General features: G+C 43.2%; 3 protein-coding genes across 3 annotated transcripts; 1 reads left to right on the forward strand and 2 right to left on the reverse strand.

Moving 5' to 3' along the window:
- Positions 1 to 35720: 35720 nt before the first annotated feature.
- On the reverse strand, positions 35721 to 39749 carry zic2a (zic family member 2 (odd-paired homolog, Drosophila), a). Its single transcript, XM_010734012.3, has 3 exons — positions 38137 to 39749; positions 36802 to 36965; positions 35721 to 36623 (listed from the first exon to the last, which is right to left on the reverse strand). Exons 1-3 carry the CDS (start codon positions 39107 to 39109, stop codon positions 36429 to 36431), a joined length of 1332 nt encoding a protein of 443 aa, XP_010732314.1. The 5' UTR covers positions 39110 to 39749; the 3' UTR covers positions 35721 to 36428.
- A 4089-nt stretch (positions 39750 to 43838) lies between these two features.
- Positions 43839 to 47618, forward strand: zic5 (zic family member 5 (odd-paired homolog, Drosophila)). The gene is made up of 2 exons (XM_010734011.3): positions 43839 to 45076; positions 46172 to 47618. The coding sequence occupies exons 1-2, from the start codon at positions 44035 to 44037 to the stop codon at positions 46624 to 46626; spliced, it is 1497 nt and encodes a 498-aa protein (XP_010732313.3). The 5' UTR covers positions 43839 to 44034; the 3' UTR covers positions 46627 to 47618.
- Positions 47619 to 60964: 13346 nt separating this feature from the next.
- clybl (citrate lyase beta like) lies at positions 60965 to 117474 on the reverse strand. Its single transcript, XM_010734022.3, has 8 exons — positions 117408 to 117474; positions 84166 to 84379; positions 72425 to 72613; positions 67814 to 67915; positions 66542 to 66635; positions 65643 to 65810; positions 62407 to 62531; positions 60965 to 61384 (listed from the first exon to the last, which is right to left on the reverse strand). Exons 1-8 carry the CDS (start codon positions 117449 to 117451, stop codon positions 61289 to 61291), a joined length of 1032 nt encoding a protein of 343 aa, XP_010732324.2. The 5' UTR covers positions 117452 to 117474; the 3' UTR covers positions 60965 to 61288.
- Between the last annotated feature and the right edge of the window lie 13687 nt (positions 117475 to 131161).

Genomic DNA, 131161 nt, shown 5'->3' on the forward strand with positions numbered 1-131161 from the left:
GGGGAGAGATTGTGTAATAGATGGAAAATTAACAACCAGCATTTGTGGAGCAGTCATTTTAGCGTCCGTATTCCACCGTTGTTGATCTTTTCTCACAGAAAGACAGATGAATTTCTGAGCATGATGTCAAGGTGTTGCTCCCCTTTATGCATGTCACCTACCAGAGAAGCAACAGGGTCCCCAATCAGAGCTCAGAACAGACGCTGGGGCCCACCGAGGTCTGTCAAAGTGTGCAGGCTGTTTTAATCCACTCTGCTGGAAGTCTCCTCTGTAGGCGTGTGTATGTGTGTGCATGTGTGAATGTCTGGAACAGTGGGCACGATAAGCCGCAACAAGATAAAAGCCAGCTTGAACAATGATGTCATAGATTTCCACAGATTTTCTGGGAGGTCGGTGAAGTCAGACCTGAATGAAGCTGAGGGCCCCCGTTATGCTTTGGCCGGCCGCCTCTCCTCCGTTGTAATAACATGACTGCGATAGCTGGAGGATTAGCCAGCGCAATGGGTCTGAAGCTTTCACTTATCCATCAATATCATACTTAGAGCCGCTCTCCCTCCCTCAGCATATCTTTTTGATCCTTACCTCTCTATATCAGTAAACACTTGTTCTCCCCTTCCATCAAGGAGAAAAGAGGAGGGTGACTAGAGGACTCCAAATAATGCAATTAAACACTGACCGCAGGGTTCAGTGCTGCTTATCAATACACCCAGCAGGGGAGCAAAGACCAGCTCAAACCAGGGCTTCAGCTGTCTACTCTATGAAGACACATTTTATTAGACCCGCTACTATATCGTCCATCTCTAAAAAATCTGCATCTCCTCTGCCCACTGGAAACGAGACTACATATATAAAAGTGCTACTAAAAGAGCGGTCCTAAAACAAGCAAAAGAAAGAAAGAAAGAAAGAAAGAAAGAAAGAAAGAAAGAAAGAAAGAAAGAAAGAAAGAAAGAAAGAAAGAGCAACAGTTCAGCCAATCGTCAAACGCTGGTTAGCACATTATGTAGTGGAGTGCTGCAGGCTGTAGGGGATGTACTCCCTGCTCAGCGGTGAGGACAGGTGTGCTGTTCAACACGTTTCTTCCCTCTCTGCTCTGTTTTGCTGTCTGCACAGCTGACCTCCACGGGAGGCTTGTCTGAAGCAGAGCCAGGTTGAGAGCTAGCATACCAGCCTGGGAGCCCACAGAGCACATGAACCAGGCCTGAACCAGGCCTCTGCCGCTCAGCGGAGCTCCCGGCCCCCGCCTACCCCTGCCACCCCCTCGGTCAGCCGCTGACAAATGCTGGGACTCTCCCTGGTTCTTTGGTTTCCCCCAACCTGGACACCAGGCACCTAGAGGATAAACCCACTCATACATAATAAACAGCAGCCCCAGGGCCTGGTGTGTGATCTCATCATGCATGTGCCCTCTGTAGAAAGAAATGTGACAGACTGCAGCGAGGAAGTGTGTGTCGGAGAGAGTGGCGTGTGTGGAGAGCTGCAAGGGTGCCAAACAGAGTGGTACACAACAGCAGCATGCATCCTCTCATGCCCAGTGTGCGATGCTCTACTGGCCTACCCTCATCTGCATAATGAAAATATGCACCGATAAGGATGGTTAAACTGACACAAGGCCTAATCAGGAAAAATGTCTTTGGACCACAGGGATCCTCTGGCTGAAGAAGCTGTGGGAAGATGGAGACAGAGGAGTCGCAGAGCCAAAAGGGCAGGACAAACATTGGCAGGAATCCGGACTTTGACATACACGCCCAAATATGCAAAAATAAAAAGGGAAGATTGAGCAATTTTTAAAAGGGGAACATTCTTCTCTGCAAAGCCCCTGACTGGATTGATGAGTGATTCTAAACAAACAGCGCTGGAGAGTTTAGTGAACAGAGCCAAGCGCTTAGGGAACATGAAAAGCAGCAAAGCCCTGGCGAGGTGGTCCGGCTGTTTCATCACTCTGCAGGCTGAGGAATCAATGGGAGCAGGAAAAGAGGGCATTCTTGGACCACTGACTAACTAACAGAGAGAGAGAGAGAGAGAGAGGGAAGAGGCATGCTAAATAGAAATAGAGGTAAAGAAGAATCATTGAATAGGAAGGGCTTGAAATTATATTTTCATGCACATCATTACTTGGATTACCGTGATCTCCTTCTCGGCTCTTCAAATCATCATCACCACCAGGCTCTGTGATGCAAAGTCTGTTTTCCTGTAGGAGGATGGTTCATGTGACAGAGTGTCCTAGTTAGCTCCAGGTCGTCCCGTGCAGATCAGGGTGGGCCTCAGACAGGGAAAATAAGCAGTGGTTTGACAGCAGTCCTCTGCTATCTGCAGCTGGACAAATGTACTATTGAGACAGGTGGACAGCATACGGGCTAGAAACATACAAACTAATGGACTGGCAGTGTTATCCAAATACATTATTATTAAGGTAGAAAATTACTTTTCCACGTGGCTTGAAAGTCTTTCTGATTAATGTCAGTCCAGTCTACTTTCTTCTGACACTGAATACACACAAAAAAACAAGCTACTTACTTCACTAATTGACTCACTAATTTTAGTAGTATCATTTCTGCAGAGGACATGCAAAGTCTAGAATACACCGTATATGAGCCAAAGCAATTAGCCAAACAGGAGCTCACAGAGGTGGGCTTTGATCACAGAACTGTGAAATATTTATGACGAGATGTGATACACGAAATGAGCTCTGAAAATTAGTATCTGTGGGGGGTTCCGAAAAGATCTCCCCTCGGAGGGACCTTCAGGGGAGGACAACTGCTTGGACAAACAGGGGGGTTTCTGTGGGCCCGACGCCTCTTTCAAAATGAAGGGCAGGAGGGGCCGGGGCAGGCCTAAAATGGCGGCCTACTTTTCGAGGCACAGAGTGGAACGCGGGGAGTTAATCCGTGGTGTTTTTTTGGAATGGGAGCGGAGAGGCAGCCACGGTGCCGGTGGTGGTGGTGGTGGTGGTGGTGCCGTATTTTGGGTGGGTGGGTGTAAGGGGGGGACATTGAGCTACGTTCTCTCCTGACGTGCTCAGTTCCACTTGGTTCCACTCAGACAGAGTGCAGGAGTTTTTTAACACACTCAAGCATGCGCTAATTAAAAATCCACACTCTGCATCACTGCTGCAGCAATCAATATGCTTGATTAACTCATCTATACATCACTACCGCACACAATGGGCTGTAATTTCTGACACAGCCAGTCGGGAAAGCGATGACTGTTTTCACTTTTAATTGTTACATTCAGTCCACATGCTATTTTAAAGAGTACTGTTTATTTTCTAATTCAGACTCTGTTATTGTCATTACCAATTTCTCCCACCGCCTCCATCGTAATCAAAACCATTATCGTACATTTCGTTTTTCTTTCCTTTCAAATTGCATCTCATCAAGCAGAAGGTGTGGTGTACACGATATACATTTTCACCTGTGATTAATGTTAACTCAGTTCGTAGATGGCTGCACATGTCTCGCTGCTCCTCTTCCTAATTAATTCACCCTGTGAGACTTGAACATGGGAATAGTTTCATCTCCTAGCCCTGGTTATAATCAAACTGCCCCCTGGAATATTTTCACACTTCAGCATGGTGGGGAACTTGGGATTCTTAATGCAGCCCGTGCTACTTTAGGAAGTGCTAATTTGATAATATTTGAATATCAGAGGGGGAAAAAAGCCTATTAATAACTCCTGTGACGTTTGATATGTGTAGGCAATAAATTAAAATTCCAGGTAACTCACGTACAGTTTTTTGATTGTTTGCCATCTTATTTGAAGTAGGACTCAGTTAATGAGAAGAAAACAGATTTTGCAGAATGTGGATTAGATTTTCTTTCCCATCTGAAAGAGGGGTGAAAAAGTGAAGAATGAATAAATAAATAAATTAGTGCAGACGGCCTTGAAGGTCCAGTGTGTCTACAGACTCCTCTTCCACAAAGTCCATCATGTTGAACCGCCACATTGTTACAGTAGCCCAGAACACGTGTTTAGAACAACTCGAGCTTTGCACTTTCCATGTGCTTATCTTCTCCTACATGCTTGGAAGGGGGTTGATGTGTGCAGGTTGCCATCAGTAACTACGCTGCTAGATGCCTACACATTGCTCCTTTAAACTGTGCACACAGCTTCATGCATTTTCAGATTAAGTGGAAGTCACTCATTTTTAATGGAAGGTGAACAACAGGCAGTCACTTGCAGCTCGTGGTACCTTGTGGTAAAATACTGATTTGAAATCAGGACAGCCGACCCAGTCTCCTAGAAATTATGTTAGAAAAAAAACAAAACTTCGCCTTCTGTGGGTCATCTCATAAAAACTTTAAACACTTTATAAGCAGTCGTGGAGAACTCTCTCTCTCCTGTTGTTAGCTCAACCTGAGCTGGGGCCCCCCATCTCAGGCTTCCCGTGCCCCCCCCCCTGGCCAAGCCAGCTCTCCATGAAGCAAGCCTGCAGCATTTCTCTGCTGTTTGTTGAGGGAAAGTAGAAAGGGGGAACCTTGAACATGACCCTCCAAAGGGCTTTTATTCTCGGTTCACGCAACACAGTTCACGTCAACTCCCTCCTTTATGTCCCACTCTTTATTTAACCCTGACTATTTGCTGAGTTTCTGCTAAAAATCCAATTAGGTTAATTTGAAACAGTCCTGGTGAGAGAACTTTATCCTTTTGGTGCATAGATAACTAACCTAATTAAGACTAGACCTCTACCTCTGTCCTCTGAGCCTGCAAATTACGAAAAGAAAAAGAAAACTTGTCAGAGATTAGGGTTGAGATTAGATTGTTAAAGCAAACACTGGAGGGGGGACTACGTCTTTAAATGTCCTTAATTTGTTTAGTCCCCTTTCAACACTAGGTCTTCACAGCCACCAGGTCCCCTGAAGTAAGATGAGCAGATAAATGTGGTATAATAATTCAAAGTAATAAGAATAATGACAGATGTGATGTAAATGGAGAGAAAGGGGAGCGAGGGCACAAAGAGAGTGATGAGTTTAAGACCACCTGTGAAAGTAGACCTTGATTGATCGTGTTTTTATAGAAACCTTTTAAAGGTGCTGGAACATGTGAAGCAATATAAGGCTTGTTCTGTTCAGCTGACACACACACACACACACACACACACACACACACACACACACACAGAGTAAACACAAACAACAGGCCTGCTGAGTTTAGTTTACTCCTATCAGCTGCCTCTGACCAGCCACGCAGACCACCCCGACTCCTCAACTCCTCACACTCTCATCGGGACAGGAAGGGGGGGAAGGGAGTGGAGGGTGGCAGGGTGGAGAGGGAGGGATTTGGATGAAGGGGGGATGGGTGCAGCTTGATGCTGGGGTTGAAGAGGGCCCTCCACCAAATTAAAACCCAATCAATGTGAATCTCTCTCTCTCAGCCCCTTTTCCGACTAAATCCTTTCCCCCTCCCTGTCACCCTTTCTAGTCAGCCTCGATGTAAGACCCCCACCACCGCCAGCGCATATACCATATCCAATGCCCCACACACTCCACCCTCCCTGTGACCCACACTCACCCAGCACTGTCATGGAGCACTGACTTTAGGCACTGGCCTCTATTTTTTTTTGGTCTCCACCAGGCGAAGCAACCAGAGCAGCTCAGAATTACAAACACAGTGGGGATTAATCCCCAAACAAAGCAAGCAAAAAACAACCTGATTATAATAATTTATTTTTTTATAAGCAGGGAAACTTCAAACTTTATTCACAGTGATGTGTTTTTCATTGTAACCCGTTTGTACCTCAGCACATAGAATTTGAAACAGCAAAAACATGACGTCAAAGTGTTTTAAAGGGGGTTTAAATCCATGTTGGATGATCAGACTTGTTGCCCCTAAAAAAAAAATACATTTCCTACAACACAATAGATTTAAACAGCCTGAAAATAAAGCTTCAAAATCTACTTTTTAATCTCATAGTATTGTCTCATTATCTAAAAAAACTGTCCTAATATTTACAGCCTGCACTGTAAAATAATGCACCCACAAGCATGCTTGCACACACAAACACACACACACACACACACACGCACACACACCACCTGCTGAAGAAGAGATGGAGAGAGTCCTTCCTGGATGAAGCCTAACAGTGGGGAACAATTAAACCAGAGACGAGCCTTTGATCACTTGGTCATACGAACATGACAGGTGACCATATGGCTGGTAAAATGTAAATGACAGTCAGTGCTTAAAACTCTGTGGATGTATACTGCAACAACAAAAAAAAAAGAAAGAAAGAAAGAAAGAAAATAAAATAAAGCAGAGATGCCGTTTAATGACTTTTACTAAAAACATCTTCTGGAGTGCTGGATTTTCCATGCCCTAAGTGTTACCAAGGTTGATTTTTATGTAGCGAAAATGTCTGTTTTTGCTTCATAATCTGTTTTCATTCTCATCCAATTTACGAAAACTCCCCCTTATGTGGATAGTGGGAACCATCCCGAGCAGTGTGTATGCATGCAAAAACACATAAGAATACACACACACACGCACACACACTTGAAAAAAAAAAAAAAAATACACACAAGATCATTAGACTTTTATAGCGGGACAGGCAGACAAGAAGGAAGGGAGGCTGGGTAACAGTCAGCCACCACAAACAATCGCTTGCAGATGCCGGAGCTGTTGTTACAGAACGGCACAGGGGTGAGAGAATGGAAGGTGAGGTCACACACATACATATTTGTGGCAGGATGCAGCAGAACAGACCTACTGTGTAATGTGATGGGATGGGGATGCAGAGCTGGGCAACATGTGCACGTTGGCTGGCACATGCAAACACTCACAAACAAACTCACCTCTTACATGCACAGCAACACACACACACACAGAGAGAGAGCACAGAGAATCATAGAGGGCCCAGAGGCAGTTTCCATCTAGTAGCAGCAGGGGGAGCAGCTCCACTATTGTTCTGACTGGATCCAGGCCCAGGGCACTGGACTGAGAAGTGTGTGTGTGTGTTAAGGTCTCTGTGTGCATGCATCTTGATTTTCAGGAATAAAATAGTAACACACTCCATAGTAACTGTCTGATGTATATTTCCCTTCACTGCCCTTCATATTAGCTCTTTGTACTCATGTTTATACACCTGGACTTTAGGCAAGAGGAGCACAAAGGGGCCAGAAATCCAGCAATTTCTAGAAAAGGAAGAGGAGGTGACTGTTAAACTCTGCAGACATACTGAGGCTGATCGAGGAACATAAATGAAAACATGCCTTAAAGGATACAGCCTGCAGGATTCTATCTTTTTTTATGTTTAACAATAAATAAAAAAGACCTGAAACCTACAATGAAGTTATCTGACAGTGTAGTTCTGTCTGTGTATCTGAAGACACGTTATCCCTCCATCACAATGGACACAGTCGGTGTAGTTTATCCTGAATTACTCTGTGACTGCATTTTAGGATGTTGAGAGTAGCTCCTTGTCGGGCTGACGTCACTGAGCGTGCTCAGGGATGCAGTTCTGTGTTTACACTGCTGTGTTCATTGTAGTGGAGGAACAGCACAGCCGCATGCCCCTTTCATATCTTTATAATAGTTCTGGGAGACGTTGAAGTTCTTTGACATGAAGGTATAAACATATAGATGTGTTGGCTTTGCTTTTGACAGTATTTGTCAAGAGAATAAATCTCTGGAATCTGATGATGATAATAAAAATAATGCTGGCTTCATCCTTTATATAAATATATGTGTTCTTTCACATTAAAACGTAAAGGAGAACTTCACCAAAATTACAATTTTCATAGCTTTTATTCACTTCATTTTTTACATCTGCGATTTCTGCTGCCACCTATTAACAATGTTCTTCAGCAGAAAGTCCATTACAAACTTTTAATATAGAGGCTTATGGATATGCTGCAGTTTTGCTGTTGAATTTTTAAAGAGCACCACAAACAAAAATTCAACTCAGCTTTATAATAGATCTGTTCTCAAAGATTTCAAAACCTGCTCAGATAAAATGTAAACTTTTTGCATACTGTCAAGTTGTTTTAAAATTTGGGTTTTAATCATTTATGTATTAAGATTCTAAACACGACATCACCACAAAACCTTTTTCCCCCTTTGTGTCTGCAAAAGATATCCACCGTGTTTGATTGTGCTAATTCCTGTTGTGCGTATGTGTGTGTCTCAACACGACCGTCGCTGGTTTGTGTGCTCGTAGCCTTTGTCTCTCCTTCACAGTTGTGTGAGGACACTCACGGTTAATGGCTGTTAACAGCACAAGTGTTAAAGCATCCAAATGCGGACAATTAGAGAGCCGCTCTGCCAGAAAAGACGGATATCTGCTGTTGGTACAAGAGAAGAGAAGAGAGAGAGAGAGAGCTTTTATTCGACACCTCACACTTTCTTTTCTTAAGCAATGCCTCCAGCTGAATATAGGGTTTAACAGGCCACTTCACCTCAAGGGCCGCTGCTCAGCTTACCGAAGACACACACACACACACATGCACATATGTACACACAGACACACATACACGTCTATTGTCAAGAGATTTTCACTTCAGCTTGTAAAAGGCCCGTACAGTTCTGTATTTTATTTTTAATGAATGTATTCAGTGTTTTTTTTTTTTTTCAAAATAAAAGACCTTCACTGCACCGAGTTTCAACTTTCTGGATAAAGGAGATGAGAAAAAAGTTGGGGGAAAATTGCTTGAGTGAAGAATAAATGGCGGTTCGGCAGATGACATCACATAGAGTCTGATTGAAGCGCACACCGTCCCATCAATCTCCCCCTTCATTTTCGCCATCACTCTCTCCTCCCTGCTGAACAACAGACCTGAGTCATTTGCCATTGGCTTTCTCTACGTGTGTTTGTGTGTGTGTCCCTTCGCCTCCAGCAGGACCCATCACCTTGACCACCACGGCAAACCCAAGCCAGACCGACCTTGGCTTTTCCATCGACCATTAATTCAGAGTTTTTCTGTCTATCTCTTCCTCAAAGCCTTCATCTCTCAACACTGTCTCCCACGGTTTGAGTTGTATATGTACACTCATGTGTGTGTGTGTATGTGTGTGGTCTCCCATGGTTAGGGGAGCGTGCACGTGTCAGGTCCAGTGAAGGTGACACCTTATGCCTCGTGCCGAGATAATGAAGGCTTTAACTTTACAACTCAAGCATATCAGATTGCAGCGCCACAGTCCCTCAGACACGCGCCCACGACATGAGTGATCTGAATGGGTCGCCACCCTCCATTTCATGTGCACCGAGCAGTGTGTGCTGTAAAATTTGCCAAAAGGCCTCATCATCATAACCATCGCTTATTTCAGAGTGGGCTTCGGGATTAGGTTTAGCGAGACACATCACACTTACACGAGCTTGTGCGGATAACACACACCGCTGAAGGAGGGCGAGACAAGGTGTTGCATACTGTTTACCAACTGTTACGGCAGCCGGAGGCGGGAGGGGGAGGAAAAAAAACCTAACCTCAGAACATATGAGAGTCAAGATGTCAAAAATCATTCACGTACCTCACAACTGGGCTAATGTGGTGAAGGGGGGGGGAAAAAACATCCCTCCTAAAATTCCTTCACTGCCTCTCTTCTATCCTTTCTCCTCAACTCACCTTTTCCTCCCCCTTTCATTCAGGAAGGGTTCTTTCCATAATAAAAGGAACCTGTGGAACTAATCCTTGCAAATCTCCTGTGCTTTCTGTCCTATACCTCCAGGCAACACAGCACACTGAAATCCTCCATTTGCATGCCTAAACTGCACTAACTGTGAATAAACCCTTTTAGCTGCTAATGTAATAACATCTCCATTTCAGGAAAGGAGCAGGGGGTTAGCCAGCCCTCAGAGATTCAAGCAAACTCACCCCTTACTCCCTCCTCTTGCCTACCCTCTCTCTTTCCTCCCCCCCTCTCTCATCCCCTCTCCTCCTGCAGTACAATAGGCCTGGCATACAGATGCATCAGTGGCCCGCCTTATCAGCCACATCTAGTTAAGGTCAGCTTTGGAAATGGAAGTGGAGTCCTGATTACAAGATAAGCAGGAACACACACACACACACACACGCTCACACTCCAACAGCCTACCCACTTCTTCACCTTGGCTGGATTGTGTATCAGAGGATTAAAAGTGATGTTGAACATGATTTTAATTCTGATGTGCCTCTTTGCCAGCAGCAGCAGCCGTGATATTTCCAGTGATCGTATCTAAATCTGAACCTCGTTTCAGAGACTTCTTAATTGAAAATCTGGTAAAGTAACTCTCCTCGTGTCGTGGATAGAAAAAATCCTCGAGTGCAGGGATGAATTTAGGGGGAAAAGGAACCCACTCGCCGTATTTCATGCCATTTTACTGGATTTAATTGGCCACTTTCTCTGCAACAATAACTCACAGAACCCCATCGCAGCCTTTCATCTCTAACTGAATTACATTCACACCGCTAAGTAGTTCGGAAGGCCACAAACACGCTTGCTTTACCACGCGCGGATAAACTCGCACGCAGACACGTAGAGTTACTTAGCATTATTTTCCACCGTCATATCAGGATGAGGGTCAGAATACATTACAAGCTCTCATTTCTCTGCCTCAGAGCAGGCAGCAAGAGATGCCAAGATATCACTTTAATGGTCCAATTACATGGAATATAGCTGTTCCAGCACGCCCTGAACTGGGTAGTACTCCTCCCCAAATCTTTTTTTTTTTTTTTTTGTAAGATCACTTTGGTTGTTGCTTTTTCTTTTTCTTCTTCTTGTGAATTAGGGCTTGAACGGTGGAGATGGAGACATCTCTCACGTTTCCCCCTCGGAGAGCTGGCGTTCACTACCTCACAGAGTTCACATGAATAATATTAACATCAAAGAGAATTTCTTGGAAGCCATCTGATCAAGCTGTATCATACATGGCTGTGACATGCCTATAACACATCCTCTCTCTCGTTCTATCTGTATCTCTCCTTCTCACACACACACACACAGTGTATATACTGACACGCCTAACATACATTGATATTCTCCTAGTGTAAGAGGGAGATCCAGTTACTTCAAAGCACCCATTTCCTCTACTACTACTACTACTACTACTACTACTACAACTTGATTCAATAAGACATGAATGCAGAACGCGAGTGCTGCTGCCATGCTGCAAACCTGAGCGATATAACCTATATGTTCAAACGTCTATAACGCAAATTGGTTGTAGCAAATGTATTCTGCTGACCCATTTTCTTTCCATTCATCCAGCTGAGCGTTTTTCCTCCTCTCATTCAAAGCACATCCACAAGCACGGGGCCACCCCTGATCCACCTGCCTCTATGTATTTCAATATAACAGCGTGCATACTGTATGTATACTGTACATACATACACAAATAGACACAGGCAGGCAGGATCACACCACATGGATTATTATCCATGATGTTTGAGGACTAAATGAACAAACTGCAGACTATATGCAGGAGCGGGATGAGAAAACGCTGAGGAGGAACAGCTTGCAGATCTGCCACTGCAACCAAACCAAACCAAACCAACCAACCAAATGCCAAGCAAAGCCCCGGCAAAAAAAAAAAAAAAAAAAAAAAAAAAAAACACACACACACATGAAAAAGATGAACTTATTGAGGTCTCTATTTCCATGGCAACACAGAATAGTTTTGATGATGTTCCTTCCCAGTCGGCAGGCAGGGTTTGGCCGAATCACGGCACAGATTGGTGTTCCGTGGCTTGTTACTAAGGGCGGGTTTAAAATGTGCAGAGAGAGAGAGAGAGAGAGAGAGAGAGAGAGAGGCGCAGATGGTTGGAAGAATTGCCACTTTGAAGAAAACCCCAACCCACACTCACAACTGGGTTCTGCAATATTGATTTGAATGGATGGAAGGGAAGAAAACCTAGTGGCCTATGAATAAGTAAGTAATGGATAATATGGGCTAAATCAAAAGCCATTCAAAGCGAATAGGATATGTGTTCTCAATGATGCAGAGGTCCAGTGCGTCTCTCTCTCTACATGAGGGCACAGCAAACTATGGTAAGCGAACAGTACTGTCAAGCCTCCTCATGTCACGCCTCTAATATCCTAAAACTATGAAGCACAGAGTGGAGACGGAACGGCAAGAGAGGACATCAAAAAGAACGTCTTTAATCTTCGCTGAATGGATCTCAATCTGATTTAAATGAACCCAACCTCTTTCTGTCAAATATTAATCCTCACTTTACATCAGAAATGGCTCGTGATATCTATTAAAAATGGGATTATGAAGGACAGAGCCGCGAACCAATGTGAGCATCACAGCGCTCGCCACACTACTACAACTTATTAGACTGCTGGCTACTTTCTGCGGCTTTTAAAATCTTAATTACAATTTTCCTCAGCAGCACTCGAGAGGCTCCGGTTCTTTTCTGAATAAACAACACACAATCATTAGAGGCTTTAATTTACTCAGCAGGAGAAGTTGTGCTAAATACCATCTTTTTTTTTAAAGAAACTCCCTCAAACTTCCTCTCTCTCTCCCTCTCTCTCTCTCTCCATCCAGCCTGTGCTCCTCTCTTCTCTCCCCTCTGCAGAGAGCAGCACTATGAGCTGCAGGAAACAGCATAAAGAGCACCGGGCCCTGCCAGGCCCCGGCTAGCTGTGATTCGTGTTCAACACGACGACACTGCTGTTCAGACAGACGCGGCTGAAGACGCCAGGTTGATAGCGTGGCATCATTTACACGAGCACAAGCTCCCGCACACCGTCCCTCTGTTGTCTCCCCCTTCCCTCACCTTTTCAGCTGCCCCCCCTCCCCTCCTCTCCCTTCCCCTTTTTTCACTCCGACCCCAACAACCCTAAATCCCCCTAGCACACGGCGACATGGCAGACAGGCAGCCACGCAGACAGGTGACCGTAAACAATTAATCAACATGGTGACACCTCTACATCTGCCAGGCCCAACACGGGGAGGGGAGCTGTCAGCTAGCAAAACAAAGCAGCCCCCAAACACACACACACACACACACACACACACACACACACACACATTGTGTCGGTGAGTGGCTCACCAGCTCATAAAGAATGTCACTCACAAAACGTAGGAGCTTGTAGATATGAAATATTTACCTAACACACTGGAGAGGCAGTGGCATGACGTGCAGCTTTTAGAAACTGATTCCTTTCATCACATGTCACCGGATGGCACTTGCCTGTTGTGTCAGAGCAGCATAATGCAGCAGAAATTTATTTTATTCCTGCATTTTATAGAAAGTTGTGCGTCGTGGCTGTTTTTGTGTCGAGTGGGTCTGCAGCCACGTGAGCGTTTCTTGGATCACTTTAAACATTTGTCTTTTTCTTTCATTTCATTTCATGCACTGCCCTCGTCTGCTCAAGGGTCATTTCACCCACTCGCTAAAAATTTTTCTATATATCTAAAAAAATAAAAACCTATGTAGAGTTTTCATCAAATTTTATTGCTCCACCTGGCTGACTACAGTTTTTAGAGGAACTACTTCTTTAGTAGAAATAATTTAGAAGCAGCGACAGTGACAGATGTCTCACAATCTGTGTAAATAAAACTAAACCTATTTTAGGTGTCTAGAAAACACGACAAAATTGAATAATCGTGCTATAAAAAAGCAACACTTACTCTTTAAAATGTGTTCATTGTATTTTCCGTGATTAACACTTAGAGAAATGTGATTAAAGTGATCAGGCTTTTAGTTTTGTTGCCTGTGACTTTCAATAAACGATTTTTATTTCGTTTGCAAACGTAGGCATCCTTACATTTTAGGTGTTTGCGCGTTATCGTAATTTCACAATAAAATCCTTGCAAAAGAACGCCTAAATAAAAGCTGCAAACCGAAGCTGGTAGTTCTGATCATGTTGCACTTTATTCTTAGATTCAGGTTGTTGAACAACTTGACTGCATCTCTGATAGATTTGCAATCAACCACGACTGTGCTTCTCTGTTTTTGTCATCCTCTTCCAAATCGAACCACTTTGGGGAGTTTTTGCAAAGCCCACAAAACATTTACACTTTCTAACTGATCTGAAATGTGGATGTGGTCTCTTATCTCGCACAAATCTCTCTCAGCGTTGAGGATGTTTTTCTTGATGTGCCACCACCACCACCCCCATGCCCTGAAATCATCCTGCAGGCCAGAGAAGGGAACTGAGTGGCATATTCATATGGATGAGTGTAGCTAACAGGTGATGAATGTCAGAGCCGCTGGTGGCCTATTGTCAACAGGGACAAGGACAATACGAGGGGGAGATGGAGAGGTCAATGCTGGGATGTCTGCTGCTAAAGTTTAAGCCGCTGCTGACTTGTGTCATCCGTCAATGCGGACACATTAAAATAGGGCAACAGCTCCCCAGGCTATGATGAATTCACTTATGTCTACATGTGTAAAATTGCTCTTCAGACTGAGTTTACACATGTTACACTGCTGCCAGCAATGGCATTTCTGAAAGACATTTTTTTAATGGTATTTCTGCCCCTATTATTAGTTTGTGATATTTTGCTGTATGCATTATTTTTAGTTGGATCTTGTTGACACGAAGATGCAAGAAGGGTAGAGTGTGCCTGTGCACAAACACTCCTGGGGATTCTAATAACAATGCTGTGGTCCCGGGGAGCCACAGAGCTGCTAGAGCTGTCAGGCCTTTTGTTTCCAGGGGCCACTCATTACATTACAATCCCAAAGATAAGGCTCCTTCAGGGGGTACAGAAGGCCACGGAGGAGGAGGTATTGTTCCTCACTCCATGCACACCTCTCTGCTTTTGCAAACCTAGAGGAAACACACTCTTCTGAGATGAACAGAGTTTAAAAAAAGAATAAGAAGATGTAGGCAAATGGCAATGCTCACCTGGTGTGGGGAGGGAAGGAGGAGAAAAGAAGAGGAGGAGTAGGGGAGGAGTAGAGGAGAAAGAAAATATACATGGGTTCAGATTAACCTGCCTTTTTCATGAAGGTAATCATTAAGCTGCCAGTAGGAAACTTGTGGGATGAGACCTGAAAGCAAAGAAACTTGATTTTGTTTGTTCTTTACAGAAAGGCGATCAGTTCGAGGGGGAGGTGAAACGAACAGCGTGCGTGGGGGGTTTAAGGTGCTTTTGGCTTTTTTTTGTTTGGTGTTCAGGTTTGACTGCATCTCACACATCAAATTGCAGCAAAGTGTAACATGTGAAAGTTGTGACAAATGAGACACGCATGACAGAAAGCAGAAGTAGGTGAGAATTGGGAAGCGAAGGAAAAGGCTTCCCTGGGGAACGTGTGAGTATGTGTTCATATATATATATATAAAAAGTCTCCAACTCTTACTCCGTCTTCTCCATGGCGACAAGGGTACATGAAGTGAGGAGGGAAAGGTTATCAGCTGAGGGGAACCTGAGCTGTCAGAAGTGAGAAGCTAATCACCTGTGCATGATATTAATTAATGGTAAGGTCTTCTTCTTCTTTTCCTTTTGGCGACTCAGCTAAAGACAATCCCGTCGTCTATAGATGTGACATTTCTATTCTACTTATTTCCTCAGTGGCACTGCTTTTTTTTTCTTTAAAAAGTGACAGACGTGCTGCAGCTTTGCATCACATGGAAGTACTAAGACGGTGATCGAGACGAACGATGGGCGCGCAAAGGGCAGGACTGCGAAACCTGAGACCGCATCCAGAGAGCATCGTGTGCTTTAGACGTGAACAGCATTCCTTCAGTTAAATGTCAATAAAGCCAAAACATTACGTCCAATACTTCAAGAGTGACTTCTTCAGAAATAATCAACAAAAATGTTAATTTGGTTCATTGACGGAAAACAAATGAAATATGTTGTCAGTGAACGTTTCGCAGAATCTGTATCTTCTGTGTTCTGTATGGGCATTGTGCATAAAACGTTTCTCATTATGTTGATAAAAATAGAAAGCAGGTGCAATTACATTTCCCTCAAACACGTTTTCTGTTGCAAATTGATAGTATGTAAAAGTCATTTTGTAGAGGAGAAAGCTGCTGATAGAAGGAGTGAGTAAACAGTGGGAAACAACTAAACGTAATATCATTTCTACATGCACGGCTGGGCATGGATACATGTACATATGAATGCTTTTATATCTTATCAGATCTGATCAGACAGATGGGTGTGCGATACTGAAAAGGAGAATATAACCAGTGGCGCAGGTGTACGGCATAGACCCGGTTATTTTTGTCTTGCTTTGGTATATCCACTTCTAAATCCCTGATGAGCATCATTCAGCAGTGTTCTGTGAGCTGAATTTTTCTTCCTAGGATGGTGAAGGCGTGACATAATTCATAAAGTCGGCACTTCTTCTTTGGCTAATACTGATTTCATAACGCTGCTTACATCCTGACGTTAAGTGACAATGTGCAAATACTACAGGGTGAGCTAAATATTTTAGTAGTCTTACATGTCACTGTTTATAACAGAATCCTTTGCTGGACAGACAGCAATACACCACTGAATATATATCTGAGCCTTTTTCGACTTGTTTCATGTTGCCTTCGTTTTCAACAACTCCTACATGTCTGCTTCAGAGAAAACACAAGCAGCCCATGCTGACCAATCACAGTTCATGCTGTCCCCATGCGGTCTCTCCCTCTGTAGCCACCGAAGCTCCAAAGTGTGGTGACATTTTTTGAGAAGGCGCACATCTGCTGCAGCATAAGCTACAGAACCTATGCACATTTAAAGGATGAAATGAAGCTTAAGTTCAACCCCCACCACATCATTTCATCTTCAATCCATTTGTTCCTACGAAAGTGAAATTATTAACCCCGGATGGAAAACATATCCTGTGAGATCTGTTTGTTCATTTGAACTAAGTTGTGATGGAAACGTAGCAAACTGACAACAAATCAGTGCTTAAAAAACACTGGTCATTAAGGTCTAGAAGACCGGTCTGTAATGAAAGCGGGTGAAGAAAATAACTGAGTGATCCCCCTCACTCAGAAAAACCTGGCTACACTTTCATCACCTCGCCGGCTCTTTCTGTCTGCGCTCCTTTAATGTTCTACAAATGCCACCAGGACCATCTTTTAAGCTAAGATTAAAAGATGATCATGGATTTCCAAAATGTTTGATATTTTGCTCAATTTGTTTTGCATCTGTTTATAGGGCTCAGTAAGTGAGCTCTCTGTTGGCTGGAATAAAGCAGCCTTTAAATATAGCCGACGTTAAAAAAAATATCATATTTAAGGACAACAACACAAGTGTTTTTTTTCCCCCACAGATTTTACAGCTTTTATCACTCATCACACGGATCCAGCAGCAAAACCACATTCATCAATGATTGATGCACTGACACAGTGGCTATAGGTGGGATAGGGAAATGTTCATACTCTAAACACTTGTGCAGATTGAGTTTGCATCTCGTCTCCAGACAGAAAAGGGGAAAGGTAATCCAAACTCAGAGCCTCGAGGCAGCTTGTGCTCAAACTGAGAGAGAGGAAGCCTGAGGGTGTCCACCTGAGGAAAGTATTTCTTTCCAAAGTTTAGTGTAGCAAAAAAAAAGTCTGCGACTCAATGCCAAAGGTGTTGGCCTGACACCTTTCTCTCCATGTCTGCTCTGCTCCCGCTCTGCCTGGACGACCATTTAAGTTAATTATCCATACAGAAATAATTGGTCCTCCTCCGTGTGCAATGACCCTCACGTTGCGTGGATATGCGTGTGCGCCGAGCACACATGTGAATGCATGTATGTGTGCAAATCAAGTTTTCACCCTGACAGTCACGGCTTTAATTAAATTAAAGCAAAGGTGTTAAAGCTGTTGATTGTCAATGGGAACGGGGGGTGAGGAGCACATAATACAATGCATATCAATGCAGCCATGAGTGACTGCAGTCCCCCAGGTGTCAGCCAAATGAGTGTGAATATTCAGCTTTTTCCCCTCCACTTAACTCTCATTTCACTCTGATGACATTTTATTAGCCTTCCCTTGGCAATGCTGGTGGGTAAGTGATCCACAGAAAACCGTTCACTTCCAAACGCAAATAAACAAGACAAAAGCTGTTTGTGCTGCTGTGGAGGCTTTTCATTACGTACGTATATTCCTGTAAGCAGTTGATGGCGTGTACAACTTTTAAAACAAAGACATCCATAATGTGGATGATGGACTTCTTCTCTCTCCGCCTCTACCGGGCGTCCATTGTCAGCCCGTGTTCTTCATGTCAGGGCCCCTGATGGCTCCGCTCTCCTCCTCCTCCGTCAACCTCTTCTTTTTCTCCGCGCCGCGTATCGATTCAAATGAAAACAAGTTGCCAATCCAAATAAACACCATGTCAAGGAGTCATCCGAGCAGACAGAAATATCTGCCCAGCATGATACCATAGGGCAGAAAAACCGCAGGGGCCACTGGTGCTCCTGACCTCACAGGGGGTCCACAGAGGCTACCGAGGTGTATGCATGTGTGGACTCATATGTGCATGGGTGCACATATGAGTGGCTAATCATGTGTGGGCTTGTGTCGCTATTCAAGACATTTATCTGGTCAATAAGCGCTATCACTGTTATTGCAGGCACGGCCCTGCACTGTGCTATAAGCAATATAGATTAAGAGCGACCACTGCTTGTAACAATATGGGAGGGGGAGTCCATAATCATGTCATGACTGCTTCAGGCAGGTTCATTTCTCACCTTTTACTGAAAGAAGAACTTTTATAGAGAAGTTGGATGCACATTTTTTGCATGACCTTACCTTAACCTAACCCCGTCTACTAGAAAATGATGTTTCGCCAATTATATTTCAGCCTATGCGTATATTTGCAGCCTGCACCATGCTTTCTGGTATCGGAAGTGACGCGTTTATGCACCTTGTGTACACATAAAAGTCCTGCAAGTGCCATGTGCAGAGACTATGGTTGTGGCTTGAGTTAAATGTTCATGTTTCATTCTTCAAGTTACTTCAGATTTTTTCAATATTCACCCAAGACCGTGCCGTGAGCGCAAAGACATAACCGTAAAAGAATCTGCATCGCGCTTTAGTTGCTGCGAGCAGATACTGTAATAAAAACAAAAGAAATGTGCTGCCAGTGAATATTGAAGCGAGTGAAACGTGTCAGATGAGTTCAGAAAATGACATGACCGACTTTAAAACACTCTGAGCTGAGATGAATTTGTCTCTATCCGCTCTGCTCAGGGTGGCCTCAGCGTGTCATCGAGCCACCCTTTAAGGACCGAGAACTTCTAACTCCACATTTCACTAACACATCGTTCAAAGTCTTTTCAGCAACTATTTTACAACATATTGAATGTGTTTTGAAAGAAATCTCAGAAATGTCTTTACACGGTCTTTAACAATCTCCTAATTATGTTGATGGAAAACTTAAATATTGTATGAGTTGCAGAGTTGGTCTGCTTATTAGCTTTTCAAAGCTTCGAGCTTAGATTATTCTTTTACAAGTTCATGTTCCTGTTCTGCACTGAAGGCGAGGTGTACGGCGAGCTGCAGGCACTCATTTGCTAACAAGTAATTTAATGGCCGTTAGAACGGACTGTGAGATCCCCTTTAGTGCCGCGGCAAATAAAATTCAGAATGTCTTCGCGTGCCTCAAAGTGGGGTCATCCTTAAGGGCAATTTGAATCCAAAAGCAGTCCGCTTCCTGTGCTCCCCGTTTGAGTTAATGATGATTTGGGGTTAGGACACAAGGAAGTCCCCTCAAGGAATCTAGGGAACCTATGACCTCTACCTGTGTCCTGATGTGGTCCCCCAGGGCCCCCGTGGCACAGAGGGCCACAATAATCGGTTGGACCCCACTGAGCGCGAGCATAGCTACGGCACACCAGGGTCAGGAAGAAGGACAGGCAGAGCTAGTGGTCCACAGGGCAAAGGGCCTCATGCAGGAGGAGGGCGTGTGCCAAGGATCTCATGGTGTTTTTAAGGTCATGCTAATTGCCACGGATGTACAGCATGCCTTCAGTTAGCCCCGGTTCTGCTGAGGAGGGGGAGGCGAAGGATGGGGGGGTGGGTGAGGAGGTGGTGGTACAGGTGTAGACCTTTAATTAAATACCACTGCAAAGGTTAATGCATAGAACCAGGAACTGCAGCCACCGTTAAGTGGAGGACATTTAAACACGGCCGAGAATATGCCCCACACTGTGAGTGTGTGTGTGTGTGTGTGTGTGCGTGTGCATGTGTGAGAGCAGACACGGGGAGAAGGAGGTGAAAATTTCAAAAAAAAAAAAAAATTCAATCCATTTTCCTTTGCAGGTGCGAGGAGTTGCTGAAATTTAATTAAACGCAACACAATTTAATGAAAGTCGACAGCCTTTGCACGGGAGAAGCAGAACCGAAAACTAAACCTGTCGAGAGCTGGCGGTTCGAGGAAAACAGTCAGTGCGGCAAAATTAAAAAGACTCATTAACTAATTTCATCCTCTGTTAACGTGTGAACTCCGGCATGTGCGAGGATGTTTTTTTTTCACAAAACATATTAGGAGCTATATTAGGAGGCATTGTCACTCCGTGAATAACCTTAAACACTTTGTGCGTGTGTGTGACCCTTGATAATTAGTACCATCTGCCATATCGGAACACCTCTGGAGAGACAGGTTATCATCACAGAAGCAAGACGGACAATTTGACATGAATTTCTCTCTGCTACTGACGGAGACAACAACAGAAACTGAGTGCTGAACGAGAGAGGCAGGGGATGAGTTTGCCTACAAGTAAACAGACAAGCATACTAAATGTGATCTTTACATATTTATCATGTATCTTTACCTTCATGCACGTTTACAGACGAGATAAAAGAAGACAAAACGCTGTGCACAGCTGTACGCAGAGCTCTCCAATGTTCAAATTACGATGTCTGACCCCTATTACGATTTTGGCTCCAACTCAGCTGCAGAATTAAGAACACTTGCTCACACACACACACACACACACACATAGCCACACACACAGCTTGTTCCTCAGAGTCATCACCAGGAAAATGCAAACATGGGAGGGGGGGAAAGAGCTTAGGGACCATTTCAGCACCACAAAGATATTCACAAAGCCAAAGAATACACACAGCCCAAATCCACCAATTCAAATATGTCCTCCTCCTCAGAGGGAGAGAGAGAGAGAGTACTCTTTCATCTCACAACTCAATTTAGACAAAAAAACACACATCTTATTGTCTTGGTACAATAACAGCAAGCTTGTCTGAAAAATGTCTTTGCAAAAAAAAAACCCATGTGAAGCTCTCATCAAGGTAACGGAGAGGTGTCGGATCGCCGCGGTGCACGAGCCACTGTGTATGATGAACCGTGATGAGGCCGTGGAGTGCGGCCAAGCAGTGGTTTTTGGTTACTCCAAAAAAAACCCAAACATGCTATTAGGCTTTCACTCAAAGCACTAATTGGGTATTCATGTTGCGTTTTGTTTGTTTATCACCGTGTTACCAACTGCAAGTCTTGGTTCAACACATCTCATTTTCATCCCGAGACATGAAAGCCGGAGACAGTGGAATTTCTGCACTGTATTTTAGCCACAGAGCATAATCTCAGTTAACACAAGCCAGTCCCAGTTCTCTCTTTTGCTTTGAATTGCCACCCGCAGTGGTTTTGTTGTCCCCCCCCCCCCTCCTCCTCGCCAACCCCCCCCTATGTTTTGTTAAATAATTTATTCTGCCTTTAAAAATTCCCTCATAATATATATACCTTTTTGTATGCAGGGGGAGTGAGGAGGAAGACGGCAAAACGTGCTCAGGAGTCTTTTGTAATGAGTAGGTGGCAGTGGTGGCTTGACGCATGACTCTGTGGTTAAGGATTTCCATGTGACTATTTTCTTTTTTTTTTTTTCACAGCTTCTACTCGCCTCCTCCTCCTCCAACTCCTCCTTTTTCGCCTCCGCTGCCTCCTACTACTTCTCCTTTAGCTTCCATGTTGTGGCAGCCACAAGAGGCTTTTATTTTTTTATTTTTTTGGGAGAGCGCCAATCCCAGCGATCACTGTGCCGCCATTTTCCATCCCAGCCACAAAACACGATGTCCGTCGTACGCTGTGTTCCTGCCAAACAGTGGCAGAAGTCGATACTTCTGATTTTTCTGTTTTGACTGAAAACCTGCAGCTGCCGGACGAGTCTGACGTAAAAACTCGACTGTTATGTCTTTTTTTTTTTCACGTCTTTCAGATATTCTACTTTCACTTGAGTTGTAGTATTTTGATTCAATGTTGCACTCATGCAACTTTGAAGAGGCAAGAGATTTGAGTTATGCTGATATTTGGTCTCGTGCTCAGTTCAGATCAGGACACGGCTGGTTCATATCAGGATAAATATGCCTACAACACTACAAAACTATTTCACATTGACCACACATTATTGTAACAGTAAATCTTACTGATTTATATATTCTTTTAAAAAGCTATTTTACAGATAATCATACCTGTATGGTGCTGTAACGTCACCCAACAATGCTCGTTTACACGTACACAAACATGTCAGACATGTCTGAATACACACCAAGCTCATTTTACATAAGTCATGACGGCAATCAGCTTGGACCTCGTAACATTTCCATATCACTTCCAGTGTTGGCACAAGCCTGAATTGAAATTCTAATAACGTTTGAATGATGAATTTGATGCTAATGTATGGGTTCACTGTCGAGAAGCGGGGAATGAGCGACGCTCCTGCTCACGGCGCTCGTTATTTAAAGCTTCGACGGGCAAAATAAGTTTTAAAATCCATCCCGTAAGAGCAGGAACGCGATCATAAAGGCTGCCAGATATCGCACGAGCCGGCAGCTCTTTCCATAAATGTGCTGTCATGTCTGAATGAAGCCGTAAGAAGCGTGAACATAAAAGTCATCAGTGTCTGAATGACAGGAAGCCGTCACTCTGACATATAGATGTTAAATGTTCCATATCTAAAGAAGAGCTACGCTGACATTGATGCACTTCTTGGTACGCAGCGGAAAAAGAAGAGCCTCTAAATGAGAAAGGAAAAGATCTGGCTCACTGAGCCACCTGGTTGCTGCTACCTGTTTGAAACTTATTACCTGATTTGTTTTTTTTTTCCTCCCTGGAATTGAATTCTGGTGTAGGCATGCACACGTGTGAACTGAACTGAACAGCGGGACCACACAGATGTGCAACACAGTCTAGAGATGAGGAGGGAGGATTGCATGATCTCACGTATGTCACAAAAGATGCTAACACGGGGAGGAAAAAAAAAAAAAGATCTTGTCACTGATAAGTGTGAAAGCAATGTGTTTTACTACATCTAAAAAGATCTAGGGGAGCCTTTTAATGGTTACACGCTCATCTCCTCTCCAACACTAATCCCGACTGCTGTTTCCTCCCAATTAACAGAGTTTGTGGTACAGAGGAGGCCTCTTGCCATTTTATTCCACACATGAATCAACTTTCAGCTGAAAATTCAGCTGCTTCTGCTCATGGATCGTGGAAATCGTGGAAAAAACACACACATGAAAGTACATGTAGCAGAAAGTGTCTGCTGGTCATCCAGGCTCCTCCTGGCTTGGCTCCTGACATTGTTTATACATGCAGATTGAAGAAGCAACATTCAGATGCTGCTCTGCGTTGGCACCCTGGGCAGAATAGCATAATTAAATTGAATTGACTAAAAGGGATGCAATGAATATCCCAACACAGTGTCAGATCAGCCTTGCTCTCACAAATTAAAGCCAGGGGCCAAAAGAGGGTAAACATTAATTTATCTGGAGTGGGGGAAAAGCAGAAAACGCATTCAGGACTTGATCCTATGTTTTATTTTCTGTGTGTGTGTGTGTGCATGATATTCATCCTTGTGTAGTATGGAATAACTTGATTTGTTTCTGTCAGAAAACAACTCATCTTCCGTGTCTGTGTTCCGATTTAAGCTCAAAATCTCCATCTGTTATGTTTCTCAGTGCGTCTGACAGAAAACATCATCTTCAGGGAGAGTTACGCGCCTTTATTTACTCAATTGTGATGTGTATGGTTAGAAGAAGAAGAAGAAGAAGCCGACGTCCTCGCCTCCTTTTCACGCACATGTGGAAAAAATAATAAAAGCTAAACATAAACAAACATAAACATGACAATTACAATTCAGAAAACAAACAACAGCCGCATGCTCTTTCGCAGCTGCGTATGCGCACCGACACAAACAAATATACCTGAGGAGCATGCGGTGCTAAAACAGGAGGCTAATTAAGTGACAGACAACAACATCACGCAGGGGAGGCTTATTCTGGGAATCCTATGAGCGAGTGCAGCAGAACAGCAGCAGCAGCAGCAGCGTCGTATAGCAGCGTTATGAGCCACTTGTTGTCAACTTGTCTTTTCACTGAGTGTTAAGATAATAAAATAAAAAAATGTCTCGTCTTTAACTGTGTTTACTCTGCAGAAGGAAACCAACGTCATCAAGCATCACGGAAGAAGACGAAGCAATTCTAACATAATCTGTGCAAAGCATCGTTTTAATTTATGACCCCCTCAGTTAACTTAGCTACAGTCCAGCTGTCTATGTAAGTGGCAGCTACTGTTGGGCTGTGCTCACGATAGGCTGAATATGTGTAATTAGCAATTACTGCTGCACAAACACAAGTTTATTTTGCAAAAAGAAGCGTTATGTCTGAGCCAGGCTGACGGTCTGGAGTCGTGCTAGCAGCTCTGCAAGGCCGTAAGCTCACGGTGGCAGTGTTAACATGCCATGGACAAAGTATGCATTTTGACCTGATGGTGGCGCTAGATAAAAAGTCACAGGATTCAGTCGACCCCCCCGGGAACAACGACTGTTAGTTGCGTTACAGGAAATGACCATTCTCTGATGGGTAGCAGGGTTATTATGACCTAATCTCATGGCGATATATCAGGATGTTGTCAAGATATTTGACAAAGAAATGAAAATATCCGCCTCGTAGTGACACGAATGAATTAACTGCATAACAAGTCAGATGGTTTCATCCTCTGGGGATCATGAATGGACAACATGTCATGGCAAACCGTGCAGTGGTTTGTATTATCACTCTGGACATGCCTCTAAAACTAGACTCAAACATAACCATAATGACTCCCCATTGATCTGCATCGACCGTCCAATGGCTTTGGAAAGTAAGATATAGCTGAGTGAGACAAAGCCCAATGTGACGCACGGCCAACTGGTTGCTTGACTTGAAGAGTTCCTAAATTCAATTCGGTCTAATGAATTCACTTCATTAAATCAAATGTGCTCGAGTCGATATGAAGGGGGTTTGCATGAAATATGTGATTAGCTTGCAGATGATGCCTCGTATACCGAGCTATGCGCTTCAGCCTCGCAGTAGCTGTGGCAACACTACAGTATGTTCTGGGGTCTGACTGATAATGGCCCCTTCTGTGAGGGCGAGCTGGTGCTCCATCTGCAGCTGGAAACAATGGCAGAACAACCCGACACGTTCTGAAACGACCATTGATGGCCGTGCATTGTGATGTAAATACTCTCGTGCATAGGCATGAATCTAAATCCAACAACAGGCAAATTGTCCAATTCCAGTGCTCTTACACTTTTCCTTGGCTGGCGATTCAGAAAGCATCTGCATTCGAAATGATCTGGAGTGCTGCAGGTTAAGAAACACTCGATGCACTTCTGGATCTATTGTTCACGTCACGCGATTCCCTATATGAAGCCTGGCCCTATAGTTCACCAGAGAGGTGTAGAAATGCGACTTGCAATTGCACATATCCATCCTAGACGACTGAGCCCCCATACTGTAAGTGTCCCATTAACAGTTCTTCTAGGAGATTGGTGAGATTGATTCTCCGAAGCTTTCCTTTGTGTTTCTAACGTATGGCTCTATTGTTGGCTTAACTAGAACGTACTAGAAGACTGAGCGAGGCAATCAAAACATTCAAGCAGTCACACGAAATTAGGAAGCAGGAGAAAAAAAAAAAAAAGCTTTGATGAAAGAATACATCATCCTCGTCACAATCAAAACCAGAAATTCAATCAGACAGGATATGAAAAATAATGAAACCATTTCGAGCATGCACAGGTCTGACCAGAAGGTTGTTGTTTATAGCGTTAAACTGAAGAGGCTGGTAACAACTCTATTGTGCGTCAGGCATGCCTCTTATTGGTGAACAGAGCCCCTGCATGTCAAGCAGAGGTGGGGCACTGTCCCAAGAGTCCACTATCACAGCAGGTTAACCTGGCACTGCTTTTTCTAAGGACTGATTGCCAGGCCCCCCGCAGCTCGAGGTAAACCGACAATTTTCCATCAGCAGGGAACATGGCTTTATTAGTAAAAGTAGGGGGGATGGTGGGAGGTAAGAGAGAAAAGTGAAATCAAGTTCACAGCGTAGCTGTAGTTGTAATGTGGGAGGGAAATAAAGTATGATGGCAGACCGTAATCCTAAAGTGTATAACGTTAAACGCGGGTTTCTTAACAAGCTTTCATTTACAACCTTTAAATAGGAATATAAAACATAGCCGGGAACACGGCATCCGCTCCAAAAGCTTAAACACAAACTTTATTTTTGGAGAAATTGTGCAAATAAGCTCTAGGGCATCTTTCAAAGTCAGATAAGACTGTAAAAGACAAGTCTGTATCTAAACACTTACTTTAATGTCAAGCAGGAGGCTCATCTTGTGCAGACTTTCTGACAGGTGGGAAAACATTCACCTGAATAAAAACTGCAACCCCCGTATCAGAGATGAGACAGACTCTGCGAACAGCAAATCAATATCATCCCCGGGCTGCATGCGAATTTAAAAAGGGCCAAAGATATTTCATTTCAAAGGAAAACATAAGTAAATTTAAAAACAAACACAGACCACGAATCTATCTGAGTAAAAAAAAAAACAGGGGACAACTTAGAGGGCAAACAAGCAGTGCCTTATGGTTTTCAAGGTCTCCATTTGTTTTTCCATGTTCCACTGTCAGGTGCAGGGAGAGGAGAGAGCAGTGGAGAGAATGGTGAGCCGTAGAGGGTTAAAAGGCCATGGCTGGGATTATAGCACAAGTAAGGACCCCATACTGTGGCCTGACATGCCTACCAGCTTACAGTGCATTTTTCTCTGACAATACAGGGTCACACACGGTCAGAAGGCATGAAATGTTTTCACACACATGTTGAAAGACAAGTGAAATGCTCAACGTTGAAGAGCCTCCTTCCCAGAGGTTATCTGTTGCTATAAATATGCTTTTTTTTTTAAATAACAAAGTCATGTTACAAAGTCAAAATCGAATCGCGGCCGGGTAGAAAAGAGGCAGCTTTTATGCAGCTTGTGACACGTGACCTTACGGGACGCCGTAACTGTTTGCTGGAAAGTTCATCGGTCAGTTCAGAGTCGGAAATCGGAAAAACCCCCAATCGACATCAATCCGCTGGCATTAATGACGTCTCATCAGCTCCTTTAGAATTATTCCGTGAGAAAACCTGTATGTACATAGACCATTACTCTCTCTTCACTGTTAATGAGCGGCCACTGTGCATGAGGACATAGCGAGGGCCGGGTGGTAGTTACTGATCAGCATGGGAGCCAGCTAATCCAACCACTGATGAACTCATCTGTCTGTCTGTCCACTCCACCCTCAGACATGTGCTAACATGCCATAATCGTCAGAATTCTACTCCTGCCCTGGGCTCTGCCACCTGATTAGGGCCCGAGTCCCAAAGGTATCAGTGTTAAAGCTTTATTATTTCCCCCCCTTAGCTTCACACCATCCTGTCTATAGCTTTTCCCATTAAGTATGGCATATATCTAAGGCGAAGAGAAGGGAGGGAGGGTGTAGCATAGTGTGTGGTGTTAAAGGAGAGGAGAGTGAAGCTCTCCGTGCATCTGACAAAAACACGGATGCTCCTCGACGTGTCATCTAACGTCGCATAGGATTGTCTTTCATCAACAGCCAGCGATGACACGTTCCAAATATTTAACACATGGGGATTTCTCATTCAATCTGAGTGTGTTTAAACTGCAAACAAACAAAAAAAAATCTGTTTTTTTTTCTCCACCCGCCATGAAAATATCTGTCATGAATACCACTCTTTTCATGTAATTCCCCGTCCTCCTGCTTCACTGTAAGCGGCCGTCAACAGTGTGTCTGATTTATTTCTCAAGTGTTGGTGGAACAGGGGCTCCCGCATGGCACTCCTGGACCATGCGGGAGGGAAGTGGGGGGAGTTCCTGAAGGGGCAGGCAAAGCCCACCCCTCCTCCCGTCCTAGCTCAAGAGACTTCAGGTGGGAAGTAAACTTAAGCAACACTCCTGGAACAGGGCGCCGCACACCCATCAACGCCTCCTTTGCAGGTGAGCGGAGGAAAAATAGGAGGCATAGGCGGGGGGATGTCAGTCTGCAGCAGAGCGCCGAAAAGAGCCGAGGTGCTTTTCAGAGTCATGTTTATATTCATGTACTACAAGACAAATATGGATCCTTCAAAAAAAAATAAAATGTGCACAAACCTGACACCGAGGAGAGTGAAACACACCGACAAATGTGCACACGCTACATCAGTAACATGCCACTCATGTTTTTGGCCTCAGTTGCAGCAACTGGCCTTTCTCCAGAAAATAAAAAAAAAGACTGAACTAGGTCTTCAAACTTTCACAAAAAACTTATTTTATCACCAAAGCTGCATTTGCAAATCCTCCTTTCAAATGTCTGCTCAAAGAACCTGACAGCTTTTATTCTTTTGTTTTCGAGAAGGTCAGTCGGACTCTGTTTGGTTTTCACATTTCAGGGGCCAAATGGCTGAACTGAAATTGGAGGTTGTGGAGAAAGGTAACGGCTCTGCATCAGAATATGCAATCAGGGTAGCAACAATTCAACCGAATGTGCTCATGGGGGATTTCATTTGTTGTCTAACCTGCTTCACTTTCTTCTAGCATGCCTCTAAAACAAATTAAAACCACTAAATTATAAAATACACCGGGATACCGTCTCATGGAGCACAGTGTCATAATCAGTTAGATTGCTGGCAAATAAATCAATTCCATCAATGAAGCAACACCCAGAATCTAACAGGACCAGACTGAACTTGACATTGACATGTCAAGTGCTAACTGACTGCCGGTCAATACACTCACTGACCAGAAAGGCCTCGTACTGTCAAGGGACTGCGAAGTATAAGGAAGAGAGAGTGAGAGGGAGAAAAAAATGGAGGTGAAAGTCAATCAAATTATCTCCTTCCAGCCCACTAAACTCAAGAAGTGTAGGCTGGCAACCAGAGCCTCTACTGAGGGAGCTGACAATGTCTATGGGGTGCAATCTGAGCGGCACCCTGCAGAGAAAGGCCAGTGCTGACAAACCTGGAAGCAAAAAAAATAAAAAATAAAAACCTGCCTGACCTCTTCAGATTTCCAGTCGAATAAAAGGAATATACATAAGGAAATGTAAACAAACGGCGTCCTTTATCAATCCAGTGACCAAATGCCGGTTTGGATAGAAATGCTAAAAGAGAGAGAAAAAGTTTAGCACTGCTGATTTGCATGTGACAAAACCCACACCAGTGTGTTATTTGTTTGTCTCCCCCTCGGTGAATGGAACCCTCCGGAGAGAAGCAGACAGCGAAAATGCTGTTAAGATCAGAGTGATAATGACTTACTGAATAAGAGTCTGTATCACGGGGACCGCAACTGGGTTTGATCCCTGTCCTCTTTCATTTCTGTCTCATTAGATAAACCTGTGGAAGTCAGACAGCCTTTTACCACTGATGTGTTTTAAGACATTAAACACTCAACACAGTCATGTCACAACACATCAGAAATTAAATCATCTCAAAGTGAAAAAGGCAAATTTACTGAAAACTCTCTTTGTGTGTTTTTCTTCTTCCTTTAGATTGAGCTCATGTCAGGAGTTGTCTTGTGAGGGAGGAAAGAAAAAGAAAATATCTGAAAAGAAGAGAAAACAGGTGACAGATGGCTGGGAGGCTAGTATGTGTGTAAGGGGGAGGAGTGGGGGAGGCATATTCAACTCATTTCTGTGTCATGTCATATAAATCTATTTGAATATGAGCAGTGACTTTTTTGTTTTCTGATCACTTTTGAATCGAGCGTGAGTGACAGCGAAAAGAGGGCACGGATCGCGCTCACACCTCGGTTCACTGACATGAATTGTTTTTCCCAATAAAATAATAAAAAATGAAAAAAAAAACACTCCCTCTGAAACTATTTCTAATGTGTCACAGCGAACGTTCACACAGAAAGGATCGACGCTGTGCGCTGACTTACAGATTGCATTTTCACATCTTTATAAATTCTCAGCGGTGACCTTTGCGAGTTTGTCGCCACTGAAAACAAATCAAATGAGGTTCAATATGTGCAGATATAAAAATAAATAAATAAATCACAAATTTGCTTCTTTTTAATGGTTTATCAGTGCTGTCTTTTTTAAAAATATCATAGATGATAAAGTTTCTCGTACGAGACCGAAACATGGTGTCAAAACTCTGTCCCACATTCATCTCGTCTCGCTTTCCTACGTTATTTTTTCAACTTTAAGAAACAAAATGATCAAAAGTGCCAAATATATATTTTCTGAGGGTGTTAGTTCTTGTGTGTTTTGAGTTTAAGTCCTCTTCTCTCTTTCTTAAACCTGATTCAGATTCCTGGCCCTCCCTTGACTTTGCTTTTTTTTCTCCAAGTTTCATCTGAGGTGGTCTTAACGATGACCCACAAGTGTGGCAGACTTTTCCCCAAAGCGGGAGCTTCAAATATGAAATGCAAAAATGGCCAAAAGGTATGTCCCATTACTTGCCAGCATTCCCATAAAACAGGAGAAACACACAGCGCCCAGTCACCTTTCTGCACAGCGGCCCCCAGGGCACAGCTCTGCTCTGTTTGAAGATCAAAGCAGCTGAGGTAAAACAGCATGTTTACAGGTGCTGGGAAATTGAAAATTTCCTTGGCTGAGTGTGGTTTTGAATGGAAGAGGAAGTCTACCTCCATGTGTGTGTGTGGGAGGGGGGCCAGGAGGGTGGTCATGATATTCTCTTATATGTATTTTCCTCCAGCATCTGCACCCTCATATCAACATGCCACATGCTCCAGACACAGTGCGCATGAAGCAAACATGCAGAAAGTGTGAATGCATCAGGAGTGATGATATTAGGCTGCAGCGTGCCTGCTCGCAGATAATTGCTCTTTGATGGTACACCTGCTCCTGCTCTTCCAAAAAAAATAAAAAAATAAAAAAGCAGAAGAAAAGAGAGTTACCTGAAAACGCCTGTCCTCACATTAACAGACATTACCCATGGTGACAAATGAACAAGCTGGAGCCATGTTGAGAAAAGACAAACACACAAAGCATGGAAGGATGCTGAGGTTCAGTTGGATTTTTGGAGGGAGACCACAACAATACGCACACCTCAGTCAAGCTTTGAGTGTGTCATTTACTCTGCACCTCTTCCACTTTGTGTTCCTCTGTGTGCGCATGAGAGGGACCAGTCATGCCAAGCTTTTCTGCATGAAAGGGAGAGTGTTTAGCTTTTGAGGCTATTTTGTGCTTCTGACTCTGGTGGTGTTTGTGTCCGATGGGAGGTGCCTGCGCCAGCTTCCTTAAAGGAGCAGAGGGGGTTTTGTTTGTTTCTGCGCCGTGCCAGGAGCAGTGACAGCCATTCCGGCTTCTTTTCACAGAAAACACATTCATCTGTGTGAGAAAAGGCAAAGGCGGCCGCTGAACTCCGAGATGAAAGGGCCACGGGGGCTGCCATGCACAGGAAAGGCAAGACTGTACATCGACTTCAGTGCAAACACAACATGAGCCATGTCACAGACAGGCAGACAGGCAGACAGACAGACAGGCAGACAGACAGAGATTCATTTAAAAAAAGAAGTGAGACATATTCTTTTGCTTAGAAAACAGAAACAAACAATAAATATAACAAAGAAAACATAACTGCAAATATATATCTATTTCACTTATATATATAGTGTATTATATAACTCTTTATGAACTGCTGTTATAGCGGAACAAACAGCCTCCTTTAAAGTATGCATGCATACATTAAAATCTAATTATTCAAATATTTGTGTCAGCCACTTGAATCCATATCAGGCCATAAAAATGAACATTTACTTTGGATGTGGATATTAAAGGGGGGAAATAATCCCCATTGTGTCTAAAACATTTTATTATTTGTTTGTTTTTTTAATTCATAGTTTTTAGGACATATTTTACAAAACATTATTTTATTATTTTCATGTTTTTTGGGGAGAGGGGGTTCGAGCAGGCCGCAGCTTTGCTGGTGTGTGACTATAAATAACAGAGAGAGAGAGAGAGGCCGGCGCACGGACACGTTCATTTCATTGGATCAGTTCAAATTCAATCAGAGGATATGGCGTTTGTTTGAAATGTTTTCTCTCCAAACATGTTCACCGACCAAACTCTTCGCAGCGCCTCTGATATTTCTACTGACGAGGTCCGTCTGGGGGGAAAGTGTCACACACGGGAACGAATTCGAGTTTAACTGAAGGGAAATATTCTTTTTTTTTTTTACAGCCACAATAATTCAAATGAAAGTTTATAATGACGCAGGAAGAAAAGCCAGGGGACAACAAGTCAATATGAAACATGAAACATGTTCATATTCATAAATATGTGATAAATAAGAGTCATGTGCGATATTTATTTTATTTTCTTATTTCTAAGAATTGATTTGGCGCGTTTGCTTCACAGGAAAGTATCGATTATGATATCACAACGCGACGTCGTTCTGCTCCTGCAGGCCGTTTGTTTGTTTGTTTATTTATTTATTTATTTATTTGCATTGTAATAATTATTGCCACATATGACGTGTCATTATAAAGCCCGGCGTGGCACCTATTCAGTCCTGAAAAGCTTCGACCTCCATAACGTGCGTTATGACGCGTCATATCTTAAAGGCAGCTTCATCTGACCTGACGTGTCTCTGATGAAGGTGAAACAGGTGTGGCTCTGTCACAGGACTCCATCAAAAAAAAAAAAAAAAAAAGTTTGCCTTCAACAAACACACGTGAAAAAACAATGAAAGTTTCTAATGTGATGAATTCTGAACGAGCTGCTGCTCGGGCCTGCTGGGGCTCTGCTTTTATTTTTCCAACCTTTAAAAGGTTGAAATTAAAAACACACAATTAATAACAATTATATATCCATACAGATTTTTCTGCAATGAAAAAACTGTAAGTTACACAATTAGTGTAGTGTGTGTGTGAGTGAGAATTAATCCATTATCATGAAAACACACCCAAACGCGCACTGATGCCAAAACATGTTAACACCGCTTTAATACATCCACCTGAAATGATTGACAGCTCTGATGTGTTGCTGTGGTTACAGAACAACAAGTGCACACACACACACACACGTGCGCGCGCACGCATCCCCTGAACGCACGGGACGTGATTTCAATCCAAACAGGTCAGAACTCAAAGTTCAGACATTGTGAACTACAACTATGGCGAAGCTTCATTTAGACAATGTGCTCCCCCAAATATCGACATGCTGGCCCCTGTCAAGCGGCCTGTAGAGCCCACCTCCACCTCCACCCCTCCTCTCTGTCTCTGTCTCTCACACACACACTCACACACTAACACACACACACACACACTATCACTGAAGTAGCAGTTAATATAAAGTTGTGCGCAGTAACTCATCCGGTGTGATAAAGTACATTAAAATGCCATTCTATAATTATTTATCCACCTTAGCAGGCACGCGCTCCTCCCATCAAGTGTTCAGAAACTGTTTTCACGAATTCAAGAAAAATAATTAGACTTATTAGATAAATGATCACAGAGAGACAAAGACGCAAAAAGACGCTCTGACTCTGACACAGCTGCCAGACGCACAGATTTAAATGCGCAGTGGCAACATTATGAATTCTCATATCTCATATATCTTCAATGTGTTTGTCTTAATGTAGGGGAAATTTTTTTAAAAAAATGTGCACGTGCAGCTTTCACGCAGGTCACAATGACGCCACTTTAACTACGCTCGTGCACAACGGTTTAAATTGCTCAGTGAGCCTCAAAGATTTCCTCCTGAACTTTGGCCTGAGTCCAAGAGTGGCTCCTGAAAATATCAGGCCCGGTGAAGCAAGCTGAGTGTGTGTGTGTGTGTGTGTGTGTGTGTGTGTGTGTGTGTGTGTGTGTGTGTGTGTGTGTGTGTGTGTGCGTGCGCGCGCGCTCTATTGCGAGTATGGTATCTTTACAGTACAGGCAACAATGTACAAGGAGCTAAGAGACGATGAGAAGAAGAAGAAAGCTCTTCCTTCTCTGCGGATCAATATCAGCGCAGCTGGAGCCGAACAGGAACCGGCATCGACGCCCTGTGTGGAGCTGACCTTTCCCACTCCCCACAGGTCACACCTTCCTCCGCCCGGAGAGGTCACCGGGCCGAGCCACTGTAAGAGCCATTAGGAGGTGATTTCACGTGCTAAATATGCCGCATATAAAACAATATTTTTCTCCCATCAACCTCTGGGATGAAGATAAACCAACAGCCAACACTTCGCGTAAACAGCCACAGTTTTACGCGTGCCAAAAATATGTGAGGAGGGTCATGAGGAAACCGGTTCCACTTTTTAAAGGTGGAACAAAAACATCTTCTAATTGATTTTAGTTAGATATCACTTCCTGGTGGTAATCAGCATCGCCTCCCTGGAGATTTTTATTTACCAGCACCAGCATCCTGTGAGCAGCTTGTATAATAGGAGAGGACAGCGTTGCCTGCAGTCTATAGAGCAGCTTCACAAGACAGACACAGAGTGCCACTTGCTGCTACAACGCAGAAAGCTACGTGTTATATATATATATATATATATATACGAAGCACGACACAATACAACAACAGTTACAGCAACTTATTCACAGAGAAGCATGCGCAGTTTGCAGAGGTCTCACACAGAAAGCAGCTCAGCTGACGAACACTTCACTTATTTCTCTTCTAATTCATCTCGCAGCTTCATTTCTGCTCCCTCGGACTCTGATATTTATTCTTCAAAGCAGCCTCAGATCTGTGTCATTATCTCCACTCACAAAACGTCACATTAAAACAAACACGCCCCGGAGCGTCTTTAAAAAAGCATCCAGATGAAGAACAGACCCACAGAAGACATATGGCCACATCTCCCATAACAGGTTACAACTGGGGCACGAAGAAGCTCCCAGAGACTATAAGACAAGTCAAGTTCAAGTTCACCAACACTTGTGTCCAAAGCCTGGAGGTGGGGGTTGGGTGGGGGTAGGGAGGTTGCTTTGATGGGCATATAAACTGAGCTGGGAAAATGTAAAATTACAAGATATGATGAATAGATAGATAGATCTATAGAAAGAGGAGAAGTGCTTTGCTGAAAGAGCAGACTGGCACACACACACACACACACACACACACACATGCAGGGAATGTGCTGAGTGTGCAGAAGGAAAATGCTTAGTTTGCTTTAAAATTCTAATTTAAAAAAAAAAAGAAGAAAAAAAAACTCATATGATTTTAACCGGGTAGAATTAGTTAGAAAAATCTCAACATGCACGTTTTTTCCTCCTGTTTTTATGTTTTGCACCACAACAGCCACATTGTCTAACAGGGCCTGTAAAGCATGCCTAAAAAAATAAATAAATAAAAACACCCATAATGTTCTTTAATACTAAAAAAGGACAAGAGAGCGTGAAAAATTCATCAAGAGCTGATGAAACTTTCCTCAGAAAGCCTGAATAAAATCCAAAGCAGCCTCCCAGAACCAGGACGTAACTCACTAAACTGCACCAGCAGAACCAACAGAACACAAAGCATGAAAAAGCAAAAGGAAAATATTTAGCACTTGCAACACCTTTTATTATATTTGTATGCAGTAAAATTCTTATCACAATAAGGAAGAAAACACCTCTTAAAACTTTGAACAAAAGCACATAACGAAACAACTGCCCGTGTTTAGCTCGTAATTGTACATATTTATAGTAAAGAAACATTCTTTATAAATACTGTTTCATCTGTAGCAAGTAAATACCATAATTTAATTACAAATGGATAAATATGGCAGTTGATATTTACAAAAGGAAGGGTGTAGTTACATAAAATCGAACGGCACAACGTTTATTTTCCTCACAATCTTTCCAGATAGTATTTCACAATTCAAACTTGCAAAGCACAAAACATCACAAGTTAAGCCCAGCAAACTAAAATATACATTCACAAGCATAATATTGTGGTCTGTTTGAGTTAAATGTTAACTTTGGCACTCTTTCCAGTTTATAGATGTTTAGTATAGTACAATCAATTTGCCTTAGGATCACAATATTCAACATTATAGTACAATTTTTAGCGTAATATGTGCACTAAAAGTCCAGTTAGAGAAATAGCTACCATTGAAGGAACATCTATACACCAAAGACTGACAAACTATCACAACCAATGGGAAAGTGGGCTTTTAGTAATTATTTACAATATGAAATACACCTCGACTATTATACATATTTTCCTCTGTTGGTAATCGTCATCTTCCCTGGTGAATCCAAAATAATAAAATCAAAAAATAAACAAATGTTTGTGTGCCTCTTGTGTGCACGTGTCCCAATATCCTGCCGGACGGTCCAGTGCTGTGAAATGAGTGTGTGTTGCTTCATTTCAGCTTAGTCCTAAACATACCATTCACTGAAATTGGAGGATAGGCCACTGTGGCTGGTGGTGTTGTGCACAGCTGAGGCTGGGGACAGGGTGGTGTTGCTTTGGGTCTCGGTGGTGGGAGACACCAGGCCTGGAGGTGTGGAGGATTCATAACCAGAGCTGGCTGCTGGTGATGAGTCTGATGCTGGTGGAGAGGCTTCATGAACCTGAGGGAGGGGAAAAATAAAGACAGATAAGTATTTACAATCCATAAAACAGAGGAGATTAGATGGGGATGAATGGAGACACACACACACACACACACACACACACAAATATAATCATGTGCATTATAGAGGCCTGACACACACACACACACACACACACTGTTCATCTCGTATTTACCTTCATGTGTTTTCGTAGAGAGCTGGGATGTGTGTAGGACTTGTCACACATTTTGCAGAGATACGGTTTGTCCGACGTGTGGACGTGCATGTGTTTCTTTCGGTCGCTGCTGTTTGCAAACCTTCTGTCGCAGCCTTCAAACTCACACTGGAACGGCTTCTCTCCTGCAGGAGGAAAAAATAAAAAAAGAACACACAGATTGTCAGATATTTTTTTTTTTTAGTTAGATGAGAAATGCCTCGGGCAGAGTGTGCAACGAGGAGCTGTGCGTAAAATTCAAATGCGTAAAAAAAAAGAAGAAAAGTTGAGTGTGTGTGTGTGTGTTGATATGTGGGTGTGTTCTTTTAAAAATCACAACAATCACAGTTTTAAAACTCATCACGATCCCACTCAGCTTAAAGCTTATTTTAAACAGCAGATAGGGGAGGGTGTTGGAGAGGCTCACATCTTATTTAGCCTAAATAATGCGCATAGTGATTTGGAAAGGGGGGTGAAAGAAAGAGAGAGGGAGAGAAGGAGGGGGGACATGGCTGTCCTCAGTAGGCCTACAGAAGGCGTACCATTTGCTGGGGGAGACAATAAAAATCTAATTAGCACCTGACCAATTTCATGGCACGGCACCATAATGTATTTCCCAAGAAAATAAGTCCAAATGTGAAAGGCTGGTAATGGCCCCTGTCTAGCACCTTAGCTCCCATCACAGGGTCGCATGAGAAAACAAAAGGCATTCTTTACGCGTAAACAGCAACTACTGCTGCTGCTGAACCACAACACACACACACAACTTCTAAACACACACAGGAATTATGAATCGATTTAGTACGAATAAATGATCTAAGGCCTGAGTAGAAAATCTAGATGGAAATACTGTGAGCTAGAAAAGCGCCATGGAGACATTCAAACCGATTGTTATGATTTACCAGCTCCACAACGCGCGCAACGCGCCTCCAACTGTCCCACCTGAGCCTTTTTTTTAGTTTAACCAAAATAATAAAACACAAACAGGCTCGGTTAAATTGTTTTCTACCCGTTTGGACACGTTTTACGCAGGATCGATTGTCCAAGTGTGTCCGACGTAAAGCCGTGCGTGTGCAGAAATGATTCATGAACTCATGCCCTCTCTCCTAAATCTTGTTTGTCTTGTTTCCATCTACTTTAGCAGCCCAAAATAACCCACCGATAATTAGACCTTAATTCGTGCTCACCGTGGCGCAAATTTACAACAGCGGAATAAACGCACATGCACGAATTATAACAGCAGTAACAACCAATTTACTGTTTAAACAAAATGGATTTTTTAAAAAAGAAAAGACTTCACAGTTTTTGGATAATTACCTGTATGTGTTCTCTTGTGTATCTTCAAGTTTTCCGACCGTGCGAAGACCTTTCCACAGCCGGGGAACGGGCATGGAAAAGGCTTCTCCCCGGTGTGCACCCGAATGTGGTTCACCAGTTTGTATTTCGCCTTGAACGGTTTGCTCTCTCGGGCGCAATCCTCCCAGAAACAGACGTGGTTCGTCTGCTCCGGTCCACCGACATGCTCCACCGAGACGTGCGTGACCAACTCGTGCATGGTGCTAAAAGTTTTGTTGCAACACTTTTTGGGGTTGCTGAGCTGCTCGGGGTCGATCCACTTGCAGATGAGCTCCTGTTTGATGCACTGTTGCCTCATGTAGCGGAAAAAGGCACCGGGGTGGTGGTGGGCTGCCATGTTCATCCCCATGTTCATATTCATGGAGCCGTACTGGTTGTGGAGCTGAGCCGCCGAGTACGGGTCGGTCCTCGGGCTGGAAACCTGGTGGTACTGATCGGAGCGTCCGAAAACTTCTCCCGGTAGTCCGAGCCTCATTTGCCCATTCAGGACGTTCGGTGATCCGTGGGACCCATGTTGGTCGTGGATCCCGGGGAACAGAATGTGGCCTTGAGTGTCTGTGTGGGAGTGATGGAGGGATCCCGCCGTGGGGCCAAAAATAGTGTGTTGGCCGCTCGCCGGAGAGGATTCACCGAAGCCACGGCTGCGAAAGAGAAAGTCCCTGGTGGAGTTGAATGGAGAGCTTGCATACGACGTGACATGGGCAGCGTGAGCCCCCAGTGCCGCAGCAGGGTAGCCCGGCGCCTGGGTGGTGAAAGCAGAGCTCTGTCCCGGTGAGAGCTCATGGTTGAGCTTAAACGCACCCATGTGTGCCGAGTCTACAAAGCTATTCTGTGCCAAACTCAAGTCTCTCTCCTGCATCTCGCTCGCTGAGTGATGCCTGGCAAATGACCCCACTCCCAGTCCGGGGAACTGATGACCAGCGTCCAGTAGCATTGTGTTTTTTGTTGTTGTTGTTGTTTTTGTGTGTGTGTGTGACTGAACCAAAAAATTGTGTTGCCGTCTGAATCTGGGCGCAGAAGCTTCAAGGAGGCGACAGCCAATAAGTTCAAACAAAATCAAACGATGATGCTGACGAGCAACGGTTCAACTTCCAACCGTGGAAACGCAACATATCAGGCGTGATGGAAAAACGCTGCTCCGCTCATGAGGAAGAAAAAAAATCAAACAATCAGCTCTGAATGGACTTCTACTTAACTTGCGTCAAAAATCCAAATGTGAGAAGAGGAGTTTTCCTCGCGTCCTCCTCCTTCTTCTGCTTCTTCTTCTTTCTTGACTGCGACAGTTGGTTGCGTTTTTTAAAAAACAAAAAAACAAAATACACTTAAAAAGAATGAAATAGTTTTTCTTACTAGGTGTCCTCTGCGTTACACAGGGGCGAGAGTGGCTGGAGCATCTCAAAAAGCTGCTGCTGCTGTTTCCGAGGAGGAGGTTGGGTTTTTTAGTATTTATTTCTCTGGGCTCGCCTTGTGTTTATCGCGGAGTGTCCCTGTTTCTCCGTGGACTGGCTCTACCTCTTCTTCCGCCCCCTTTAACTGGAGCCCGTTCATTCATTCCTCGCAGTCTCATTGGCCACCGCGCCTCATCAATCCCAGGTGCCCCTCCAATAGCAGGTAGCGCTTTTGGCGACTTAATAGTGCAACGCCATTTTCCACTAATAATTACCGCCTACTTTTAGGAGAAGATTTGAGGGGGGGTGGAGGAGGGAGGGAAAGAGGGGGAGGAGATGGAGGAAGAGGAGGAGGAGGAGGAGGAAGAAGAAGGGGGTGTACCAACGAAAGGATCACGAAAAGAGAGAGAAGATGTTTTTGTTGTTTATGTTTCGGAGGTGGCGAGTTGTTGAATGTATAAGATTTATTTTTTATTTTTTTTAAATGTGGCATTTGATGTGAAATAATAAGAGATGAATGCAAATATTCAGATCAGAGTAAACGCCAAAAGAAATTAATCTACACAGAGCCGAGCTATGACAACATAACATAACAGAGTTATTATAACAGCACTATGAGATGTACAATTACGCACAGTGATGGCACAGTGTCCATGTCCACTGCGCACAGAGAGATGAAATATGTTCAGACATTTTTACTTCTATAAAAGCATCAGACAGTTTGAATTGAATATTTTAAAGTCTAATAAAATACAGACGGTGCAGGAAAATAAAATCACAGCAGCTGATGCTCTGCTGCAAAACGTTTTTACATGACTTCATGTGCTGCTTTATTATTTTTTATATTATTAACACGAACCAGATCAATTTATAATAATTTAAACATCTAACATGATCATAATAATCGGATGTCTGTCTCTGTCACTTTATTCCTCACAGCTGAAAAAGCTTCTGTGGCTCCATATGGAGTCCAGTGGTTTTTCCACTGGTTTGTAGAACCACAACTGGGCCCTTTTTTTTTTCTTTTGCAGTGGTGCTGCTTCACACACTCACACACTTTTTTTTTTTTTTTAATGGTTCCATATGTTAACCGGTTCTGCCTCCTTCGGTGGTTCTCACATTCACCACAGCAAATTAAGTTCCATGTTATGGTGGTGGAGTTAAGGTTGAGCATCAAGTCACAATAATAAAGTTGAAGCAGTAAAAAAAAAGGTGGTGCTGTCCGTGTGAGTGTGGCTCAGTGTTATGTTGGGCAGAAGAAAACAATAGGCTGCAGCCACACACACACACACACACACACACACACACACACACACACACATTTTCATGAGAGTTCCTCTTTGTGCACAAACATATACCTGACACATGGAAGTCGTTGTTGTTGTTGTTTCTAAGTTAAAGGATTTGCTTCATCCACTGGCTCCTCTCCATCATAAGCACGCTCTGATATCTGCGTGCAAATGTGGCAGTACAAGGCCACATCTCCACCACAGCTGCTCATTCAAGTCAAAAAGGAAGTTTACTTACATTTTCACCAAAGATCCCACACAGCACTCCGAGTCCATGACACAACACACACCTCTCTGTCTGTCTCAGCTCTCCGGTGTTTCACCCAGCGACAAAATAACGGTGGAGGCGACGATGGGAAACGTTTAAAAACTTTTTTTTTTCTTTTTTTTTTGTGTGTGTGGAGAAATTGTGTGTCTCTTAACTCAAGTGTGAGACAGGCTGAGCGTTTGTGTGCGCCATTCTTCCAAGTCTATTTCAACCCGCACCACAGGAAACGCAGGAGCTGATCCAAGTTCAAAGTCACGTCTGCCGACCCCTATAAGAAGTTCTTTATTTCTCTGGAAAACCACAAAAAAAGCCTTTCCCGAGATAGAGAGAAAAAAGGAGAAAGAAAATTAAAAAAAATAAAAAAATCTACCGGGTAGAGAGAGAGGGCACATGGCTCCGGGTTTTGGAGAAGAAAAGGGGGGTCCAGCCTATTGAAAACCTCCCCAAAGAGCAGGATTTCAACAGGTTTTTAGGATCAGTCATAAAAAAAACGAGACCTGCAGGTTTCAAACATAAATCACATGAAATATTTCTCAGCTCTGAAGTCACAATGCACATCGATGAAGTCACGCACAGTCTTGGACACACAAGGGGCGCACAGCCCGGGTTATTATAATGGGAGGCCAAAGGCGTATTTCTCCTCTGTGTTATCTGACAATATCAATATGTTGACACACTGGAAGGTTACTTGTGTGGCTTCCGTGACCTTGTGTTTCATGGATGTTTGACCTCTGACCCGTTAAGACCACATATGTTGCCCTCTTGACTCCTTTTGGTAAAATAACCCCGTTTATGACAAAGGCGTCTTTTGTTTTAGAGAGAGAGAGAGAGAGAGAGAGAGAGAGAGAGAGAGAGAGAGTTTAAGATGCCCCCCCCCCCTCTTCTTCAGTCTGAGGCATCGACAGCTCTGCTGCGTAATTTGGAAGCTATAAGTCAATAAAAATTAACCCTTTCCTTCAAGAAAGTTCAAGTTTCCCCATCTGTCAGTTTGGTGCAACATGTGCGTCAAAAATATGAGAATTGTTTCCAATAATTGCAAAAATACAGAACATGTTCCTCAAAATAAATACAAATAATAATCATCAAACTGATTTCTGGTCAGATTTTTTTGGCTCCTCGTTTAATGTGCTGTTTAATTGAATGTGTATGAAAACATGCAGGGGCCCTTAAACAAATCATAAACAATGCACCCACTGCTCCCTCTGCGTTTTTATGGCTCTCCAGAAGCTGAGCACGTTTTTATTTATTCAACCCAACGGCGCACACACACACACACACACACACACACACACCTACAAACACACACGTCTCGTCATGGCTGAATTAGAAACTTTTTTAATTGGATAAAAATATAAATGTGACAAAAAATATCAAATAAGCATCTGTTAAATAAATAATAGAAGCCACCATGTGTGACTGTGAATTCATGTGTATTTAATTATATATTTATTTTTTGGAAGACTGCAACGCGTTATATGTTGATTTTAAAAGTTTGGACATCAAATGAAAATCAAGATCATGAATCAGTTTGTGCAACAGGCCCCTGACACGCAAAGCCTCCACTCTGTATAAAATGAATTATAAAACATGTTCACTAAACTAAATGTGCTGCTTTATTTTTCACAGTTTTAGATTTTCTGAAAGAAAGATGACGGGTGATGGGTGGATTTGGAGTTTTCATGTTCAGCTCTCACAGATCGATGGTTGAAGGTGTGTGGATGAAGACGTTTCAGTGACAGATATGCTGTCAACAGGGACGTGATCCGTCAGAGTGAACCTGAACGCAGCATCAGTCATAACGCTGCTGAATTATGTTTTTGCCTTTTTGGACACATTCACGGAAATGAAAGACGTGTCTCACGCTTTATTATAGTTAAGCCAAGACTAATTATTTTAATGGGATTTTTTAAAATATATTATTTTAATTGAGGCATTATGAAAAATGTCTGAACAAATAAAACGTGTTTATTGCTTTTCCTAACTTCTGCATTATGATGAGTGATGACAGCAGCTCAGACTCCATTGAAAGCTGCTTTAAATTTAAGTTATTTATATGAACATACGAAGAAAATTAATCATATTCATTGAATAGTGAGGAACAGCTGCGGCAGAGAGAACACACACACACACACCTTAGACATGCACGCACAGATATTTATCTTTTTATTTTATTTTGTTCATTAACGTGTTTATTTGTATTTTATTTTGAAATGAATGTTGCAGTGCACAGGTGCGCTTTTTTTTCCTTTTGCACCCTCCTGATGAATCATGTTATGTTGCTGCATAAATGCTCACTGGCGACAAATAAAAGTGTAGATAACAAATAGATCAACTTCTCCACACATGCACACACTGCTCACATACATCCATCCACCAGCAGCGCGCTTTTTCTGCGTTTTCTTCCCCCAATGGCGACGTTACATCGAGGGTAAAACACTTGGACAAAGCAGAGACACTAAAGTCTGCATTCATCACAGGAAAAAAAAAAACTGACATTTTCGGTCATCCACATGCGCCAGCACCAGTAAACAGAGAGCCACACAAACAGATCTGCTGGGTAACTTTGTGAGTACAACTTTTTGGAGTCAACAGCGATAAAGAGAGTGAGGGGGCGGAACCCTGCTGAGCCCCTGCGCTGAACGACAGCCAATCGCTTCGTTCTCCTAACTGCCAGTCACCGAAATCCGTCCAATACCCGCAGTGCCATTTCTAAACTGTATTCCCCACTGTGTCCTCCAACTGTTGTATGTTCTGCCAATCGCTTGAGGACAGAGTGGGAAAAGGAGCAAGCAGAGTTAGAAGCCGGACAAAAGAACTTATAGACCCCTTATATACATATTTTCCTAATGTTGTAGAGAGCGTGGTGTGGTGAAAAACAATTGCGGTGAGTGCGGATGGACTTGTCAGTGTAGTTATGGAACCCCCTTTAAGCAAGAGGAACCCGGCGATAAGATTAGCGGATTTGGCAGCGACTCAACCCCTTCCTCATCAGAATATGACAGGCTTCCCGGGGCTAGGGGGGCATCACCCTCTCTCCCACCATGCCCACCTCCACCCTGGGGAGCTGGGCAACGACCCCGGAGTGGCACTCACTCCATTTGGACCAGAGCACATGGCACAGACAAATGCTCTCAAACTTAGCCCATCTCAGCACATTCAGAGCCATCCCGAAGCCCAGACCGCGGCATCTTTCACTTCTGCTCAGACCACAGTTGGTTTCCCCGTGGCTCACCCCCACTCAGGCTACTCAAGCAGCAGGGACTTCATCCTCAGGAGAGAACTCTCAGCCTCTGCTATGCATGCACTTGGCGACCAGCATAGTTCCGCCTCCTCCCCTCATCACCATGGCATGTTCATCTCCCCAACAGGTGCTTATGGGCACACGGAAAGTGGGGCCCATTCACTTTTCACTGGACTCCACGACCAGGCGTCCCCAGGTGCCCACCACCATGCCCTCAATGGGCAGATGCGCCTGGGTATACCGGGGGACATCTACGGCAGGCCAGAGCACTTCGGGCACAGGCCAGAGCACTATGGACCCTCTTCTCTCCACAGCTACAACTCCATGAACCTCAATGTGAACATCGCTTCTGCTCCTCACGGAGCGGCGGGGGCGTTTTTAAGATACATGCGGCAGCCCATAAAGCAAGAGCTCATCTGCAAGTGGATCGACCAGGAGCAAAATCAAAAAAAGCCCTGCTCGAAAACTTACAGCACGATGCACGAGCTGGTCAACCACGTCACGGTGGAGCATGTCGGGGGACCGGAGCAGAGCAGCCACGTCTGTTTTTGGGAGGAATGTCCGCGGGAAGGAAAAGCTTTCAAAGCGAAGTACAAACTGATAAATCACATCCGAGTTCATACCGGGGAAAAACCTTTCCCGTGCCCTTTCCCGGGATGTGGGAAAGTGTTCGCTCGATCGGAGAATTTAAAGATTCACAAGAGGACTCACACAGGTCAGTGCTGCTAATTGTGTAAAAAAAAAATAATATACTAACCATGTGTTGTTTTATCCTAAACGCATTGACAGCGCGACCGCGCGTAATTACGCACGCAAAGCGAGCAAAAAAAAGAAGTTTTATTCGGTGACGCGGTCGCGCAGTGACTAAACGTGTTTCATTTCCTTTCTATAAATACAAACTTTTTTTTCTCACTCGCCTGCAGTCGGCGTGAGAGGATTAAGGCATATCATCTGTGAAAAAACGTGCTTACGTACGAGCAGGAATACGCGTAAATGTAATTATCCTCAGGCGTAGGACGTTTACGCAAAAAGCTCCGTTTGTGTATATGGACGCGTACAGGGATGCACATGGCTGCAGATGTAGATTTATTAGATGTGAGAATTGGTTTTACTGTAGAGCGTCAGGAGTGTGAGCTGTAGGCTGTGACCTCTGTGCTGCTGCTGCAGGGAAATCAAATCTATCCTGAGCAAAACAACCGACAGAGAGTCTCAGCAGACTTTGAAGCTTTTTGTTGTTATCACAGAGAGAGAGGCTGGATGAGAGAAAGCTTCATTTTGGCTTTTTGCCACGAACAAGAAGAGGCCTCAACACCGAGAAACCCCCAAAGGGAAAGAAACAAACCAGCAGAAACACAAGTCACCTCCTTACTTTAACCCCAATCCATAATTCCACGTGTATGCAGGTGACCGTGTGTGTGATGAGTTATAACCACACAGTCCAACACGGGGCATGAACGGCTCTTGGTGGTCTCATGAGTGCCCCCTTCTTCTCCCACACACACACACACACACACACACACACACATACATTTAACCAGAAGGCCTAAAGGCATGTTACACGTGTTCACACAGGAAAAATGCTTTGGACAAGTGTGTGTGTGTGTGTGTGTGTGTGTGTGTGTGTGTGTAGAAGTTTAGTGACCAAACGTGTGGGTGAAGAGGAAGCCCCAGTGGAGCAGTTAGTTTGTTTAAAGGTGGTATGATGAGATGTGCTCCACATGGAAAATTCATTTTCAGCTCCAGGTTTGTGATGTGTGTGTGTTTTTTATAATGCACGTGACACTGACCTCACCTGTCTCATCTGTTCCAGGTGAGAAACCTTTCAAGTGCGAGTTTGACGGCTGTGACAGAAAATTCGCCAACAGCAGCGACCGGAAGAAGCACTCTCACGTCCACACCAGTGACAAGCCTTACTACTGCAAAGTGCGCGGCTGTGACAAGTCCTACACGCACCCGAGCTCGCTGAGGAAGCACATGAAAGTGCACTGCAAGTCCCCGCCGCCCCCCTCCACCAACGTCACCTACATATCCTCCACAAACCCTCTCGGAGATCCTCTGTCACCCAACAACAACAACAACAACACCGAGGCGCACAGGAACCGCTCCGCGAACCTCTCCCCTCAGGTCACCAACCTCAACGAGTGGTACGTGTGCCAAGGGAGCGGAGGACCCAACCACCTCCACACCCCGTCCAGCGATGTGCCAACATCAGATTCAGACGACGAGGACTCTTTCAGACACTCAGACCCGAGGACAATGCTCTGATGGCCTGTTTACACCACCAACACGTGACTGGCACAAACTTGTCACCTACTTGACCCGTTAAAAAAAAGTGTGTAGATCCATGCTGGCCCCCACCGTGCGCGCTTTTTTTGGGGATATTGATGGGTTGTTTTCACTGTAGCATTTATTTAAAAAAAAAAAAATCACTGTGGATGCAATGCAGGCCCAAAAACACCGCGAGGAAACGTGTTTTTTTTTCTCCTCCAGAGGTGACCCCTGACCTTTTTCTTCAAATGTAGATGAAACACACTGAAATTAGAAAGTTTGAAAAATTCAAAAAAAGAAAAAATCCTCCACTCTTCTTTGAAAAGGACCAAACATTTTAAAGTGAGCCACTTTTTTATTTTTATTTTATATATATTTTCTTCTTTTCCTTTCAAGAGCAATATGCAGGCTTTAATTAACTGCATGACTTAAGACTCAACTGGTGTGCTGAAATTACATCTTTCATGTGACCTCCCATCATCCCCCTTTGCAGTTTAATAACTCGCCTGCCATCAATCACTGTCATATTCCAGACATTTAAGGAAAACAAATGGTACTGCTTGGTGACTGGCAACAAATGTTAACGGACACAATCTAGAAGAAGAAGATGAGGACCCTTTTTTTAAATAATTAATATTTCATGTGATTTCTTTAAGATGTGGTACAAAACTTTGATAAACTAATAAGAAGGAGGGGGGGTGTAAAAAAAAAGAGTCAAACATCATGAGTGTCTTAAGGGTTCTCATTTAACCTTTTCAGATTTATACAATACATGTGTTTGGATGGAATTTTGTAATATTTAAAAACTATTTAAGACTATATTTTATGCAAAATACACAAGTGTTATGCTCGTTAAAGAGTACGAGTAAGTCCCTTGAGACCCTAAATGTCTACACTGACAGGTTTTGACCCTGTAGGATTTGTATATATGTAATTGTACTGATGCTCGTGAATGTTGTGTAGATTTAATTACAAGGAAAAAAAAAAAAGAAATGTTGTTTTGTACATTGTAATTTATTTGCTGGTATCAATGTTGTACTGGAATTACAGGAACACCAAAGAATAATAATATCAGTTTTGGTGATGCATAGTACCCTGCTGATGTTTTTGTTTGTCTTTTTTTTTTTAACGTTCATCTTCTTTACTTTTCTTTTTTATTTTTATTTTAATTGTGTCTGTAAAAGAAGAAAACTTTGACTTGAATAAGCTGTGTAATGTGAAAGTCCCTTTCTCGCATGCCTTTTTGTAGTGATCTCTCTCTCTCTGTCTCTTTCTCTTTGAGGTGCATGGTGCAGTTGGACATGATGGATAAAAAAAAAAAAGATGAATCAGTTATGATTGTGCAGACCTTTGATGTTCAAAATTAAATTTACAATATAAATTCCATGCTAAAAAAGAAAAGTAATAAAAAAACAGGACATATACAGTAAATAATTAACAAGTGTCAAATTATTATGATTTATGAAGAGTTTGGGATCAGATTCAAATTCAGCTGGACTATTGGTGATTGTGACATTGATACTTTTTTGTCAAATATATCTTAGAAAGCTGGATGTTTGGTGTCAAATATTTATTTTTTTTTAAATGTGAAATGCAACAAAACATATAAAAGTAGAAGTAGCTCTGTGACATTTCTATAAAATATCCCCCCTGTTATCTCAGACACAGGCCTGACGGGCCAAAGAGGCTGGTAGAAACTAATCACTGAGCTAATGGGGAAACTTATAGCCCCCTGATGGCGCTAACCTCTGAAAAGGCGCGACAGCAACAAAGCAGCCGAGGCATGAATCATTCATGGGAAAAATAAAAGATAAAAAGATATCTGACAATAAGCAGGGCCTTGTATAGAGTGTATAAAACAAGTTCCCCCTCTTATTTCCTCCATTAAAACGCACAATCTCACTTTCAAAGAGTTGCCTGTCCAGTCTATAGAATTAAAATTGACCAACGCGAGTCCTGCGCCACTTCAAAGGGGCTGCAGCTCTCTGGGAGGAAAGGCTGGCCCGCTTTGACACTCTTCATGGTGCGTTAGGATTTCTATGGCAATTGGGTAGTGAGACGCTCTCATCTGAATGTGTCTGGTTGAATAAAAAAAACACTAACTGCCACTAAATGAACCAGAATGAAAAGCTGAGGATGCGACCCTCTCCAGACCGTGCAGAGGCAGGTAGATGACACACAAAGCTGCTAAGAAATTCTAAAATTCTATATATTTATGTATTGAAGCAGCTGGAAAACGAGTTGCAGCAATTAAGACACTTGACTCGGGTGAGGTGGAGGATGTTGGCACTGCGCACACTCAAATATTAAGCAAAATTTTACAGCCCAAGAAAAAAAACAAACAGACACTAGAGCCGCGTTAGGAGCTTTTCTCTTATAAAAGGAAACAACTGCAGCTCGGTGTGTTTAAAGGTTGTATTATGAATTTTATAGCTGAAAAAAAAACACTTAATCTGCTGCCTCATTCAGAGAACACACACACTTGTGGGCCTCCTCTCGGGGTTTTTTGTGTGTGCGTGGACTTTTATAGGTTGCAGGGCCTTGGAGAGAAGCCTCCTCTTGTAAGTCCCGTTTGGAAACAAGCGCTCAATGAATGTTACAAAATAAACACGATGAAAAATAACCAGAGACAGTTCCTCCGGCGTTAAAAAGGAGGGAGACTTAATAAAAGGAGTGAAGCAGTCACCCTTCAGTGAGAAACGCTTTGAAGTAGAACTTATTATCTGAGAAATACTTTTTGGTTGTCCTAACGACGCTGCTGAATGGGAAAGGCGCTCCTTTGTCAGCGATTTGTTCTCCTTTAGTGGGATGCCCGTGGAAATCACTTACATGGGCCACCTTAACATACTGCCTGCAAATCAGTAACTGGCAGAGTCAGACATGCAGACGCCACATTGGAGAGGACAAAGCAAAAAGTCGCAGTGAAAACGCCGCTGCTTCTCAATTGCGCCCTTTAAAGGGGTTGAATGATAATTTCTCAGACGAGCGTAGAGGCAAAACAAACGCCGTCTTGTCAGACTTTACAAGCATTATCCATCTCCTGAATACTGTTGGCACAATGCGCACAAAAAAATGGGCCTTGTGAAGTGATCATTTTGGTCACAAAAGTTAAAAGGCTCAGTTTAAAAAAAAGAAGAGAGAGAGATGCAGGTCATTTGATCCGAGCACCTGCGCCCGGAACGGCGGCGTGCGCACAGGCTCACCTTGACGGCCAAACACAAACATGGAGGAGGAAGAGGAGGAGAAGGAGGAGGAGGAGGGGGGAGTTTGTTTGAGGGGGAAAAAATAAAATATATTTTTTTATTTAACTCTAATTCTTAAAGGACAAGAAAACAGATGTGGAAAAGCAAGCAGCACTTCTCCTCCTTCCTCCTGAAATGAAATGTAGCAGAACAGCAGCACCTTGTGACAGCTCTGGCCCGTTTTCCTCTCAGCCACAGTGTTAAATCATATTTATCTTCCTCCTAAAAAAAGACAAGTGAATAAAGACGTGTGTGACAAACTACTGCAAGTCATGGGAAATACTGGATGTGCGTAAAAAGAGTGGAGTAGTGGTGTATTTACTAGAGTTAAAACACGATGAGCACTGTCCTCAAATATAATAAATATAATAATCATCATAATAATCATAATCCTAATAATAATAATAATAATAATAATAATAATAAGTCCTGTTGCTAGGGAAAAAACTGTTCCCTTCAGTTTAATGTGAGTTATTAGGAAATTCTTTTCACCTCAGCCTCTGAATCCACTGCGTAAAGGAGACAAACTTTACTGTGAAGTCATGAAATGTTTCACAAAATGTCCAATCACTTACATTAAAGTGTGTGTGTGTGTGTGTGTGTGTGTGTGTGTGTGTGTGTCAGAAGTACACACCTGTTTGTCTGGCCAAACTTTCTCACAGTGTGAACTTGCTCAGATTCTTTTAACGGACACATATTTTTTGCCATCCAGGCGTGTTGCCAGCTTTCTTTCTTTTCTTTTTCCCTCCCTACCTGGTGACTGTCTTTAAGTTTCACGATCAAGTCAGAAAACAACACAGTCCACTTTGCTCTGTCCCGGTTAACTCGACACTCTCAACTCCGAGACTGATTTTTCCTCTCCCCCCTTTTCTCTCTCTCCCCTGTTTCCTCCAGCAGAAGCAAAGCGCACACACTCTGCTCTGCGATCAGTCAGTGTTTTACAGTCCAGCCTGCGAGTTAAAGGAGCGACTCAAAACTTTCTTTCTTTTTTTTTTGAGGAAGGACTCTTTCCTCCTGCATTCATGGATGGTGGAAGCCTGAGGAGGGGAGACACTCTCCAATCCTCTGCCCGCTTCTTCCACTCGGAGTGTCGGACGTCTGCAGAGGGGATGTCGCTCCTCTCCAGCCCAACTTCAGCAGCTGTGGTTTCACCTATTAGCCCCGATGTCTTTCCCAAAGGAGTGCGAGAGTTCAACATCTGACAATGGGCACGCCGGGGGGTCACTCAACTGACCTGTACTTGGTTTTAGTTTCATAGGAACTTCATTAAATCAATTACTCAATGAGCACGTCATGATTTTTGTATTTTTTTTTTAAATAGCAGAATGTCTCTTTCCCTTCATGGGCTTGGATTATTCTATAGAGCAACATAAAGACATGGTGATATAACTGCAACATAATCATAACCTGCATAGAACACTGTGTGTTGTTGAGGGAAATGGGTTTATTCTGGCTCTGACATTTAGACAGTTCGACTGTTTCTCACCTCCATCTCAAGCTAAGTGGCACTAAGACAGAATGTCAGCAATCACAAGAGGGGAACATTGTTCTTCTGCTGGAGAGAGTTTCTTCTTGTTTTATTTTTTATAAAGTTTCATAATTAAATATTTAGATGTTGCATATGAGTTTCTACAAAATATCTCCACAAACATGTGCCCTCATCCTGGAACTAATTTGTGTTTTTAATGTGACAAAAATAGAAAAAGAGAAATGTAAAAGAAGTGAAAAGATTAAAAAAATTAAAGAGAAACTATTTGGGGAATTAAAATAAGAGGTCTCATGAGGCTGGCCTCTATGTGTGTACATATTTGTAATTATATTTTAAAAACTGATGAGATTTTTATTGATTAAATAAATTGAAAAAAACATTTTAAATACAGTTTTCTGACATTCAAATAATGATTTAACTGTGGTGAAATTTTAAAGTCGTTCCCCTGACACTCTCCATAATTCTAACCTTTAATAATCTATAATCTTTACTCATCTAAATTTCCATGTTGTCATGTTATATTACGGCTACTTTGCAGTCATGGCACTGCTATTCCGAAGAGCATGATACATCACTCAGGAAACTGACATAATATCTGGTGGCTCAGTAACATCTGTGGGGGTAGAGACTTGGTGCCGGTCCAAAGCCCCATCCCAGGACTGGGAGCCACTCCAAGGCAGTAGGTGAGAAGAGCAAGGTCGTCCACGGACAACCGCATGAGCCAGGCCCTGCTACCTGGCCCTTATATAGCCCACCGGCCACAAAGTAGAAACTAAAGTGCAGATAAGCGTGAGCATGCTGCCCCAGTAGTCTCTTACTGAATGACAGGGCTTTCCTAAAAGCCTCTAAATGCAGGATGTAGGCTTCAGCGTACTTGGAAACTAGGACCGACGAGGGTGGAGGGAAATGCTGGAGTATATACTGTCAGGAGAGAACCAGATGGACTTTTTAGTGTAGGATATTTTGATTTGTGTCCAGGGATGATACTGCTTACAAGGTACTTTAGATTGCACTAAAAGAAAGCGCTTCATCTCTGGCACATGAAGAACATCCTGCACGACTCGGAGTCTCTTTGAGCAGTTTGTCTGGTCAAGGGCAACTTTTAGTTTTTTTTTTAAGTGCACGAGCCGAGACCAAAAACACTGCATTGTATTTATGTCAGCGTTTACTTTTGGGACACATGCTGACACTTATAAACTGACCTGGGGCAGCAGATGGAGGCCTCTGGTGATTTCTGTATATATCAGGGATTACTTTCACCACCGTGATCCAAACTAATCAAATTTAAATCCATGTATCTCTCTTTCCTTTGCAACTTAACATATCTTTAAAAAAAAAACACTATCTATGATTGATCAAAATGATTTCAAAAGCATAGTGCCAGTCCACCATCTTAATCCACCCCCATTCCTCTGCCACTTCTTTCTTACCATCACTTTCTCCATTGTGGGCAAAGATTGGTATCAGTGCCAGATTTGTGCAGAACTATCACGCCTGCAACATCAGAGGGTTGGGCCCTGAATGCATCTGGTTCTATTGTGGAAAAGGTCAGTGTTTAGAGAGGGGGGAATCATTCTATCGCAGCTAAGGAGAGAGGGGAGAGGAGGAATGCTTGGAAAAGGAAGAGGCGTCCAGGTAAGGAGAGAGGGAACACGAGCAGACTGAAGTCAAGAATCAGTCCTGGTAATAAAAACAGACAAGCGGTCATCCGTGCCAGCAGCAGAGAAGCTTTTTGACTGCCGCTCACATGAAACATCTGACTGTCTTCGCATAGTTGATCCACCGTAGGGTCGTGGTGGGCGAACTGGTGAAGTTGGTTACCAATCATCCTCAGCTTCCAGTCTCACTGTAGGAACACTAATCCAATGTGATAAGCCAGTGCACTAGCAGTAAAGTATCCAGTGTGGAGGCACCACTGCCTCCTCAACCATGCCGAGCCAAGACCTCCCTCTGACTTCATGGAGGTATCTGCGTGGATCCAAAACATCACAAGCCCCACACCTCATTCTCTTTCACAAGACTTGGATTTGGAAATGACAGATATGGCTCTGGATGGGCAGAAGAAAATGTGGTTGTCTTGATGTTTCCAACTGACCAGGGATAAGCCAGAGCGGATATATGGCTGGCTGGATAGGCAATGAGATCGAGATATGGGGTCTCCATCTGACCGATGGCTTCAAAGACATGTTGTATTGGTCTGCTGAGGCCCCAGATGAGGCTTAAGACATAAATGATTGAATACCAAGATGACCTATGGTATTAATGGTGTCCAGGAAAACAGCTCTCCGTCCATGCCTCCATCTCTTACACCAGAAAAGACGTTTGGCCCAAACGTGGCCTCTGAGATTTTCCCAAACAATAACATGAAACATCAAACATGTTGAATCAAAGAAATCACGACCCTCCGCCGCCTTCCCTGCTCCACATAAGGACACAAAGCAGCGCACTTATTAGGCCCAGCTCTTTTACTTGCTGTGAAGATGCTGATGACAGCCATAATGTGTCTGCTCGTCCCACAGGACACTTAGCTCTGGACTGTCCCAATCACAAGACTAATTGTATAATTAGGCCAGCTCCGTTGGGGACGGGCACCTTTTGGCCCTTCGCAGACACTTGCCATGGTAAATGACAGTATATCTCACAAACTATCAAAGCTTATCCATCTTAGTGACACTAAACCTTGAGAGATGGTGATATTTTATGGACGTGACTGATAGTTTGGCAACAGAGATCTAAAAAACATAGGATGTGACTCTCATGACGTTACGTGGTGATTATAAATGTGCAGTGTTTACAGCAGCTAGTACGCTCACTTTTAATAACACTGCTTGTTCCTGTTTTCACATTTTATAGCAGACGCTTGAACATAAAGCCAGCAGATTATGTATTCATCACTGGAGTGGGAGGCTACTGAACTGAATTGGTCCTGAGGAGAAATGCATAAGCCCCCCCTCCCCCCTCTGCACAGACACGGAGAATTCTTATTTCCCTACTCCAGCCCCTCCTTTAGATTTTCAGCATCACCATGCACATCATTATCGTTGTCAAAAGTTGTGCGCGGAGTATGAACTCTCCCCCCCGAGGGGGGGAGCCAGGAGGGAGGGGTGACGCGCAGGTGTCGGTGCCTCAATTCTGACCGGCCGCGGCGAGGTTAGGACACCTCTCCATCCAGGAGGGCCCCCATAGGTGCCCTCATTACGCAGGCCCCTGTAGCACGGAGCGGCGTGCGCATGGAGAGGAGAGGTCCAACTCCTTACGCGTAAAGTCTGCCTCTCCCACCTGGCCTCTGTCTGTCTGTCACAGCTCCTATAGGGAAGAGCCCCAATCTGAATTATAATAAGCATAATAATAACAACCCCGGCGGTTGCAGGGGGAAAGCTCGGAGATGTCACACAAACTGAGTCATCACTTAAAAAGTTTAGATATTGACGCGTTAATCCTGAGCTGCTTTCTGACGACAGAAGCTCCTCTCCACATTCTTTTTATTTTTTATTATTTTTATGATGCATGCCTGGGAAAGTTTCTCCAAAACTTCCCCGCTGCACACTGTGCACGAGATTCAAAGGGCAAGTGGTGCTTCATTAACCGTATCCCCATTTACTTTAGATCCCCCCTGAGTCTCAGAGAGAGCGGATTAATGTCAATTACCTGTCATTTTCAAACACCTACAATATGTTATGTCGGCTCGGGCTTAATGGAACCAGGTCGCCTTTAAATGTGCTGCACATTTTCATTTCTTATATTTTAAGTTATTGTATTATTTCATGTGTTTATGTATTGAGGTGCTTGAATTTGAAAATGTTTTAGGATGTGGGGGATTAAATGTCATTTTTCTTGTATAAACAGACGCAGGCCTAATCTTCTTAAACAAACAGACTAATTAGACGCACTTTAAATTGACTAAAATTGTTTTCCTGAATCCCAATTAGCAGCATGTTTGGATTCTAACTTTTTAACCATTTAACAAGCTGATGAATGCAGATGTATTATGTGTTCGGATTCCTGCCTGACACAAACTAATAACTGTCACCAGCTCTGCGTAAAGAGCTGAAATAAATGGCCTGCTATGCATGAAGAGCGCACTAAACAAGAAGCCAAGAGTACTGGACAAAGAAAACACCATCAAGCTCGAGGACCAATGAGGGGTTTCTTTCACTTTTCAATCACTCCTAGTCGTGCCCGGGATTAAGAGAGGGCTCTTGACTCTCTCTTTCACACAAAACCAAGAGTGCTTGTCAGCAACTTGAAGGAGAAAAGGAAGAGAATAATACGTGAGTCCAGGGTTATCGTGTTTAATTGGATTAGATGGTGTCATGTTGAAGTCTGGAGCATGACAAACAAGAGCAGGGATACACATCCTTATCCAGGCCTGGAGAATATTTAATGCAACATTTAAAAAAAGAGATTTTATTTATTTAGATTGAAAAATCATTTATAGTTATAGAAATAGCGCACGTGTTGGTGTGCCTACATAAAAACACGCTGAGGCTGAGCACCGTGGAGGCACTGGAGAGGTTTTTTAGATTGTCGGGATTGTGTGTTGTTGGCTCGGTGCTGCGCTCATCTGTGCGTCAAGCAGCGGCAGCAATAACAAGGTGCGCGCAGCTGTGTGTGCAGGTGCGCGGCATCCACCTGCTCAACGGCACAGAGAGAGAGAGAGAGAGAGAGAGAGAGGGAGGAGTGGAAAGAAAAGAGGGAGAAAATGGGAATCACCGAATTCATAAATCGACCTTTAAAATGTGCGCACACAAAAAAAGAGAGTTGACAACTCGTTTTACGAGGTAAATACATCACAGGTCAGGAGTTTAAGAGGAACAGCATGAATTTAATATCTGGTTATAAACTTTAAAACCCCGCAGCCTCAAAGTTGACATACCCTTCTTCTTATTTTTCTTTTTTTTAAATTCACTGCTGCACCAAAAGTTGTGAGAGTCCCAAACAAAGTCATCTGGTGAGGTTTGATGAAGCCAAATTAAGCGTTTATATGGAAGAAACCTGGTCCAGGTAAACAGAACAAAGAAGACAGAGAGAGCAGAGAGCCGGATCAGTGCGCATCAGTGCGCGCACACACACGGAGCCAGATATTCGGCCACAAAAGTTGCGGTTGATTATTTCTTTCTTTTTTAGAAAATAAATAATAATTAGATTTTAAATAGAAGGGGAAAAATACCCATCAATCACTTGGCTCCAGCTTAACATTTTACTGCCTAATTAGCTTTTAGAGGCAGGTGTGAGATCTGATCTCCGCTCGTGTTTGCGTGGCCGCAGCAGACCTCCGCAGACCTGCTCGTTTTATGAGGTGCTGGGCACTTTTTCCCCCCCTTCTTCCTCCTCCTTTAAACTGTCTGTGTCGGCAGGGTAAACTTTTCTATTGGTCTGTCTTGTCTGGTGCGTTCAGGGACAACAAAGAACAAACAAACAAGACACACGAGCTCGTCCAGGTAGGTGTTATTCCCTTTTTTTTTAAAAAAATGCGTAAATTTTGGCACAAAAAACGTCAAAAATAGTCTGAACCAGAAACAAACACACCGTGACATCAGTGACAGGTTATTGTTCGTGCTCTAACTTTAATAATCAAAATGTTCTGCAGTGATGGAACGGGAAATAAATCAGGATGGGTGTGAAATATCAAAGTTGGAGTCAGAGGAGAATCTTGGCAGAGGTAAAATAAAAAATAAAAAAACGAGAAAAAGTTGCAGAGACTTTTTGTGGAGTCTCATTACCATGTCACCCCTCCCCCTCCTCCTCCTCCTTCTCCACCACCACCTCCACCCCGACACCCTTCCTCACTCCTGGCAACAGCAGACAAAGCGGGCGGATTTTAGTGGTCTCCGCCGGGGCCGCTCAGCCTTTGATCTGAGCCCGTTAAGGAGAAGGGAGTCTGGGGGGAGTCAGGCCAAGAGGAGGGCTGTGCATGAAGGTAAAGTCAACTCATAATATTTTTACCTATTTAAAACAAGAAGAAGAACCAGACTAGAATTTTAACACCTTTTTTTTTGTGAGACTTCCTAATTTGCATAGCCTCAGCAGCCTGTGCTCGTTTTCTTTAACCTGAGCTGCAGATCATATTAACACCGCCAGGTAAACACAACCCCGGGGCAGCCTGGACTTTAACAGGAGAGCGGACCTCCAACTACCAAACTCTGCAAGAAGGCATGAATGAAGGCCTGGGAGAGGAGGCCTGGACCAGTTTGGTGGGTTCAATTAAACGGGAGATAAACGCCCATCACCTTTTAGGACAGGACCTATAGAGCAGGTGGTGCAGCACCACAATATCTCCACACCTGAGAGCTGCTGTGGATGAAATATTATGCAAAAAAAATCAATAAAATATGAACAAAAATATAGAAATTTAGAAGATTAACATGATTCGTGGTGCTCAAACTGATTTATGTCACTATATAAAAAAATGATGGAGAGAGAGAAAGTTGGTGATCCTGATTCCTGCTCTGTCTGTCTGACGGGGGACAGTCAGACAAAAGGTCTTCTCAAATGAAGTTAGTAATGGTCCACATGTGCCAGATCACTCAGGCAGCACAGACAGGCCGCTGCGAATTTCATATCATGCAAAACACAGTGGGACAAAAAAAGAAAAAGGGAGAGAGACAGAGAGAGAGAGAGAAAAGAAGAGGAGGCTGGACATGCAGCCTGTCAGCAAGGAAGAAAAGTGCGTTTAAAAATAAGACAAAGAAAATAAAGCAAATATTCCTCTAACATCCGTTTCCTTTCAGAATAAAGCAGCTGATAATAGAAAGAAACACAGCTCGATTAAAATGTTAATTTATATGAGATTTTAAATTACTCTTTATGACATAATAAATAAAATAAGATTAAACATTTTTAATTAATTTCACAAAAAGATGCAATCACTTTATTTTGAATTATTTCATATTTTCAAACCTCATAACGCGAATTTAAAGAAAGTCATTTATTTTATTATTATTATTAGTTTTGCAAGAAATAATTCATGGAGAGAAATAAATAAAAACATTTGTGTTGTCTGCCTCGGGGCTGTGAAACAATGGCTCATTGGAAAAAAAATGTTTCTAATTTATTGAAACAACATTCCTAAATATTGAAACGTTAATTAGCTTCAGCTAAACGCTTTATGTTGATCTGCGCACGCTTTTTCCATCTGAAGCCATTTTAGCTTTAATAGGTTTACACTTCTCAAACTGTGCTGCAGCTCCAATAACGAGGTATTTTATTGCTTCAGAATAATCTTTTTTGCTGCAATTACTTTGTCATATATTGTCATTAGAAGTCTATTAAAACATCAAGTCATTATTTGGGCATCCCCGGGCGGGGGGAATTAGAATAAAACCATCTTTGCCACACGGGTCCCATTTAGATTAATGGAAAAATATGTAAAACATTTCGTTTTAATTTTCCTCTGACAGTGTTTTGCATACATGCATTTTCTCCGCCTGCGCTTGTCCCTCATAATTTATGAAAGCAATCTCGACCAACACATTACCGGGCTATGAAATACTGCTCGCAGCCTAATTGATTCCCGTCACAATTTTGTGAGGTTATAATCGTGTTAATTGTAATTTACCCTCTCGGGGAATAGCGGAGAGATGTATTTAAATAAAAGCGCCGAGCGGACTGAGAAGATTCTATCAGTTCCACACATAATAGAAATGTCATGTAGAATTACACAGCGGAGGCAGACAGGGATGCATTCCTCTAATCAACAGAGATGTCACTGAAATGTTTTTTTTTTTGCTTTTACTGCAAAGTCAAGGTGGAATAACAGCTGAGCAAAAGATCAGAGAGGAGGGAGGGAGGCTGCAGAGAAAGTGTGCATGGATCATATTATATGCATGATGCATGATGCATTAAAGGTGATGCTGTGTTTTTTGTTAGACAGTCAAATAATTTCCTGATCAGCCTCAGAGAGTTTTTTTTGGTTTTGGCTTTGTCCCTGCATGATGCCCTGTGCTGCTTCCTCTGCTCAGAGATCTTCCTTCCTGTCTGCGGGGACACCTGTTGGTGCAGAGCAGCTTGGAAAAAGCCAAGTTGTCCCATCAGACTGGCCTCATTCACTACTAAAGTCACCTGGGGAGCCTCCTCTGTTCATGTCTGAGTGCTGGATATTCACGGGCACATGTATGTGTGTGTGTGTGTGTGTGTGAGAAGGACTTTCTGCTCTGACTGAACAGACAGTAAAAGATGTTTTATTAAATATGTTAGACTCATCTTTGATTTGAACATCTGAGGAGACAAAGGTGTGAAATCAAACCCTTAAAGAACAGCTCTTTATTTGGATTTCATTCTTTCAACAGTTAAAGGACATTTCACTGCACTCTGACTTCATCGTACAAGAATCAAAAGTCTGTTTTTTTAAAAACTCTGTGGATTGCAACAAAAGAAATATGAAAGAAGGATCACAGGAAAGTTTCAAAGTTTGATTAAAATCTGCTCGTTTTAATCTCATCACACAAAAATGAGATGATGAAATGAATCAGCCTACACACTCTTTTATTTTTAATGTCATACCACTTAAATGGGCCGAGTTCGAGGCATGGTTGGTCTAACATCCATCTAAAAAGCTCTGCAGAGCCTCACAAAATGGCACTACCTGAATAATGATGTTGATTTATTTAATGAAAGTCACACATAATGGCAGTTTTGTCCACCAACCTCGGGGCACAATGGACGGAGTGGGTGAAAACAAACAAACAAGCTTAATGTGAATTCCCGACAGAAAAAGTGAGCCAGGGGTGAGAGAAATATGTGGCCAAATGCCAAAGAGACAGCTTACTGTTCGGGGTCTTTGGCTGGGCGCAGGAGTGCTTTTCGATCTTTTTGTCTGGCCTGGCCTGGCACAGACCACAGTCCTGCCCCAGACACAATAGCTCATACAGTAGGAGAGAGCGAGGGAGAGAGAGGGAGAGAGAGAGAGAGAGAGATGAGGTGGGGTAGGAGAGGTATGGTGCCTTTCATTACCATGGTCACCAATGGCACTATTAACCATTCAACACCCCCCCAATTATCCTCCCATCCACAGTCAGAGAGACAAAGCCTCGGTCCTGGTCTGCTGGAGCAACATGGCCACTAATCTGTCTCACTCCTAACATCACACCCACTTCACTGTCTCTGGAAGTCAGACGTGCACAAAGTGCTGCACAGAGCCCCCATTGTACTTTTTATTTGTCACGGCGCAACAAACGACTTTACTGAACTCGTTTGGGAGTTCATTTGAACAGGAATAAATTAACAAACGTGGACATTTAAAAAAAAACAGCAGCTGAAAGCTGACCTCTTTGTGCTGAATGAGAGCTCAGGTATGGATAGTGCAGCGTGTGCATGTCTGCAGTGTTTATTCTTCGTACAGGTCACATGGTGTGTCTGACGCTACATGCCTTCTCCATCAGGACCGCAGGCTGCCAGCGAGCGAGCTGCATGTCTTTACTAAGGAGGCTGACACACACACAAAAAGCTAAATCGTGAGTTTACACACTTCCATCTGTGTGTTGTTGTGTTTTTTAAAGCGAGCAGGACTTTGATGTTGGAGAGTCAGGCCCTGTGGGCAGGGGGGCTGAGGCCTGACTGGAAGGGCTGTGGGGCCTAATGAATAGATCCACAACAGTGGATCATGACCTAGGAGAGATTGGGAAGCACAGGCGCACATGCACTGTGCAGAGTGTGCCAAGAAAGTACCCACACGGTGCAACAATCCCGGACGCTCCGGCTCAAAGATGCAGATATCTGCTGCTGCTGCAGATTTCACACAAATGTCTGGAGGGATATTTTAAACAATCAAAACATTTTAACAATGAAAAACTTAAAACCACAATGTCCACTCATGTCAGGCAACATGCTCCATAAGCTGCATAAACATTTCCAGCCTCCTTTGACCTCCCCGCCCCCCCGTAAGGATTTTGTTGTATGGCTCCTCCAGGTTCTTCTCAAACCGCTCGTGTTATTTCTCTGGCACCACAACGGAGAGAGTTATGATGTTCTGCGCCTGCTTCACCGAGGGCATGTCAATCATGCTGCCGCGGAAGGTGAACGCGCCCTGAGCAAAGGGTCACAACAGAGAGGTGAGAGCAGAAGAGAGAAACGTTAAGACCAGACATGCACGGTAAACGTCACAGACGCAGGAAGTAGATTACTGTACGGAAAAACACAACATGCGCACTTCACGAGATCAGAACATAACACCGATTCTGTGCGTGCATAAAGATTTGTTGATGCTACATACAGTAAAGTCGTTAATTACAGCAAACAAGAAAATGCAACTCTGGAAAGAAAATGTGTGAAAAAAAAAAAAATCCTCTAAAATAAATTACCACTCGAAAAGATCAGAGAAAACTCGAGCAAGAAAAAAAAAATGCAGCACTAGCTGAAGGTGAGAATTATTAAAAACAAGCACCTGTCGTGCTGTAAGACAAAGGGATTGACCCTGCTCGAGGCTCAAACCCTTACACACACACACACACACACACACACACACACACACACACACTCTAAGGCAGAGGGATGGGTAGGATATGAATCCCTCGGGCGATGCTTAGTAGGAGCAGCCCTGGCAGGGAGAGAGGTGTGGGCAGATTGTGTATTACCTCAGCAGATAGCCCACAGAGCGCAGCACACAGGATCCAACCATGCACTAAATTAGGAACAATAATATTGTACACTTAATTGTCCCCCCCCCTCCCCTCCACACACACACACACACACACACAGTCTCTGAGAGTCACCCAGGGGTGTACAGTATGTATTCTCTGGAACTACAGAAGTGTGTGAGAGGACACACAAATGGTGGACAGCAGAGACGACAGACGATGTGTCATGTTTGAGGAAGGATTCATAAAAAAAAAATACTGTTTTGTAAAGTCAGTACACCTTTGAACTGGGCCTGTGTTCATCTGCATACACGACTGACTTCTAGCATCTTTGAAGTTATATATTTTGACACCTCCTTCTTAGTCCGAACCATTAATTGTCTCAGCAAAGAGCAACTACGGTCGGCATCTTTAGACGGAAACATGCGAATGAAAGATTAAAATCATCTGCAGCAGAGAGTGTTGGAGTTACCTTTCCCTCCTTCTGGTGTTGGTCAAAAGCAGCAATGAGCTCTTTGGCCCACTCGACCCTCTCTGGACTGGGGGAGAACTCCTCCTGCACAGCCTGGATCTGCCCCGGGTGGATAACCTGCTTACCTGCACAGGAACAAGAAAGAAAAGTGAAATATGCCGATTACAACAGCAGGCTATCTGCGGTTACAAATGAAATTAAATTCAACAGCAAACAGACAAACAAACAGAAGTGAGAATTGGGAGGGTTTGTAACTGGTGCTGCTCCTGTGAGAGGACGACAACATGGCAAACACATGACCAGAGGACGCTCGGCATCATGAAGGACATCAAGTGTCTGAATGGGACAAGACTCATCCAGAACAACACACAGGTGATGACAGAACAACCTGTCAGAGCCTCAGTAGACACACACACACACACAGTCGAGTCTTTTATTTCAAATTGACAAATAAAATCTCACTGAAGATAAAAAGACATTTTCTGTCATTGAACTGGTGACATAAAGAAAGAAATCCTCGCCGCACACCTTTCAGAAGCAACCACTACATCTTCTATGCAACTGAAACACAAGCCTAACATGGAGTTAAGTCTCTGTCAGACACAATCCTCACCCACCAGCCCCTCACACACACACACACACCCTCCCTCTCAGTTAAATGTGGGCTAACGCCGCAGACATAATCCCGTGTACATTTGCAGATCAAACTTGTAGCGATAAGTTAAGGTTATGAAACGTCTCGGTGAGAACGACAGCTCAGCGGCAGCCAGCAGGAACTCGACACTTTAGGGCTTAGCTCTGTCGCCGACAACAAATCCTTCAAGGTGGCCGAGCGGGCGGGCAAAAAAAAAAAAGAGGAAAAAAATTTGCCCAGGAGAGAGGAGGAGAGGAGGAGAGGACAGGAGGAGGAACAAGGAGGAGGAGGAGAGAACCGACTCCCTTCATCCAGCTCCGCTCACCCCAGTTAACCTCAGAAGAAACACACACACACACACACACACACACACACACACAGCAGTTACACAATCAACACACTGCAGCTGAAGGCTCCAACAATTACTGATGAGAGAGCGAAATTCATTCAGCTTGTGATTTTTGATTAATAGATACTTTGAGGGAAGAGTGCGTACTACAAAATGTGTGTCGCTGTGAGTGTGTGTGTGTGTGTGTGTGTGTTGGAGTTTGAGGAATCCCCAGAGCTGACGCTGAAGACGTGTACGAGAGTCCTTTGTGAATATTGTGAATCTGTTTTGTTGCAAAAACCCATAAGTGTGTGTGTGTGTGTGTGTGTGTGTGTGTGTGTGTGTGTGGTATGTGCACGCATGTCACACTCTAGGAGGATTGAGGCAAGAGGAGTGTGTACTCCCTCCTCTGCCACCTGTTTTACTTGTGGGCTGAAGACAGGAGCGTGTTTCCACATTGAAATTGGCAGCTTTAATAATACTCAAAGAGGGTGTCTCTTTGTGTGTGTGTGTGTGTGTGTGTGTGTGTGTGTGTGTAGGACAACAGGCGAATGACAGAGCGAAGAAACAGACAGGGTGACTCAGGTGCCCTCAGTTACAACCCATTGGTTCTCCTAAAATGCATCATTCATGCCCTCCAGCCAATCCCGACCTGCCATGTGGTGCTGGCATCTCATTGGAGGATTGCTATTTAGCAAAGTGCTCTCAGGCGAATGATGGGCAGGGTCCCGGGGATGGAAGTGAAATGTGGTCCCTGAAGAAAGCAGAGAATTTTATGGCAGCGGTTTCTATTTCTGGGGAGGCAAACATTTTTAGAAGGATCGTTGAGTCTCAGCGGCGGCGCGTAGTTTACGACACATAAAACAAGAAGCACGATTTAAAATAAAACAACCTTCTTCCCCAAGACACATTTGATACTCGTCAAGCTTCTGCAGACTTTTGCCTTCACACTGTTCTGTTTACCAGCGAGAAGCATCGCGTGTTCTGTGCTAATGGGTGCTGTATGCGGCTTAGGTGCTGCCAAGGTCAATTACTGCACAGGTAGAGGCTTTTGGCTGCACCGTATTATTACTTAAGCACACTCGGGCCAGTAATAGCTACTAACTAAGATTATACAAAGTGCCCATGGCTTGTAAGCCACTAATCCAGTGCTTTGAATGGTTTTGTTCCATGTCAAATCAAAGCATTTATTTCATAAACAGTCGGTTACCTCGTGTGGACGACACCTTGAGCTTTCTTTTATGAATTTCTATTAAAACAATTAAAAGCTTTGGAAGCTTTGTTATGCAACCTGTGTGGAAATACTCGATTGTAGAGCTGCAAAGAGACAAATCCATCAGTGTAAACATGCAGCCATGCACACACACACATACACACAACACATGAAGCCGCAGCACGACAGAATCGAGGTGGAAAATGAGGTCATCTGGAAAATAAGTTGCTCTATGAAACGGCAAGAAGAAGCGACTCCTACAAGATGATCTGTTGACGTGAAGTGTAGGAAACGTGTGTGTGGAGGCCTGGGCTGCATGGAGAGCGTGCATAGAAAGTGTCAAGTGCCCCCCCCCCTATTTCTTTTCCTGTGTGAAAAGAGCTGACTAATTGCTGACGACGTTCTGCTCTGTTCACCGATCTCAACGTTGCAACACAGCGAATAAAAAATGCCCCCTCACAGTTTATGTAGACTCAGACCGCAGTCAGATTTTTTTAAAAATCAGTCAATCGAATAAATATATTTGCTGCAGTGAAGGAAGAATGACTAGAATATTCACTTTGGAACAGGCTGTCCTGCCTTCTGTGGTCTGTTACATCCAGTCTGCAGGGCACAGACGCACACACACACACATTCTGGAAGCGTTGCCTGGCTACAGACACACACAGCGCCGTTAAAGTAGACGCTATCACTCTTTGCTAATAACACCCTTTTATCACACGAGCAGGTATGCACGCACGCACACATGCATGCGCAGACTGAGGTGGGCACAACACAAATGTCAGGCGAGCGTTTAAGGAGAGGAGCGTTGTTCGTGATTCACTTCAGCAGCACCTTAAGTGCTTAAAAAGGGACAAAGACTGTACTGAAACAACAGATTTGGTTATTCTGAGGCCGGAAACGTTCACAGGACGGTAACAGGAGACGAGTAATGGCTGAAACCTGCAGTGTCTGAATGCAGCTTGCAACAGGAAGTTGAGGGAAGTCTGTTGATGTGCAGCAGGGACGAGAAGTGAGGATGCAAATACAGAGCGACTGCTGTGAAGTGCACAAATCTTTACCTGTGAAGCCCATGAGAGCTCCCTCTCTGGCCTGTCGCCTCAGCCCCTCCACATCTTTGTAGTCAATGTAGACCAGGTCAATAGCCTGCAGGCCAAACGCTTTGGTGGTCACAACCACCTTCTGCCTCGCGTAAAGGAGCTCCTTGGCATCTTTGGTCCGCGTGGCACCTAGAGAACACACACACACATGCATGCATCGTGTCGGTCAGATAAGATTTCAGAGGGAGGCGGGCAGATAAGTAAGGAAAGAAGAGCAGCGGAGAAGGTCGGATGGTGAAGGTGATGAAGCCTGCTTCTTCTTCTGTGATGGAGTGTTTGGTACGAAACTACACAGTCAAACTTGGCGTTTGAATATTTCTTTGTTTATCAGCATATTAGTTGATAAATCTAGTTCACTGTTATGTCATAATAAGAATAAAACACTTGTTTCTAAGTGGCTCCACTAGATTCAAATGAGAGATGAGAGAGGGGAACTAACCACGGGTTAAACCGAAAATAGATATCACAGACAGAAAAACTGAAATTTAAACACTCCCTCCCTTTTTCCACGTGTGGTAAGTGGCCATACGCTTTCTGTAATCATTCACTCTGATGTGTACCGATATAGAAAATAATGCACCTCATAGAGGAAATGAGTCCTCGCCTCCATATTCATTATTTCTGTATATCAGTACACCTCATTTCGTACCATCACTCACACATCCCACGTCCACAAGTCATCTCTTATTCCCATAAAATGCTGTATCATTAACCACTTCTCCCACAGTCTTTTGTTTAAAAACAGACCTGCCAGACATACTTTTACCATTCGGTATAAAATAATGTTCTCCACTCAGAAAGAACGGCACATTTGTGACCAACGAGAGCGAGAAAGTCGAGCAGTAAGGTGTAAAAGCTACCTATGCTGGCGCAGAAGTCATCGGAGCCAAACACAACGCCGTCGTGGTGAAGACCGGCCTTGGGAGCAAGTCGACGGATTTCCTCACACACCGCCTGCAGGAGAATTTATATAAAGAAAAACACAGATGCAAAAGGAAGAGAAACGTTAGCAGCATTTCTGTCAATATGTCAGTGTAAATCTAATTATACTGCGATATTTTGTCAGTATAATAAATAATCTGGATTTCTGAACTCTCTAACAAATATGCAAATTCCAGCTTCCTTTCCATGAAGACTGATACTAATGTACAAGCCCAATAAATATGCCACCGTCGTTTTCAGGGCCGAAGGAGGAAAGTTTGTGTGAAGCAGCACAAGCCTAGTTTAGCTTGTACAGATTGTATTTTACTTTACGAGTTCTACTTTTTAATAGTAATCACCGATGCATGTTAATCTTGTTAAATGAAAAAGAAAGACAAGTTTGCAGGACGTGTTTTTAAAGAGAAGTATTGAAAGACGAGTCAAACAACAACAACAACAACCCATGGCGTTAAGATAAAACTACAGGGCACGATTATCAGCAAATAAAGAAAGTTAAATAAATAAATTTAAAAAATCTGGAATGTGATCGTCTGTGGTGAAGGGCGTGAAACAATAGAACGTGACTCCGGCTTTTGTGTGCCTCCAAATTAATTTCACCACTAGCTGTGCTACAGTGATTTTTTTTTTTTTTCTCCCTGCGTGTAACCAGGGGTTCAGTCTGGGCAAAGATACAGGGTGTTCTCAAGAAAGCACACAGAGGCACCTCCTGCCAACACAACACACACCACAAACAGTCGCAGAATTCGAGTGGAGAAGTAAAAGACGAATCAAAAGGAGGAAGGACAGCTTGTTTCTCCCCCAAATGCCCAAATCCATGCCCTTTTCCCCATGCAGCTGAAGGTCGTGCTGTAGTAAAACAGAAACTGCTTTGATGCTTGCCAAAATATCATTAAGAACTTTTCCACTATGATGATATTAAAACTGTTCTAATTAAAAAAATATCAGCGTGTCTGGAGAGGGACAGACAGAGACGCACACAGACAGAAAACCAAAGGAAAAAAAAGGAAAAGGCTCAAAAGGCTCGTTTTGAGAGAGACTGTCCGAAAGCTTTGAATCCCTTTCATTCTGGACACGTGGAGCGCTCAGCTCGCTGACACAGTCTTTAATCTAAAGTGAACAATGGACAAACAGCAAAATGTCTTACGCAGGCAGTTTTTTTTTTCTTTTAGGAGGGTTTGTTTGTAATTTACCTTAAAATTGAGCAGGCCCACAGCGGTTTCCACAAAGGTGACCAGGCGAACGGGTTCTGTCAGTGGCCGTCCTTTCAAGTTGTGCTGAAACCTGTCAACGAACTAAACACACGGGGACAATCTCATTAACAACACCCACTGTTTGTGCAGATAGAAAACAATAAAACTCCAATCACAATGAATTCATTTGTGCTCGCGCCGCTTTGTACAATCAGAGTCATCGCATTCATCAGATGTTTGTGCTTTGTTGGAGTGCATACATCCTCTGCAGCTGACACTGTGCACTAATATGCACAGATAATATTAAAAAGGACACGTCACGTTCTGCTGGACTGTGTTTCTGGTCCTGCTCTTCTGCCACCCTCAGTGGACTTATTATGCGAGTATGAAAATCAGGAAACTCATAGCGAGATACAAGAGTGTCAGAGTGAATTTAAAACTGGAAGAGAAAAAAAAATACATAAATGATATGACACATCTTTGCACATCCACAGTGGGGTAAGACAGACGGAGACGAGAAGAAAGAAATCTTAACGTGCAAAGCTCACTTTTGATACGAATCTTGACACCTTTATTACCTACGCCGTTCCCATTTCAGTCCCTATTCAGAAGCACATCTATGAGGGTTCAAATAACGGAGAGAGTGAGCACAGGAGAGCGGCAACAAAAGCGGGTGAAATGAAATATTTTACATTATCACCAGGGTTCCCCTCGTCGTCTGAAGTCTTCTGCTCTACCTTCTTTCACAAGGCCGTGCACGACTGCAGCTCCCCTGAGATCACGCACGCATGTAAATGCGCGAGCACATGCATAAACACGGCGAGAAGAACCAGAGAAGAAACAAAATACAGGAAAAAAGGAGAGAAGAAACCAGATTTGGGGATGTCTTTGAGTGTGTTTTACTCCTACATTATTCTGTCCTGCGTCGCCCCCTCCGTGGCAGGGTGCAGGGAGACTGAAGCAACAATCAGAGTGTGATGTGACACTTTGCTGAGGCCTTTATTCTGCACGACTCCTGCTAATATGCAAGCTCACCTAAGTAGGGCTTTAAAACCAAGTTTAATTCTTTGAAGACCAAAGCATTTCAATTTTTTTCCAACAGACCAGTTCACAGCTAGCCCTGGACTGCCAGTGGGGTAGCCCAAATTCCAAAATCTATCATCTGGAAACACACAAAAGCCCCCTCCGTCAGATATTTCCTTTCAAAGCCAGTCAGAAAAAAAAGAAGAGGAAGAAAAAAAAAAAGAGGGCGCAAAAGCTCAGAGTAGAAATGTCTAACTCCATGTCCCCCCTTCCTCTCCTTTTACTCACTCCCTCTTTGACACACCAGGAAAACGACAGATATAAATAACCTCAGGTACAGCGCTGCTATTTTTCTAAATGAAGAGGAAAAAAAAAAATCTCCCCCGCGCTCACACTCACCACTCCTGTTCTGAAAGAGCGGGCCCTCCGTTGAAAGATTTCAAAAAAAAAAAAAAAAAAAAAAAAAAAAAAATAGGGGTAATTTTAATCATCTCTCTATTCAATCTCAGTTGGATAAATCATATCTGAGAGATTTGCATAAATACAAACCATCAAAGACTTTTCATCTTCAAAGAGGTTTTCAAGACCCAATAGGCTTTGTACTGTAATCATCTGAGGTCACAACCCTGTGGGAGCAAGGCTGCTATGGCAACATAAAAACTAACGCTGGGGGCTTAGCATAATATCCCCCCCTCCTTCGCAAACACAGGAAGGGGTGGGGTGGGAGGTCCGAGAGGGAGTGTGAAAAGAGGGTGTAGATAAACCTATTTCTGTGACAGAGGAAACTGGATAGATGTGGCCCTGTTGTGGGGGGAAACCTAGCTGATATTACACACAGAGATTACCACCGCGACACCGTGCCAGGCAAACACTAACAAGGCTGCGGCGAGCGGCGAGCGGCGCGGGCCCGTTTGGATCCTGCAGGAGGAAAACAAACGGCCGGATAAAGAGCCGCCAAGCCTCTCTGATTACATGTTTCTGTCCTTCTGCTGTATTCTCCTCTTCAGCCATTATTACACTTCGAGGGCCTGATTCACACTGCATAAGAGGTGCTATAGTGCTCCGTCATTGCTCCTCTGGCGCGTACAGCACCCATTAGCTGTCAATGGCTCTCAAAACTAGGACCCTTTAAGATGTTATTCACTACTGAATTAAAAAAAAAAAAAAAGAGGAAGAAATAACACCTCTTCCTGCCATTGAAAGCCACGCTACAAACAAGCCCTCTGACAGTTTTGCCACCCAATCATGAAAAGAGAAGAAAGGAGAGATGGAGCTAGGAGAAAGGAGGCTATAGTGGGACAAGTTTCAATTAATTTTCTTCAAAAGGGGGCCAGATTAAATGTTTCCGGCCTGCTGAAGTGTTCATTTCACAGAGGGGAAGCGGAGAAAGGGATGAAGGGGAGGGGACAGGAGGAGGAGTAGAGGAGGAGGAGCGGGACAGGGTGCGATTCTTTCGGTCCCAGTGCACACACCAAATAGTGTGGTGGGCAAAGAATGCACACGGCTCCGAATCTGTGTGAGAATTGTCCTCAGACAAAGGGAGGGAGTTACGCCTGTTATAGCCCAATAAGGCCTGTCAGTCACACAAGGGCTGGGGGAAGAGGAGGAAGGCAGAGCTAAAGATTTCCACACAAAGGGAAACAAGCAAGTCCATCTTTTAGCGACAAATCAGTCTGGAGGTTCCTGTGCTAATATCAATTTTTTTAAAAAAGAGGAGAAAAATAAACAAGTGAGGGATTTACTGCTTCCAACACGGACACGTGAAGGCACACGCAGACGAGCCTGTGTGGAGAGGACGCAGGTTTTTAAAAAAAATAAGAAGTTAGATGAAATCAGGCGAACGCACGTGAGCGAATCCACGTCCCATCCGGAGCTCCAGACTTGACTGGACGCATGCACCTGCTGATGCAGACACACACCGGTGACAAACGCACTGTAAATCAAATTCACGGCGCACTCAGAGTGTTTTTAACGCAACAAAGCTTTTAGTATCCAGAAGAAGAAGGAAAAAAAATACATGAATCGGGCAATTATCTGCATTTTTCAGCTTTCAACGTGCTTTTCAGCATCATAATGATAATAATCATGATAATAATAATAACAGTGAATGTTATTTAAAAGAAGAAATTAATGCAGACTTTCTTGTTAAGTGAGGTAAAGTAGCAAAGGGAGAGAACGGCTGAGCTGCTGAGGGAGAGAACACCTGTCAGCAATTATACTTGGAAGAAAGAAAAGGCAGCAGGAAATAGATGTGTTCTAATTAAAACCACTAGTTAAAAACTTCCTGCTCCTGCCCCAAGACCTTGTATGCATGTGTGTGTGTGTGCACAGTAACACTGAGGGGAAAAGCCAGACAAGACACCCACCTCTCACAACTGATTACCTCTCTTTCTCCTCTTAACAAATCTTAATTGGTTAATCACCAAACCCGGTTTGCAGCTCGACACACCAGCAAAGCTTCTAAAAGTCAAAGATGTTCAGCTAAAGCGTGAAAGTTTGTGCAGAGAGAGACAAGAAATGAAAATTCCTTTTGAGTTGAACATCAATAAAGCACCTTTGAACTGCATTCAGACACGACCGGTGAAGGAGGCAGACAGTAACCTGCTTCCTCCTGGTAAGTGAACCATATGGAGCTGATCAGAAAGGCCCGCATTAATGATGTCACTGTCTCCTGACCTTTGGGGACCTGACATCCGTACAGCGCCCCTTTATAGAAAGCCAGAGGGACGGCCGAGCCCAGACAAAGGCCTCTTAACTAGAGCACACGCCCGGCTAGTGGGGACAAATTGCTAAAGTTAATTTATAAGACAAAAAAAATTTGGGAACAATATTAGTGGGCGATCATTTCAAAAGTATTTGAGAGCTATTTGATGGATTTAAATTATTAATAATCATTTTAAGAGAGCAAAAGCCATATCTGACGTTTGTGGAGAGATTCTTCCTCACAGAACCTCAACACTGGGAAGATATTCTAACCTTTCAACTTTGCAAACTCTGCGTCCGGTTAAAATACATTTTAAATAGTCAAAATTAAATATTCAAAAAGGTGTGCACGAATAAGTGAGCGTGACACAGGTCTGTGGCATGTCTTCATTGGTTATACCTGTCTGGGCGAATGCTTTGAGTTTGAATAAATTAATTCTCAGCCACAACACGACACCGTTTTCAAGGCGGCCTCCGGTAAGTTCAGCAGTGGCAGAAGGCACCGTTGTGTTGTTACAGAAAGCTATCGGGGGCTTCTGAAGGTAATCCGAAGAAATGTCATCCGTTTCTTGAGCGGCAGCCAAGAAAAACACTCCGTCTGTCCCCGAGTCCTGCCGCAGGGATCGATTCCCACTTCTTTTTTTTTTTTTTTTTTTTAAACTGGGAAATGGAAAAGTTTGTTATGATTGCTTTGAAGATTCCCGTGGTTTCCTCTTACTTTATGACTTTGTGGAGAAGCACCACTGTGTTTTCTAAGACACCCAGAGGTGAAGGAGAGAAATGTCATGGGTATTTTAAGTCTTATTTAGTTTTGTGTTTTGTTTGTTTGTGTTTGTAGGAAGTGGTTCTGAAATAAACTCTCAAACATACCACAGACGCACTTACCCACTGCACCTCCTGTACGTCCTCCACTTTGGGCAACATGATGGCAGGCGGGAGAACCTCAGCCTGCAGGACGACCTGCAGGTCAGCCTCGGCTAAGCCGCTGGACACAGAGTTCACCCTCACGCACTTCTCTGTCCGACCCAGGTCCAGTTCGGCTAACATCCGAGGAATGGTCTCCCTCGCCTCTGTCTGCAGCAGACAAACACAGACAGATAATAATGTTTGGTCAGAGTCACTTCATTTTGAAAGCAAGCATAGTTACTATGAGAGATGACAAACCAAAAATACACGACGAAAGGGTGAGAACTGATTTATTCAACATTCATCAAAAAATAGATTCATTAATTGTTGAAGAATGCAGTAAAAGTCCAATTTCCTTCAAGGAAATCTAAATGATATTGACCATTAAACATGATCGTGAAAATAAACATCACGTTGTGGGCACGAATGATGTGTGATCAAAAGCGGGCAATTGACAAAGCACACATCAGTCTGGAAAGAAATGATATCAAGATGAAACGTTTGCACAAAATAACAGCACATCTGCACTTTCCCTCGACCGCAGTTCATCTTCACACACAAATCAACAAAACTAGGCTGCACGGCGCACGCTCAACTTTGTTCTCTCAATGCAGCCATTGTATGAGGCGAGCAGGAAGAGAGATGAGGAGGATGGAGAGAAGAAAAAAAAAAAATCAAAGAGAAGCCCACGGTCCCAACTTCTATCAGTAACACAGTAGCGCACGCCGCTATATTCAAACCAGATGCTGGGCTTGGAGAACGGAGAGAGAAAGAGAGAGGGATGGAATGGGGAGAGAGAAGTCCGGCAAGTGAGGAGGAGAGAGAGAGAGAGAGAGAGAGAGAGAGAGAGAGAGAGAGAGGCTCTCTGGAAGAAATGTGGTCTGAGTTAAGCAGCATGAGGAAACGGTAGCTTAGGAGTTGTCAGGTCAGATCAGAGGCTGGAGCCTTTGAGTGCTTGTGTGTGTGTGTGTGTGTGTGTGTGTGTGTGTGTGTGTGTGTGTGTGTGTGTGTGTGTTGTAGAGATGTTCAAATTGGGATCACGTCACATTCATCTCAAAAGAAAAAAATACAGATTACGGGCTGAGAAGCAGATGAGTCATTAAATAAAACATCGATGGAGGGCATCGAAATGTGGCATCACGGAGCTTCAAACTCGATGATGCTAAAGGTTTTGGACACACTGCAACAACAACAACAACAACAAAACATCATCTACATGGGCTGATCTTCTGTGGACAGATCACTGAAGAGCGCATGAAAGAGAAACCGCAGACAGATATAACACAGAGAGCCCATACATCACACTCTCTTGTAAAAACTAAAGTGGACCAGAGTCAACCTCGGTTCAGTTGTATGAGAGCGTATGGGGACCCCTCAAAAGGGGTCACGGGACAGCTTCTGAGACATAACAGCCTTCGCTCTGATCTCCTGGAATGCAGAACTGTACTTGATATTACGGACACCCCTCCAGTATCAATAAAATATGGTATCAAAGTACATATCAAAGATTTGCTCGGATTTAATAGGGGTCACGAGCGGGCTGGGCTGCTGCGTGTCATCTGTGTCTGCCTTTTGCCTCATTGAATGAGACAAGAGGGATTGTCACACCATATGACGAGCGCTCTGTGATCTTTGACTCGGACTCAGGTTTTGCTAGGAACCACCTCCCTTCACTGCCGCTCTCATGAGCCAACGTAGACCCGTAACCGTATCGTGGTAACTTAAAACGGATAGAGCGATTTACACAGCCATAATTCACTCTTCATAAACCTGCTACTTGGTGGATAAAATTCGGTCTGTCCCTCCCCCAGTTCACGGTGACTGGAGAAAATTGATCTGTGAAAATTGCCGGTTGCCTCTTACGCCAAGAGTCACGTTGATCCCTGACCAAACTAAATAAATAGCCATCCAGAAATGATCAAAAAGCATAGTTTATAACATTCACGGATCAAATAGACTCCAACTGCAGCCTGATATACTGGCAGCCCGCATGTATAAAATTCTTTTAATGTAACCGGAGACAGCTCACTGCAAGGATTGTCTCCTTTTGCGATGGTATTTCTGAAACCACGACGCCAGGAATGGCTGATGGAGATGGCCTGGTCACCGTGCGCAAACCTTGCTTTTATCTCGCTTTCCTTCTAAAGTGAGAGAGAGATTATTCTGCCAGACACCTTGACCCCTATGGGCTCCGCTACTCCGAGCTTGAATAAAGCCCTTTGAAAAAGGAGATATTTTACATTAATGGACAGCCATCCAACAAGTTGCTTCAAAGCTCCCTCCCCAATCACCTGGTGTCCCATGGAGATCTCGCCCCGACGTCAGCTCCATCTCCTCTTTGATTCCCCTCCATCATCCTCATCATTAGAAGCTGACACACGAGGCAGGCAGGCGGGCGGGCGAGCAAGTCGGCCAGGCGGGCAGGGCCCCGACGAAAACGCGTAAGATGCACACGAGAAGCTTTTCAAGTGCAGAGAGGCTGACCTTCCGGAGAGAGAGGTCAGCTCCTTAACACGCAGCCTGAGCCTTGGCGCTCGGGATCCTACAGAGCGCTGTGTATACGTGACGCAGCATGGCCACTGATTGTAGACACCACGTCAGACTGGAGCGTCCAAACTGATGTGTGTACGGGGTCTGTAGCGGGACCACCTTCCTGTCCGGCATCAGATCATGGATGTCCAGCCATGCCGTCATGCGGCTTGAAACAAACAGCGTCAAACATCGCCTCTGGACAGACTCACTCTGTCTGTCCCTTCATTCAGTTTGAATTAGATCTCAGTGCAGTGATAGTTACTGTATATACTGGATTGACGTGAGAGGGGAAAAAAAAGTTCTCAGTGATATGATGTGTATTAGAAAATGTATAAGGAGAGGTAGAATCACTTTCTAAAAATCGTGTTGCAGCGTCAACAGCAAAATATGAACCAATTGGCATAAATTAGGATAATTTGCATTCTCAAAAAACGACTTATGCACATCACTGACCGTGCCTTCCAACAGACTGAGCGCTGAGAATATATATGCATGGTTTTTTGTGTGGAATGTGGGAAATCATGAGTCACAATGAGCTGTTGTGTCTGAGAGCTGGCGTTTTGAGTCCCACTGTGCAACTCGCGATGCCATTTAAAATGAGCTGTAGACCATCTCAGGTGCAGGCTGCCTGAAGTGTGACTGTCTACACTGTTTGTTCGTCAGTCTTTGTCAGCGTGTGTGTGTGTGTGTGTGAGCAGGTTTCAAGTCGTCATGGATGGGTTTTGACAAGTGACACGCCGCTCTCCGGAAAAGCCGGAGAGAGATGACTGACTAATTCGGGCTCTTCGTTGATAACTGAGACGTAGCAGAAAGAGAGCCGGGCCTTCACTCTTGTCAGTTGGAGGCGCACCGTGTTATCCGTTATTCTGTCAGGGCAGACAACAAGACATAACTAGCGGGCTAGAGAGAAGGAGGGATTTGTAAATCGTGAAAGCTGCTTGTCGTTGTTGGTCAAAACTGACAGCCTGAGGTGGAAAAAAACTGCTAGTTATTACGCACCATTTATTCACTTTAATTAGCCATGAAAAGATCTCATTGTGGCTCTTTGGTTACAGTTCATTATAAGCTGCATTGCTTGTTTTCTTTGGAGGGGGGGGGGGTTTAATTCCCAAGGCTATGTATCCATTTCGTAGGAAAAATGGAGAAGGCTCATCAGTCAGCATCTTTACACGATATGTAATCTCGGCATAATTAAAATAATTTGCAGAGTTTGTTCATTGTGATTATGCATCAGTTTGTTTCCTAATGATTTGTCTCATTTGCATCTCCCAGTACAGCCGTCTTCTCCAATAATGTCACTTCAGACAACTCCCAACAACTGACACTGGACTAATTATGCTTAAGCTCTCTCTGATTATCTTTCTGTTAAACTGATGACTGGTTTTAAGCCTCTGCTTACTATAAAAGGTATGTAAGTGAGTCACATCTTGTTTCATTACTGAGTGCTGAGCCTGTCACGAGCCTGTCAGGTATTCCCAAAAACTAGGCAGAATAATAACAGCTCTTCTGATGCAGCACTGTGCGAAGGAAATGATGCATTGGGAGAATAAATACCATGCAAGAAAAAAGAACAACATGACCTCTGGCTGGGATGAAGTGGCAGCAAATGTTGCACAAGGTCAAAGATAACCTGCAACAAACACAAATATTTCTCCTGTGCAGGTTCAGCCATGTTTCAGGCTTAAAACGTGATAATTTTAGGACTCTGTGCTCAAGCACGACTCCTATCTAGGCTGCTAAATATAGCTACTGACCAGGTGCGCGCTGCTATCATGAGTCAAGACTTCACTGAATCAGGTCAATAAATATGATAATCTTCATTCCCCATTTATCTTTAAAGGTGCACACACACACACACACGATCATCTGTGGGTACATTTAGCATACGTAGAAGATGCATGATGAAATAAAACCAGCGTTTAGACACTGCTGCATCGTCGAGGAACAGTAATGTGGCCTGTGATCTATGTAAAGATGAATGAATGAAATGAAACAGTTTCCATGCAGTCTATTGTGGCGTATAAATCTGCTACAATGTTCTTGAAGCGGGGCAAATGAGACTGAAGCATCCTTGTGGGGATGGATTCCTTCTCGTCTTGGTGTCATTAATCAGTTTGTGTGACCGAGGTGCTAATAAGGTGAAGGTGGTGTGAAAACACAACAACTAAAGTGCAAACATGTGTCTTGAGGCCACATGTGAAAAAATGCAAATAACAGCATGACAACAACAACAACAACAAATGGCCAATGACGGAGAAGCAGGCTGAGTCTTGGAGGCCTGCACACGCAGTTTCAGATCAACACTAAATGTTCATGTTCTTCATTTTTTTATATTTGCATTGCATCTCACTTTACATCACTTCTGTGCTAAACTGATCCGATTTCGGATAAATAACGTATCTTCCCTCTTCCCTTCAGTCTAAACTGTTATTTGTTTTAGCAGCAGGATAATTTGACAACAGTTTCAAACAGCTAGCCGGGGTCTGATTACTTTAACATCTCGTCCCATTCCTACGGAAGATTAAAATTAAGTCAATTTCTTCGGAATAAGAGATATAGCATTGCTTATTTTTTCCCCCCTCATGCGCCAACATCTGCTCCACTCCGTCCCTCCTCCTCCTCCCATTCTTTCATGTTCCCCTCCTCTCGTCGCCTTCTCCATCATCACTCCTCCAACTGGGGTTACTCTTCAAGTGTTTTGCGTTGCGCGGCCCACGTAGCAGCAGAGCGGTGCGGCCGACGGCTCTGCCAGTGAAAACACAAGAGTGTAACAGGATAATGAGAGAGGGAAAGAGGGGCCTCTCTGTTCTCCGTGTCTCAGCACTTTCCGATTCCCTCGCTCGGCCTCAATCCGTGCCCTTAACCCGCGGTATCTGGAGCTGCTGCGCGAGTTTGCGCTTCAAAAAGACAATCAAAAGACCAGAGAAAGCTCAAATGTGATCTGTGATTTGGTATCTAAAAAGGACACGCATGAGAATATATTTTTTTGAAACTTTCATTCTTTTAAATCCCTCCACTTTCTATGTGCCGTGAAAACAAGACAAGCCCTCTCCAGTCCGAATGCTAATCGCAGCGCTGTCATCACTCTCCTATGTGCCCTGCACCAATCGATACCTGACACATGACACTTAACACACACACAAACACACACACACACATGCACTGTGACAGACAGTAAGGTTTGGAATTAAGGTCTTTCTGATCTGGCTGGGACGGGGTCTATTTTCTGGCTGAGCGGCTCACATCCCGTTTGTGAGTCTTGGCAGCCTGACTGGGAGTTTCTCTCAAGTCTCCGGGGTCCTCCGAGTCAAGTATACAAAACACACACACACACACACACACACACACAAGATTATGTATACACACGGATGTAAATACACACTCAATACAAATGTTCAGTATTCATGATTCAACTGGCTAACATTATTTCCCAGGAGCTCTTTCTGTCAAGGGTTTAGTCATTTGAATCCACTTAGACGGAGAGCAGATCTTTCAGTGTCCTCTGGAATAACACAGTGAGCATTGAACTGAGGTCACGTATCAGTTGACAGTTGGCTGCATAATTTATGTTAAGTTGAAAATCTCTGGTGTCAGACACAGTTCATGCATAGAACATAGCACATATATTGACTGCGCTACATGCAGAAAAAGGTAATTGACCGTAATAATGTCATCCTCTCTGTGATGTGCCCCGTCTATTGCAACCGCAAAGGTCTGTCTCTGAACCGGTGGCTAACAGTGTCACGCAGAGACATGACATGAAGGTTAAAGTGTTTGTTTTAAGATTGAACCACTACCAAATATACAAGCAGCCATCAGTTCCTCACTTATTGGCACTCAAAGAGTAAAAGAAATGGAAGTTTTAATGAGCAGGGAATGTCATTTTTGTCAATAAAGTCCCTGATACTGGACTGATACCGGTCCGTGGGTCATTTGCTACCTGGCCGCACAGTAAGTATGAAGTATTTTAGGAAAAAATATATTTTATTTATTATCAGCATCCGAAAGAAAGATTATTTTGAACAATAGTCTGATACATAAGTCTGTGCCCCTTTGACACATGTCAAGACATGTCAAGGCACCCGTGTCGGTCATGTGATACGTTACCCCCAAAAAGCTACAAAAAGGAGTAAAAAAAACAAATGACGGAGTAGACTGTTGTTGTCTCACATTACCCTGAGCCGGACCAGGCTCGCTGCAGAGAACCGAGCTGCATGGCTCCCACTAATTCAGAGTAATGTTGAGTTTGTTTTTATGCCGTCCCATCATTTTATTTTGACATATTTATTTACACACGACACCTTGAAGGCCAGTCCGTGAAAATATAATCTTATGTGAAATCGGTCCAATGGTTGACAAAAGGTTGAGGACCGCTGAGTTAATCTACAGGGGGTGCATGATACTGGTACCATTGCTCAGGATGTAGATCCATGATGCTCTATGGTCTCATGGTTACCCCTTTAAATATGACATGGAAGATGGATTGGTAATTAATAATTATTAGTACTTATTGTTACAAGCAGCAGTTACACAAATTACGTCTGATTCTCTTATTCCTGTAATTCTGCTCATAACAACCATCAAATAAAGTAAAAATACGAACACTGCATCATTAAACATGGTGACTGCAGCATGTTTTATATGTTTGATGGCTGTAATCACGTCCATGTACTCATAAAACTGGAAAATGCAGGGGTGGCGGGTTTCTCAGGGTCCACATGAGCCCTATAAATGCCACTGACGGGGCTGATCAGTATCGAGAGAAGACATTCGAGATGGTTTATAAACGTTCAGATGAACAAACAGTGAATGAACTCATTTTTAAAAACACTAACAAGTGGTCCTGCTTCTGTACGGCTGATGTACAGTAGGCTGCAGACTGTAACAAGTCGTGTATGTGCTTTGTGTGTGCATCAGTGTGTGAACGCCTGCGTGTACGTGCACACTCGTGCCTGGGTGTGTGCGCGTTTCGTGTTCGGCGTGTCTTGTGTGCGTTCGCGGGCGCGTGCTGGTGTGCGATAGAGGTGCTCCCCGTTGTGTCGGCCGCGCCACCATGCCATCTGGAGAGGAAATCGAGTGTGAAGTACAGTATAGTTTGGGACCAAGCTCCGTGGCAGCGGCTCAGCAGTTAGTTCATTAGTTCCAAACTTCCAGGGATTAGGAGAGAATCTCTACGGCAGGGAGGCAGGGGGGAGTCAGGGAGGATGGAGGGACCCATGTGGGGAAGAGAGAGAGAGAGAGGGAGAGAAACACCAGGAGGAATAGTGGACCATAGGGCACTGAGAGACAGAGGGAGAACACGAGAGAGAGAGATAAACAATCTTAACCCTGAGGACCCTGGCAAGGGGAGACGAGCGAGAGAGAGGGACAATGAAAGAACAAGTCAGAGAGGGAGAGAGGAGGAGAGAGGACAGGTGTAGCCGTCAGTTCCGCTCCGGGGTTTCAACCTACCCTCCCTCTTCCTCCACCCCACTGATCATACAGATATGATGATATGTGTAAGAGTGTTAGAGCAGTCAGCCTTGTCTTCCCTCCCCTCTCTCCTCCTCCTCCTCCTTCTTCTCTCCCCTCTGGGTCTGTGGTGACAGTTAGCAAGCTCTGGGTGGCTCATACCCTTTACTCCCTTTTTCTCATCTCTCTGCCTCTTAAGCAGCCAACATCACTGCCAGGACGGAGCACAGACATTTTTTGGAGTCAAAGCGGCAGGCAATTAAAGCAGGCACTCCCGGATTTTCAATTTACAAGGGGAGGGGGGGGTGGACAGACTGACCTTCATGGCGTACCTTTTTGTCATGAATATCGTTCACCGTTTTAAGGTGAAGGTGAGAGATAATGAAAAGAATACATTAATGAAGACATAATAAGAGAGCGGTGGTTGTGGGCAGCATCCCCGTTTTAAGGCCGATCCTGTGCACCAGCGAACCTCGCATTTTCACCTAACCCCATTGCTGCAGTCGCCAAAGCAGTGCGTCAGGACGGCGTTTAGCGAGCTCGCTCTCTGCTTTTGCTCCCATTCTCTCTAAACATGCATTACAAGACCATTGTCGAGGCCTGGCATCTCTTGGCAAACACACAAAAGCCGACTGTGCGGTCGTCATGGTGAATATAATGGAAGCTACAGTACACAGTGTAGAAATTGTCCATACACACACACACACACACACACACACACACACTCACAATGGTGAAAAAAGCTGAATCTCATCTATTTATGAGTCAGCTGGTCCCAGAACAGATCTTCATCTGATACAATGGGAGGCAGGTTAGGTGCAATCTCAACTTTTCAGTTCAGCAACATGTGCATCAGATTCACATGAAGCGCTGCCACTAAAGATCTTTACATTCATTTATTTGGCAGATGCTTTCGTCCGAGGAGACACCGAAACTTTTTAAACGGTTTCAGAGATCCTTGGGTACACGTCTACATCACTAGTATGGAGAGAAGTAGGGATGTAACGATGCATCAAGACACGATTAAAAATCGGTACAAATGCGATTCGCAGCGTGTTGACAGAAAAAATTAGTTGCGATTCTTCGAATGCGAGAGAAGTAGGATATGTTCTTTTTCTTTATTTAAAAAATTAGAAATAGGTTACGTCATCTTAAAAGAAAAAAGTCACTGGCTGGTGATTCATTTGTTCAACGTCAGACATCAAGTCACGTGACTTATGTCACTACGTAGGTACGGAGCACAGAACGAGGGAAGACGTGGCGACGGTAGAAAGTAACTTTGAAACAGAGGACGCACCGAGCAGTTTGAAATCACCTGTGTGGAGCATTTTGGATTCCCTATATACACAGCCGGTGAGAAATGGACAGACAAAACCAAAACAGCATGTAAATATTGCAAGAAACTGCAAACATATAGCGGCAACACGCGCAACATGCAGCAGCATAAACTGCACATTACACCAGTTTACTGCGAGATTGTTTCTAAAGAAAGGAGATATCTGTCATGTGTTTTGTTGTTTAAGTTGCACTTTTTTATAAGAGAAATACACAAACTGTTTGAGAGTTTATGTAAAGAAAGCACCTAGGATTTTTTTTCCTACAAATATTTTAATTAATAATTTTATTTGGTCATAATTTGTCTGTAGCTCATTTTGATTAAAAAATAAATAAATAAATCGTAAACCGAATCGAGTCGTGAGTTGACTGTATCGTTACATCCCTAGAGAGAAGTTAAACCGCTGAAGCACCAACATGCTGCGCTCGGTCGCGCTCACCATTTTGACCAGGCGCCTGTGCTGTATAAAAAACTGTGCCCACAGATTTTACACCACGTCTACACGTGCAGCGTAGTGAGCTCGCAGTGCTCAAGTGCAGAGCTGTTGTGTAGGTCACAGTCACAGTTAAGATGATAAACTCTCTAATACACACTGCACACACCATAAGAACTACTGTAGCTCAGTCACGTCACTTTCAGTTCAACCATTTTTGATTGTTTGTATGTTGGTGTGTACTGTATGCACTCCTTCCTTTAAATCAGGAAAAGTACCACGGTGTGACTCGTCTTATTTGTTATCCATCATATCTTTGAATACAATTGGAATAAATTTAAAACTTATAATGTAAAAAGACACTTTGGATCGAGGTTACATGTTACGTAATATAACATGCTGTGTACACGAGTGGTCATGGATACATTTCCACGCTTCGTATTCTGCCTCTCTTGACAGGACCACACTAAAATACAATTTCCTCAGACTTTTTACAAAAAAAAATACAGACAAATTCAATTTGACAAGAGCGAGAGCAGCTGAATTCAAGTAAATATCCCCTTTGTGTCTGGAATAAAAAGGAATTAAAGACAAGAAATCTTTTGAAGAACTGAATTTTTAAACACCTATATCATAGCGGTACTGCTGCTATCCGACACACACACACACACACACACACACATACATACAAACCCCCCTCCCATGGATTTCCAATTGCCACAGTGGAGAAAGAAGCTGAGAGTGTGGGAAGCGAAGAAAGGGTGCCAGTAGGAAAGGTGCATTTTGTTATTGAGTAAATGACTTACATTTTTATATTACACAGTGTGACCTGAGCAAACACATAATAGGTTACAGTTTAGACTCTTTTAAAGCCAACGTGGACGGATGAAAAACGGATGAAATGTCCTGATGCCGGATCAGAGAAGCAGAAAGTCATGGTGTTTTTTTTAAGACTGTGGTGTAATTCCATTTTGCAGAATGTATTGTTGGAATTTCGACATGCATTATTCAGAGCGCTTCTCAGGAAGTAAACCTGCTGAAGGACACAACTGTGCAAGTTAAGAGAATGAAACTGGCCTGCAGCTAATATCATTTTGCCCTTTATTTGTAAGAGGATAAACAAGGGCCCAACGCTACCCTCCACGTGTACAACACACCAGTTAATTACAGAGAAAAGGCCGGAAAATGACTCACATCTAATTCAAAACTGTTCCCTGCAAACTCAAAAGGCTGAAATAATGTTCTATGTGAAATGAGTGGGTTGATAAAAGAAATAAGTGGGTTGGGAGCAGGATACTTTTGTTGAAATAAGATAGAGACGTGGACCTGTCACATGCCGACAGCTCAAGAGTCCGACGTCTGAGTTCTTCCTCAAGCCTGAATGGCTGCATTCCTCTCAAACACATAATAAAGACAGAAGCTCTGACATCCACCAACTCCAATGCAGGGTCACAGTTTTAACCTGTCAGTCACACAGGCCATCATCTTATTGTCTTTGTCTACTACAGGAACAGCCTCCAGCCATATCAATCATCTTTATTATCATGACTTAAAAACCTTTGTTAGTTAACTTTTTACCCGGGCCCCTTCTTTATCCCACTCTCCAATCACAATTTCATGGGCAGTTCAGCAGGGCCAATGGGGAGGTCGTGTGGGCGGGAGGAGAATGCTTTTAACCTGCTGCATCTGGTGCTTTCCCGCTGCTCGCCCAGTGGGACGTGGTCACCTTGTTTTAAAGGACCCTGATAGGGGGGCACCACTGCCTTTATACCATCATAATAGGGTGAAATGTGCTTGTTTTAAACATCTCCCTTAGGTAGTTTTCCTTTCAGTGATTAAGACCAAGCACCTGTCTGAAGGAGGGAGATGGATTTAAAATCATTCAGGATCACACAGCTGTGTGTGTGTGTGTGTGTGTGTTTGTGTGCTTCCTCGAGAAGCCTGAATTTCATCTGTGGATGTATGCACCTTTTTGCTGAGGGCTACGCCGTCCTCGCAGTCCAAGACGGCGCAGTCAACATCCAGCGAGGCTAGTTTCCTCAATTTTCGCTCATCATTGCCGGGGCAGTAGAGAACCGCCCTGCGGGGTATGTAGCGCAGCGAGGGGCCTGCAGAGTGATGGTGATGACGCCATGCTTCGGTACACAACTGCCAGGCTGCAGGCAGGAGCCGACCACTCTCCCTGTCAACACAAATATATACATACATAAGCACACAGACATATACACGCACATACACAGACAGTAGTATCATGAATGCATGTCTCTGGTGCATACATTACTCATGAGCACACACACACAGCACCAATACAGGGCTAAGGGCAATGAATAATTAAAGGTTGTTGCTGCATTCATCTTCATAATATCTACAGCGTGTATGTTCTATATGTGGATCCAGAAGGAGGCTTCCCTTCCTTCCTTTAGGACCGGAGCGAAAGTTTGGAAACGTTTCATTTTGGGGAGTTCTGTTTGCCCTTCAGCTGTCTATTGATGTGCATGAGAGACGTTGACCTGTGCTTTGGCTCCCCTTTGTCGAGAACAAACTCACCCAAACACTGAGCCACTCATATGCTAATGTTGCCACACTGCTGAATATGTAGACAGGGCAGAAAGTGAATGAGCAGGGGTGTCGGGAGAAGTGGCTGGAGCTGAGTCATGGAAAAACTCAAAGCTTGGGGAACAGAGTGTAGCTGTGTTATTGTTTTTATTGTTTAAGAAGAAGATAGATGATTCTTAACGTTTGATTTTTAGAGACTTTTTACTGAAGTTTTCAGGAAAAAAGGTAAATAAGATGTGCACATCTATGTGAAAAAAACATTTAAGAAATTGCCGGTGCTTTAATGTGCCTATTCAATGCAAAGAGCCAAACCATAACAAAAGTAATCTGAGGTCTAAACTGTACTCTTCATAATATTATCCCAACAATTCCACCATGAGCAAGCACCAGGCAGCGGTGGCGAGGAACAATGTCCTTTTAAAAACAGGCAGAAACCTCAAGCAGACCCAAGCCTATTGGTGGACGTAAGGATATAGAGTAATATTTGTCTGAGTCAAGACATTAATGTTTTCCAGCTTAAACTACTGAAAAATATCAATTATTGCCAACCGATGAGACACCATGATCTCCCACCTCTACATACGCACTCAAACGTGTCAAGGATTCTCACCCAAAGTCACAAGTATAGAGTAATACTGGCTTGTAACCCCTCCCCCATCTACCTATCATTGGATAGACGCGTAATAAATCATGTTTAGGATCAGATATATCTAATTGCAGCGAGAAACATCTTCCTGCGCTTTGTATCAGAAGCCGTTCAAGGGATCAGATTTGTGTTTTTCTTCTTGGTTCTTCTAAGGAAGACAAGAGACAGAGAGGGAGAAACTCTTACTGCTGAAAGAAGGGGCTGAATCATTCTCCATTCTTGTTTGCTCTCTAAAAGAAGGAACTAAAGTCACTTCAATAGCCACTTAATCCTGTCAACTACGCCTTCTCATGCCCTCCAGTCTCAATCAGGCCTAATCTGCACTGAGACGCTGCGGTTGTAGCCGGCGGTTTAAAACCAATTCAGGTTGCTTCCAGGTACATGGAGTCTTATTTGACATCTAGAGACACAATCAACAAAAAGGCTTGAGGAGGAAATATGGCAAAGGTTGGCAAAGTGAGGACTAATGCACACTAGCATGCAAATTGTGGACGAATGAAAGTAGGTGGAGCAGTTATTTAAGAGACAAAAGGGCTGCAGGGCTCAAATTGAGAAGGGAGAAAAAAAAATAATACAGCAAAATTAGACAGGAAAATAGTGGGTAAGAGGGCGGAGGTGGGAGTGCTGAGTGGTAGGGGGCAAGAGTGGGCTGTTGAGACCTAAATGAAATCAGTCTATTCTGTGCATACTGCTCAGGGGGGAATGTTAAAAAGCAATACTAAGTGCCCACTTAAAAGGCAAATATATTATAAGTGAAGTGCAAAAAGACGGTGGCTGTATTTAAGAGTAGGTTTCATTATGAAGGAAGAAAACTGAGAACGGGGGAAAGGGAGTGGAGCTGCCTTGATGTTGGCTCGAGAAACGACACTAGAAGCAGAGGTCAATAACAGACCAAAATCAGCATTTTTTTTTTTTTTACAGTAAATTGGTAACTAAGGAGTAAGAAAGGAATAAAGCAAATGTCTGAAAGGATTATATGCAGGCAGGCAAACAGGATGCAGGAACAAGGCTTAAGTAGGACTGCAATTTACATGAAAACTTACAGAAAACTGCCTGGTATAATTTCCCAGAATCCAACAAATGTCTTGTTTTGTCCAACCAACGTTCCTCAATGCAAACATATCCAATTTACCGTCACATGCGACGAAGAACAGCGGCCAACTGTCACATTTGAGATGCTGGAACAAATAATCTTTGGCATTTCTGCTTAAAAAATGACACATTTGTTTAATTCTGAAAATATCTGAGGAGTAATTTGGAAACCCTAAGAGGTCATACGTTTTATTTCTAACGAGTTAGTTTGATTAGAGATATTTATGTCATTATCTCGAAATAACAAAATGTTATCCTGAAAAAAACAAGATAATTTTCTTGAGATAACGACATAATTAGTCCGAGATCAAATGTGAAAGACGTGAGATTTCCATCACGCCGTGCCGACCTGAAGTCTGATAAATGGATCTGACGCACTGATCGATACACTCCTGCTCTTTTCTTTGAGATCTTGTATTAATTATGTCGTTATCATCAAGAAAACAAAGTTTTGTTATCTTGAGTTCATGAGAAAATTATCCCGCCATCTCGGAATAACAACATTCATTGAGAGAATGACATTCATATCTCAAGAAAACCAAAGATAAAAAGGTATTTTTCCAAATGAAAAGGAAAGGTCGTGAAGCTGTACATGAAGTGAGCTTCTGCTCACATGTAACATCAGGACCAGCTCCATCAGGCTTTGTAATTACATAGATCCCAAACGTTGAGACTTTGAACAAACATAATGCCATCCTCTATGAAAGGTGGTCTCGCCTTTATGATGTACTACTGCTCTAATGAACTGTAAACTACCGGTGAGCCATGGTGCCTTTTTCCCTCCCACTGTGTCAACAGCTTTTACTTTCTGTACAAAGCCCACAAGTCCTACCAGGTTTTAAAAGACATTTCTTCCCTTTTATCCATTATACCCGAGTGACTGAAAAGAGTCAAATGGAAGCAGTTTATCACTTTGGATCCACGGTGATGTTAAAGTCACGCGTTCCACTGAACACACAAATGTACAGTTCAAAAAGTGGAAACCTTAGATCTTTCTGTTCTCAGTTGTTCCCAAGATTGTGTGGACAAAGAACAAAGAGAAGGTTTACTCTCAACAACACAGTGTACACCTAAATCAATTAAGATACCAATAACGGCAGCTTCAGGTCTGAGCAGTTTGTGTGCAATTTTTATTTAATTGATGTACTTTTAAATGGTTTGTCCCGGCGCTGTATGACAGTCAGTTTAGTTTTCCCATAAAAAACTCAAAAGGATGTGCTTGTAACATCAGGCAGCCGTAAACATCACAGATGGATTCAAGCAGAGCTGTAACCAGTAAGGATATAAGCCATCAAATGCACACATCACTTCAATATACTACACGCGGGTATTTTTATTTATACGTTTCCACATCTGGTGGACATTTTCCCATTATTAGACCACGATATACTTGTGTTCTATATATTTAACAGTCCCCAAAGTACCATATGCACCTACGTTACCAATTTCTTTTCCTCTCCCCTCTTTTCTTTTACATGAAAGGTTATGATAACACTGGGCTGTGTGGCTAAATTAGCAGCTGTAAAGTGGTGGGACCTGGCCACAGTGACTATGTTTACTGGTCTGAGATCAGAGGTAAGTGTGTGTTAGTGGGTTTATATGGTGCTGGATGGGACTGGTTCTCATTAGCAGAGAGGTAGCTGTATAGACCCAGGCCCAATGGCACTAAAGGGGGAGGAGGAATGTGGTAAGAGGGTGGTAAGCCGCGTTACAGACGAGACATGGGCCTTCCAGAGGTACGTACATTAGTTCTGCAGACCCGACAGCACACAGTATGTCATATTTGGACCTGCTGAAAAATGAAACATTGACTTTAATTATGTGTTTTGTGCTATATATTTTTATTTGTCCTTTTAACATACAAACTTATTTGTACTTTTAAGGTAATAAATTTAAGTTGAAACAACAATAACATTAGGTTTTCATCTAATATTGTACTTGTTAGTTTGATATCATTCTAGTTTGTCAACAGGTTCCACACAAATAACTTTAGTAAAATCTCTTTATTCACCAACAGAACATGTAATTATCATTAACAGCTTTATAAACTTTCAGGCTTTCTATCCTCTACAGTATACGGAACTTCTCCAGGATGGCTGAGCAGCATATTTTATGTAGATACAACAACACCAGAGTGTGTCTTGGACAAAGCAGTTCACCAATATAGAAGTATCAACTGATCTTCAGTCCAACAGAACATCCTCCGATGATCTGACACTCACTGTTAAATGTATAACTACAATACATCCACCTTGAACCTCGTAGCCTTGAAGTACACGTCTTCACCACTCTCAGACAACTGTCACTGTTCCCATCCCATGTTTTATCTTCTTATCTCTGAAATCCCCCTGTCATGTAATCCAGACAGGTGCAGCAATATTTCTCAAGGAAATGGGGAACGACATATCACTAAGAAATGTCAAACTAGGTGAGGACCTGAGATTTCACGTCAACACTGTCTGTAACATCAGCAACAGCAACACGGGACCTGAACCTCCAAACATCAGGCATGTGGCAAGTGAGATGATCCAGACTTTGAATGTGCCTGAACAGCAGCTCAATGCAAAGATCTTTAACTGGGACATTTTGAGACTGTCCCTCCAAGAAAAAACAACAGTATCACAATCATTTCAAACAAACATCCAAGAGCGAGATTTGTTTAAAATCAAATGATAAAGGCCTCTAGCTGCCCTCGTAATGACTCGAAACCATTGTCAGACAATAGCCAATGGTTTCTGAAATTGTTCCAACCTAAACCAAGGACGTAACACAAACACAAACCCTGATCTTCCCGCAACCAAGTTATGTTTGGTCCTCAAACCAGCCAAACCTTAACCAGAGAGTTGTCATATCATCAGGATTTATTTACTGGAATTATAGTGGTTTTGTAACAGTTATGGCGACATCAGATCAGAATCTGTTGATCTGGATGGCCGTTACAAACAATGTAGTTTGTTGGGACGTCCCTTGGTTAACCAAATTTAAATTGTTATTTTGTATAATTCAATAAATTCCAGTGGTATTTTCATGATTCCCAGCACAAATTGTTGCATCTACAACAAGTGCGTCGCAGAACATTACGTGAAACAGACTTTAAAATGAGAAGACCCGTGTTACGGTACAGTTATGGTACGTTAACATAACACATAACAGAAGAACAGGAAAGTTTAATGATCTCCCTGAGTTTTGTTTGTTATAAGAATCAGCTGAGATTGAAAATATCCATTTCATGTTTTATTATTTGTTATGAGGTTTTAAAAAAGGACAAGAATTTATAGCAAAATACCAATTTCCGATTGGTTCTAGAAACGAAGCCTCTGGTGTCAGGCACTTGTCTGAGACAATAAATAACATGACTAACTAACTACCAAAGACGAGGCCTCTTGAGCTGCAGTGTACCGCACTCTGTCTTCTAGAAACAGGAAGGAACAGCATATTAGATCTTAATAAACATTCATCTTGACATAAGATCTATGACATAATATCTGGCCAGTGTTGACTGCGGTCTGGTAGTCAATATTGCATTATGAATAGCCTGTAGTAATTGCTTCATTATCATGACGTGATGATCTCCATTTCCTGTAACTCTACTGGCCTCCACCTGGCAGCATAATAGCCTAATTCAGGTGGTAATATTCATCCTACCACATGAATTATAGCAGATAACAAGAGGCCCACTCCAAAACAGACCCTGACGACAGCCTCCCTCTCAATATGTAGATTTCCACAATTATCTCCAGCATGGTGGTGCAGGCAGAAGCTGTGTCTAAAATGCACAAAATTAAAGATCTGTGTTTCTACCCCACGATAATCAGCTACTCCTTAATATGCAAACTACATTTTGAGGTCTGTGGTGCTTAAGATTCCAGATTAAATTTGGCGAAAATAAAGATGAATAAAAAGGCGAGGGAGGAGGAAATCGATGTTCCTGAAGCATAAACAGGCTCTCCCATCTGCAGAAAGCTTGTCCGTGGGTGGGAAATAAAATGGTCAAGAAGTCATCAATATTTACCTAGCTTCACGTCCACCTGCCTGTCTGACACTTTGTTTTTCATTCTTAAAAAAAAAAAAAAAGGGAGCTGAAGCATTCCCCACACACCGTCCTCCCAGCATGATGTTGTATATGTGTGTGTGTGTGTTTTCACACCGCCTCAGGTCTGAAGACACAACTGGATGGCAGAGAAATGCTGAAAAATTAACCAGAGACACCAAAGACATGGAAAGGAAAGAATCAAACACTTTTCTTCCACTTTTCTTCCCCTCCCCTCTTTTTCTGCCCCCCTGCTTTCTTTGCTTGCCCTCCAGCAATTTGGAGCTCAGGATGAGCAATCCGTTCCCCTCCAGATTAGATCAGCTGGGGGTTGGCAAGAGTATACTTTGGGCCCTCAGACAAAAAGCATACTGGACCTTACATTTTGTTCATGATGTTCAAAAATTGACTGTACTGGAGGTATTAGGTGTTACCAAACCAACAACTGATTTATCAATTTGCTCTGAGCAGTTAAGAACACGTTGCTACCCTCAGCGGCAACAACATGCTGTTCATGAAAATACAATACCCTGCTCTTACACGCAGAAGAGATCATGATTTACGCCGAGTCTGCAGCCATTTAACTCTCTTTTTTAAATTCTCACTTCCTCAGATTATATCATCACTGCACCCACGTCTTCCTCTTCTCGCTTTAAAAAGCTAATTCCAGTGACAATGTCTCTCACCATCAACAATACCCCTTACTCCTCCTCCCATCCTTGTCTTCTCCCCCCCTTTCCGGTCTCATTACTTTGGGTTTTATGCCTTAATCTACACAATGAGGATGAAGTCATGGCGGTTATCTTCAGCAGCCAATGTCTCCCTACCTGTAATCCTTTCCCAAAGTCCCCGGCTTTCTCCCAGCTCACAAATCGGCGCACAATGCTTTTATGCAAGGCCTGTGCCGTAATGCCCAGAGACGACAGCAGACTTTTTTCTTTCCTTTTTCCTCATCCCTCAACATAAAACTAGTTAAACCCCACTCCTCCTTAGGAGAATGGAGATGTCTTCATCTAGTTCTCAGGACAGGGAACAGTCAGAATGTAAAAAAAAAAAAGGACATCAGAGCGATGATTTGCAAAAGTTTTGATGATAATTGTCTGTCCAACTCACTAAAAATCCATCCTAGTACAGCTCAGGCTGAATACAGATAACATTAAAAACAGAAATAATAAAATGCAGCATTAAATTTGTGCAGAACAATACATTTTAGATGACAGTAAAAAGAAAGGGGGGGAAGAAAAAAATCAATGAATTTATCATTAAAAGTTAATTGAGAGGGGAGCTTAAAAAGGTCAAGCAAGTCGCTCTATTCGAGGAGGACATAAGGGGGTTAGCTTTTAACTTAGCATTTTTATTGACTCTGGCAAAACAAAATGAGCGGGCTCTGTAGGATTGTGCACTCTGCATTGGCCATTCAGGCCTTCAGAGCCCCATTGTAGTACTTTGAAGAGAATGAAAGGAAACCCCACTGGTGGAAATGCAGTGGAACAGCCCCACAACAGGCCACAACTGTTCCCTTATGCATGAAAGGCAGGGACATAAAAGACAAGATGGACTTCTGAGGTAGGGCCAAAAACAAAGGCAACAAAAGTGCTGATCACGAGGGGATGACACGACTCGTCTCGGCAGAAGGAGCGGGGAGAAAAGGGGCAGGGGACAATAGCACTCCCGGCCAAATGACATGTTGAAGAATTGAAAAATCCACACAAGAAGTGTCTTCTCAATTCACTAAACCCACAAGAGCTGGGTGACTGTCGGCTGGCCAGCCTGTGGTTGAGGGCGGGGGGCGATAACAGCCCACAGCTTTTCTCTCTCTAACTTTCTTTCCCAAATCTTTCCCTGTTTTGGCAAACAACTTGGCAAACGCAGAGACGGGGTGGGGCGACGGCTTTAGTCTGTGCACACCAAACCCAAACCAAAACCAAACCTAATCAAAGCGTGGTGGGTTCCGCTCCCGCAGCTTCCGTTTTGATCTGTTGGCTGTCTGTGTGTCTGATCTGTTTGCTGTTTGTGTCCTGAACACAATTATGCTACTGCCGAACCTCCATGGAAACAGTCAGACTGACAAAAACATGTTTGCCCTCATTCAAAAAGCATCCTTGTTTTAAGGGACACTGCGTAATGACACGCGAGCCAACGTTTCATAAGTCATAGGAAAATAACTCTTCGTTAATAAGAACACTTCCTGCTGATTTTCACCCTGTTGGCTGCTAGGCTGGGAACAACTGCGTTTTTTTTTTATTCATTTGCCATTGTAAGAAATAAATATAGTTTTTTTTAATATGAGGAAGCACACGCAGAGCTGTGTGTGTTTGTGTGACACCTTAAATAGACGGCTAGACTTCATTTGAAATCCAAGACGTCCCATCGCACCCAGGGGAGGAATTTGTGTGAAAAGATGTTTTAGAAATCGGCTTCATCTTGCTCACATTAATAAATCATTTTTCCATGCAATGCATATGGAGAAGCTGTGAATGAAGAACCTACAGATGCCTTTAAAGTTCGGGATAGGACTACTTGTTGTGACACAAATGCTGAACAGTGCACTCTACAGGTGAAGGCCCTCCTCCACGATAGCCCGAGGCCTATCCCACAATTCTTCACACATACCCACGGGCCCTTTCACTGGCCATCACCCTGTCTGATTAATGGATCGATGTGGTAATTGATTAGTGAAGAGGAGGTGGGAATAAGAACATAGGTCAAACGTCAATAATGTCACCCTGACAAAAGGCGGAAGACGTAAAATGTACCAGTGATAGCCTGCAGCCAGACCTCTACCCATCAAAGCCCTGGCAGGGCTAACATAAAGGCCCCGGCCCATTCTCCTGCCTGCCCTTCCCTCCCTCCCCAGCGCTCCTTTTCTCTTGGTAATGCTGTCTGTTAAAGTGACAGGAACCATTCTGGGAGCTGCTTGTCAGCTCACCTTCATAAAACAAGCCATAAAGCAGCAAATAACAGGCTTATATGGCTTCATTATGCCGGCTATGCAGGATCACAGCCCTGGGCTGAGGTGGTGAGGGAGGTGGGGAGCGGAGGGGGTCGTGCTTGTAGCGGAGAGGCGGGGAGAATGTTGGCAGGACAGCCTGGTTCTCGTGGAGGTTTGTTGTCCCAACGGCTGTCACCATGTCCATGTTTGCACAGGATAGAGGACCACTTGACCCCCTTCAACCCTGTATTCCCCGAAATCCAAAGCAGGACAAACAAAGAGGTATGACTCACTTAGGGGACACTGTGACAGCTCTTTCACTTTTGTATCCTGCTACACACACACACACACCGCCCTAATGAATAGGAGTATAAGCCCTGCTACAGTGAACACAAGATGCTTGAGTTAAAAGATAAATCAGAGCCCGTGATCACAGGCAAACCACAACGGTGTAGTGAACGGTTAAAGACTGGAGATGAGGGGAGCAGGGCCAGATGGAGCGTGCATCTGCGACAGTAAACCTTTGGCCGTGGCAGGGGCTGGACGTGAGAGAGGGCTGGACGTGAGAGAGATTCTCATTTATTTCATGCAAATATCTTCGGGCCGTTTCACAACCTGACAGTGGGGGCTGAGAGGTGGTCAATATCTCAGGTTTTTTTGTGTCTCCCAAAACATTTCCCCTGTTTTTCCCCAGAGTCAGCCGCAGGTGCATGGCAGAGAAGTCATCAGTAGAAACAGTGAACGTGCACACATGTCGTGGTGTTTCCCCACGAGAAGTTCAGCCCGTTCTCGGGTTAACGTTTTCACTTTGTAAACAAGATTCAAGAGATTCATCTCATGCATATGATCCGTGATCATCACCCACCATATATAACGACGAGGCCTCTATTAGGCTTTCAAAGCGTCGGCATGAACTATAAATAGGCTGCTGATATTAGCAAGTCAAATATGCAGCACGGAAAGCTTGCAGAACATCTGGTAGGCAAGCTTACACTATGTTCACTAACTGTCCCTTTATGTGCCCACTCCCAGTCGTGTCGAGATCAGTCTCTTATCTCTTTAGTGAGGCGGCGGCGGCGGCGGCACAAACACAATCACTGTGATCATTGTATAGTTAATTGTCACCTCCATCAACATTAGCACTCTCTAACATGTTATCCAGAGGAGGAGGGGGGGGGTGGGCGACTGCACGCTCTATTCTGAGGCTGACACTTGTTCTCTGAGGGGCGGTTTTCAGTGTCAGGATTGCAGCGCGTGGAAGAAAAGAGGCGGAGGAGAGGTCGGGAGCTTTCTCCACAACTCATGTCACCGGGTCTGTCTGTAATGGCAGCTGAGGGAGAAAGAGAGAGAGAGAGGCAGCGAGCAAGTGAGGATTGATTGGTGTTCACTTTTAAGCAGCCTTCTCAACCAATGACAAAGCTGGGAGTGGGACTATCTTCCCTTGATACTCGGTCATGGGTTTACCAAGCTTTCCCGCCCACCTATTCTGGCTGCTTGACACAGACGTTGACCACATGTATGACCATAGATGAAGTCACATGACCCTAAATAAGCCTCCTTGGATATAAGCTCTCCAATAAAAAGCACACAGATGGTTGGGAAGGGTCCATCATCAAGACACAAATCTATACCGGTTACATACATTTGGCACAAAGCCAGAGTAATTCGATGTGTCGCCACCGAACCATATGGATACACACAATCTAACAAACACTGCAGCACACACACACACACACACATATCCGGACTGTAAAACAGCATTGCCATCTTGAGCCCCCTGGATCACTGGGGCCATCTGACACTGTGGAGCTTGAATGCATTAAGACTGGCAAGGTGGCTGCACTTTCCATCTCAGCTAGCACAGTTACATAACCTTCCATGATATGAATGCATTAACAGTATTAGTTCTGCAGGTGAGAACACTTCTCGCTGCTCAGGAGTGGAACAGACTCACATTTACATATCAGATGATGCTTCTGCAGGATGTCAAACTTAATTATTTAAAAAAAAAAAACACATAGGTAAAACAACTGCTGACCGTCATGGGAGAGCATCTAAACAGAATGCAATATTAAAAAGAATATATAAATATTTGAGCACGCTTTCACTTGCGCATAAATCGACTCAACAAGGAGTTGAAGCAGAGGAGACGATGCCTGGTCGACTCTACAGGTGTCAAGGGTCTTATTAATTAATGGGAAGATAGGGTGGATGAGAATGAAGGAGGGGTGATAAACGATAAAGTAGATGCGTTTGTTGAGTCTGAAGTAGAGAAAGAAAGAAACGGACTAGACGGGCAAGCTACAAAAACTTTCAAGTCTTTCAACTCGCACTTGGACGGGACAATCTGGGTGTGCCTGAGTGAGCCCTGGATATGGATATGACCAGGACAGTAGATCAGATGGTACATCAGACTATTAGGAGATTTGGCCTACGATGTGATATGTACTGCGTCTGATCTCTTGCCCCCACCCCATCCGAGCCCAGACACAAACACGCCACCCCCTCCTCGGACCTCGGTAAAAAAAAAAAAAGTCTGACAGATGGGTGTGCTGCAAAGATCCACTCAGGAGACCAAAACATACTAAAGGCGCTGGTCTGTCTGACGTTTAGATTTGGAGGGAAACGACAAACCACAGAAAAACGGGAGAGAGAAAAAAAATGGACATCTGTGGCATTTGTCTTATTTCCTCTCTTGTGGGACATTTTGTGTCATGAGCGAGCACACAGTCTTTTGGATCATATTCCATTTAATTAATGAAGCCCCCCCCACACACACACACACACCATTCACACCCTGGCTCATAGCTCCTCGTCTCTTCCCTGTAAGTTGCCTGTGCCCCCAAGTGGTTGAAAATGAAAACTGCACCTGCTTTAAAATCTGCATTTGTTTCAAACTTGGGGAAACAACTGCTCGAGTAGCCAAGACCATTGAAAACCAACATTTACAGTTTCTAAAACCCTGGTACCATTGTTGTACTGTTCAACAAGCAGCGAGCTGAAGTGACTATACAAAAGTAAAGGCTTCAAGTCGGTGTACTGCAAGAACCCTTTTTATATCTCAAAGATTTTTACATAAGAGTAGAGCTGAATGGATATTTCTCACAAAAGAGTGAGCATTACTCTTTTTCTTTTTTTTCATGGTCAAGTGCTCGAGATCAACCCTGCCTCTTCACAATAAATGAATGGAAGTGCCCCTGAATGCATAAAATGTGGGCTAATAATGCAACAGTTACTGAGCAATTCACGTCTTCTTTGGTGTGAATGAAATGACCACAAAACAAATCAAGATCTGACTTTAATTACTACCACGGTGCTGCTTGTTTCTACTGAGAAAAATAAATAAAAACACAGATAAACCATGTCAATGTGTCATCATCGAACGGTAAGACTTTTTAAAAGAGGAATTTTAAGTAATAAAGCTGATGCTCCCTATAGTGTTGTAATGACAGACGCTCCATTCTTTCAACCAACAGGGATGCCTTTTGCCCTCGACTTCTGCCCAGCCCCAAGCCTTTAATTAAGACTGGCTTAGGCCCGATTGATCCTGACACACCAGGAAGTTTCTTGAAAATCTGACTGCCAAAACCATGGAAGTATTATATAGGCCACAACCCCCCTACCGTAGCAGCCCACAGCCCCTCCCCACACCCCACATAAAAAGGATTGTAAGCTGAAAGCCCTTCTAGTCGGTCCAGGGGCCTTACATGATTGAAGTATGCCTACATATTCTGCATTCTCCAGAAAATACAATGTTACGAACGCGTACTGCATGTTTGTGCTTTAGTCGATGCCACAACAGTGGCCTGACAACAGTAGTTAAATCATTAACCTGTGTAAAGTTCATTGTACCCAAATTTAAAACCCACATCTAACTTCGTTACTATGGCTCCCGTTAAGTCAAACACATTGGAAAGAAATACAGAAAAACGTCTCCACAACAACACAGCCGCATCATTAAAATCAACAACACATTTCCTGTAGCAAAAGCTGTGATGCAAATAGGAAGCTGGGATTGTCAGGGCTCTGCGTGCTGCGGGTGTTGTGCACCACATGGAGAGAATTCTTGTACCGGCTTTCACCGCAGCACAGCCACACTGATGAGTCAGTGAGCCCCCATGAAAGTGCAAGAGGCCTACAAACACCGCCTTCGTTTTATGGTGTTCTCGTATAACACAGGGCCATCGACATCGTTGTTACAAATATAACATAAAAACTATGTTACAAATATAGTAGATTATATTAAATCAACATGAGATCTGACAGAAAGTTGATATGAAATCTTAAAAAAAGATGATTTGTTGGACCAAATTTTAGACGGATCCAACCAACAGTCGAAGGTTTGGGGAGGAACCTTTGAATAAGCACACATTTGGCAACATGTCACATCTGATTGTAGTAAATTGGCAAGTCAATGCATATTTCAGACAAACTGAGTCTTGGGCAGTCTACAGCTTCCAAATGACAACCGGAGGGTCTTGGATGAGTCGAAGTGGACTAGTGAGGTGTTACGGTTGGGTTAAGAACACTCCAACCTGCTGGAGGAGAAATCCAACCAACCAGTCAAAATGTTACTACCAGGACTGGACATTTAAAAAAAAAACTTGTGCAATGTAATGCAAAAAAACAGGCATACCAAAACTTTCCCCATCAGTTTGCAACTGATGTGAATGAATCCATGACCTATCTCCAAACCTGGGCCACGAGAATGTCTGGGCTACTTTAGTCCAAGATACCAACCACAGAAATACAACAGTGCAATGCTCTAGGCCTCTTGGCCATGAATGTTACTCTTCTCTATTCCAAAGATGCTTGAACATGTGTGTTGAGAAGAATCCTATTATTTCACTTGTCACAATTCAGTACAACAATACCACAAACTATAGCAACAAGTTCATTGTACGTCACAATCCTCCCACAAACTATCATAAATGTGTTATTAAGTATTCAATCAGGTATTTTGCAGAGGTGTTCCTGTTGTCATACCAACAACTCATTTACAGGGAAGCAAACTCATTTATTAATAATAAGCTGGATATGCTAACTGACATCTACACAGGCTATTTCAGATCCCAGTCTTTTGTCTTCATGTAAACCAATATTAGAGTATCAGGTTAAAATGTCAACACTGACGAATGTTAGTCTAATGGTGAACTGGGGGGTGTTATATTGTCTTTGACAGCTGATGTAGCAAACCTAATGATGGTGTATTACAGATGAAACAAACACCGACCCGACCACAATGTGGAAAGTGAGACGGAAAGAGCGGGACCCTACCTTGGCCTATTCCTCCATTAAGGGTGTGGTGTGTGGGTTGGGGTGGGCAATAACCAGTGCCCCTTCCTTCCCTTACTGGGAGGATCATGGAAACTTAACGTCACGTTTTCAGCTCGTTTGGCACCAATACATTCCTGGACCAGACTGAAATCACAAGTGAAGGCATCAAATATATTGTGGCTGTCTGTTGTTACTCTGTCACTACAGATGCTACAACAAGAGTATAAAGTCCTCTTTACACTAGTAAACCCAGAACGTGGAGGTCAGACTCAATCAGTGTCTGGTCACAGGATGTTGGTGCCATTGAGACAAGGAGGAGATAAATGATGGACTAGAGCTGACTGCTAATGTCGATCAGTGATGTAGGGCGAGTACTTTTCATCCTTTCAAGGTAAAGTCATTGCAGATCATTTCGCTTTATCAAACACAGCATTTTCCCAAGTGTGAAGGAGGTAAAAGGTACATAATGTCCCCGAATAGGACAGATTAGCATTTAAAGAGATGACTTTATTTTATCCATACTTCTGCAGAGATTTTGGAAAACCTGAATGTGGAACTCTGCAGTTTTGATATTACTGAATTAACCCGACTACAGGATTATTGGAATATTCTGGAGCTACAACAATACGTTATATCAAAATGTTATTAAAATCAGCCATAAAGTCTGCTCTTCATCAAAACAGTTGAGCTAAAGCACGTTTTATAAGGGAAAATGTCCCATCTTTAGTTAATCTACACTGCAACATGTTGGTGCTTGTCAATCGAAGCCCGAGTCTCATTGTATTGTAGCCCTTTCAGGCTTATGGGTTATGCCAATTCACCTCAGCTGTAGAGATTCAGAAAACATGTCCTGCACAAGACAGCATATATCAGGGTAAGCAGCGCCTGCCTCTTTTAGCTCGCCACATAAACTTAAAAAAGGTGCAGTGTGTAGAATTTAGTTGCATCTAGTGGTCTAATTGCTGTACTGCAACGTCCTCACATCACCCTCTCCTTTTTATTGTAAAGGAGAAACAACACCTTAAGGACCCGGTCTAGAGTCACTTTTTAGTTTGTCTGTTCTGGGATACTGTAGAAACGTGGCGTTTCAACATGCTGGCCTCCATGGAAGAGGACCCGCACCCTCTGTAGATATAAAAAGAATACGTTTTTATTCTTATTTTCAGGTGATTATACATGCATGAAAACATAGTTATATTCCATGTTTGCCGTATTCTGAAAATAAAAGGCCCCAAATCTTTAAATTTGACAAACAAACACTTGTTTCTGAGTCCAAGATAAAAGAAAACCCACACAACAGACCCATGGATGAGCCATTTCAGCCAGTTGCATAATGATCTACTTATGAAAGCCTAAAGTAACTCTATAGTCTATATACTCTGAGTATCTGTGACTGAAGCGTGCATGAAGAATCAAACGCAGGTCGAACTAGGGTTCACTCCCTCGTACTAAAGTCAGGGCACCAAGCTGCTGGGAGCGCGTCGGCATTGACGTTATTCTTGTGGCGATTCATGAAAACAACAGAAATGCAGAGTCAAGGTCAAAGGGTTTAGGATTACAGTCAAACAGGTCATGTGCTGGTACCAGATAGCAATAGTAGGCATCAGGTACAGGAAGTCATTAAGAAGATTCCACTTGGAGTTAGTAAAAAGGTTTCCTGAACAAAGTGCAGAATGGGTGTTGGCATATTGTTGCTGGAAATGTCTGCTGACTGACACAGGCCATGACAAGCTGCTACCTGTTTTGACTGGAGTGTAGCCTAATGATCAAACGTTCTTTTGAAATGTTTTAATCGATCCGTGTTTATGTGGTCGTGTCAGAAAGAAGAACATGAGCGATAGAGATCCTGAATCATGTGGTAAAGATATCCAGAACATAAAAACGTTGGACTAAAAACTAAAAGCTCAGAAAAGTAAAAGATAACCGACTAAGATTTGTCCCCCGGCTTCAGCAGCTGGCCGCTGGCTTTGTCCCTTCTCCAGAGGTCGTGTAGTAAAGCTGGACTTCAAAAGAGCCTTATCACTGTCACATTCTCTCGGAAGAGAACACAGTAATGGAGACCGGATGCACAGGCTTACACTAGGTTAGGCTAGCACGAGGAGGAGTGGAAAAAAAAATGCTTTGAATGTTGCCTTGTAAAGGGAAGAGCTCCTGTATAGGCCTCCTGACCTCCCCACTACACTTCCTTCCCGAGACGTAAAGGAATGCTGTGTCAGATTTTATGAATTTGGAGCGACGTGCATGTCAGCATTTCCTCAGTGAATCGTGCAGACGTTTCCAATCAGAGCATTTAGTCATAAGCTCACGTGTCGATCAGTCAGACCAGCATTTTTTCAGCAATTAAACCTATGTGGATTTGTGTCTGTAGTTTTAAATGCATCATTAAAAGCCACTTTGACAGCTTTGATGATCATTTTCTATGGGTGACATCACAGAGACCATGTCCATGTTTTACACAGTCTACGCATCAGCCAGACTTTTCTCCACTACACTGTCACAACACTCAAACGAAGCATGGAGAAAGGTCTGGCTATGGAAACACCACAGGTTGCTTGGCTGCTGCACTGTAAACAGATGAAACAGATAAAAGTTGTGTTTTCCATTACGTCATTGAAGGAGTAAACTGCCAGCATAAAGAATGAATGGCGTATGCATCACGTCACCCACAGGTTTCAGCTACAGCCAGTCCTGCCTCTTCCACCTCTTCGGTTAATGGGCCGAATGAAGCCTGTCAATCATAGCAAGCACGTTTTAAAGGGAACCTACAGTATATTAATAAATAATACCATCCGCTACCACCAGTAACCACTGGAGTCAGGCACACTTCTATTGTGTACAATCCTGGTTGATTTTGTGATATTAAAATCATGCACAAATTATACCAGTACGATCTTATTACACTGAATACTGTCGACATTGTATTTAAATTAGTCGAAGGAACTGTTTTTATCTTTACTTTTACCATATAAAAAAAGCTAAAGTGTTAAATTTGTCAGCAGCTCCAGATCTAAGTTACGCAGCTTGCGTTCGCTTTATATTTGGTGCACGATGGAATCAAAATACAAAGTGAAAACTTTTAGATTTAAATTAAAAATGAATGCATTTTGATATTTTTCCTCTCTCCGTGTTTTCTTCTTCCTACAACTCTCCTCCATCCTTCGCTAAGGCTAACTCCGTCTAACACAAGGTCCCCACTTTGACTGTGGCTTCATCCTGTATTTTCCAATTATCACCTTTTAAAGGCCAGCTGGGTGCATTCCAAACCATCGGGGGGCAATTCCATTTGCATTGCTCTGAGACAAAGTCATGCCCAAGTACTTTCATGCTAAAGTTCATAACAGAAAAAGACGCTATAGCTGCAGCTGAAACACTTACCTTTAGTAAGATTATATATATATTTACAACTAAGAACACTCTATGATTTAACATAGTTAGAGAAAGAAGAAAACTTGGTGAACAACATCTAAGTTTTATAAAAGGTAACAAGTTTGTATTATTTATTTATTTTTAAACACAGTGAGCAGCTTGAAGCAAACTTTCTCATTTCAGACTAATCAATGTAGCTCTCCTGTGAGTGTTCAGCTCTGTTTACAATTACAGCTCATTATGCTGATTTTATTCTTCTTTTTCCATTAACTCGATTTTTAAGCAGCTGCAGGAATATTTTACATCTATTTTATTTAGGTCAATTTTTTTTTATGCCCATTGAAATTCCCTGCAATCAAAGGGGCCCTTTCCTCTATTGAAATTGACCATTGCGTCTATGTGTGCGCGTACGTGTGCGCGTGTTGTTTGCTTTGCACATTAATGAACGCTGCCCTCTCTGCCTGCCTTTAGGCTCTCTTTCTTTAATTCTGGGGCTGTTCACTAGTGTAAACCTGTGTTTGATTTTTTCCTCTCCTCTCCCCTCTCGGACTGCATATAGCAGCATTTAGCTGTGAATTAATTTTCATGTTTGGATATACCCTGCTGAGGTGTGATGCTGGTGGCGCATAATCAAAAACTGCAACACTACATATGGGTAAATAGGCCTTGTGGGTATTTTCACGGTGCAGGTCTGTAGCGAGGCGGAGGGGAAACTAAAAGCAGAGAGCGGGGTCAACGGCCGACAGACAAAACAGAAGTCAGCAATAGGACAATGGGACATTTAAGCACAAAAGAATAAATCTATTGTCTTATAGGAGGGTGCCGAGCAGAGGATAACTTTTGCACCGTGGTGTGCAGCTGTGAGTGTGTGTTTGCGATAATGCGCATGTCTCTGGCCATGGGACAAGACACGCACCCACAGCCACAGCTCAAACACCAGCAGCCCTTAACATGGTGTGTCTAATGCTCCTATTTAGTGTTTGGGGTGCAGCGGCGCGTGGCCTGAGGTTTTTGGGAGGGGAGCGTGGATAGCACCTAGTCTGACAGCTGTGCCCCAAACTGGAGACAAAGCCTGAGGAAGTACCGCATCATCGAAGATGGGACTAAAAGGCATGCCAATTTGCTTGTGGTCTGGCCTGTGCTGCTGTCCGATTCAGTGCACGGCCCACTTTTCATGGTGATGGCAAACACTAAACTCTTGTCATGGCGAGCTAAAACTGGTAGGACATCTTTAAAAAAGACAAGAAAAAAAAAGGACAAAGCGTCATGTGGTACGTTTAGATCCAAAGCAGAAACACAGACTGCTAATTCAGAACAGCCTTCATTTCGAACAAACAGGCCACCTTTTGTGGATCCGTCTTTTTCCATTGGTGTTTATTTGTAATCCTTCGATAGGAGGGAGTCTCTTTGTCAATCAGGATACATCAAAGACGAGCCCAACTTCGCATGCTGCTTGTGTTTGTGTGTGCATGTCTGAATTCAGCTCTTTAACATCACAGCCAGGCATGTTTTTAATCTATTGATTTAATAAGCTTATGTAGCTGGCTGTTGGCTAAACAAATGAAGCAGTCATGAGGTTGACACATCTTTAGTCTTAAGAACCTTGTGTGTGTGTGTGTGTTTGATGAATAGCTAATGGCATTTACAGCCTGAGGACACGACAATGCGTGTTCATAAACATTTCATTGTCTGATAATTGCTCGTGTGTTGTATCATGCAGGCATCGTACGCACAGAAGCTGAAATACAGTAGCAGCAAATGATAGCTCTTAATTCTGAAGCTCAAATCAAATGAAATCTACAAGCATTTAACACCCAGTGTTTATTACATTCATGAGTCTGGCTAATGGAAGCAAGAGAGATAATAATTACTTGTTTGTTGCCACATCAGCTATTAGGTGATAATTAGGCTTACGTGAGAATTATAACTCTTTTAAACGCTTTGTTTGATTTGAACATGTGTTCCCACGCGGATGTCTGAGTACCCTGCATTCATTATTATTGCAAACGAAAGGCTGATCAAACTTTGTGCAAAACTGGATCCGATAGTTTAATAAGCGGTTCTCCTGAACACAGATATTACAATCTAAAAAAATCCAGGAACCTAAACAGAGCGTGCGCGTCTTACCATGAGGTGAACCGTAAGAAGTCATACACTAGAGGCCACGTTCTCTTTTATGTTTTCAGGACAGGGCTGGATCTGAGCTGGGTTGTGAATAGATACTGGCTGTGTGTGCTTTACTTGGAGCCCGGCGAGGCAGATGAAACATCGGTAAATGTGAACCGCGGATCGAGGAGGTACTCACAAAAGGGCGGTGCAGCCATTCCTGGCATCCATATCAATGACTAGCCTTGTTGCAAAATGGAAAACTAAATATTTAGAATACATCTTAACAGCAAAATAGGAAAACTATCCATCCCTCACATAAAGGGAACTTCCTTTATTATGCCCCTGTGTCCGCACGCACACACATGCACGGACATCGGGGGATTGAAATGGCTCAAAAATATCCACTGGTTTAAATTAGACCATCAAACAGCCGGCTGCTGATTTGTTTCCTGTGTGTGTGTAAGTGTGTGTGTGCAGAGGTAGGATGCTGGGTTAAGGGAGAGGACTGAGCAGGTTTCTGACCTCCCATGGGCGCAGCAGAGTGAGTGTACTGGTGTCAGTTCACTAAAACAACAGTGTGTGTAACGAAGGGTATTTCAACAAGCCCTTTTTACACAACCTAACAGAAAATGAACTCACTCTTGAGTAACCATGATGCATTTGGACATAAAATCTGACTTGACTGACACAATCAGATGTTGATCTAACTCTATAATCATTTTTCAAGCTGCAGTCAATGACGGTGTCGCACTGGATTGGATTATTTAAAAAAAAAAAGGGTTTGCTAATGATGTCACCGCACACATCGTTGCACTTTTTACTGGCCGGTCGTGAGTCAGCACATGCCATCATGCGTTCACGTGGAAGAAAAACAGTGAAATCTAAGTTTAAAAAGCTCAGGCAGAGGTTTTTATAAGAAAATGAGAAGAGATGCACGTGAGGCGAGTATTCTCTGAAGGAAACACAAGAAAATCATAATATTTGATCAAATTTGTCCGTGAGTAACCTCCTGCTTCTATCTCACGCTCTCCATTTCCTTGTGACGACGCTCATTCTGTCCAACCCTCGTCCGTACACGCACCGGAGAGAGAATATTACTACTGTTGCAATGCAAACCCGGTCTATACTCTGTCTTATTACTTCACGATCTGATTATGTAGTTGCAAACGGTCTGGCAGGATGAAAAAGAGCAGACTCTCCTTAGTGAGAGTGGCTGTGTCCTTCGAGGGCATTAGCACAGGCATTATCTTGTTGTGCCAGACAGTTCAGTAGTAAGCACCCTGGCCGAGGGCCGCGTAGTAAACTCTGATGGAAGTGCACAGTCGAGTCGGGAGTGTTGTAGCCATCCTGGCACGGAGATATGGGTCATGCTAGGCTGTCCTCTCTCTCACCCCGGCACCAGAGCCCAGACCCTGATGAGATTAGCCGGCCAGCCAGGCGCTCACTGGTGGTAAAACACAAACACCACTGATTACGCGAACATTAAAGTCGGATCTCCTCACACTTCAGCTCGGATCCCCTTGTGCTGGGTCATGGGCGGGTTAGCAGGATGATCGAGCCGCCGTTCCAAACGTATACGGCACCTCTTGTCTTTGCATTCACCGCGGACCCTGATAGATGATCGGGGATCTGAGACACATGCTGACTTTCAACGCGTGGAAAAGTGGGACAGCGACACAGCTGGAGACCTCACATGAGAACAAGTGTCTGGCTCTGCCGACTTATTTGTAAATGTTACATAAATATGAAGCCAAACAGGTTGACATTTGCTACCAGTGAATTGTTTGGGGGGAGGTCAGTGAATGCAGTGCCTCAGCCGCTGCTACTCTGTGTTAAATCACTGCTAAAAATGGGATTAGGCAGGTTGGAATGCCAGGGTAATCACTCATTCAGCAGCAGCCAGGAGAAAAAGGCCTCCTTAAGGAGAAGGGGTGGGTTTTTATATAGCTGAGAGCTTTGATTACTGCTCCGTCTTAAAACCGCATCCGATGAGTAAAGACATGCAGTGGTCCTCCCCCACATTTACTGGGAAAGTCGCCCTCCTGGGTTCCTGTAAATAAGTGATGTCACAGCGCTTAATGATGCCCAGACTACACTCAGCAAGGTCCTGAAAAAAAGATATTAAAAAAATACTGTGAGCACGCTGCCTAACCGTCATGTCAACAAAACAAAACAAAACTTGTTTTGGACGTTGTGCCTGATTTCTCTGTGGGACTGCTGATGATGCAGTCCAAGTTGGGAGCGGTGAACACGATCACGAAGACGGGGAAGAGAAGAAACATCGTCCTCATCTGCTTTGTCTGTCTCTAATGAAGATGTTCAGATGAAATCAAAATCGACACTTTCTCTGGGCCTTCTTTCCTCTTTCCCCGACGCAGACTGGTAGTGACAGTTGTTTCCAGTTGCTACTTATAAAGGGCCCATCATAAAGCCCGGCGAGAGGAAACAGGATAAGCGCTTGAGCCAAGGCAGTAAAAAGCTCTCTGGGAACTTGAAAGCCACACAAATGAAGTCTGCGTCTGCCATCTGGAAACAATAAACAAACAAAACCCAGCAGCCAAACAAACACCACGAATGGCAGAGAGAGAGAGAGAGGGAGAGAAATGGAGGAGAAGACCGAGAGTGTGAATGAGTGATAGGGAGCGGAGGGTGTCAATGTTAAAAACGTGTGCGGCATGCATCATTAGCGGACACTGATGGGAAGACAGACACAGAGACAACCCTTTGTATAAAACCTCCTTTGATGCCGAGGAGATGGCCCTGCTGTTTGAATGTGTGTGGTACCTCTGAAACCTGGTTCTAATGAAGTACAGTGCTTAACAGGAGGCTGCCTGTCTGCGACTTGTGCCAGTGATGTGATGAGAAGTTAGAGAGTCGCTTCTAAACACGGCAACACAAATAAGCATGTGCACAGATAAATCAGGATTCTCCGCTTTAGTTTTCTTAGAGAGTTATAGCACAAGATCTTTAGGAATATCACAAAAGATAACCCACTTTGCAGGACTGAAACACTACAGTATTTATAGGTCTGATACAGGAACATCAGAAATAAAATCTCCCTCACGTCAAGGTCCAGCCTGGGAAATCTAGCCTTATTGTTACAAGAGCCCGGCTGCTCATCTTGAATATTGTACGTACACTGGGCCACTAAAAATCATTTAAAAACTTCATACATCAGCAGTGCTGCAGCTGGTGAATACCAAGTTAGCCACTGATCCTCAAGCCTGTAAAATGTCAAAGTTGACAGATCAAAAACGTGCCCATGTCCACGTGTCTCACAAACCTGATAAGACCCAAACAATGAGCTGGATATCAAATGGACACAGCACGTCATCTTTGAGCATTAAATGTAATCAACAAAAATGACTGCTTAACTTAGCTTACTGTAAATTTACTAATGCTGCTTTGTTTTGGTGTCAAGATGTCTCTCACAAGACGGGCGGGGGAAAAAAAAATGCTTTTTCTGTGCAGAACTACTTTGTCATGCGGACACAGTTCGATTTCCTCACTCGGACTTCTTAATGAGGGAAATTTGTGAGATAAAAACTTCATTTTGTACAAGAACAAACATCACAGGCTGCTCTCTCTCTCTCTGTCTCATTACAAAGCACACTGTCAATACTGACACCGAGGGGTTAGACCAAGAACTGCAGCCATGTGGCCTCAGCGTGGACCCATGCATTAATACAGATAGTCCCACCTATAGGTGTACATGCGCCTAAACAAACATGTTAAGGCAGAATGGCATAGAGAAACACACACACACACTTAGAGACAGGCACACACACACACACACACACTCCCCTGCTGTGCCTGGTTAACAAACACTCTGCTATAAAAGCAGGTCTCTTACTCATTAGGGTGCAGTGTATCAGACAGGAAATGCTGGGTAAATTACACCTCATCGCCCTGGAACTAGCCGACCATCACCATGGCAATGAGCCAACCTCAGTGCCGTTAGAAGACCTAAACACCGTCGAGGAAAAAAGAAAAAGGGGATGGGACAAGTTTCCACTAATAACCGATAAAAAAGGATCCAAGTCAGCGATGCAAATACACTCCTGCGAGTCTGAGGTGTAAATTGAACCCAAATCTGTATCTATTTAATATCCTAAACAGCCCCTTTGGCCTTTTGACAGTGGAGTTGACTCCGAATCTGGAAGCAATATCCTGCCCACACACAACTCTGCTACCCAATTAATGCTACATGGGCTAAACTGTACCAGCCCAACACACACTTTATTAGAAATTGTTAGTCATACCTACAGTAAATGCTTTTAATACAATTCAATAAATAGATCAGCGACTTGTCATGACGATCAAGAGGAAAATGGGTGGTCTCTTTAAGGAGGTCTGTGTGTAACATTTAAAACAGTTTAAGAGCTATTCACCGACCGAATGCGTGACCGTAACATGTAAACAGATCATCCATAAACACAACCAGCATCAGTTTGTGTAAAAATAAATGTCAGCCAGCCATTTGATTAAATGTAATTTCAAAAATTTATGACACCCCGCACTCGTCTTAAAAGGGATCGTTTCAACACGCCACTTGTACTGGCTCACATCAGTAAAAAAAAAAAAAAAAAAAAATCCAACAACACAAGTTTCCCCCGCTCGTGTTATCATTCTAAACAGAGTCTATTTCCCCAGCTTCTCATTCAATCCGACCACCGCGCTCTAACTCTCGACCACATAAACCACTCGTTAGCCAAGTCCGCCCCACGTTTCGAGAACAAAATTCTTTTGTTGCATTGTTCACACATTCCTCCCCGCTCGTGTTTATACAGATGCGATTCCATGTGTGCTCCGGGGTCCGGAGAAGTCCTGCTCTGAAGCCAAAAGATGTGCCGTTGATCAAAGGCCTCAGTGCTGGAGCAGAGACACTTGTTTTGGTTGGAGTTTTTTTCTTCTTCTTTGGGGATACAGGGGTAACATATCCATCTGTCGGCCGCATGGATCCACCTTCCTTGGTCGGCACTGGAACAAGTGTAGGCCTCTCTTCTTCTTCTTCGCTGCCATCCCACACGTTTACTCAGCTGGTCACCACGCACAGTCACCGGACCTTTGTTTTCACACAGCAACATGTGTTACTTAATGCGCTGTAACAAATTTCAAAAAGGCAAGACTAGCTGAGTCAACAACAGGTAATAGAGCGATTTATTGATTCATCGGCTGAAAAAAGCCAAAGTGTTAAAAAAAAAAGAAACCGGTGAAAACATCCACAGGTTGTGATGTCGCGGTTTAGATTTAGTTTACTTGAACTCCGTGATTTATTTTGCTAGAGTAGTTTAATTCAGCTCGACGAAACAAAGAGTGGATCAGAGATTTCTCAACAACATGGAAACAGAATATCAGGCAAACTTTGGCGAAGTGACGCCAAGAATGTGTCGAAATAGTTTTTTAAAAAAGTATTAGGCTTGCTCTTCCTATTTCAAGAATTTGGTTACACAGTCTACGTGGTTGTTTTCTTGCTTGATTGGATTATGGCCACACACACACACACACACACACACACACACACACACACCTAAAGCTCAGCTTCCACCACCAATCAATGAGGAAATGAGGTGTCAACACACCGGTGTTTATTCAACACTCATTTATTTTTCTACCAGAAGCCGAAGCTAGCTCGGGCCAGAGAAGACAGCAGATGATTGAAGGGATTTAGAATCATTTCTTATTTCTAAACGGCATCGCAAACAATGGTTTTTATAACGCGCCAAGATAATTATGTTTACAAATAATCTGCTGGGTTTTATTTCATTTGCTTTTATTGCATTACATTCTGGTAAATTCCTCTTGTGTTATACGGCAGCTTAAAAATGGAAATTAGCCAATTTACTGTGAAATGTCTTTATAACACTTATTATATTAAGAGTGCGTATTAAAACTCTGCCTTGTCTTGTTTCTAATGTCTTTTACAACTGAGAAGACAGGGCTTTTAAACTTCAGGCTGTGCGTCCATATGACCCAGCTAAGGGAACTGGTAATAGGAAGACACCAGGAAGTCTGTAATGCTTCCAGTCAGCATGAAGTGCCATCAAAATAAAATTCTGCACAGTAGCGGCTGCTTTAAAACAACTGGGGCAATTGAAAATTCCCCTCCCAATTTATGCCAAATGCCACTTTATAAACATTCTAGCATGACTGCCAAGTGTCTGCACTGCTTTATACCCCTTCTCTTAATTGAAAACGTTATAGGGGTGCATTACACTTGGGGTTTTTATAAGCTGTGCTATAAAGCCCTGGCAGGCCCTGAGAGGGGAAACTGCCCATTAACTTATAAGGTCCAGGCCTTGGCTCTCTTAATTGACAACCTCTAGGCTACTTTCATCACTTGTCGACTTCATAGCGGCAGTCAATGCTTCCTCCAGGATGCTGTTGCATCTTTGACACGAGGGTGTTTGTGACAAAGAGCAGTCTGCCGCCAATGCCAGGGCGAAGGCTCTAGGCTGTCCATAAAAACGAGCGCACACATTCCTCTCCTAGTTCCAGCCATCTGAGAGGGCTGCGTTTAAGCATGCTTCCCAGAAATTCACTATGAATCCCATTAGGAAGGTCGACTTTTTAATATGCTTACGCTGTACCAAAGTCTACGTCACACCTGATTAAAAATCATCCAGAAAGACTCGCTTTATAAAAAGGTTTAAATACTACGAGACAAAAAAAAAGTGAGACGCTACAATAAAAAAAGGGCATCAGGTGAGAAAGATTATTTTATTTCTGATCTGTTCAGGCCGTCACTGCAAACACAGACTGGCGTGTCAGTCCCTTCACCCTCTAATTTGGCAGCATCATCAGCTTTGTGCCTCTGGAAATTCATGCACCTTGAATTAGAGCCACATGTCACAATGTAGTTGAGCAGCACAGATGCATTACCAGAATATTAAAGTTCTTTGTAACTGACATTCAAAAAACGGTTTGAAGTTTCTCATTAGACCTCCGATGAGCTCTGCATGACAATTTACAAAAGGTGGAAGAGCACCGGGAAACTTTGACTGCTAACCATCTGTCACTGACTCTCATGATGTAATCTTGCAGAAATACAGAACACTAAGTGTTTGTATTTCTTAATATTAGGAGTGTTTCGGCAAGTTTGTCTTGTAATTCAAGTTAGCAAACTTACGAGAAACTGATTTTTAAGAGTTCAAATCAAAGCAGAGGCGTGCCATAGAGTGCAGGCCAAGTCAAGGCTTCTGAATCAGAAGTACTTTATTAATGCCCGCAAGGAAATTGTTTTTGTTACCGCAGCCCTTAAACGGTAAGTGAGCTAGTTAAAAAAAAAACTTTAACTTTAACACTATACAATATCCTATTTTAACACTATATACACAAGTATAAATAACAGTTAAATAGAACAAGTAACAGTTAAATAAAAACCAAGTAACAGTGAGATATGCAGTATGTAAATCTAAAACCTTCTCAAGAATTTAGTCTTTGAGAGACTGTACAGAGAACAGACACTGATTGTACAAAGTGCAGTATGCATGTGTGGCAGATTTCACTTATGATATTGCACAAGCCAGTTGGATAGCTACTGGGCTTGACTTGGAGTGTCTGATATTTTGAGGGAGGAGTTGTAGAGACTGATGCCAACAGGTAGGAAAGACTTCTTGTGTCTCTCTGTGGAGCATCTTGGTGCCAGCAGTCTGCAGTGGCCTGGGTTTGAATCTGGCCCGTCTCTTTACTGCCACTATTCTAAATCTTTATTATGACCCAAGCTCTAAAAACACTAGATTCTATATTTATCGATACATACTGTGAGACAAATTAAAATCTGTGTAGAAACATAGTTTCCTGTACTGTTTATAGCAACCATCATTTAACATCACACTGTGGGCAATGCATTACAGCAGTGATGGAATTTATGGCCACACTACATGCATGCATGAATAGTAAAAACTTGACTCGCTATATTTAACATAGCGTCCCGAACTGTACTTTGTGTTTGGGGCTTATTTGCAAATGTTAAGATGTTGAATAACCCTTATACCTGCTAAACATCACCAGGGTAACAGTGTTATTGTGAACATTGGCATGCTAAACTTAGCTTTTGGCTGAAGCGTGGCTTCAGACTCTCAGTCTTGTTATATGAATTTTGCATGAATGTGATGAAGTACTTGGAGATTTCTGGTTTTTATATTTGCTGGATTCACAATTTACAATAATGGAAAACAAAGAAAGATGATTGGAACAATTCAAAAAACTTATTTTTATAAATACAGATTGTGCAGATTAAATTGTGGAACCACATGATTCCACCAACAGGCCCAGTGTGTAAGATTTAGACGGCTACATTTATAGAGTATAGCAGAAATTGAATATAATGTGCATGACCTTGTTTTCATTAGGGTATAATCAACAGAAAGTTGGAGTTTCTCACTGGAACAGGAGGGCGAGTAGAGGGGGTTGCAATCCGCAACATGCCACTAAATTCTACACACTGATCCTTTAAGCACGTCACTGACCTTTGCTTGAAATTACAAATTTAATCCATGTAATTGGCCCAAGTTTAGCTCGGTCGTTGATTTGGTTTAATCGCATCTTTGGCTCACCCATGTAAGCGATACCAATAACCTTTATTGTCATAATTTCATTGTGTGTTGTCAGATGAATGGATACAGAAACAAAAACATTCCTGCAGTTACCATTACAACACTGCCAGTAGGAAAGATAGTGTGTGAATGAGAAGGACTCATTGGAACAACAACGATTGCTCAACCAACAAATTCTTGGGCTGTGAAGCTGCCCAGTAGCCATCCGAACCAAAAAATAAAAAATCTGTGGTTGCACAAGGTGAGACTGCCAATAATATCTGAAATACAATCATAACCATAAATATGAAAAGCACTGTTATACAATAGTTCCCACCAAGTAATCTGATTGGACAGGGGTCGTTCCATGAGTATACAGTAGAGCACCTGAGACTGTTTACTACATGCATCACTCCACTTTATACATGTTCTAACATTAACAGATATCACCTCTTAGATTGTAACAAATTGTGCACCACAAACATGAACATATTTCTGCAAGTAGTTTAAAAAACACATATTTACTGCATACTGCTGTTAGAATACGATTAGCTGATAATAAATCTGACCAACCACGGTCAGTAATCAATGTGCAACCATGAATCAAATAAAAAACTAACAGCAGTGAACTTTAGACAGCTTTATCATACCTAACAGTTACCTAGTGTTTCTGTAGCGTTGTCAAAATGTTCAAAGATAAACATTAGCAGTTCAAATCAAACTTAGGCTCACCAAACTCCCTTTAGGAAATCTGACATTTAAAACACATCACTCTAGAAACACGAGATAAAAGGACGTCACATGTCGACAGTCTTCTTGTTAATTCGGCATCAATATAATCCAGTACACTAAGATAAAATGTATATTTGAACTTTATATTTTGTCACGTCAACAACTCTTATTTTAGTTAAAGACGACTGTGCAAACAAACTAAGATTTCTTACTAAAATAAGCGCTGGCTGGTGGATCAGATACAAGCAAAAAAATTTTTGCTGAGGTTTTTTTTGCCAGTTACCAAGAACTGCTCAGTTTCCTGCTTCTTGTTTAGTGGTGACGAGAACGCACGGACCATATGATAACAGTAAATATGTTTGATTTTATCAGAATGTCTAGACGAGGAAAAAGACCAATAATTCCACCAAAGCGACTGTCGACAGACTCTTATGTCACTGGTTGCATATGTGACACAACGCAGCTGGCCTGTGGTAACATGTACACCTGCACAAAGTAGCTCGCAGGAAATGTTTGTGTTGTTTGGAAACCGTGCATACCCGGTCCAGTTATGAAACTATTTGCGTTGGCGGGGCCAAACAAATCATAATCTGTTGCAACTAATAAGGGCGCTTGTAGATGTGTTGTATAAAAGCAATATCACACTCAAGGCCATGATACTGAATAACATCTTATATTCAGTATATGAGCACTCCCTCTTGTGTGATATCACTTTATTAATGCACTGAATGTAACCCTGGCAGATGCAGCGGCTTTCTAGAGTCTTGTCATCACAGCGACGTTGCCAGGTAATCAGAACTACATCTGCAGACACTCTGCACATATACTGAGTACTGATAGTACTACCACTAAAACCGCGAATGGGCGGTTGATACATTTCCGTTTGAGTATGAATTGAACGAACTACACATAATGTGTGAATTGGTGCTGGTGGGGGATTTTTGAACGAGAGAGCCAGGCTGGCAGTTTCCGCTGCTTCACCTCCTTATGCTAAGCTAGGCATGACAGCGTCAGAGAAGTACTTTATTTTATTAATCCCCGCAGGGAAATAGTTTTTGTTACCGCAACTCCCAAACAGTAAGTGATAGCAAGAAGACAATAGTAAGAAAACAAAAAAAAATTGTCAGTGAGTTCAACTTATTCTCGGAGAGAAAACAGATCAGCACAAAATATGTGTACTACTCTTGGCCTCTTTTTTAAAGCAACATTGCTCAACGGTCCTACCATAAAATAACAGATTATGAATCTATTGATCTGTAATCTGGTGAATGGAAATTTAATTTCTGCACCCCGGACATCTGTTTCTGCACTATGCAACTTTGTGCTCCAGGTACAATCACCCTTGAGAAGTACGTAACACTTTATGGCACTAAGTATTTCACTGATTTTGCTAAAACTGGATCATATTTTATGTCATTCTCACGTACAATTAGGTATGCAGTCAGTCTCTATTCTGCACAACTCATGCTGGTGTTCAGACTTTAAACCCAAATATACTATACGCATCTCAAAGAAGCCTGGTGACCATGGTCGAAGAAACTGAATGTTGGCCTCCATAAGAGACATGATAAATGACATACCATTAACATAAACAGACAACAGTGGCTCCAGACTAGAATGTGCTGAAGAGAGAGAGAGAGTCTTCTCTGATATGAGTTAGTGCTGTCACTGTCTATGACCTTAAGGCCCATGCGTAACCAAAGGCCAAGCATGCAAGGTATCCAGGTTACACAGCAGAGGAAAAAAAGACAGAAGAGGAGGACGTTTGACAGAGGAAGCTAAGAAGAGAAAAGCAGAGAGTGAGCGAGCAAGAAACCACCAGACAAGAGTAAATCTGGGAGTGAATTCGCTGGCAAGAGCTTGGTGATCCATGCAAGTTTCCTGATGGACAACAGTAGCTGCTGTTAGTTCATTTTGTTAGCCGGGCTGTCTGGACTGTGAGTTGCAAAGCACCGGGGGGAGTGTTAGTGTCTGTACCACAGGTGGTGGATGAAGAAGTTTTCAGGGTGAATACTGACGAGGGGCAGAGCCAGTGTCGCGGCAGAACCGGAGCTGGGCTCAGCAGCCTCTATGGACATAATTATGGAATTTTTTATCCTTAGGTTACACAAGGTCCCGTGTGGGCCTTGAGGTCCTCTGCAGTATTAGTTGTTTGGCTTTGGTTGGGAACAGTAGGTGCCAGTCTATCTCAACACTGTGGTGTCCAGGGTCACAGAGACCTGTTGTTGCCTTCATAGACATAATAGATAGCTTGTTGTTGACGGTCCAATCTGCATAAACAGACATCTGTGTCTCCAGACTAGAATATGTTGACAATAACACCTCCATGGGTAAAGACATTCTCTTTGACTAATTCTGGGCGTGTAGTATTTGTGGTGTTATCTTGGGGTTTAAAGTCGATCCACCAGGATGAGTTGGGCAGAATGTGAGACCGACTCAGGCACTTCTGATGAACTTTGAGAGTGTCTCTAATTCTCCTTGGGCCAAGCGTCAATAAATAATACAGCATAAGACATCAGAGGCTCCTGAACACTTTCTTCCCTCCTGACCTCACCATTGACCTTTGACTTCAGCAATTGCTCCACAGTATAAGACAAAAGTCTACAAGAGTGTGGCTGCTGGGGAAAGTGTCAGTGTTGGAGAGTTTGGCACTAAAACTCACTGTAATGGAGCAAATTCACAGCCACCATTTTGTAAACACAGGTGTCACCAGTGGCACTATTGTTGTGGAGAAGTTGCTGAAGTCAAAGGTCAATGGTGAGGTCAGGAAAGAAGAAAGTGTTCAGGAGCCTCTGATGTCTTATGCTGTTTTATTTATTGACGCTTGGCCAAGGAGAATTAGAGACACCCTCAAGGTTCATCAGAAGTGCCTGAGTCGGTCTCACATTCTGCCCAACTCGACTTTAAACCCTAAGATAACACCACAAATACTACATGCCAAGAATTAGTCAAAGAGAATGTATTTACTCATGCAGTGCTGTATTATTTATTGACGCTTTATCAAGAAGAATTAGAGACACTCTCAAAGTTCATCAGAAGTGCCTGAGTCGGTCTCACATTCTGCCCAACTCATCCTGGTGGATCGACTTTAAACCCCAAGATAACACCACAAATACTACACGCCCAGAATTAGTCAAAGAGAATGTCTTTACCCATGGAGGTGTTATTGTCAGCATATTCTAGTCTGGAGACACAGATTGGAACGTCAACAACAAACTATCTATGTCTAAGAAGGCAGCAACAGGTCTCTTCGACCCTGACCACCACAGTGTAGAGATAGACTGGCACCTACTGTTCCCAACCAAAGCCAAACAACTAATACTGCCAAGGACCTCAAGGCCCACACGTGACCTCGTGTGACCTAAGGATAGAAAACAGTGACAAGGGCAAAAACACCAAAGAGGAGGTTGACAAAGATCCAGCAAGAAGAGTAAACGTGGGACTGACTTGGTGAGAGCTTGGTGAAGCCGAGCTTGGCTGACTAGTCAGTGATATTAGATAATTAGTGCCACTGTGTTTACAAAATGTTGGCTGTGAATTTGCTCCATTACAGTGAGTTTTAGTGCCAGACTCTGCAACACAGACAGACTCTTGTAGACTTTAACCACCTGCTCTGTGTGTTTGTACTATAAATAACCTTTAACGTGCTCACTCACCTTCATTCATGCAAACACAGGCTCTGTGCACATGTCTGCAACCAATTCAACACGTGCACGCACATTTAGTTATTTTAACGTCACAAAACGTCGATGACAAACAAACAAAACGTGAACAAACACCTGCTACACTTTCTCCTCTGTGCACGAAACAAGCCACGTGTGAGCGCCGTGACACGCAGACTAACTCCTGCTGCAGAGTTTAGTCCACGGGAGACACGAACACGTTTAACACGAGCAGAAATAATTATAAATAACTATAAATAATAAAACTCACTGTGGACAGAGTCGTGTCAGAGCTCCTCTGATGTGCGCCGCCATGTTTCCCTCGATGACGCGCTGGAAATAAATAATAAATTCAAATTAAGAAAAGGCGAGCTGCGATTGGCTGTAGAAGCAGCTCCCTCGCTGTGATTGGCTGCAGCTGGAGGAGATGGGCGGGCTCTTGGAGCAAGTCCTCGCACATGGGAAGGTAAACAGAGAAGTAGTAGTGGGAGGACACTTATATAAACATTATATTTATTCAATTATATTTGATTTAACAAGATCATACAAACAGAAATGACCTGGAATTAAATTATATAAATCAGTGAGATTCTGTGGCTGCTGCATCTTCTCCCTCACAGATGGTCCCTGTCTACAATAACTCTGCTGTCCCTTCTGCTATTATGAGACAGAAGGGACAGACTGGAGATCTTTGCAATAAAGGCGGAGGAATAAGAGAGCAGAGAGATTTGAGCACAAGGCACGTCACCCCGGGAGTTCTCCCTCACAGCAGTGGTGAATTACAACCACTACCATCAGCCAGGTCCAAGTGTGGTGCACAAATGACAAGCAATATTTGCCATGATTAAGTCAGCAGGGGATTTGCTCCAAATGTCAGCCATTGGGGTTGTGGGTGTATTTAGATTTGTACTTTATTTTATGAAGACCACAGAGCTAAATGTATTTGGTGGCAAATCTTGAATTAAAAAGAAGAAGAAAAAGAGTTAAGACCCTGATGACCAATTCCTGCTCTTTCACCAACATTAAAGATTGTGACAAAAAAAAAGAAGAAATGTTTATATATACAGTAAAGACGGATGTCACCGGATAACTCTGGATGTTTCTGCGATACAATCAGAATCAGAAACAGGTTTATTGCCAAGTACAAGGAATCTGTCTTGATGTTTTGGTGCATGGTTAACATTATGTAAAAGTATAAGGAAGATATAAATCAAGCACCAGAACACTCTGTCTCAAACTATTGTACAAGTACCTCCAGTGGTACATGACCTCTCTGTAGTTGTACTGTACTTGGGAAATGAAATTAATTAATTTCAAATTATATTATCAGTCGAAATTTCAGCTATGATATTGCTGGAATGTAATTTGAAAATAAGTTTTGCACTCACTGAAACCCGCCTGCTGCACAGTCACGTTCTTGCATACATGAGCTCGAATGCGACAGCAAAATAGTAGTAGGTGGGTTCAAAAACACTGCAGTCGTGGCTCCATATATCAGAAAGACAAGTGCGGATCAGGAGTATCCTCTTTCCTCCAAATTAGCTCTAGTTCTTGAACCAGTTAGGTCCAGCAACAGTCAACAATAAATAACCTTTTTTATTAGGAATAAACCTGCCCCCTGTTAAACTGTCCATAGCTGAACAGGGTCGGCCTACACTACACTGTATTTTAACATCTGACATAATGATGGTACTTGTAGTCTCAAATACATTCTGAGGTGGTATGCAATATAAAAAGTGAATGTACAACGTATGTTTTTAAATGAAAAGAGCTGTACAGTTTGTGTGAGGAGTGTGCAAGTCACTGGTATTTTTATATTTCTGAAGAGTCTCTAGTTTTTTGCTGTTTATTTTGAATGATGAAATTATTAAATTGGAACTAAACAGGAAATCATCCTGCGCTCACAACTCACAAACACACATTGAACCCGTAATAAAGGATTGTGTGGAGAAACTGCTTCATTTATTTGGGCCACAAGGCAAAAAATATTGGCAATCACTGACTATTTGCCATAATTTACTTGTTTTTATATTTCAACAAAAATAACAGACACATGAGTGATCCTCCTGGCTCACAGATGACCTGTACATATAAATAGGTCAATGGCTTTTATACACTGAATCTGAAATACATCTCAGCGTGCTTGCTGCTTCTCTGGTACATCCATCATCAGATAAGAAAACTTGGATTATTTTATATAGGCTAGATTTTATCCCGAAACAAAACTGGCTTATGTGCGCATCCACTCCTACGTGGGATATGAAAAAATGCAGTGGAGTTGAAAAATTCCATCCATGGGTTACTTGGAAACTACTTCTTTCCCTCCCCCTACAGTTCATCGAACACAATTGTTGTCTACTAATCCAGTTTTGATAGCATTTGGCACACTTTCTTTGGATCACAGCAAGATGCTCAACTTCCATTCTCGTCTCCCCTAGGAACCTCTGAGCCCAAGAAAGCAGCCGACACCAGGTCGCGCCAGAGCAGGGGGGTTCTCTGTATCCTCATAAAGCACAGAAAATTATTTTTTTGATTCAAGTCACCCCTTGTCCCCGCAACTCCCCCCCGCCACACACACACACACATGCACACAAATATACATGCAGATCATCAGTCTGGTTGTTAATTCCAAATATATGCTGAATACGTGTTTATTCTTGTCAATCTGTTATGTTGTTAAATGTTGCAATCACCTAATGACCCCCCTGTAAGGCAATAGAATATAAAATATTATGTCAAAGGCAAAAGCTTTTCCCTTTGTCCCCCCTCTGTACTCCCTGATCCAAATGGACAATGCATCACTAGGCCTTGATGCCTCAGAAGTCTGGGTTCATTAAAATCTTGAATGAGTGCCAAAGCTGTAGTCATAGATAAAAGGAATATGAAAGGATAACGAAATTTATGGATGGCAAGTCACCACCTCACCCTGGCATTTATAATAAACAAATGGTTTCTGTTTCCAATTTAAATTTCTCATTATACTGTGACTTTTGGAAAATGTGTTTTGATTTACCAACATTTTATCTGAAAAACTGTATAATTGATTAGATTTACATGGCTCTGATTTTAATGCTGATCGCCTGCCTTCCCAAACAGTCCCCCCACCACCACCACCACCACCACCACCCTCACCCCCGGCCCAACACTCGCCCCAAAAAAAAACATGATCTGAACAGCTCCTGAGGCACATTAACATCATATAAAACAAACCTACATATCAAACAGGTTTTTTTTTCCCCAGATAAAATAATTGGCTTTAACCAGCGTAGAATCCAATTCATCCCTTTGAAAGAAACTTCTGTGAGACCACCACCAAAAAAAAAAAAAGTACAAAAAAAAAAATGGTGAGATAGACTTCACAGCCCGAGTGAGATGGACATCAATGCACTATGCCAGCAATGGCTATATTAACCCATGGCTAAATCCCATCACACAAATGTCAGTGTATCCGTTATGAAACCATGACATTTAGATCCAAGGTCTCCATTGTGGTTTTAGAGGAAGCTGATGTTTGTCCATTCTTTGCATCCATCAAACCCGCACACAGCCTCACAGCTAACTGTACTCTAAACACAGAAAGGTTAAAGATCATGAAGGGCTTATGTGTGTAATTTTATTGCATAATACATAGTGCGGTTTATGTAATGTTTCACGATAGCACATCCTTCTTGAGTCTTGAATATTATAACACAAAACAAAACATTTGAATAAGGTTTTTTACATTTTTAAAGTGACCAATATCCTGGATAATATAATATAATATATAATATCCTGCCTAACAAAACTAACAAAACTAACAACTACTCTGTGCTCCTTTACACCTTTCTCAGCTTATGTCCTCCTCTGTAAGTCGCTTTGGATAAAAGCGTCTGCTAAATGCAATGTAATGTAATGGAATGGATAGAAATAAAGATTTTTAAAGATATTTTTTTAAAGAATATAGCTAAATATTGGCACCATTTTATACAGTATGTTGTCTGTCTTTACAATGAAATTACAAGTTACTATCAATACTCCATGTTGACATTTTAGCAGACAAAAAAGTGAATTACATGTTAAACAAACATAATACCCCCGAGAGCAACTTCCCTCTACAACACTTCAAAATGTCAACACTACCACCGCATCCCACCAAAGACAAGCCCAGTCTGACACATCACGACCGCTCATGAGTCATGAGTAATGAGGAGCAAAAACCACATTCAAGAAGAGGACAACGTGTCACGAAGCTCTCATGTTAAGAGTGCAACACCTCTGACTATAAGCCACTTGGCTGGAAATCACAAGAGGTTTTTAATTATTGCCTCTTTACATTAGCTTGGATCTCCCCCCTCAGGCATCAGATCTTAAGGGTCAGGCTGTGGGGTGGTGGTGGCGGTAGAGAAGAGAGCAGGCCGAGACTGGTGGTGAAAATTGTGAAGAGGAATAAAACCCCTTCATTACCGAATCTCTCTCTCTCTGTCTCACTCGCACACTCTCTCTTTCACCTACCAACGGCAGTCCAGATCAGGAATTACAAATGATATCATGACAATTTTTCACGCTCTTCAAACCAGTGATGTTTTACCGACTCATTTGCTATGATACCTTGTTACGGATCCAGCTGTGAATCAGGGACGTGTCATGGGGCTGGAAGCCCACCTCCCGCTGAGCCTGGCCAATGACCTGGAAGGCAATAGGGGATGCCAGTGCCTGCAGCATGTGCTGCACTGACAAAGCAGCAGGGCACCGTCAAAAACCCTCTCATACAAACTTTGCAGATCACTCCGTTTTTACCAGATGAGTAAGCACTGGTACTGACTTTCCCCCCCGCTCCTTCAGCCCTAACACAAGGTTTATGGATTTCCCTTCACGAGTCTGTGGCTTTGGTTGACGCAAAGCAAAAAAAAAAAAAAACCTTTGCCCACAAGGGGAATAGTGTAGTGGTGGATCTGAGATAGAAGGATGCAGATAGCATGTGGCAGGGTCACTGCGCAGGTTAAGCAACAATTCAGTTGAGTGCCTGTAAAGGAAGTGGAGTATGGTTTGAGAAGCGCAGCGCACCAGCTAAAAAGGCCACACAATCCAGATTAAACTTTGGCCTTTGAACGTAAATTACAACATCGCCTCCACACTCTCCATAGTTCAGTTTGTGGACTTTAACACAAGCAAATATTTGGGAATATTTCCCCAAAAGCACGTCAGTCCCAAACAGCACGGTGTAATCCAATGAGACAAAGTAGCAACTTAATCCATTCATTAATTTTTGCATTCTTCAACAGGAATTCAATGAGGTGAAGGTTGTTTGGGTTTCCAGATGAGAGCCCTCACGCAATCCCAGGCCCCGATGACTTCTGCATTACTAGAATGATGCGGCCGGGACTGATGGAGCTGAGTGTGTCAGGAGGCATTAGGCTTCACAGCCCAAAGCTGGTGGACAAAATCAGACTGTGCCCCCTGACCCAATCCACCGGCAAGTTACTGACCCAGCAATCATGAGAGGAGCAGAGACAGACAGAGAGGAGGAGGAGGAGAGAGAGAGAGAGAGAGAGAAAGAAAAATGTTGGGGAAAACCAAAGTGAGAAAAATAAGATGAGCACTGAGAGAAAAAGCAAAGAACAGGAGATGGAAAGACAAATACTGAGCCTCTGACTTTTCTGCATGTTAACCAAATCACAGGAAATGGTTTTAAGGGCTTTTTTCTTCCTGTTCGGTTCACTCTTATTCCCCCTCTCTCACTTCATTTAACTGAATTAATGAGCAGGTCCAGCCAGACCTCGGAATATTAACTTCCTGGGCACCCGTTACTTTGTTGGAGGAGGACTGAGCTTTTGTTGTTCAGTGATTATGGGGATAATTTCACAATAAATAAATATGTTCACTTTGGTTACCTTTCAGGAGATAAAATATAAGCTGCTGCACAAATGACAAAAAAAAAAGGGCACAACACTGTTTTTCATTTTCAAGATCTATGACTCCTAGTGTGGTGTTACTAGTGGGGATAGTTCTAGTGCAGTGTCTGGATGTGAATGAATGTTCCCATACGCTCCTCTCAGCACAGTGGGACGGTGGCCTCGCACCACGACGCTGGCGGACCGAGAAACACCTACATCAGAGAGGACCTAAAGCTGTGTACACATGGTTCACCTCAGGACAGACCTGCTTACAGCACCAACGTCAGTGTTGGACTCCCTCTGTGCACTCTGTGTTGAATGCATCCCTGTGATGGTACAGTAGACGGCGTTCCCATAGCATGCTGCGGGCTATATATCATCCAGGATACGGCGGTATGGCAGGAGAAGTGCTTTTATTTACCAGTGAAACCCAGTGGCAAGAATAAGCCTGCTTATTTCCATATGTTGTACATCCCATCTGATTTATGAAATGATATGAGTTCATTCATTATTCATATTGGTAGTGGAGTTATTACCATTTCCCCCATCAGGCTTGCCACTGACACCATAAACATTATGAAATCACAGTTCGCCCAAGGCGTTGCTACTGCTGCGAAAAGTGGTCACAATTGACTAGTTAGCGCTGGCGCGCAGTACACTGGAGGCAAGCGCTAAATGCCATACAAGTGACCCGTGAATTTTTAATACAGGCAAAGTGGTGACAATAAGACAAGTGACGAAGGAAGAAAAATGACTGTAGAACTGAATATCACTGAGGCATGCTCCGCTGAAAACTCCTGTTATTACCGCGCCCTGAGCGAAGAAGTGTGGGGGGCGACGGTACGCTCTCAGTTTTAAAGCAGTTCCCGAATGTACTGTACTAACATGCAGTCAGCAGGCCGCACGTGCAGATGTCACTACTATGATTATAAATCTACATTCTTTTAAAAATGAATAAGAATTTCACACCGCAGCAGCAGACTTAGTTGTGAGCTAATTTGTCGCAGGCTTATCAAAGGCCTATTCATCACCGATCTAGTAATTACCAGAACGAGCTACAGGATAACCCCCCTTTGTCACCCCTCTTTTCTCCCCCCAGCGATGGTCAGCCTGTAAAACCAGGATGTGTTGGCACCTTTATGATATAAATACTCACACACCCTGGGCATAAGAAAGCTGTCAACAGAACATTTGTTTTCCATTTTTCACCACCTAAAGCACTTCAAGCTGAGGAGGAGGGGGGGGAAGGAGACAAGGCGTTAAAAATGTACCGCAACACTAACTATTTTGCCCCTTGGTGAATTTTGGTGCTTAAACAGATGGGGCTTCAATTAGTTCCCCCCCTTTTTTTTTTTAGTGCAACAGGATTGTCCGAATTTCCATTCAACAAGCTCTCACCTCCACACATGCTTGGCTGTGGTTGGCACATGCAGATTAAATGCATAAAACATGCGCGCCGTACATTCGCACATGCTCGATTATGTATGTGTGCTGCCACACGCACACACACACACACACACACACACACACACACGGCTGTTATCACCGTTTTTGTCTTCGTGCCCATTCATCACTAAACTTTTTGCTGATTGAAAAACACAAGTGCATGTCAAGTGAACTGAAAGACAAGGGGGTGTCAGAGGTGCGTGAGCTGACCCACGCATGGAAGTAAGCTGTTATGAACACATCCCCCCCTTCTTCACCCTACCGTAAATAGATCAAAGCACATCTGTTTCTGTGTCCAGCAGCCACACATCTATAATTGCAAACTGGCCTTAATGGCTCAGAGCGACCCATCAGATGCTAAGCAGTTTGGACACAGGAGATGCTAAAGCATATGAGTGGAGCGCAACCATCAGTAAGCGCTGAATAGGGAATTCTCTGGAGCCACAGTGGCGACTGTCTGGTCTCTAGTGGACTGAAATAGATATCACAACTTCAGCCCAGGGATGGAGGCCCCGAGGGGCCGAAGCTGACCACACAGCTGGGGATTGCGGAGCAGGGGTAGACCGGTGGTCAGAGGCAGGGATACCACTGGGATCAAAGATAGGTGTGGAGAAAAGGTTAGTCGAAGATTTAGAGCAAGAAAACAAGTTTATCAGCCGAGCAGAGAAACTCAAAGATTCTGTTTTTAGGAAAAGGGAGAAATGCCAGGACAGCTTAATGGTTTGAAATGAGGTCTGGGAGAGTCCGAGCTGGTCTTGGCTGAATGGATTAAGCACTGAGTGACGAGAGAAGCCTCAAGTTGGCCAGTTGTCACAGTGTGACACTGATTCGGCCTAATGAGCGTAGTGCTGTCACCGCACATCTGCCTCTCATTCACTTGTAGAATCTGGCAGACTCAGAACCTGCTGGAGTCACTGCTAGATGCTGGAACTCGAGACACCTCCACCTTCACTGCATCAGCCCTGGTTGCCAGATTACCTAACAAGGAACCCAACAAAACAACTTGTACTTGTACCACACAATCAAACATCATCCACCTGGAGGCTGGACAAGAAGGCTTGACACTTGTATTTCCTGGGATTTGTTGGCTTGTAATTGTAAATCATATTATTTCTTAAATATGACACATATATTTCCTGAATTAAACTAATTTATCAATTAGTATGACTTTCTTTCTCTTGACATTACATGGTAAATTCTCACTCAAATGATGCCCTATCCTACATTTCTTTATGATAACATTGTTTTGACTCCTTCAATATGATTTAGTAGAAATGTTACAGTAATGTAACTGGCGTGTATGTATGTACGAGTCTTTTTGTTGATCAGAAGAGACAACGAGAAAGACAGTATGTCCTGTGTGTGATAATGATGATTAGGTCGTGGTGTCTGTGATATGCAGAGGACAGCAGTCCTTCTCCATCTGCCCCGACTCTGAAGGCGTCTCTGCAGACAGAGCAGCAGCTACTCAAAAAATTCCTCATGGGCATCCTTCTGGAAAATTGCACAAAGGTTTACTAAACATCATTGTGGCGGTGGCACCAATTATTGTTAATATACATCAAATAGCCTCGGCCCGAGTCCGAGAAACAGACTGATCACTCCAATGACGGCAACTGTCAGTCTGCTCCCCAATGAAGAGAGCTGTAGAAATAATTAGTCCATGCCCTGTGAATAAAACAATAATACAACAGCCGAGATGACATCCAAAATATGCACGTCACCTCGGATGACCCGAAAACCTGCCACGGCACCGACCCGAGCCCGAGTCACTGGCCACAGATGAATACAGGCTTTGTTTAAGTGTAGTATGTATATGTTTGGGTAACGTCAGTGAAGAGGAACCAGAAATACAGAAGTGATTCATCTTTTGTTTGACCTTCTGTTCATGAGTTTTTATCCAAGCCTCCATGAAGCCACGTGTTACAAACACGCTGCACTTTAAGATCCCGTTTCAGGCCTTATTAAAATGAAAAGTTAAACATTTATCAAATGATTTACGGATTTAAACAACAGCGAATCAAAGACAGCAGAGCAGCAGAATAAAAACCCAGATAGGATTTCTGTATGTACAGTGAATCATTAACAACAAAAAATAAGAGATAATACAAAAAAATTAAACAGAAAAAAGATTGAGGATTGTTTTACTGCAGATCCTGAAGATGGTGCTGCTCAGCTGCATTTCATCTCAGGTTTTCTCTGGAGAATTTATTTAGCAGAAGTAAACACCCAAAACCACATGTCATCACAATGTTTTGTAAGGCCTCCTCCTGTTGACTGGTTTCACATCCTGTACGTGCAGGTCTACACTGCTTTATAGCCACAATTGTCCAGTCACGAAATTCCTGTAACTGACCTCTGGTTCACCTAGAGAGGGGAGGGAGTCAACCAACACGAGGACCAATGACAGTAACCTGAAACTGATTATGACAATCAAACTATAAAAAGTCATACAATATGTTTTTAGGTCAAGATAGTTACAGCTACCAGCGTGTGTTTGTGCTTGTGTTGACTACACTTTTAGCTCATCAGCTCAAAATACACTATTACGTATGCATGTAAACACTGCATATGAACTCTGCGTCTGTGATTTGCATGATGAAGAAAATCCCTTCTCTTCCTCTCACTAGTGAAGTGGCATGATTAAAAACAGCGTACAAGGCTTTATGAAATAACTTTTGAACACTGTTTTTTCTATGCTCTTTCTCTTGGATTTAATACTGCAGTACAACATTATTTAATGACAGTAATACCATGTATTACTGCTGACACTTTAAATGCTTTCTGTTTGGAATCGGGCCTTCAGATCTAACGTGGGTGTTTGATTGCTGCGCTGCATCGTTTTGTGTTTTTTGGCTTTTTGTCTGAAGCTCCAACAAAGCTTTTTTTTTTTCACACGGTCACAATGTTTTTGATAAAATGCCCAGAATCTAGGAGTAACTTCTAAAAATGATACACGAATGATCAGACCACTGTCTCATGGAACCATCATCACCAAATCACCAATCTAACCATCCGTGAGTGCTCTTGTAAGTAAGTTGAGTTTATGTACCATGAGACTTCACCTAAATGTGGGAATTCATTGTTTGTGGGTGTGAAGTCATGAGCAGTTCAAAAGGCCACCAGGCCTGTGTGTGTTCATCACGACCAGCAACGCCGGTGTCAACACTGTGACATGTGAGATTAAGAAGGACTCACTATGATAAAAGGGATTGTGGGCATCCTTTAAGACGCTGCCCATAGACAGACAGATCTGTGACAGCATATATAATGATGCTCTGTCACACTCACACAGCTTCAGTCAGGCACAACAACACTTCTCTTCATCTTATTGCTCTCGCTTTACTCTCTCACCATGTATGGCATGTAGAGTGCAGCAGCGTACACCAGTCTCTGTGAAGCAAAGGGTTTATAAAAAACAAATAGCTCATCAGTGGTTAAAAGTGACAAGCGTGAAGCAAAGTGTGAACGGAGAGTCTTCACGCGAGCGTGCTGGAGTTAGGGGGACAGGGCCTGAGCAGGGGCAGGCGGTGGTGGCTGATGCACGGGCAGGGTGTGGGGTGGTGGTGGTGGTGGTGATGATGAGAACAGACACGAGCCACATGAGGCCCCCTCTGACAATGCAGGAGTCTCCCCTGCGGTATGTCCAGCAGTCTACTTATGCACGCACACACACAGATGCAGAAATGCACGCATGCACACAAGCACGCAACTCTCACACGACAGCGAGAAATCTGCGTGATAAAAGTTAAAACAACTTAAAACGTAACAAATAAATTAAAAAAACATGTTTAAAACTTGAAAAACATTTAGTTGCTCTTCACTTTAAATGGCACTTTATTATTTTCTATTTCTCATTAGTGAGGATTGCACTCCCTCTAGTGGTGTTATGTTTTAAGGACAGTTCTTGAAGCCTGCATTGCAACTACACACACACACACACACACACATAAAGAGTTTATGTAAAATTCACCATTACTATAAAGTCTTTCTCCACCCGGTACGCAACAGCACTACTGCAGCGAAGTTGCAGTGAAGTTGTTTTCGATAAATAAGATTTAAATTTAAACCGTGTGGGGGAAGTTTCATACACAATTCATTTTGGCAGCAAAAAACATCCCAAATTTGGTTAGGCACCGTTTGTGGAACCACGCTGGCTCTTCCACACATGGCGTGGACACCAGAAGTCATTCCCAGTTTGGCTCACCAACACACCACTGGTCCCCCCTCTTCCACCACGAGGGTGCCTTTAAAACGATATGCCTTCTGGGGTCTTGGTTCTTTTATGGGCTGTAGTAGAACCATTGACTATTGCATGATTCTCTTCAAATCAGTTTGTTCCCCCCCCTACCCTTCTTCTTTTTTTTTGTAGCCCACCCCTGACTTAACCAGAAAAAGGTCACATTTCTGAGAAGTGACTTCCATGCATGTTCCATGCTGGGTCGTCACTTTCAATTTCCTAAGACCTTTCATGTCACACACCCATCAACCCAGAAAACTGCAAACACACTACACACTGCACCATTTCCATGCTCCTGGTGTGATATATGAAATAGAATCCGGTTACATTTTCTTCGCAGTCCTTCTGACTGGATTTGTAGTTGCAATTGTTTTGAATTTTGTTTCAGATTTACAATGTGGAGGATGTGTTATGCTTGAAGTGAAGGCCATTGATGTGGCCGTTTCATGATAGTCGCTGATTTTAGGGAAGTGAAAACACACGAGCAGAAGTGATCATCTCCTTCTTTTCATGTCCCCCCCCTGTACTCGTGCAATATTTAACAGCGAGAGACCCTCAGGACACCCAGTGAGCGCTCAACAAACCACTGTCTTTTCCTTTTTCCGGCACGGCGCTCAGACAGTACGAGATGTTTAACTCTGCGTACAGAATTAATGGAGCATGAAATGTAGGCATGAAGTGCACCAGGCTCCGAACCTGCAGGTGACATCGTCTACATGAAGCTCTCATTGCGACCTAAGTGAGCTGTATTATAACCGCATTTGACTGGTGACAATTAGTGACCTTTTGCCCATCCAGCAGCCATCCATTTGAATTACACCAACCTGGAAAGCTTTGGCGGCGTGCTTCTACTGTACTTCTACCTCTAGCCTGTCCACTGTACTGCGAGCCTTATATAATTTAGCACAAATTCAACATTGAGGGATAATAATAAAGCACTAACGCTGCTTTTACTTTCTGCAAAACTGATTTGGTTTTGTTTGAACGTGAAGCTGCTACACCTTCCTCTGCTGAAGCGCACTTCTGTTGCCACATTTTTCACCCATTCTCAGAATTTAACACCAGCTCAGATAGTTTTTTATCCGTTTGGAGAGAAGGGGGGTTGGTGGTTGACATGTTCAATATGTAGACGTAGATGCATTCTTTAAATGGTTAGTGATTCATCCACACATCACAGGATTGTGACAGTTTTTTTTCACAAGCACTTCAGCTTCCTCCTATATCTTCCATCATCTCCACTTCAGGCCTTGCCTGCCTTCAGCTCAGCCACATAGAGACGACAATACCGACTTGAGAAACCTCAGCGGCAAGAACATAATATCAAATCTCACGCTCTATCACTCCATCTAACCTTTCTCAGAAAAATACGTTGCACCCACTGAAAGCGGTAGTGCAAATACATGAAGTGTTTTATTAAACTGTGGCCAGTCTACTTATCCCATTCGATATGATTTTATACAAAACATTGCAATCCCTGCATTTACCCTCTATAGGAGCAAGAGTTAGTGCATGTGCAAACACACTGAAACCCAGAGAAGAAACACCAACAGAGTCAGTACCTGCTTATCCTCTCCATCTATGTATTATTCTAGTAACTGCGGTACATTGTGAGAGTGGTGAGGTCTGTCTTTCTCCACAGTCTTGAGGTGGCAGCTGTCTGTCTTGCTGACATATCTCAGTGGATATCCACGCACCATCTGAAGCTCGACTTAGACAAGACTGTGAGACTGAGAGTGAAATAATACAAACAATAATATAACACAAGACGTTAAAATATTCACATACATGCTACTGTTTTGTAGTACAAGCCTGTTTCTAAAAAAGTTGCCACGCTGTGTAAAATGTAAATACAACATGTGCCAAACACTGAAACCGTATATTTAATTTCAAATAGGGCAAAGAAATCAAAAAGAAGAAATCTAGGAACGGGAAATCGTACTGTGTTTTCGGTTCCCATTTTGAATTCGATGACAGCAACGCTGTGAAAAACTGCGCTGGTAAAGAGTTCAACAATTTAAGAATAAAGTTTCTCAATGTAAAATCTGCAGAGAATCTGTGATCTGTGATTTAATCATCTATAGTTCATAATATCATGAAAAGATTCAGAGAATCAGGTGAAACGTGTGTTCACAAGGCACAAGGCTGAAAACCAGTATTGGATGGCCGTGACCTTCAGGCATCGGTTCTACCGTGGACATCACTGCATGGGCCGAAACCATCGTCTGTGAACACGGTTCATCGCCGCATCCACAAATAACAGCTGAAACTCAATCATGGAAATCAGACGCAGAAACACTGCCGCCTTCCGCCTGAGCTCATTTAAGATGAACTCAGGTGAAGAGGGAAATCGTGCTGAGGTCTGCTGAGTCCAAATTTTAAATTCTGTTTGGAAATCATGGACGCTGCGTCCTCTAGGCCTAGTTTCAAACTGTGCCGCGCACAGTGCTACTGTCATCACAGTGTGAC

Source organism: Larimichthys crocea, chromosome XVIII, assembly GCF_000972845.2.
Source record: "Larimichthys crocea isolate SSNF chromosome XVIII, L_crocea_2.0, whole genome shotgun sequence".
Classification (NCBI taxonomy): Eukaryota; Metazoa; Chordata; class Actinopteri; family Sciaenidae; genus Larimichthys; species Larimichthys crocea.

What these genes read in the sequence shown, in the direction of transcription:
- zic2a (XM_010734012.3), bottom strand. Translation starts at nt 39,109, where the DNA reads ATGCTACTGGACGCTGGTCATCAGTTCCCCGGACTGGGAGTGGGGTCA. An exon ending in ACACAAGAGAACACATACAG is followed by an intron (nt 36,966 to 38,136) that starts GTAATTATCCAA and finishes TTCCTCCTGCAG; the next exon opens with GAGAGAAGCCGTTCCAGTGT. An exon ending in CTCTACGAAAACACATGAAG is followed by an intron (nt 36,624 to 36,801) that starts GTAAATACGAGA and finishes CCCCTCCCTCAG; the next exon opens with GTTCATGAAGCCTCTCCACC.
- zic5 (XM_010734011.3), top strand. Translation starts at nt 44,035, where the DNA reads ATGGAACCCCCTTTAAGCAAGAGGAACCCGGCGATAAGATTAGCGGAT. An exon ending in TCACAAGAGGACTCACACAG is followed by an intron (nt 45,077 to 46,171) that starts GTCAGTGCTGCT and finishes CATCTGTTCCAG; the next exon opens with GTGAGAAACCTTTCAAGTGC.
- clybl (XM_010734022.3), bottom strand. Translation starts at nt 117,451, where the DNA reads ATGGCGGCGCACATCAGAGGAGCTCTGACACGACTCTGTCCACA. An exon ending in GCGTAGCCCTCAGCAAAAAG is followed by an intron (nt 72,614 to 84,165) that starts GTGCATACATCC and finishes TGTCTGCTGCAG; the next exon opens with ACAGAGGCGAGGGAGACCAT. An exon ending in AGCTCTCATGGGCTTCACAG is followed by an intron (nt 62,532 to 65,642) that starts GTAAAGATTTGT and finishes GTTCCTGTGCAG; the next exon opens with GTAAGCAGGTTATCCACCCG.